The sequence below is a fragment of the Leptodactylus fuscus genome, chromosome 2, assembly GCF_031893055.1.
Source record: "Leptodactylus fuscus isolate aLepFus1 chromosome 2, aLepFus1.hap2, whole genome shotgun sequence".
In the NCBI taxonomy this organism is placed as follows: Eukaryota; Metazoa; Chordata; class Amphibia; order Anura; family Leptodactylidae; genus Leptodactylus; species Leptodactylus fuscus.
The window spans coordinates 44,319,226-44,463,404 of record NC_134266.1 but is presented as its reverse complement, the minus strand read 5'-3'; the positions used below and the strand labels follow the sequence as shown (position 1 = coordinate 44,463,404).

General features: G+C 42.3%; 1 protein-coding gene across 1 annotated transcript; it reads right to left on the bottom strand.

Annotated features, from left to right (window-relative positions):
- Positions 1-52,995: 52,995 nt before the first annotated feature.
- On the bottom strand, positions 52,996-110,303 carry MXRA5 (matrix remodeling associated 5). The gene is made up of 7 exons (XM_075263661.1): positions 109,889-110,303; positions 72,683-72,893; positions 71,402-71,531; positions 69,404-69,794; positions 61,713-66,509; positions 59,403-60,303; positions 52,996-55,024 (listed from the first exon to the last, which is right to left on the bottom strand). The coding sequence occupies exons 2-7, from the start codon at positions 72,883-72,885 to the stop codon at positions 53,119-53,121; spliced, it is 8,328 nt and encodes a 2,775-aa protein (XP_075119762.1). The 5' UTR covers positions 72,886-72,893; positions 109,889-110,303; the 3' UTR covers positions 52,996-53,118.
- Positions 110,304-144,179: the final 33,876 nt, after the last annotated feature.

Sequence of the window (144,179 nt, the reverse complement as noted above, 5' to 3'; positions counted from 1 at the left end):
TACATATAACTACCATATATATGCACGCACATAAATATGCGCGCACATAACTACCATATATATGCGCGCACATAAATATGTGCGCACGTAAATATGCGCGCACATAAATATGCACGCACATAACTACCATAAATATAACTACCATATATATGCGCGCACATATATATGCGTGCACAAAAATATGCGCACACATAAATATGCACGCACATAACTACCATATATATGCGCGCACATATATATGCGCGCACATATGTATGCGCACACATAAATATGCACACACATAACTACCATGTATATAACTACCATATATATGCGCACACATAAATATGCACGCACATAACTACCATATATATGCGCGCACATATATATGCGCGCACATATATATGCGCACACATAAATATGTGCGCACATAACTACCATGTATATAACTACCATATATATGCGCACACATAAATATGTGCGCACATAACTACCATATATATGCGCGCACATAAATATGTGCGCACATAAATATGCGCGCACATAAATATGCACACACATAACTACCATATATATAACTAACATATATATGCGTGCACATATATATGCGCGCACATAAATATGCGCGCACATAAATATGCGCGCACATATATATGCGCGCACATAAATATGCGTGCACATATGTATGCGCGCACATAAATATGCGCACACATAACTACCATATATAACTACCATATATATAACTACCATGCACACACATAACTACCATATATATAACTAACATATATATGCGTGCACATATATATGCGCGCACATAAATATGCGCGCACATAAATATGCGCGCACATATATATGCGCGCACATAAATATGCGTGCACATATGTATGCGCGCACATAAATATGCACACACATAACTACCATATATATAACTAACATATATATGCGTGCACATATATATGCGCGCACATAAATATGCGCGCACATAAATATGCGTGCACATAAATATGCGCGCACATAAATATGCGCGCACATATATATGCACGCACATATATATGCGCGCACAGAAATATGCGCGCACATATATATGCGCACACATAAATATGTGCGCACATAACTACCATGTATATAACTACCATATATATGCACACACATAAATATGCGCGCACATAACTACCATATATATGCGCACACATAAATATGTGCGCACATAACTACCATGTATATAACTACCATATATATGCACGCACATAAATATGCGCGCACATAACTACCATATATATAACTACCATATATATGCGCGCGCATAAATATGCGCGCACATAAATATGCGTGCACATATATATGCGCCTACTTAAATATGCGCGCACATAAATATGCACGCACATAGATATGCGCGCACATAACTACCATATATATAACTACCATATATATGCACGCACATATATATGCGCGCACATAACTACCATATATATAACTACCATATATATAACTACCATATATATGCGTGCACATAAATATGCACGCACATAAATATGCACGCACATAACTACCATATATATGCGCGCACATAAATATGCGCGCACATATATATGCGCGCACATATATATGCGCGCTCATATATATGCGCACACATAAATATGTGCGCACATAACTACCATGTATATAACTACCATATATATGCACGCACATAAATATGCGCGCACATAACTACCATATATATGCGCACACATAAATATGTGCGCACATAACTGCCATGTATATAACTACCATATATATGCGCGCACATAAATATGTGCGCACATAAATATGCGCGCACAAAAATATGCACGCACATAACTACCATATGTATAACTACCATTTATATGCGCGCACATATATATGCGCGCACATAAATATGCGTGCACATAAATATGCGCGCTCATATATATGCGCGCACTTAAATATGCGCGCACATAACTACCATATATATATAACTACCATATATATGCGTGCACATAAATATGCACGCACATAAATATGCGCGCACATAACTACTATATATATATTTACCATATATATGCGCGCGCATAAATATGCGCGCACATAAATATGCGCGCACATAAATATGCGCGCACATATATATGCGCACACATAAATATGTGCGCACATAACTACCATGTATATAACTACCATATATATGCACGCACATAAATATGCGCGCACATAACTACCATATATATGCGCGCACATGAATATGTGCGCACATAAATATGCGCGCACATAAATATGCACGCACATAACTACCATGTATATAACTACCCCATATATGCGCTTTATATATATGCGCGCACATAAATATGCGCGCACATATATATATTCTTCTGGGAGACCTGGCACCACATGGGCACAAAGCCCAAGAAAAACTCTCTCCACATCCAAAATGGCAATATCTGGCTCAACTACTTCAGAGGTCTCTACAAAAACATCCCAGAAGAAGAACTAACTCCAGAACAGCAACAGATAATCACCAAACTGAGGGACATGGAGAAAGTCATCAAAGACTTCCAGAACCCTCTGGACTCGCCAATCACCATAAAAGATATACAGGAAAGAATTGCCGTGCTGAAAGGCAAAAAGGCCAGTGGCCCTGACGGCATCCTACCAGAGATGATCAAATACAGCCCTCCAGCAATACACGCGGCACTGGCAAAGCTATTCACCCTCGTGCTCAATGCTGGACACTTCCCCGAAGACTGGAACAAAGGGCTCATAACCCCCATCTACAAGAATGGGGACCAATACGACCCCAACAACTACAGAGGGATCTGCGTCAGCAGCACGCTGGGGAAACTGTTCAACAGCATCATCAATAACAGAATCCTCACCTTCCTCACACAACACGGGGTCCTCAGCAAGAGCCAAGCAGGGTTCATGCCAAACCACCGCACCACAGACCATATCTACACCCTGCACAGCCTCATCAAGACGCACGTCCACAACACCAGAAGAGGCAAGATATTCGCCTGCTTCGTGGACTTTAAGAAGGCGTTTGATTCAGTATGGCACCCAGGCCTACTTCTAAAACTCCTAGAGAGTGGAATAGGAGGAAGAACGTACGACGTCATCAAGAGCTCCTACACCGGAAACCAGTGCAGTGTGAAGGTGAATGGGAAAAGGACAGCATACTTCCAACAGGCCCGAGGGGTCAGACAAGGCTGTAGCCTGAGCCCAACGCTCTTCAACATCTATATCAATGAACTGGCTACAGCCCTGGAGGCCTCACCAACCCCAGGCCTCACCCTGAACAATCGAGAGGTGAAGTTCCTGCTATACGCCGATGACCTCCTACTCCTGGCCCCCACCGAGAAAGACCTCCAAGAAAGCCTGTCAGTGCTGGAAAAATTCAGCACCACATGGGCCCTACCCATCAACCAGAAGAAGACCAAAATCATGGTATTCCAGAAGAAGGGCCACAATAAAGCCTCCACCACCTCACAATTCACACTGAACGGCTCCACACTGGAGAAAACCAACAGCTACACCTACCTGGGGCTGGAGCTCAGCCAATCAGGAAGCTTCAAAGCAGCAATAGAAACCCTGAAAGCAAAAGCCTGCAGAACCTTCTACGCCATCAGAAGACAACTGTACCACCTCAAACCACCGGTGAGGGTCTGGATGAAGATATTTGACGCTGTCATCTCCCCGATCCTTCTCTATGGCAGTGAGGTTTGGGGCCCAGCCACCTACCCAGACCAGTCAAGGTGGGATTCCAGCCCAACAGAGAACTTCCACCTGGAGTTCTGCAAATACCTGCTCCATGTCCATCGCAACACCACCAACATAGCCTGCAGGGCAGAGCTAGGCAGACTCCCCCTATGGCTCACCATACAGAAGAGGGCGCTAGCTTTCCAGGCACACATCCAGGTGAGCAAGTCCGACTCCTACCACCACCAAGCCTGGCTAAGCCACCTGAGCAAACCAGACATTCACCAACCAAACAGCAGCCAACAACCAAACCAAAAACACCAACAGATGATAACCAAGGCCGAAATAAAGGCAACCACAGAGGCAAATAGAGAGCGGTACATTGAAGAATGGAGAAACGAAATAAATAACTCCAAGAAACTCACCGTGTACCAATCCCTACAAAGGGACTACACCATGGCCACCTACCTGGAGAGAATACGCCACCCCAAGCACAGACAGACCCTGAGCCGATATGTAAGAGGGTGAAACAGCCCCTGTGTAGTGAATGTGCAATGTGTAATTGAGTTGATGTTTTCATAACCTGACATTTTGTTGTTTGACCACAAGAGGTCGCTGTTGCGAGATAACAAGTAAAAGGAAAAAGGCTGCATGTCCCTGGAAGATTGATGTGGAGACCCTGATCGTTGTAGGAAGGTTCTAGGAGCCATTTTGAGTCAGAGTGTGCTGGACTCTAGAGGAGAAGAGAGAGCTGTGGAGACATCACTGTGCAGAGAGGGTCCTTGGAGGGAGAAGCCACAGCAAGAATAGCTGAGGATTTGAGACTTTCAGAGTCTGTCCAGACACCATCCTAAGGAGAAGATTACTGTCAGAGACTTGGCTGAGAAGTGAGACTGTCAGTGAGACCGCATGTTGTCCGAGGAGCTCCTCTTCACCCTGATGCTAACAGAGACTAAAAGGTACCCAACAGAAGTAAGCGTGCACGCACCACACTGCAAGTCTGGCACCATATTGCTGGGACTGAGTAAAAAGCCTGTAGTTAGTTAGTTAGGTATAATCATCACCCCAGGCTGCAATACTGGTGAACTATCTACCTGTCTGGTAAAGGGACTAAGTCACAGAGGATTTCTACAGAGTTATATCTCCCAGAGAGGGACTTGTAAGGAAGTCTGGGAGCAACATTTAGTTTAACTTTACACTGTTTGGCTTGCAAGCTAACTAACCATTATACTTGCTTAGTTGTACTTGGTTTGGGGGGAATTTAGTAGTATTGTGATAAGATTGTAAACCCTGGTGTTACACCGCCGGATGCCTGTGTCACACACACTGAATTGTTCCTGTGTAATAGGGTAATAACAGGTAACAGGCAGCTGCATAGGCACAGCTTGCAGGTAGGTAAAAGCTTGGAGTATATTGAAGGCCACATTAGTGGGCACCGTGCTGTATAACACCAGGGTCCCAGCCTCTAGGCTGTGTAAATGGAATACCTGGGAGTCTTCTTTTGGACAAAAGAGGTTATCTAAACTAAGTAAAGTCCTATCTTGGTTAAATTGAATTGGACTCACTTCCTTTGTTCGTGACTTCGCTGTATCCTGGGGAGCCCACCTCGGTACATGGCTTACAACTTGGCGTAGTCGGCAGGATACAGCGACCCTCATGGACGGGAATGTGGCGGGAGAGAATCCCCTGGCACCAGCTGTGGTGGTCCAGGGTGCCCCTGCACAGCAAGCCCCAGCGCTGGTAATGCCGGCCCAAGTGGGGTACTTATCGGCCGGGGCACTAATGCAGCATCTGCCAAAGTTTGACGGTAATAATATGACGTTGCAGGACTGGACTGAAAGGGTACGAAGTATAGTTAGACTGAGCAACCTGATACCGGAACTGTGTGCAGAGATAGCATTAGGGGCCCTAGAAGGTGACGCTAGACGGACAGTGATGGTACGGCCCGAATCGGAAAGAGACACTTTAGAAAAAATATTTGCTCTGCTAGAGGGAGCTCAGGGAGGGCGTGCCAAGGTAGCGCAGTTGCGGAGCAACTTCTTCAATCGGTCACAGAGGGAGGGTGAGACTTTAACGCAATACTCTAACGCCTTACAAGAGATGCTGAATGAAGTGCAGCGACGGGACTCAGAGGCTATGGGAGCCTTCAAAGAAGTGGACCGGCTGCTACGAGATCAATTCATCCTAGGGTTATCCAATAAGTTGTTACAGGATAAACTGCAAGAGATGATCCGGGCAGATGCCAACCTGACATTCTATAATGTTTACCTGGCTGCTGTAGAGAGGGAAGAAGCGCCCGTGGCTGTGAATGTGAAGGCTGTGAGTAGCACCCAAGTGACAGGGACCCGAGGAGGTCCTGAAGACCCAGGGTCCTTAAAGGATGTAGTCCAGGCTCTACGGGCAGAAATGAGAGAACTCCGACTGGAGGTGTCCCAGATGCGAGCAGGTCAATCCATGGTTCCAGAAATGACCGCATCGTCCTACTCTCCCCCGCTGAGAGTACACCGTGGCCGAGGACCCACCAACCGAGGCTCATCAGCTGGGCAGGTATCAAGGGGACCCCTCTGCTGGAGTTGCAGACAGTATGGCCATATCGCCAGAGAGTGTAAGGGGGAGGTGGAACCCGAGCCGGCTTTAAACTCCCGACCGCCGCAGTAACGGGGCGTCCTGTGGCGGTTCACCAACAATCAAGCCCCGTACGTGATGAATGCGACCTATATGCTAGCAGCCCCGTTATGGAAGCTGAGCTGGAGGGCCAGAAGGTACGCTGCTTAGTTGATACTGGATCGGAGTGCACCCTGATGCCCCTGGAGTTCTTCGAGAGACACTTCGGACATATGATGGAGCCAGAGGATGGAAGTGTCATCCGGTTGATAGCTGCCAACAATGGTGTGATGGACGTACAAGGGATCGTCTGGATGCGGGTCCGGCTGTTTGGGCAAGACATTGGCAAAAAGGGGATCGTGCTGATAGACCATCCGTCCAGGAGAGGACTCGATGTGACGCTGGGCATGAACGTGCTGAGAGACCTAGATCATCACCTTTATGCAAAGGAAGGACCTAAATACTGGCAGCGGGCCACCACACACCGGCCGACTCAGAAGGTCCTACAGCAGATGGTGAGGAGCTGTAGTTTGCAGAAGAGCACCATGGCAGGGCGCTCCATTGGATACGTGAAGGTGCCGCTGAGTGCCCCAATGAAGATTCCACCGCGACAGGAAAATATTGTGATGCTTCCGGTGGGGGCTGGACGACCATTAAATGGACTAGAGGTCTTGATAGAGCCTGCCCTGCAGGGAGAAACGCAGACCCGCCCTCTGGTAGCCCGAGCACTTGCCACTGTGAAGGATGGGTGTGTGCCTATACGCTGTCTCAACGTTCTGGACAGTGAATTGTTCGTGCCTGGGAATACCATGCTGGCTGAAGTTCACGTGCCCGGGGGTGACATCCTTCGCCGGAAGAGCTTCACGTTGCAGCCTGATGGGAGGTCGTCTTGGACCTATGCTGTGAAGGTCCAGCAAAGGCAGCCTCCAACGGCAGAGTGGAATGGCCAAGTGATCATGTCTCTGATGGGAGTAGATCGCCGGTCTCTGACCCCGGGACAACAGAAGCTTCTGGAGGACACTCTGTGGGAATTCCAGGAGGCGTTTTCAAGACACGATGAAGACTTCGGGTGTGCTACCGCCATTGAACACGAAATCCCCACTGGCGACGCTGCGCCTATTCGGGAGCGGTATAGGCAGATTCCCCCCAAGATGTATCAGGAGGTGAAAGAAATGGTGGCTAGCATGCTGGAGAATCAAGTGATCCAGGAGAGTAAGAGCCCATGGGCTGCTCCGGTGGTCTTGGTGCGGAAGAAAGACGGAAGTCTCCGTTTCTGCGTAGATTACCGGAAACTAAATGCTAAGACCGTCCGTGATGCATACCCCCTTCCACGGATTGAAGAGTCACTATCCTCCCTCGGTCATGCCAAGTATTTCTCAACGCTTGACTTGGTCAGTGGATATTGGCAAGTGCCAGTGGCCGAGAAGGACAAGGCCAAGACAGCGTTTATCTTACCCATGGGACTCTATGAGTTTAACAGAATGCCTTTCGGTCTGTCCAATGCCCCAGGGACATTTCAGCGGTTGATGGAGCTCTGTTTGGGTGACCTAAACTTTGAGTCGGTATTGATATATTTGGATGACGTTGTAGTGTTTGGGTCCTCATTTGAAGATCATCTCGAAAAGCTGCGGCAGGTCCTAGGGCGATTGCGTGATCATGGGCTAAAAATCAAGCCCAAGAAGTGTCAACTATTCCAGCAGCGAATAGAGTACTTGGGACATGTAGTCACTCCGGAAGGGGTACAACCTGCGCCCAGCAAGGTGGAGGCCGTCCAGAAGTGGCCCCAACCAAGAACCCTGCGTGAAGTACAAGCCTTTCTAGGGTTGGCCGGTTATTACAGGAGATTCATACCCAAGTTCTCTCATCGGGCTGGCCCCCTAAATGAACTACTGAGAGGCACAGCTGGTGGACCCAAGAATCGCCCCATTGAGTGGGGGCCACGACAGCAAGAAGCCTTTGAGGGGTTAAAGAAAGCTCTGACCAGTACCCCGATCCTGGCCTATGCACAGTTTGATAAGCCATTCCTGTTGTACACCGATGGAAGTCTACATGGTCTGGGAGCTGTGCTATCTCAAGTTCAAGATGGACGTGAGAGGGTGATTGCCTATGGCAGCCGGTCCTTAAGGGAGTCAGAGCGTAACCCCGACAACTACAGCTCCTTTAAGTTGGAGCTTTTGGCACTTGTATGGGCCATGACTGAAAGATTCACAGAGTATCTGACGGGTGCAGAAGTGATTGTGATGACGGACAATAACCCTTTAGCACACTTAGAGAACGCTAAGTTAGGTGCCCTTGAGCAGAGGTGGATGTCCCGCCTTTCCAAGTATCAATACCGTATCCAGTTCCGATCAGGGAGAGAGAATGGCAACGCTGATGCCCTCTCCCGAGTCCCTGTGGGGTTGCCAACCAAGAGTGGAGAGGAAGGGCTAGAAGACAGTGAAATCCCACACCTCGGCAGAATACCGCCATTCCAGAACATAACCCATTCAAGTGGGGTGGCTTCAGGGATGCCGATGGTGCTGGGGAAGACATTGGAAGATTGGGAAAGGGTTCAAAATAGTTGTCCGGACCTATGTAAAGTGAAAGAGTGGATCCGGACTAAGATCTGGCCACGGCCGAATGAGCGGGCTAGCTTAACCCAAGAGGGTCAGAAGTTACTGAGACAGTGGGATAAGCTGGTTGTCATCCAAGGACTCCTATGTCGGACCATATACATACAGTCAGAGCTGCAGCACCGGCAACAGATTGTCATCCCGATGTCATTGGGACCAGTAGCCGCTCAGGAAGCCCATGAGAGTGGGGCCCATTTTGGGAGTGCCAAAACGTACCAATGGCTCCAACGATTTGTGTATTGTCCAGATTTGGGAAAGATGGTGACCAAGGCATGTCTTCAATGTCGGTCCTGCGGGCTGAGTAAAAGTCCCGAACAACGTGCCCCTGTACAAACTATTCAAACATCTGCCCCCCTGCAAATTCTAATGATTGATTATGTACAGATTGGGTACTCTACCTCAGGACATTCTTACTGTTTGGTTATGACGGACCATTTTACAAAGTATGCAGTAGCTGTACCCACCAGAGATCAGACGGCTGAATCCGCTGCCGAAGCGGTCTGCAAACACTTTATACAAGTGTTTGGGTGTCCACAGAAAATCCATTCAGATCAGGGGGCGTGCTTTCAGGGGGCTTTGATGAGTGAATTGTATCAACTCTATGGGATCGAACGTTCTCGCACGACCCCATATCATCCACAGGGGAACGGGGCATGCGAGCGGTTCAACCGCACCTTGATACAGATGTTGCGGACGCTAGAGGATAGTCAAAAAGCTCGGTGGCCAGAGTATCTACCTGAACTGATGTGGGCCTATAACAATAGAGTACACAACACCACTGGTTACTCTCCACACATGTTGATGTTTGGGAGGGCAGGTCAAGAGATTGAGGATCTCCACATGCCAGATCCAATGCAGCCTCCTCCAAGGAGCACTACCGCATGGGCGCAAGAACACCGTCGCCGACTGAGAGCAGTACATAAGGTTGTGGGCGAACGCATGAGACAAATAGTACACCCCAACCCAGGGCCGGTGCAGAGGGATGAATACGCCCCAGGTGATCGTGTGATTGTCAGGGCCAAGAGGCCAACGGGAAAATTGGATGGGCGGTGGGAGGCGGTACCATATGTTGTGAAGCGAAAGGTAGACCCTGATATTCCAGTGTATGAGGTACAGCCAGTAGGGACTGGAGGACCCTCAAGGAACCTTCACCGTAACATGTTAAGACGCTGCAATTTTGAACACTCGGTGGCCGACGAGGTGGTACAGGCTCCTAGCATTGCTACCAGGGAAACCCCCTTAGACGATGAGTGGTGGGTTGTCCCTGCCCCAGCCGATCCAGGGAACCAAGTCGAGTCTAGTTTGCCGCCCAGGGAGGGAGTTGTACAACCTGCAGAACAGCCATCATTGGGTGTGCCGGGTGCCCCTGATTCTGTGACTCTGCGTAGGACAGCCAGGTCCAATGCTGGGGTACCCCCACAGCGCTATGCACAAGATGAGTTTATATGGGAAAGGTTGCCAGGGACGTCAACCTCTAGTGGGGTGGCATGTAAGAGGGTGAAACAGCCCCTGTGTAGTGAATGTGCAATGTGTAATTGAGTTGATGTTTTCATAACCTGACATTTTGTTGTTTGACCACAAGAGGTCGCTGCTGCGAGATAACAAGTAAAAGGAAAAAGGCTGTATGCCCCTGGAAGATTGATGTGGAGACCCTGATCGTTGTAGGAAGGTTCTAGGAGCCATTTTGAGTCAGAGTGTGCTGGACTCTAGAGGAGAAGAGAGAGCTGCGGAGACATCTCTGTGCAGAGAGGGTCCTTGGAGGGAGAAGCCACAGCAAGAATAGCTGAGGATTTGAGACTTTCAGAGTCTGTCCAGACACCATCCTAAGGAGAAGATTACTGTCAGAGACTTGGCTGAGAAGTGAGACTGTCAGTGAGACCGCATGCTGTCCGAGGAGCTCCTCTTCACCCTGATGCTAACAGAGACTAAAAGGTACCCAACAGAAGTAAGCGTGCACGCACCACACTGCAAGTCTGGCACCATATTGCTGGGACTGAGTAAAAAGCCTGTAGTTAGTTAGTTAGGTATAATCATCACCCCAGGCTGCAATACTGGTGAACTATCTACCTGTCTGGTAAAGGGACTAAGTCACAGAGGATTTCTACAGAGTTATATCTCCCAGAGAGGGACTTGTAAGGAAGTCTGGGAGCAACATTTAGTTTAACTTTACACTGTTTGGCTTGCAAGCTAACTAACCATTATACTTGCTTAGTTGTACTTGGTTTGGGGGGAATTTAGTAGTATTGTGATAAGATTGTAAACCCTGGTGTTACACCGCCGGATGCCTGTGTCACACACACTGAATTGTTCCTGTGTAATAGGGTAATAACAGGTAACAGGCAGCTGCATAGGCACAGCTTGCAGGTAGGTAAAAGCTTGGAGTATATTGAAGGCCACACTAGTGGGCACCGTGCTGTATAACACCAGGGTCCCAGCCTCTAGGCTGTGTAAATGGAATACCTGGGAGTCTTCTTTTGGACAAAAGAGGTTATCTAAACTAAGTAAAGTCCTATCTTGGTTAAATTGAATTGGACTCACTTCCTTTGTTCGTGACTTCGCTGTATCCTGGGGAGCCCACCTCGGTACACGGCTTACAGATACAGACTGAGCGCCCACAACCTAGAGATAGAGACGGGGCGATACAGACAGACGTACAAGCCACGGGAGAAGAGACTGTGCCAGCACTGTGACCAGGGGGCCCTAGAAGACGAGACCCACTTCCTGCTACACTGCACCAAATACTCAGCTATGAGGGCCGCCTACTACCAAAGACTCTCTGCCCACATGCCAGACTTCATATCTGCAGACGAGAAGAGGAAACTCTACATCCTACTGGGAGAAGAAGAGGCCACTGTGGAGATCGCTGCCCAATACGTGTCCAGCTGTCACCAAATAAGAGGAAGATGAGACTCCACGGACTGTTATATTTATCCCAAAACACCCGCCCCACCCACCCCCACCCCCACCTCCCCCTCCCCATATAGCAGCCACCAACGAAGAGGAAGATGAGACTCCATGGACTGTTATATTTATCCCAAAACACCCGCCCCACCCACCCCCACCTCCCCATATAGCAGTCACCAACGAAGAGGAAGATGAGACTCCATGGACTGTTATAACCGAACCCCCCCCCATACCCACCACCCACCCAACCCAACTCCCCCCCCCACCCACCCACTTTACTAGCTTTGGCAATGCCAAATACCTATTCGGACGTGCCAATAAAGCATTTTTTGATTTGATTTGATTTTGATTAAATATGCGCGCACATAAATATGCGCGCACATATATATGCGCCCACTTAAATATGCGCGCACATAAATATGCACGCACATAGATATGCGCGCACATAACTACCATATATATAACTACCATATATATGCACGCACATATATATGCGCGCACATAACTACCATATATATAACTACCATATATATAACTACCATATATATGCGTGCACATAAATATGCACGCACATAAATATGCACGCACATAACTACCATATATATGCGCGCACATAAATATGCGCGCACATATATATGCGCGCACATATATATGCGCGCTCATATATATGCGCACACATAAATATGTGCGCACATAACTACCATGTATATAACTACCATATATATGCACGCACATAAATATGCGCACACATAACTACCATATATATGCGCACACATAAATATGTGCGCACATAACTGCCATGTATATAACTACCATATATATGCGCGCACATAAATATGTGCGCACATAAATATGCGCGCACAAAAATATGCACGCACATAACTACCATATGTATAACTACCATTTATATGCGCGCACATATATATGCGCGCACATAAATATGCGCGCTCATATATATGCGCGCACTTAAATATGCGCGCACATAACTACCATATATATATAACTACCATATATATGCGTGCACATAAATATGCACGCACATAAATATGTGCGCAGATAACTACTATATATATATTTACCATATATATGCGCGCGCATAAATATGCGCGCACATAAATATGCGCGCACATATATATGCGCACACATAAATATGTGCGCACATAACTACCATGTATATAACTACCATATATATGCACGCACATAAATATGCGCGCACATAACTACCATATATATGCGCGCACATGAATATGTGCGCACATAAATATGCGCGCACATAAATATGCACGCACATAACTAACATGTATATAACTACCCCATATATGCGCTTTATATATATGCGCGCACATAAATATGCGCGCACATATATATATTCTTCTGGGAGACCTGGCACCACATGGGCACAAAGCCCAAGAAAAACTCTCTCCACATCCAAAATGGCAATATCTGGCTCAACTACTTCAGAGGTCTCTACAAAAACATCCCAGAAGAAGAACTAACTCCAGAACAGCAACAGATAATCACCAAACTGAGGGACATGGAGAAAGTCATCAAAGACTTCCAGAACCCTCTGGACTCGCCAATCACCATAAAAGATATACAGGAAAGAATTGCCGTGCTGAAAGGCAAAAAGGCCAGTGGCCCTGACGGCATCCTACCAGAGATGATCAAATACAGCCCTCCAGCAATACACGCGGCACTGGCAAAGCTATTCACCCTCGTGCTCAATGCTGGACACTTCCCCGAAGACTGGAACAAAGGGCTCATAACCCCCATCTACAAGAATGGGGACCAATACGACCCCAACAACTACAGAGGGATCTGCGTCAGCAGCACGCTGGGGAAACTGTTCAACAGCATCATCAATAACAGAATCCTCACCTTCCTCACACAACACGGGGTCCTCAGCAAGAGCCAAGCAGGGTTCATGCCAAACCACCGCACCACAGACCATATCTACACCCTGCACAGCCTCATCAAGACGCACGTCCACAACACCAGAAGAGGCAAGATATTCGCCTGCTTCGTGGACTTTAAGAAGGCGTTTGATTCAGTATGGCACCCAGGCCTACTTCTAAAACTCCTAGAGAGTGGAATAGGAGGAAGAACGTACGACGTCATCAAGAGCTCCTACACCGGAAACCAGTGTAGTGTGAAGGTGAATGGGAAAAGGACAGCATACTTCCAACAGGCCCGAGGGGTCAGACAAGGCTGTAGCCTGAGCCCAACGCTCTTCAACATCTATATCAATGAACTGGCTACAGCCCTGGAGGCCTCACCAACCCCAGGCCTCACCCTGAACAATCGAGAGGTGAAGTTCCTGCTATACGCCGATGACCTCCTACTCCTGGCCCCCACCGAGAAAGACCTCCAAGAAAGCCTGTCAGTGCTGGAAAAATTCAGCACCACATGGGCCCTACCCATCAACCAGAAGAAGACCAAAATCATGGTATTCCAGAAGAAGGGCCACAATAAAGCCTCCACCACCTCACAATTCACACTGAACGGCTCCACACTGGAGAAAACCAACAGCTACACCTACCTGGGGCTGGAGCTCAGCCAATCAGGAAGCTTCAAAGCAGCAATAGAAACCCTGAAAGCAAAAGCCTGCAGAACCTTCTACGCCATCAGAAGACAACTGTACCACCTCAAACCACCGGTGAGGGTCTGGATGAAGATATTTGACGCTGTCATCTCCCCGATCCTTCTCTATGGCAGTGAGGTTTGGGGCCCAGCCACCTACCCAGACCAGTCAAGGTGGGATTCCAGCCCAACAGAGAACTTCCACCTGGAGTTCTGCAAATACCTGCTCCATGTCCATCGCAACACCACCAACATAGCCTGCAGGGCAGAGCTAGGCAGACTCCCCCTATGGCTCACCATACAGAAGAGGGCGCTAGCTTTCCAGGCACACATCCAGGTGAGCAAGTCCGACTCCTACCACCACCAAGCCTGGCTAAGCCACCTGAGCAAACCAGACATTCACCAACCAAACAGCAGCCAACAACCAAACCAAAAACACCAACAGATGATAACCAAGGCCGAAATAAAGGCGACCACAGAGGCAAATAGAGAGCGGTACATTGAAGAATGGAGAAACGAAATAAATAACTCCAAGAAACTCACCGTGTACCAATCCCTACAAAGGGACTACACCATGGCCACCTACCTGGAGAGAATACGCCACCCCAAGCACAGACAGACCCTGAGCCGATACAGACTGAGCGCCCACAACCTAGAGATAGAGACGGGGCGATACAGACAGACGTACAAGCCACGGGAGAAGAGACTGTGCCAGCACTGTGACCAGGGGGCCCTAGAAGACGAGACCCACTTCCTGCTACACTGCACCAAATACTCAGCTATGAGGGCCGCCTACTACCAAAGACTCTCTGCCCACATGCCAGACTTCATATCTGCAGACGAGAAGAGGAAACTCTACATCCTACTGGGAGAAGAAGAGGCCACTGTGGAGATTGCTGCCCAATACGTGTCCAGCTGTCACCAAATAAGAGGAAGATGAGACTCCACGGACTGTTATATTTATCCCAAAACACCCGCCCCACCCACCCCCACCCCACCTCCCCATATAGCAGCCACCAACGAAGAGGAAGATGAGACTCCATGGACTGTTATATTTATCCCAAAACACCCGCCCCACCCACCCCCACCTCCCCATATAGCAGTCACCAACGAAGAGGAAGATGAGACTCCATGGACTGTTATAACCGAACCCCCCCCCACCCACCCACTTTACTAGCTTTGGCAATGCCAAATACCTATTCGGACGTGCCAATAAAGCATTTTTTGATTTGATTTGATTTTGATTAAATATGCGCGCACATAAATATGCGCGCACATATATATGCACGCACATAAATGTGCGCACACATAACTACCATATATAACTACCATATATATAACTACCATATATATGCACGCACATACATATTCGCGCACATAAATATGCGTGCACATAAATATGCGCGCACATAACTACCATATATATAACTACCATACATATAACTACTAGAGATGAGCGAACACTAAAATGTTCGAAGTTCGAAATTCGATTCGAACAGCCGCTCAATGTTCGTGTGTTCGAACGGGTTTCGAACCCCATTATAGTCTATGGGGAACAGATACTCGTTAAGGGGGAAACCCAAATCCGTGTCTGGAGGGTCACCAAGTCCACTATGACAACCCAGGAAATGATGCCAACACCTCTGGAATGACACTGGGACAGCAGGGGGAGCATGTCTGGGGGCGTCTAACACACCAAAGACCCTCTATTACCCCAACATCACTGCCTAACAACTACACACTTTCCACATTCAAAAAAACCTCTATCAAAGTGGGAAAATACCTGGAAACCTTCTTTACTCCCCAAATGGATGGACACAAACCCCAATTTAAGCTCAACAAACAGTAACAACCACCCCTTTAAATCACGTTCCCCATGACAACCACAAATGGAATAGGCAATGGGAATTCCAAAAGCCCTCACCCTTAACTGTCATTTTGAGTGTGTGTGTGTGTGTGTGTGTGTGTGTGTGATGTGGTAAGACCTTCCAAAATTCACTTTTCTAGCCCTTAACATGAGCCCTTCCAAACAAAGTTACAGGACCTTAAGCTGAGCTACCAGCAGAGATTGAGGCCCTTGGCATGAGTAGAGCCTTGCACCAGCAGTGTTTTTGGCACTTAGGGTGAGTTGAGCCTTGTACCAGCGTGTGTCCCTTAACATCAGGCGGGCCCTAAGTTCTGCGCTTTGCACAAAAGTTCCACATTAACTAGGCTGAATGGTACAAAGATTAGTAGGCCCGAGAACCAGGAACAGGTCTTGCAATGGCTGTCGGATAACGCTTAAAGCACATTGTCCACCAGCCAGGCAGCCTCTACCTCCTCTTACCCAACAGTCTTGTCCTCCTTCCACCCAAAATTCCCAATCTTCCCAGAACAATAACCCCAACTGTCCCTGCTCCCCAGAGCTGTTCTCCCTTCCTTTGACTGTACCGCAACCTGCCCCTCCATTTCGCGATTCCACGGACCTAACAGACGAGTATCTGTGTCCAGATGCTCAAACACTAGAGTCTCCTCCATTCCATCTCCGGTCGATTTGGTGGCGGATGACCAGCAACCCACCCTCATCGACGACGATGAGACGCAGTTGCTGTCAGGGCAGCCAGTTGACATGCGCATTGTGCAGGAGGAGGAGGCGAGACAGGAGTTGGAAGAGGAGGTGGTGGACGACGAGGACACCGACCCCACCTGGACAAGGCAGATGTCAAGCTGGGAAAGTAGTGTGGATGTTGAGGCAGGTGCAGCACCAAAAAGGGTAGCTAGAGGCAGAGACATGTCCAGAGGCAGAGGTCAGCTGCTTTGCCGAAGCCAGGCCAGACCCGGAATGTCCGAAGATGTTCCCTTTTGTACCCAGCCCAGAAAAACTCCCCCATCGAGGGCACGTTTCTTGAAGGTGTAGAGTTTTTTCAAGGAATGCGCCGAGGACAGATATAGTGTCGTCTACACAATTTGCCTCTCGAAATCGAGTAGGGGCCCTGAGAAGAGCAACCTGTCCACCACTTCAATGCACCGTCATTTGGAATCCAAGCAATGGAATCAGTGGCAGGCAGCAACGGCAGGACAAACGTCGCCCGCCGTTCATGCCACTGCCTCTGCTCACAGTGCTGGCGATGCACTCCAGAGGACGAGCCAGGACATCACTTCATCTGCCTCCGCCACTTTGTTGACTTCTCCCTCATCCTCCCCTGTTTCTGTCTTATCTCCTTCTCCTGCACCATCAAAGGCACCATCAGGCGCTTCTTTACAACAACCCACCATCTCTCAGACATTGGAGCGCCGGCAGAAATACACCGCTAACCACCCACCCACGCAAGCCTAGAACGCCAACATCGCTAAACTGCTGGCCCAGGAGAGGTTGGCGTTCCGGCTTGTTGAAACTCCCGCCTTCCCGGACCTGATGGCAACTGTGGCACCTCACTATGCCGTCCCTAGCCGTCTCAACTTCTCCCGGTGTGGCGTCCCCGCCTTGCACCAGCACGTGTCACTCAACATCAGGTGGGCCCTTAGTTCCGCGCTTTGCTGCAAGGTCCACTTGACCACCGACACATGGACAAGCGCCTGTGGTCAGGGATGCTGCAGTGCTTATCTTTAATGACAGGCAGGGTGAATGTGGTGGAGTCTGTTCCCCGGGTGCAAACTGGGGTGGCCTATCTCCTCTCCCAGGCCAAAATTCATGGCAGGAGTAGACTGAAACCCTACGAAGCTGCAACCTCCACCCCAGCTACTAGCGGAAAACACTGTAACACTGGCATGGGGAGATGTCAGCAGGCGGTGCTGAAACTGATCAGCTTGGGGGACAGACAGCACAGTGCCTCCGAGGTCAGGGATGCCATCCTGGCTGAGATGGCATTTTTTTTTCCCTGCTACACCTGGGGCCTGGCATTTTTGCGCCTGTGATAATGGCTGGAACCTGGTAGCAGATCTGGAGCTTGCCAGACTCAAACACGGTCCACGCATGGCCCACGTTTTCCAACTTGTTGGTGCCATGTTTCTTTGAAACCTACACCATTGTGCCTGATATACAGGTCAAAGTGGGGCCATTTTCGTAAGTGAGAACTAGCCTCTGCTAGGCAGAAAACATTCAGAGCACACTCCTCTCATCTTCGCACCGTTGGCTGGCGGAGGAAGACGAGGGGGTTGGAGTGGCATCTGATGTCCCTATCCCACACGAGGCTAGAGGGTGCACTTCAGTGCATCCCATTGCTTCACCACAAATGGTGTGAAGGGGAGTGGAAAATGGAGGAAATGGAGAGTGACCCTTACAGTTGGGGCCAGCAAAGGCATGCCAAGTAACACACTGGCACACATGGCTGACTTCATCTTGGGTTGCTTTTCAACACATATTTCACATCATGAAGAACAAATAATACTGGATTTTTACAAGCCTCGAACCCCGGTCTAGGTCTAATGTCTGTTCCTTTCTTATATTAGGGGAGAGGGAAAAAAAATTACTTCAGTGATACGTTTAGCGTACATAGACTGACTATTAATGTGTATCCCACTTAGTGTTGTTAGGGTTACACACCGTCACAACCTGGCTAAAGCTTCTATAGCTGTTAATAAAGTCAACATAACTTTACGGTATCCAAAAAGACAGCTGGTACCGACAGAGAGCAAGACAAATGTCACCCAAAGCTGTGAGCTCTGAACACCCACAGTGACTTTGGCGTCATCATCATTATTAGGGAGCGGGTGGTAATAAATAACTTGGCAGTGCCTAAAACCCAAAAAGCTTATACAACTATATTTACATTAAGATACACAAATGACACTTTTCAGTAGCATGTCATGAGACAAGCTGATAAGCTCTTCCTTTGTGCAGTGCTATTTGAAAGTTAAACGCTGCCTTTATTTTAATTCTGGAGAAGGTGCAGACATTAGATTTAGAACATGTTGTCTTCATTGTCCAAATCCTCTATATAGGTAACGTGTTTTTCGGGCCGAGCTGTCTGGGAACGAGCTGGTGCAGCACTGACAACCTGGGTGAATATGGCAAGAGCCTGAGATGTAGGGTGAATGAACCCCCAAATTATTTGTGGAATTCCCAGTGAGACAATGGCACTATCTACCAGTAGCAAAAATTGTGGGTGCACGTAACCCCAATATATTCTTTGAATTCCCAGTGAGACAATGGCACTGTATAGCAGTAGCAAAAATTGTGGGTGCACGTAACCCCCATATATTCTTTGAATTCCCAGTCAGACAATGGCACTGTATACCAGTAGCAAAAATTGTGGGTGCACATAACCCCAAAATATTCTTTGAATTCCCAGTGAGACAATGGCACTGTATAGCAGTAGCAAAAATTGTGGGTGCACATAACCCCCATATATTCTTTGAATTCCCAGTCAGACAATGGCACTATATACCAGTAGCATAAATTGTGGGTGCACGTAACCCCAATATATTCTTTGAATTCCCAGTGAGACAATGGCACTGTATACCAGTAGTAAAAATTGTGGGTGCACATAACCCCAATATATTCTTTGAATTCCCAGTGAGACAATGGCACTGTATAGCAGTAGCAAAAATTGTGGGTGCACGTAACCCCCATATATTCTTTTAATTCCCAGTCAGACAATGGCACTGTATATCAGTAGTAAAAATTGTGGGTGCACGTAACCCCCATATATTCTTTTAATTCCCAGTCAGACAATGGCACTATATACCAGTAGCAAAAATTGTGGGTGCACATAACCCCAATATATTCTTTGAATTACCAGTGAGACAATGGCACTGTATACCAGTAGTAAAAATTGTGGGTGCACATAACCCCAATATATTCTTTGAATTCCCAGTCAGACAATGGCACTGTATACCAGTAGTAAAAATTGTGGGTGCACATAACCCCAATATATTCTTTGAATTCCCAGTGAGACAATGGCACTGTATAGCAGTAGCAAAAATTGTGGGTGCACGTAACCCTAATATATTCTTTGAATTCCCAGTCAGACAATGGCACTGTATACCAGTAGCAAAAATTGTGGGTGCACATAACCCCAATATATTCTTTGAATTCCCAGTGAGACAATGGCACTGTATAGCAGTAGCAAAAATTGTGGGTGCACGTAACCCCCATATATTCTTTGAATTCCCAGTCAGACAATGGCACTATATACCAGTAGCAAAAATTGTGGGTGCACATAACCCCAATATATTCTTTGAATTACCAGTGAGACAATGGCACTGTATACCAGTAGTAAAAATTGTGGGTGCACATAACCCCAATATATTCTTTGAATTCCCAGTCAGACAATGGCACTGTATACCAGTAGCAAAAATTGTGGGTGCACATAACCCCAATATATTCTTTGAATTACCAGTGAGACAATGGCACTGTATACCAGTAGTAAAAATTGTGGGTGCACGTAACCCCAATATATTCTTTGAATTCCCGGTCAGACAATGGCACTGTATACCAGTAGTAAAAATTGTGGGTGCACGTAACCCCAATATATTCTTTGAATTACCAGTGAGACAATGGCACTGTATACCAGTAGTAAAAATTGTGGGTGCACATAACCCCAATATATTCTTTGAATTCCCAGTCAGACAATGGCACTATATACCAGTAGCAAAAATTGTGGGTGCACATAACCCCAATATATTCTTTGAATTCCCAGTCAGACAATGGCACTATATACCAGTAGCAAAAATAGTGGGTGTATATAGCCCCAATTCTATTGCTAGGGGACTTGCAGGGTATTTCTGAGGTGAAGGTGGGGGGGCACACCGTTGGAACGGTGATTTGGGGTGTATATATGGGGTATACGGGAATACACTGTCAGTGTGTTCCATTCAGGATCCTGGAAAAGCTGGGTTGCGGCGATTGAGCCCGTCAGTGCCACGTTACACTGACAAGCTTCTCCCTGGAATTTAGCTCTTACAAGAGCTGTTGTGGTTGTCTTCTCCTTCCTATCCTAGCCTGTCCCTGCCTACCCAGAATCTAAGCCCTAGCTAGCTGGACGGAAACCTCCGTCCTCGGTGAATTGCAAGCTCAGAATGACGCGAACCTGGGCGGCGCTGTTCTTTTAAATTAGAGGTCACATGTTTTCGGCAGCCAATGGGTTTTGCCTACTTTTCTCAACGTCACCGGTGTCGTAGTTCCTGTCCCACCTACCCTGCGCTGTTATTGGAGCAAAAAAGGCGCCAGGGAAGGTGGGAGGGGAATCGAGTAATGGCGCACTTTACCACGCGGTGTTCGATTCGATTCGAACATGCCGAACAGCCTAATATCCGATCGAACATGAGTTCGATAGAACACTGTTCGCTCATCTCTAATAACTACCATATATATGCGTGCACATAAATATGCGTGCACATAAATATGCACGCACATAAATATGCACGCACATAACTACCATATATATGCGCACACATAAATATGTGCGCACATAACTACCATGTATATAACTACCATATATATGCACGCACATAAATATGCGCGCACATAACTACCATATATATGCGCGCACATAAATATGTGCGCACATAAATATGCGCGCACATAAATATGCACGCACATAACTACCATAAATATAACTACCATATATATGCGCGCACATATATATGTGTGCACATAAATATGCGCGCACATAAATATGCACGCACATAACTACCATATATATGCGCGCACATAAATATGCACGCACATAACTACCATATATATGCGCACATAAATATGCGCGCACATATATATGCGCGCACATATATATGCGCGCACATATGTATGCGCACACATAAATATATGCGCACATAACTACCATGTATATAACTACCATATATATGCACGCACATAAATATGCGCGCACATAAATATGCGCGCTCATATATATGCGCGCACTTAAATATGCGCGCACATAACTACCATATATGTATGACTACCAAATATATGCGTGCACATAAATATGCACGCACATAAATATGCGCGCACATAACTACTATATATATATTTACCATATATATGCGCGCGCATAAATATGCGCGCACATAAATATGCGCGCACATATATATGTGCGCACATATATATGCGTGCACATAAATATGCACGCACATATATATGCGCGCACATAAATATGCGCACACATAACTACCATATATATAACTACCATATATATAACTACCATATATATGCGTGCACAGAAATATGCGCGCACATAAATATGCACGCACATAACTACCATATATATGCGCGCACATAAATATGCGTGCACATATATATGCGCGCACATATATATGCGCGCACATATATATGCGCACACATAAATATGTGCGCACATAACTACCATGTATATAACTACCATATATATGCACGTACATAAATATTCGCGCACATAACTACCATATATATGCGCACACATAAATATGTGCGCATATAACTACCATGTATATAACTACCATATATATGCACGCACATAACTACCATATATATGCGCGCACATGAATATGTGCACACATAAATATGCGCGCACATAAATATGCGCGCACATAAATATGCACGCACATAACTACAATGTATATAACTACCATATATATGCGCTTCATATATATGTGCGCACATAAATATGTGCGCACATATATATGCGCTTCATATATATGCGCGCACATAAATATGCGCGCACATAAATATGCGCGCACATATATATGCACGCACATAAATATGTGCGCACATAACTACCATATATAACTACCATATATATAACTACCATATATATGCACGCACATACATATGCGCGCACATAAATATGCGTGCACATAAATATGCGCGCACATAACTACCATATATATAACTACCATATATATGCGCGTGCATAAATATGCGCGCACATAAATATGCGCGCACATATATATGCGCGCACTTAAATATGCACGCACATATATATGCGCGCACATAAATATGCGCACACATAACTACCATATATAACTACCATATATATAACTACCATATATATGCACGCACATATATATGCGCGCACATAAATATGCGTGCACATAAATATGCGCGCACATAACTACCATATATATATATAACTACCATATATATGCGTGCACATAAATATGCACGCACATAAATATGCGCGCACATAACTACCATATATATAACTACCATATATATGCGCGTGCATAAATATGCGCGCACATAAATATGCGCGCACATATATATGCGCGCACTTAAATATGCACGCACATATATATGCGCGCACATAAATATGCGCACACATAACTACCATATATAACTACCATATATATAACTACCATATATATGCACGCACATATATATGCGCGCACATAAATATGCGTGCACATCAATATGCGCGCACATAACTACCATATATATATATAACTACCATATATATGCGTGCACATAAATATGCACGCACATAAATATGCGCGCACATAACTACCATATATATAACTACCATATATATGCGCGCGCATAAATATGAGCGCACATAAATATGCGCGCACATAAATATGCACGCTCATATATATGCGCGCACTTAAATATGCGCGCACATAACTACCATATATATATAACTACCATATATATGCGTGCACATAAATATGCACGCACATAAATATGCGCACACAAAACTAATATATATATATTTACCATATATATGCGCGCGCATAAATATGCGCGCACATAAATATGCGCGCACACATATATGTGCGCACATATATATGCGTGCACATAAAAATGCACGCACATATATATGCGCGCACATAAATATGCGCACACATAACTACCATATATATAACTATCATATATATAACTACCATATATATGCGTGCACAGAAATATGCGCGCACATAAACATGCACGCACATAACTACCATATATATGCGCGCACATAAATATGCGTGCACATATATATGCGCGCACATATATATGCGCGCACATATATATGCGCACACATAAATATGTGCGCACATAACTACCATGTATATAACTACCATATATATGCACGTACATAAATATTCGCGCACATAACTACCATATATATGCGCACACATAAATATGTGCGCACATAACTACCATGTATATAACTACCATATATATGCACGCACATAAATATGCGCGCACATAACTACCATATATATGCGCGCACATGAATATGTGCGCACATAAATATGCGCGCACATAAATATGCACGCACATAACTACCATGTATATAACTACCATATATATGCGCTTCATATATATGCGCGCACATAAATATGCGCGCACATATATATGCGCGCACATAAATATGTGCGCACATAAATATGCGCGCACATATATATGCACGCACATAAATATGCGCACACATAACTACCATATATAACTACCATATATATAACTACCATATATATGCACGCACATACATATACGCGTACATAAATATGCGTGCACATAAATATGCGCGCACATAACTACCATATATATAACTACCATATATATGCGCGCGCATAAATATGCGCGCACATAAATATGCGCACACATAACTACCATATATAACTACCATATATATAACTACCATATATATGCACGCACATACATATGCGCGCACATAAATATGCGTGCACATAAATATGCGCGCACATAACTACCATATATATAACTACCATATATATGCACGCGCATAAATATGTGCGTGCATAAATATGCGCTCACATATATATGCGCGCACTTAAATATGCGCGCACATAAATATGCGCACACATAACTACCATATATAACTACCATATATATAACTACCATATATATGCATGCACATATATATGCGCGCACATAACTACCATACATATAACTACCATATATATGCGTGCACATAAATATGCGTGCACATAAATATGCACGCACATAAATATGCACGCACATAACTACCATATATATGCGCACACATAAATATGTGCGCACATAACTACCATGTATATAACTACCATATATATGCGCGCGTATAAATATGAGCGCACATATACATATGCGCGCACTTAAATATGCGCGCACATAAATATGCGCCCACATAAATACCATATATATAACTACCATATATATAACTACCATATATATGCACGCACATATATATGCGCGCACATAACTACCATACATATAACTACCATATATATGCGTGCACATAAATATGCGTGCACATAAATATGCACGCACATAAATATGCACGCACATAACTACCATATATATGCGCACACATAAATATGTGCGCACATAACTACCATGTATATAACTACCATATATATGCACGCACATAAATATGCGCGCACATAACTACCATATATATGCGCGCACATAAATATGTGCGCACATAAATATGCGCGCACATAAATATGCACGCACATAGCTACCATAAATATAACTACCATATATATGCGCGCACATATATATGCGTGCACATAAATATGCGCGCACATAAATATGCACGCACATAACTACCATATATATGTGCGCACATAAATATGCACGCACATAACTACCATATATATGCGCGCACATAAATATGCGCGCACATATATATGCGCGCACATATGTATGCGCACACATATGTATGCGCACACATAAATATATGCGCACATAACTACCATGTATATAACTACCATATATATGCACGCACATAAATATGTGCGCACATAACTACCATATATATGCGCACACATAAATAAGTGCGCACATAACTACCATGTATATAACTACCATATATATGCACGCACATAACTACTATATATATGCGCGCACATAAATATGTGCGCACATAACTACCATATATATAACTACCATATGTATGCGCGCACTTATATATGCGCGCACATAAATATGCGCGCACATATATATGCGCGCACATAAATATGCGCACACATATATATGCGCGCACATAAATATGCGCACACATAACTACCATATATAACTACCATATATATAACTACCATATATATGCACTCACATATATATGCGCGCACATAAATATGCACGCACATATATATGCGCGCACATATATATGCGCGCACATAAATATGCGCGCACATAACTACCATGTATATAACTACCATATATATGCACGCACATAAATATGCGCGCACATAACTACCATATATATGCGCACACATAAATATGTTCGCACATAACTACCATGTATATAACTACCATATATATGCGCGCACATATATATGCGCGCACATAAATATGCGCGCACATATATATGCGCGCACATAAATATGCGCACACATAACTACCATATATAACTACCATATATATAACTACCATATATATGCACTCACATATATATGCGCACACATAAATATGCACGCACATATATATGCGCGCACATAAATATGCGCGCACATATATATGCGCACACATAAATGTGTGCGCACATAACTACCATGTATAAAACTACCATATATATGCACGCACATAAATATGCGCGCACATAACTACCATATATATGCGCACACATAAATATGTGCGCACATAACTACCATGTATATAACTACCATATATATGCACGCACATAAATATGCGCACACATAACTACCATATATATAACTACCATATATATGCGCGCACATATATATGCGCGCCCATAAATATGCGCACACATAAATATGCGCGCACATAAATATGCGCGCACATATATATGCGCGCACATAAATATGCGCGCTCATATATATGCGCGCACTTAAATATGCGTGCACATAACTACCATATATATATATCTACCATATATATGCGTGCACATAAATATGCACGCACATAGATATGCGCGCACATAACTACCATATATATAACTACCATATATATGCGCGCGCATAAATATGCGCGCACATATATATGCGCGCACTTAAATATGCGCGCACATAAATACCATATATATAACTGCCATATATATAACTACCATATATATGCGCGCACATATATATGCGTGCACATAAATATGCGCGCACATAAATATGCGCGCACATATATATGCGCGCACATATATATGCGCGCTCATATATATGCGCACACATAAATATGTGCGCACATAACTACCATGTATATAACTACCATATATATGCACGCACATAAAAATGCGCGCACATAACTACCATATATATGCGCACACATAAATATGTGCGCACATAACTACCATATATATATTTACCATATATATGCACGCACATAAATATGTGCGCACATAAATATGCGCGCACATAAATATGCACGCACATAACTACCATATATATAACTACCATTTATATGCGCGCACATAAATATGCGCGCACATAAATATGCGCGCACATAAATATGCGCGCTCATATATATGCGCGCACTTAAATATGCGCGCACATAACTACCATATATGTATGACTACCAAATATATGCGTGCACATAAATATGCACGCACATAAATATGCGCGCACATAACTACTGTATATATATTTACCATATATATGCGCGCGCATAAATATGCGCGCACATAAATATGCGCGCACACATATATGTGCGCACATATATATGCGTGCACATAAAAATGCACGCACATATATATGCGCGCACATAAATATGCGCACACATAACTACCATATATATAACTATCATATATATAACTACCATATATATGCGTGCACAGAAATATGCGCGCACATAAATATGCACGCACATAACTACCATATATATGCGCGCACATAAATATGCGTGCACATATATATGCGCGCACATATATATGCGCGCACATATATATGCGCACACATAAATATGTGCGCACATAACTACCATGTATATAACTACCATATATATGCACGTACATAAATATTCGCGCACATAACTACCATATATATGCGCACACATAAATATGTGCGCACATAACTACCATGTATATAACTACCATATATATGCACGCACATAAATATGCGCGCACATAACTACCATATATATGCGCGCACATGAATATGTGCGCACATAAATATGCGCGCACATAAATATGCACGCACATAACTACCATGTATATAACTACCATATATATGCGCTTCATATATATGCGCGCACATAAATATGCGCGCACATATATATGCGCGCACATAAATATGTGCGCACATAAATATGCGCGCACATATATATGCACGCACATAAATATGCGCACACATAACTACCATATATAACTACCATATATATAACTACCATATATATGCACGCACATACATATGCGCGTACATAAATATGCGTGCACATAAATATGCGCGCACATAACTACCATATATATAACTACCATATATATGCGCGCGCATAAATATGCGCGCACATAAATATGCGCACACATAACTACCATATATAACTACCATATATATAACTACCATATATATGCACGCACATACATATGCGCGCACATAAATATGCGTGCACATAAATATGCGCGCACATAACTACCATATATATAACTACCATATATATGCACGCGCATAAATATGCGCGTGCATAAATATGCGCTCACATATATATGCGCGCACTTAAATATGCGCGCACATAAATATGCGCACACATAACTACCATATATAACTACCATATATATAACTACCATATATATGCATGCACATATATATGCGCGCACATAACTACCATACATATAACTACCATATATATGCGTGCACATAAATATGCGTGCACATAAATATGCACGCACATAAATATGCACGCACATAACTACCATATATATGCGCACACATAAATATGTGCGCACATAACTACCATGTATATAACTACCATATATATGCGCGCGTATAAATATGAGCGCACATATACATATGCGCGCACTTAAATATGCGCGCACATAAATATGCGCCCACATAAATACCATATATATAACTACCATATATATAACTACCATATATATGCACGCACATATATATGCGCGCACATAACTACCATACATATAACTACCATATATATGCGTGCACATAAATATGCACGCACATAAATATGCACGCACATAAATATGCACGCACATAACTACCATATATATGCGCACACATAAATATGTGCGCACATAACTACCATGTATATAACTACCATATATATGCACGCACATAAATATGCGCGCACATAACTACCATATATATGCGCGCACATAAATATGTGCGCACATAAATATGCGCGCACATAAATATGCACGCACATAGCTACCATAAATATAACTACCATATATATGCGCGCACATATATATGCGTGCACATAAATATGCGCGCACATAAATATGCACGCACATAACTACCATATATATGTGCGCACATAAATATGCACGCACATAACTACCATATATATGCGCGCACATAAATATGCGCGCACATATATATGCGCGCACATATGTATGCGCACACATATGTATGCGCACACATAAATATATGCGCACATAACTACCATGTATATAACTACCATATATATGCACGCACATAAATATGTGCGCACATAACTACCATATATATGCGCACACATAAATAAGTGCGCACATAACTACCATGTATATAACTACCATATATATGCACGCACATAACTACTATATATATGCGCGCACATAAATATGTGCGCACATAACTACCATATATATAACTACCATATGTATGCGCGCACTTATATATGCGCGCACATAAATATGCGCGCACATATATATGCGCGCACATAAATATGCGCACACATATATATGCGCGCACATAAATATGCGCACACATAACTACCATATATAACTACCATATATATAACTACCATATATATGCACTCACATATATATGCGCGCACATAAATATGCACGCACATATATATGCGCGCACATATATATGCGCGCACATAAATATGCGCGCACATAACTACCATGTATATAACTACCATATATATGCACGCACATAAATATGCGCGCACATAACTACCATATATATGCGCACACATAAATATGTGCGCACATAACTACCATGTATATAACTACCATATATATGCGCGCACATATATATGCGCGCACATAAATATGCGCGCACATATATATGCGCGCACATAAATATGCGCACACATAACTACCATATATAACTACCATATATATAACTACCATATATATGCACTCACATATATATGCGCACACATAAATATGCACGCACATATATATGCGCGCACATAAATATGCGCGCACATATATATGCGCACACATAAATGTGTGCGCACATAACTACCATGTATAAAACTACCATATATATGCACGCACATAAATATGCGCGCACATAACTACCATATATATGCGCACACATAAATATGTGCGCACATAACTACCATGTATATAACTACCATATATATGCACGCACATAAATATGCGCACACATAACTACCATATATATAACTACCATATATATGCGCGCACATATATATGCGCGCCCATAAATATGCGCACACATAAATATGCGCGCACATAAATATGCGCGCACATATATATGCGCGCACATAAATATGCGCGCTCATATATATGCGCGCACTTAAATATGCGTGCACATAACTACCATATATATATATCTACCATATATATGCGTGCACATAAATATGCACGCACATAGATATGCGCGCACATAACTACCATATATATAACTACCATATATATGCGCGCGCATAAATATGCGCGCACATATATATGCGCGCACTTAAATATGCGCGCACATAAATACCATATATATAACTGCCATATATATAACTACCATATATATGCGCGCACATATATATGCGTGCACATAAATATGCGCGCACATAAATATGCGCGCACATATATATGCGCGCACATATATATGCGCGCTCATATATATGCGCACACATAAATATGTGCGCACATAACTACCATGTATATAACTACCATATATATGCACGCACATAAAAATGCGCGCACATAACTACCATATATATGCGCACACATAAATATGTGCGCACATAACTACCATATATATATTTACCATATATATGCACGCACATAAATATGTGCGCACATAAATATGCGCGCACATAAATATGCACGCACATAACTACCATATATATAACTACCATTTATATGCGCGCACATAAATATGCGCGCACATAAATATGCGCGCACATAAATATGCGCGCACATAAATATGCGCGCTCATATATATGCGCGCACTTAAATATGCGCGCACATAACTACCATATATGTATGACTACCAAATATATGCGTGCACATAAATATGCACGCACATAAATATGCGCGCACATAACTACTGTATATATATTTACCATATATATGCGCGCGCATAAATATGCGCGCACATAAATATGCGCGCACATATATATGCGCGCACATATATATGCGTGCACATAAATATGCACGCACATATATATGCGCGCACATAAATATGCGCACACATAACTACCATATATATAACTACCATATATATGCGTGCACAGAAATATGCGCGCACATAAATATGCACGCACATAACTACCATATATATGCGCGCACATAAATATGCGTGCACATATATATGCGCGCACATATATATGCGCGCACATATATATGCGCACACATAAATATGTGCGCACATAACTACCATGTATATAACTACCATATATATGCACGTACATAAATATTCGCGCACATAACTACCATATATATGCGCACACATAAATATGTGCGCATATAACTACCATGTATATAACTACCATATATATGCATGCACATAAATATGCGCGCACATAACTACCATATATATGCGCGCACATGAATATGTGCGCACATAAATATGCGCGCACATAAATATGCGCGCACATAAATATGCACGCACATAACTACAATGTATATAACTACCATATATATGCGCTTCATATATATGTGCGCACATAAATATGCGCGCACATATATATGCGCTTCATATATATGCGCGCACATAAATATGCGCGCACATATATATGCACGCACATAAATATGTGCGCACATAACTACCATATATAACTACCATATATATAACTACCATATATATGCACGCACATACATATGCGCGCACATAAATATGCGTGCACATAAATATGCGCGCACATAACTACCATATATATAACTACCATATATATGCGCGTGCATAAATATGCGCGCACATAAATATGCACGCACATATATATGCGCGCACTTAAATATGCACGCACATATATATGCGCGCACATAAATATGCGCACACATAACTACTATATATAACTACCATATATATAACTACCATATATATGCACGCACATATATATGCGCGCACATAAATATGCGTGCACATAAATATGCGCGCACATAACTACCATATATATATAACTACCATATATATGCGTGCACATAAATATGCACGCACATAAATATGCGCGCACATAACTACCATATATATAACTACCATATATATGCGCGCGCATAAATATGAGCGCACATAAATATGCGCGCACATAAATATGCACGCTCATATATATGCGCGCATTTAAATATGCGCGCACATAACTACCATATATATATATAACTACCATATATATGCGTGCACATAAATATGCACGCACATAAATATGCGCACACATAACTAATATATATATATTTATTATATATATGCGCGCGCATAAATATGCGCGCACATAAATATGCGCGCACATATATATGCGCGCACATATATATGTGTGCACATAAATATGCACGCACATATATATGCGCGCACATAAATATGCGCACACATAACTACCATATATATAACTACCATATATATAACTACCATATATATGCGTGCACAGAAATATGCGCGCACATAAATATGCACGCACATAACTACCATATATATGCGCGCACATAAATATGCGTGCACATATATATGCGCGCACATATATATGCGCGCACATATATATGCGCACACATAAATATGTGCGCACATAACTACCATGTATATAACTACCATATATATGCACGTACATAAATATTCGCGCACATAACTACCATATATATGCGCACACATAAATATGTGCGCACATAACTACCATGTATATAACTACCATATATATGCACGCACATAAATATGCGCGCACATAACTACCATATATATGCGCGCACATGAATATGCGCGCACATAAATATGCACGCACATAACTACCATGTATAAAACTACCATATATATGCGCTTCATATATATGCGCGCACATAAATATGCGCGCACATATATATGCGCGCACATAAATATGCGCGCACATAAATATGCGCGCACATATATATGCACGCACATAAATATGCGCACACATAACTACCATATATAACTACCATATATATAACTACCATATATATGCACGCACATACATATGCGCGCACATAAATATGCGTGCACATAAATATGCGCGCACATAACTACCATATATATAACTACCATATATATGCGCGCGCATAAATATGCGCGCACATAAATATGCGCGCACATATATATGCGCGCACTTAAATATGCGCGCACATAAATATGCGCACACATAACTACCATATATAACTACCATATATATAACTACCATATATATGCATGCACATATATATGCGCGCACATAAATATGCGTGCACATAAATATGCGCGCACATAACTACCATATATATATAACTACCATATATGTGCGTGCACATAAATATGCACGCACATAAATATGCGCGCACATAACTACCATATATATAACTACCATATATATGCGCGCGTATAAATATGAGCGCACGTATATATGCGCGCACTTAAATATGCGCGCACATAAATATGCGCCCACATAAATATCATATATATAACTACCATATATATGCGCGCACATAACTACCATATATATAACTACCATATATATGCGTGCACATAAATATGCGCGCACATAAATATGCACGCACATAACTACCATATATATGCGCGCATATAAATATGCGCGCACATATATATGCGCGCACATATATATGCGCGCACATATATATGTGCACACATAAATATGTGCGCACATAACTACCATGTATATAACTACCATATATATGCACGCACATAAATATGCGCGCATATAACTACCATATATATGCGTGCACATAAATATGTGCGCAAATAAATATGCGCGCACATAAATATGCACGCACATAACTACCATATATATAACTACCATATATATGCGCGCACATATATATGCGCGCACATAAATATGCGCGCACATAAATATGCGCGCACATATATATGCGCGCACATAAATATGCGCGCACATATATTTTCGCGCACATAAATATGCGCGCACATAAATATGCGCGCACATATATATGTGCGCACATAAATATGCGCACACATAACTACCATATATAACTACCATATATATAACTACCATATATATGTACGCACATATATATGCGCGCACATAAATATGCGCGCACATAACTACCATACATATAACTACCATATATATAACTACCATATATATGCGTACACATAAATTTGCGCGCACATAAATATGCACGCACATAACTACCATATAGATGTGCGCACATAAATATGCGCGCACATAAATATGCGCGCACATAACTACCATATATATAACTACCATATATGCACGCACATAAATATAACCTGGCCCCACAAAAGAAGACGCCCTATACATCCCCATACCCAGAAGTATAAAAAAAGTAACGGCTGTCAGAATATGACGACTTTTAGAGAAAAAAATTTGCTACAGTTTTGTATTTTTGTCAAGGGGTTAAAATGTCAACAAAACCGTATAAATTAGGTATTCTCGGAATCGTACCGAAACATAGAATACAGATGACATGTTATTTTGGCTGCACAGTGAACGCCGTAAAAACTATGCACTTTTTTTTCAAATCCACCCCATACTGAATTTTTTTCCAGCTTCCCAGTACATTGTACAGAATAATAAATGGTAGAATCATGAAGAAAAATTTGTCACGCAAATATTAAGACCTGATATGTCTCTGAGAGCAGAAAAATAAAAAAGTTATGGGGTTTGAAAGGAAATCGTAATGAAAATCGAAAAATGCAGGAAGGAGTTAAACGCAATGATAACACAGTCTGTAGTAAACTCCTAAGCACTCTATTGTGCCTGCTTCAGGGTGCTAGTATATAGTTAAATCTATAACAATCGGATTAGGATTTCTGTACTATAAAGTTACAGAAAGAAATGAAACATTGCAGAATAATAATAACAGGCAGGCATTCACTTTGAGGAAATATTTACTCCTAGAAATTGATATACCAATACAGCAACACTAGAAATGAAAATCCAATACGATACGTATTACCAGATTTACAAGAATGTGTGATGGCAAATGGCAGTCTAGCAATTCTCTCTGAAAACTGAAATAAAATACAGATTGTTAATTCTTATGGTGTTATTTTATACCACACGGAAGGAGGAATTTGAGATTTGGAATGTAGCAGGTCAGTAAGCAGCATCTGTTTCCCGTAGATTCCCAGGACCCCAGGTGTTTCATATTGGAGTGCATTGCCAGGCTATCAGTGGCATCGCCCGCACACATCACACATTAGTCAGCTGCTGGGTGTGAAGTTTAGCACTGCTGGATCTATTTACTGCCCAGGCATTGCATTACACTTCAGAGACCGGCACCTACTGGGTATAATAAACATCTAGAAATAGACTCTACACACTGCACACACATCCACATCAATGTTAGGACTAGCCCAGCTCTGGCGGATAAGCCCAGCTTCTGCGGTTTGTATAAAATAAATACGGTGTGCAGAAACAATGGATGGACTGCCCCATGTCGGCTCCCGCAGGTTTACAACATTATGGCCAAGAGCAAACAATTTACTATGGTATGTCATATTAGGCCAAGGTTCACGCTGAAACAATTCCCTTCACCTGCAAGTATCCAAAGGGTGAATTTGCTGTCTATAAAGTTTTGGAAGGATAAATGCTAAAATAAGATTTATACTTCAGTCTCCATTGGGTTGTCACAGGAAATGTATCTATTGCTGATATACACTGTCTACTAATAAGTATTTGGACACCCAGTAAAGTTCTGCGGAGGTGGAGTTATGGTCTGGGGGTGTTTCTCCTGGTATGGACTGTGGGACCCTTGGTGCCAGTGCATGGTAAGCTCAACGCCGATGCCTACTGCACTATTTTAGATAACAGTATGCTTCCTACATTATGGCGGTTCTATGGGTCAGACCAATGTTACTTACAAGATGACAATGCGAGGTCTACCATGGCTTGTTACAGTGACAATCAGGTTAACCGACTGCACTGGCCTGCCCAGAGCCCAGACTTGAACTCTATCGAGTTAGATGGCCGTACTAAGGGGTGCAGCAGCCGCCCAAAATCAGTGAAAGAACTTACCTGTCTTCTCCAAGCCCAATGGAATAAAATACCACTAGCCGTCATACAAGGACTTGTGGAAAGCCCCGGAGGGTTGTGGCTGTAATTGCCGCTCGGACCACAGGTGTCCAAATACTTATTGGGAGACAGTGTATCAGCAAATCAGATTCTCACAAATACAGTATTTCTCCATAAATGTCTACAGGATTTGTATTTTGGCTCCATGCAAGACACCACGTGGCTTAAAGTGAGTCCATCCATTCCTAGAATACATCTTAAATCCTTTTTGGAAAATGACCAAGAAATATTGAATGTGATCAATTTGTGTATTATAATCAAAAATCTAAATCTAAAATGAATAGGTTTAATACTGAAATCTGATGACTTAAAGGAAACCTTTCATGTCCTGTCAGGTAGGCTGTTTTATATACTCTAGTAAAGATGACAGTGCGCAAGAATTGCAGCATTTTACTGTCCCTACAAAGTGGATGGGATTCTAGCAGAATTGCAGAAAAATTCAAGCAAAATGTCTGCAGAGGGAAACTCTGTGGACTTTCTGTGAAAATTGCTGTGAGGAAAAAAGGCAATGTGTTTCCAGGGCGGTTTTTCCCGCAGTGCTTTGTCGCTATATGGGGCCTTAGCCTAAGGGTCACCAACTCCATAACTGTTGATGGTTATGCTTACTGTCAGCATTCCCCTTATCCTTAGAGAAAAGATCTTGTATGATTTCCATAGTCTAAAGCAATGACCTTATATAACTACACAATCTTTAGATTTGTTCACACGTGATAGTGAAGGCTGCACTATGGGAATATATTTTACTGCAGCAGTCAATGTGCAACGTTAGGTCATGGAAATTCTTGAACTGTATTACTCATTCAACATTAAGTGTTTGTGAGATTTCTGAAAAGTGTGACTTTATTTGACCTTTAATCACTTTCCCAGAATGTTTTTACTTTATGTTTTTTAATCAAAACCAGAAGCGGATCCTAAACAGAGGAAATAGCATCCTACACAGAGCCAGAGGCGTAACAAACATGGAGCCCCATAGACAACTTGTAATGGGACCCCACTCTACCATGTCCACCTTAGGTAGCAAGTTCTGAATTGGGAAAGTGTATGATTGTTTTGGTATCCTTGCCATATAGGGATAACATGTACTGATGTCATAGTACAGGAATAATAGACACAGTGATGTCACAGTACAGGAATAATAGACACAGTGATGTCATAGTACAGGAATAATAGACACAGTGATGTCACAGTACAGGAATAATAGACACAGTGATGTCACAGTACAGGAATAATAGACACAGTGATGTCACAGTACAGGAATAATAGACACAGTGATGTCACAGTACAGGAATAATAGACACAGTGATGTCACAGTACAGGAATAATAGACACAGTGATGTCACAGTACAGGAATAATAGACACAGTGATGTCACAGTACAGGGATAATACACACAGTGATGTCACAGTACAGAGATAATACACATAGTGATGTCACAGTACAGGAATAATAGACACAGTGATGTCACAGTACAGGAATAATACACACAGTGATGTCACAGTACAGGGATAATACACACAGTGATGTCACAGTACAGGGATAATACACACAGTGATGTCACAGTACAGGGATAATACACACAGTGATGTCACAGTACAGAGATAATACACATAGTGATGTCACAGTACAGGAATAATACACACAGTGATGTCACAGTAAAGGGATAATACACACAGTGATGTCACAGTACAGAGATAATACACACAGTGATGTCACAGTACAGGGATAATACACACAGTGATGTCACAGTACAGGGATAATACACACAGTGATGTCACAGTACAGGGATAATACACACAGTGATGTCACAGTACAGGGATAATACACACAGTGATGTCACAGTACAGAGATAATACACATAGTGATGTCACAGTACAGAGATAATACACACTGATGTCACAGCACAGGAATAATAGACACAGTGATGTCACAGTACAGGAATAATACACAGTGATGTCACAGCACAGGAATAATAGACAAAGTGATGTCACACTACAGGGATAATAAACACAGTGATGTCACAGTACAGTATAATACACACAGTGATGTCACAGTACAGGGATAATACACACAGTGATGTCACAGCACAGGAATAATAGACACAGTGATGTCACAGCACAGGAATAATAGACACAGTGATGTCACAGTACAGGAATAATAGACACAGTGATGTCACAGCACAGGAATAATAGACACAGTGATGTCACAGTACAGGAATAATAGACACAGTGATGTCACAGCACAGAGGTGATTCTCATATTTGTATAGCGCCAACATATTACGCAGCACTTAGTGCTCACAATTCAAGTATCAGTATGTTTTTTCGAGTGTGGGAAGAAACCGGAGTGCCTGGATAGAATATATGGGTCCTTTGCTGATGTTGTCCTTTGAATTCAAGCCTAGGACTCCAGCGCCGCAAGGCAACAGTGATAAGCACTGAGTCACCAATACACACTAATGTAACAGTACAAGGATAATGCACACAGCAATTTCACAGTATAGGGATAATTCATGCAATGATGTCACAATGTAGGAATAATGCACATAGCGATGTCACAGTGTAGGGATAATTCATACAATGATGTCACAGTATAGGGATAATTCATACAATGATGTCACAATGTAGGAATAATGCACAGGGGAGCCATTTATACTCACCAATCCTGGGTGTTGGGCCATTTGTGGCCTTTGGCTGACGTCATGTGTACCGGACGTCACTGCTATGGCCTATGATAACATCAGCATGCCCCATGTGGCTGCTTAGGCTCAGTTACAGGGCCTCAATGGTGACATCCTGGATACATGACATCAGCTGCAAACCTCAAGAAGAAGCTGGCAGAGTCACCAGAGTAAAATAATAGCACCAAAACAAACTGGAGGAACAAACCAGACAAATATTTGTTGAAAATTTTTTTTAGGGGTTCATCTGAAGCGACTCAATACTCATAGGAGCATATTATACTGCATCAGTGCACCATGGAGCATTATACTGGAGAAGGCTTCTGGGCAGCATATTATATTATTGGGACACTGTGAAGCATTACACTGGGAGACCCTCTTGGGGAGCATATTATATTGTTTGTGGCCATTCTGGAGCATTAAACTGGAAGGGGGTCTCTTGGGAGCATATTATATTGTGTGGGGTCACTGTAATGGCATTATACTGGGGGCAGTATAGGGAAAATATTATACTGTGAGACTTATGCACTATGTGGAGCCTACTATACTATTTTGGGCAATTGTGGAGCATTTTACTGGGGGGGGGGGTCTTCTGGCAAGCATTTTATACTGTGTATGGGCCAGTGTGGAACATTATATTGTGTAGGGATATTGTAGAGCATGATACTGTGGGGAGCATATTATACTGTGTTGAGCCTCCTTTGTTGCATTGTACTGTGGTGAGGACAGTCTCTGGGGAGCATATTATACTGTGTGGGGACACTGTGGGGTATTATACTCTGTGAGAGCTCTGTGTAGGGCCACTGTTGGATATTATTGGATATTATACTGTGTGTGTGTGTGTGTGTGTGTGTGTGTGTGTGTGTGGGGGGGGGGGGGTCTCTGGAGAGCATATTATACTGTATGGGGCCACTGTGGAGAATTATGCTGTGTATTGGCTTTGTGGTGCATATTACACTGGGTGGGGGCTCTGCGAAGTAATGTATATGTGTGAAGCATTATATACTATGAGGTACTCACAGGGGAGCATTTTATACTGTGTGGGCCAGTGTAGAGCATTATATACCGTATGGAGCATTATATTGTGGGTGGGTTGGGCCCAAAATCTCTAATGGCAGTCCTGTGTGCTATGTCTGCATCAAGGCTCCCTTACTATAATCTTGACCATAAAGGTAGTGTTCCATGGCTTTGTCATTCCCCATACAATAATGTGAATGAACATGCCATGGAGCTATTACGGCATTCACAGTATTATAGGGGATGACAATACAGAGAAAATACTCAGCAACGCTGGACAGGCAGCACATATGTCAGATTTCAGTTAAGGAGCCGTGGTGTAGGCTATTAGTAGGACGCTGCTGTGTCTGGGCCCTTCTGTCCACACTGGTCACTTTCCATTTCAAAGCTACATGTGGCCTACAGATCTCTCTATCATTTTATAATACATATTAGATTATACATAGTATACCACACATGTGCTATACTAGACACAACGTGTGCAACATAAGGTACGGTGAGGACTCGAGAAGACTGGCATTGTCATAGAGTTCAGTAGATTGTTATGCTTGTCATTACAAAGTGTCACTGGTGGCTTTGAAGTTTTGTGAAAGCAGAAGTTTAGGTTACTTAAATACTAACTTTAGAACTAGTATCTTAACAAAACAGATGGTCTACAGTTGGACCACCAGGTCATGACAACTGCAGACCTGGGGTGACAATTACACTCAAAGTGGTTTCTAGTAAAAGAATGTAGACTAGGTATTTTTTTTTTTTTTTTTATTAAAGGACAGCACAAAAATAGTGAAGTAAAATGCAAAAATACCCACCTGTCTGTAGTAGTCACATTATTGCGTGCTATATGGCTTATTAAAGAACAAACAGTACTTAAAGAGTATAATTGTCTCTGGAAACTTTATGCAGGACTTGTCGTCGCCTCTCCTAACGTGTCTGTTTTACTAAACACTGGTATAGTACATGCCATAACAATTCTGGATCAGCTTATCTGATAACACTGTGCTATACATTCATATCACGTATATCACATGACCATGGTCAGACTTTTATCCACTAGAAGTAACAGAATGAATGACAGCAAACAGAGATCTAGAAAACCGTGAAGAATTGATACATGAAGTATATTGGAAAATTATATAATTTTTCATTTTACCAACAATAATATTTTATGGCTGAAACTGGACACCCCTTTTAATACAGATTTGCCCTTTAAATATAGCCTGTGTATATTGGCTTCATATGCTTTGCCTGTTGTGCATTGCTTCTTAGTTTCTATAAAGAAAAATAATTCATCCACCTCTACCTTTGCCCGTGTATCTGGTTAGCTCCTTTTGAATCAAAGTATAGAAAAGCTCTTTGATAAATCATACATAAAACATTATGGACTTTATTGCAACAGATCATCCATCAAAGTTTTCAAAGAGCAAGTTACTAAATGAGGTTTTCAAAGAAATAGGTATCGTAAATGAGGAAAATATGTGGGTTTCATTTTATCTCCCAGCATACGGCTAGATCCAAATTCATGCTATTTTTTATACTAAGCCATACAATGGAAACAGCATGTTTTTCATGGAAATATATTATACATTGGCAGTGAGGCAGGAGAGTTCATTTACTGTAGTGGAAAAAAAACTTTTTTTATACTTTGGGTTTGTAGTGGAACGTTGTACCTTGCCTATAGCAATTTAAAATGAATGGCAATTAGAGCTGAGCGAACAGTGAAATGTTCGAAGTTCGATTCGAGTAGCCGCTCAATACTCGACTGTTCGATCAAACATCGAACCCCATTATAGTCTATGGGGAACATATACTCGTTTAGGGGCAAACCAATGTTTGACTCAGGAGGGTCACCAAGTCCACTATGACACCCCAGGAAATGATGCCAATACCTCTGCAATGCAATTGGGACAGCAGGGGAAGCATGTCTGGGGGCATCTAACAAGCCCAAGTCACAGTTTTACCCCAACATTACAGCCCATCAACTTCACACTTTCCACACTCAAATAAACCACTATGAAAGTGGAAAAATACCTGGTAACCATTTTACCTCCCCAACTGGATGGACAGAAACCCAAATTTTACTCTAATGAAACCTTAACAAGCATCCCTTTAAATCACGTTGCCCATGACAACCACAGATGGAATAGGCAATGGTAAATCCAACAGTACCCACCCTGAACTGTCATTGTGGATGTATGTGTGTGTGTGATGTGGTAAGACCTCCCAAAATTCACTTTCCTGGCCCTTAATGTGAGCCCTTCCAAATTAAGTTAGAGGCCCATAAGCTGAGTTACCAGCAGAGATTGAGGCCCTTTAGGTGACTTCAGCTTCTTACCAGCAGAGATTGAGGAGCTTTATGTGACTTCAGCTTCTTACCAGCAGAGTTTTAGGCCCTATAACTTAGTTGAGCCTTGCACCAGCAGTGTTTTTGGCCCTTGGAGTGAGTTGAGCCTCTAACCAGCAGAGTTGGGTGGATTCAGCCTCTAACCAGCAGAGTTTGGGGAAATCAGGGTGGATTCAGCCTCTAACCAGCAGAGTTTGGTGAAATCAGGGTGGATTCAGCCTCTAATCAGCAGAGTTTGAGGAAATCAGGGTGGGTTCAGCCTCTAACCAGCAAAGTTTGGGGAAATTAGGGTGGATTCAGCCTCTAACCAGCAGAGTTTGGTGAAATCAGGGTGGATTCAGCCTCTAATCAGCAGAGTTTGAGGAAATCAGGGTGGATTCAGCTTCTAACCAGCAGAGTTTGGGGAACTCAGGGTGGATTTAGCCTCTAACCAGCAGAGTTTGGTGAAATCAGGGTGGATTCACGTCGGTGGTTAAGTGGACCCTTGTGCAAAGCGCGGAACTTAGGGCCCGCCTGATGTTGAGTGACACGTGCTGGTAAAAGGCGGGGACGGCACACCGGGAGAAGTAGTGACGGCTAGGGACGGCATTGCGAGGTGCCGCACTTGCCATCAGGTCCCGGAAGGCCGGAGTTTCCACAAGCCGGAATGGGCCAGGAGTTGGAGATGTGCGCGTTCAAGGCTTACGCATGTGGGTGGTTAGCACTGTATTTTTGCCTGCGCTGAAATGTCTGAGAGATGGTGGGTTGCTTGGAGTGGGCGCATGATGGTGCAGGAGAAGGAGCTGAGACAGGAACAGTGGACGATGATGGAGAAGTCCCCAAATGTTGCGGTGTCCTGGATGGTGCTTTGGACTGCAGCGCCAGCACTGGCAACAGTGGGAAAGGCAGTGGCGGCAACGCGGGACGACAATTGTCCTGTGTTTGTTCTCTCCCACTGAGCCCAGTGCTTGGATTCCAAATGACGGCGCAAGGAAATGGTCGATACGTTGCTCTTTTCAGAGCCCCTACTCAGTTTCGAGTGGCAAATTGTGCAAACCGCACTATATTTGTCCTCCGCGCATTCCTTGAAATATCTCCACAACATCGAGGAACGTGCCTTCGATGGGGGAGATTTTCTGGGCTGGCTATGATAGGGAACATCTTGGGCCATTCTGGGTGTGGCCTGGCTTCGGCGAAGCAGCTGACCTCTGCCTCTGGACATGCCTCTGCCTCTAGCTACCCTCTTTGGTGCTGCACCTCCCTCACATCAACACTGCTTTCCCCGCTTGACATTCCCCCTGTCCAGGTCCGGTCAGTGTCCTCGTCGTCCACCACCTCCTCTGCCAATTCCTCTCTCACCTCCTCCTCCTGCACACTGCACATGGCAACAGGCTGACCTGATGGCAACTGTGTCTCATCATCGTCACTGAGGGTGGGTTGCTGGTCAGCCACCACAAAATCAACAGGAGATGGAGGAGACTCCAGTGCTTGGGCATCTGGACACAGAAAGTCATCTGGTAGCTCTGTGGAATCGGGGAATGGAGGGACAGGGAGAGGGACAGTTAAAGGACCAGAGAACAGCTCCTGAGAGCAGGTAAAGTTGGGATTACTCTGCTGGGGAGATGGGGCAATTTGGGAGGAAGGCTGACCAGAATGTTGTGTAGGAGGAGGAGTTGAGGTAGAGGCTGACTGGCTGGTGGATAATATGGTGGAAGCATTATCCGCCAGCCATTGTAACACATGTTCCTGGTGCTCAGGCCTAGTTAGGTTTGTGCCCTGCACCCTAATTAATGTGGCCAGCAAGCCGGGGACTGTGGAGAAGCGCAATGCTTGCTGCCCCTGAAGAGTAGGCATGGAATGCGCTGTGGCTTCACCACGACCTTGCTCCCCAGCAGCATTCCCACGCCCCTGGCCTCGCCCACGGCCTCATCCACGTCCCTTACCAGTAGCCTTGCACATTTCTAGATGGTTTTGATGGTTTGGTGGGTACACACCGTGACAACCTGGATGAAGTGTCTATAGCCTGATAATTAGAATGTATATCCCACTGATTTTTTGTGGGTACACACCGTGACAACCTGGATGAAGCGTCTATAACCTGATAATTAGAATGTGTATCCCACTGCTTTTTTGTGGGTACACACCGTGACAACCTGGATGAAGCGTTTATAGCCTGATAATTAGAATGTATATCCCACTGCTTTTTTGTGGGTACACACCGTGACAACCTGGATGAAGTGTATATAGCCTGAGAATTAGAATGTATATCCCACTGCTTTTGGGGGGGTACACACCATTACAACCTGGATGAAGCGTATATAGCCTGAGAATTAGAATGTATATGCCACTGCTTTTTGGGGGGTACACACCGTGACAACCTGGATGAATAAAATCAAATCAAATCAAAAAAGCTTTACTGGCATGTCCGAATAGATATTTGGCATTGCCAAAGCTAGTAAAGTGTGTGGGGGGGGGGGGAGTTGGGTTGGGTTCGGGTGGGTGAGTGGTGGGTATGGGGGGGGGGGGTTGGGGGTATAACAGTCCATGGAGTCTCATCTTCCTCTTCGTTGGTGACCGCTATATGGGGGGGGAGGAGTGTATTGGGATCATATATAGCCTGAGAATTAGAATGTATATCCCACTGCCTTTTTGTGGGTACACACCGTGACAACCTGGATGAAGCGTATATAGCCTGAGAATTAGAATGTATATGCCACTGCTTTTTTTGGGGTACACACCATGACCACCTGGATGAAGCGTATATAGTGTATATGGGCTGAGAATTTCCGTGGTGGGTGAGTGGTGGGTATGGGGGGGGGGGACACACTGTTGAACCCTGGATTAAGCGTATATAGGGTATATGGGCATACAATTTCAGTGTATCCCACTTAGCTTAATCCCCACCACGGAAAGCTGGGTTGTGCGGATACAGCCTGGCTTAATTGCTGTGAATCCCACTTTAGCGTTTGTGAGTAGACACTGTGCCAAGCTTGTTTCAGCTTCTCCCTTTAGTGTAGCTCTGTTGTAGAGCTGTTGTGGTTCTTCTTCTTTGCTATTCTTGCCTAGCAGAATCTAAAAACCTAACTAGCCCTCAGCAGATGTCTGTCTCTAACTAAGTGCAAGCCGCAAATGAATCAGAGCTGATGCCGCCTGTTCGTTTGAATCAGAGGTCACATGTCCTCGGCAGCCAATGGCTTTTTCCTAGTTTTTTCATGGACTCCATTGTCATATTTCCTGTCCCACTTCCCCTGCGCTGTTATTGGTGCAGAAACAGCGCCAGGGAAGTTGGGAAGGGAATCGAACTGTAAGTGCATTTTCAATGCGGTGTTCGTATGGAATGGAATATATTTTACCTTTCCTACAGCAATTCACAGGAAAAAAAACTAAAAAAAATCTTCAACAAGAAAATTCCTTCATTTAATTCTTGGGACATAGGAATTAAAAAAATATTAAAAGAATACTATATTTCCAATAATATAAATTATTGTACTGTATATGCGACAGAGCTGATGGAACAATTTGACACCTGCTGATCAGTGGGGTAGGTTGGTGTCGGACCCCCTAATATTGAACCCCTATCCTATAACTGTCCATACACTACAGTATTTTTTTAAATAATTTAGTTCTTAATGTCATATTGGGATTATTCGTATACCTGCACGATGGTTGTCCTAATCGCAACATGTCTATTATAACTATAGAAATGCTGGTACTTTCTGTATAGGGGGGCAGATAGAAAGTGGCTGTAGAAAAAAAAAACGTGATGCTTGGGGCCTTAGCCTTTCGTAAGCTATCCTGCCCACTACTAGCAGAGAGGAAGAAAGAAGGAGCCATTCCCAGACACAGGAAGGCTGGTAAGTATTTGTGGGGTTGGGGTGGAGAAATGGTGAAATTCTGTTTTGTAAGAGGTGAAACAGTATGTCACTGGATAATCAGAAAGCGTCTGTGGGTTGGGGCCACACGGTGGCTCAGTGGTTAGTACTGCAGCACTGGAGTCCTGGCGTTCAAATCCCACCAAGGGCAAAAAAACATCTGCAAGGAGTTTGTATGTTCTCCTTGTGTTTGCATGGATTTCCATCCCATATTCCAAAGACATACTGATTAGAGATGAGCGAACACTAAAATGTTCAAGATTTGAACAGCCGCACACTGTTTGACTGTCTGAACGGGTTTTGAACCCCATTATGGTGTATGAAGGGAAATGCTTGTTTCAGGGGCACTCAACATTCAATCAAATTCTACTTACCAAGTCCATGAGTGAAGGTCGGGCTGGATTCTTCTCCCTGAACAGCATCCCCGCGTCCTCTTCCGGCCTTGAGTTCACTCTGCTAGGCATCGGGCCTAGGCAGAGTCGACTGCGCATGTAGATATGGATAATGATAGATTTTTTAAAAAAAGTAAATTAGAAGTTATGTGGGGTTTGGGGGTTTAGTTTAGGGGTTAATTTTTAGTTTATCCTGGACAACCCCAAAATCACAGAGGAGGCCAATACTGTTTATATATAAATCATGCTCACCTGTCCCTGGTTCTTACAGTCTATGAGGGAAGAAGGATAGAGGCAGAAGGAGAGGGGGAGACTGTACAGATGGTGGTGTGCTGATATTGTTACTGGAGGTTGTAAGCCTTCCTGAATAGGTGAATCTTCAGGGGCTTCTTGAATCCTGTGATTGTGGGGGTCAGTCTTATGTGTCTTGGTAAGGAGTTCCAGAGTATGGGGGATGCTCGGGAGAAATCTTGGAGATGGTTGTGTGAAGAGCGGATAAGAGCAGAGCAGAGTAGGAGATCTTTGGAGGATCGAAGGTTACGTGTGGGCAGTTAGATTAGGATATTAGGTCAGAGGTATATGGAGGGGACAGGTTGTGGATGGCTTTGTATGTCAGTGTTAGTAACTTGAACTCTATTTGCTGGGCAACGGGTATCCAGTGAAGGGATTGGCAGAAGAGAGCCGCTAATGAAGAATGAGGGAAAAGGATTGATAAACTGTGTCAGAGGAGTGGTCAAGGAGGCGGAGGACAGAGTAGTGACATTTGGCTTTGGCAATTATAAGGTCATTAGTGACTATGGTTAGGGCAGTTTCTGTGGAGTGATGGGGTCTGAAGCCTGACTTAAGACTGTCAAAGAGCAGGCTGGACGAAGGGGCCACACAGTGGCTCAGTGGTTAGCACTGCAGCCTTGCAGCTCTGGAGTCCTGGGTTCAAATCCTGCCAAAGGCAAAAAATCGTCTGCAAGGAGTTTGTATGTTCTCTCAGTGTTTGCATGGATTTCCATCTCATACTCCAAAGACATACTGATAGGGAAAAATTTACATTGTGAGCTCTATGTGGGGCTCACAATCTACATTTAAAAAAAAAAAAAGATCAGGTTGGATGAGAGATAGGAGGATGGTTCAGAGTGGATGTGTTGTTCAAGCACTTAGCAAACCAGTAGAATCTGTAGAAGTGTTCTACCAAAAACCCATGTGGGTGCACACTCCCTTACAGATGGTACCTGGAGAAATGGATTACAAGGATAAGGCTTTATTAGAAGATAAAGCGTTTTGGGGTTTTGGTGTTATGCAAAACACCACCCCTTCATCAGATCTGTATTGTTGGTGTTGTCGGGCATACTGAATGTAATTGTTTAAGCACTTGCATTTCTATGGGCCCATACGCAAAAGGGTGTGTCCGTGCCATATACAAGGACTGCAAATTATGAAATATGTCCTATTTTTGCCCACAGTTGCAGCACATAGAAGTGTAGGGGATCATACAAGTCTGATTGCAGACATGTTTTTTTTTATGGATTACGGATCAGTGTTAGCGGACACTAAAAACAGCTATGGCTACACCAATGACATAACACTGATCAAAAATACAAAACACATGTGACTTCAACATTCCCCTGCGGTAAAGCGTCACGTTGTAGAAAAGATGCTTTTTCGTTGCAGATTTTACTGCAATTTTTTGGATCCAAAGCCTTGAAAAGTGGCTTGAAAAGGAATGAGAAATATATAAGAAGCTCTTATACTTCTCCCATCTGTTAAATCCACTCCTGGCTTTGGCATGAAAAAACACAGCAAAATCTGTAACAAAAAAAGCTACTTCTTTGGAAGTGGGGCCTCAGCTTTAGGACTGAATCATGGCCAGATATTTTTTGCATAGTTGTTTAGTGATGTGGCCGTGTTTTCATTTTATTTTTGACTTACCATTTAGTTTTTTTGTGGTTCCTGTATAGGTACATATTTGATAGAGATTATAAACTAAGTTAAGTTTTAATACATAGTTTTTATCCCTCTTGTCTTTATTATTTAGCTGTCTCCCATACATCTCCATGTGGTTATATTAGTGGAGTGGACTCATCTATTAGGGTCTGATTAGGACTTTTGTAGGGTAAAGAAGTAAGAAACGGTTGTTTTATGGCGGGTTTTCTGACTATGTTGAGTGTGGTCAGGAATAAGATTAAGTTACATTTTGTGATGTCTTTTGATAATTTACCACGGCTTAGCACACCAGGGTTACCGGTACCCAAAAGTTTTGTCCCTGTAAGGCTCTGTTCCCACGGAGTAACGCGCCGCGCATTCAGGCACGTATACACATGTCAAAGTGTGAGTGCTGAAAACAGATCCCATTCACTTGTGCCAGCTCACGCACGCTACACATTGAAATCAATGGGTTAAAAAGCCTCCCATTGATTTCAATGTGTTGCGCCCGTAAGCCGGGACACATTGAAGTGAATGGGATCTGTTTTGAGAGCTCACACTCTGACATGTGTATACGTGTCTGAATGCGCAGTGCGTTACTCCGTGGGAACGGAGCCTTAAGGGTGAAATGCTGACAAACTGGGTGGCTGATCATACACATATGCTGCCATGTAAAGAGGAGAATAAAGGATATCAGAAGTAGCTGTCAGATACCTACAGTGAATAACAGAGGTGTGTAGACATGGGAGAACCTAGAAAGATTTGTTTTGGGTTTTGGTAGTTTGGTCCAAAGATTTGTTTCAGGCTGAACTTGTCATGAATCACTATACTCCTTAGACCCCAGAGTATAATAAGTGGAGATGTGGAAACATAATATACAGTTATACTCTCTTACCTTGTCTCACCTCCTCTGGGCTTCCTTGCATGATGACCTCATGTGACCACTGATGTCCAATCACAGGTCTCTGCAGTACTCTGGACATCAACCAGGAGGCTGGAAATGGCCAGAAGAGGACCTTGAGGAAGCACCAGATGCCACAAGATGTGAGGCAAGGTGAGCATAACTGTTTATACATGTCCTGTTATTTAACTGTTTCCATTATGTTTCAGCACCTCCCATGGGCCTCAACTTATTATACTGTTAGGGTCTGAAAAGGTGATGAACCTACAAAGTTTTGGGATCAGGTTGAACCCAACACATTTAGAAACTTTTGGAAAATTTGGGTTAAATTTGGTTTTATCCAAAACATTTGCTCTTCTCTAGTGGTGTATTCTTGGAATTGACAGTATACTTTCATACACACACCCACAAAAATAAAACTAGGGGCAACACGGTGGCTCAGTGGTTAGCACTGTAGCCTTGCAGCGCTGGTGTCCTGGGTTCAAATCCTGCTAGGAATGACATCTGCAAGGAGTTTGTATGTTCTCCCCGTGTTTGTGTGGATTTCCTCCCATTCTACAAAGACATACTGATAGAAAAAAAAAAAGTACATTGTGATCCCTATATGGGGCTCACAATCTACAAAAAAAAAACAAAAAAAAAACCTGCCATGAATATGATACACGCCCTTCTAGGGAAATGCATGTATATACTTTCCTTTGAGTATGATAAGGGTTGTCACAAGGGGTGAACCATGGCTTTCTGCCGCCTGAGACAGACGTCAGAAAGCCGCCCCCCCCCCCTCCCGGAGGACAACCAGCGCCCCCCCCAATCCACCGCTCGGTGATGGTGACCCTAAGCCAGTCCAGGGCACCTCATGGGAGGTGTGGCGCTGGTTGTCACTTACCCTTTATCAAAGGCCTCAACAGTTCCCTGGGTGTGTGTCACCCAGGAAGTCAGAAAAGGACATTGAGGGCACCCAGAAGAGGCAAGGAAAGGTAAGAATAACTGTTTATTATGTTTCTACACCTCCCCTGGGAATACTATTTACTTTGAAATCTGAAGAAGCCCCAAAGTTTAATAGTGTTTCATTGGTGACAAGCACCCAAAGTTTCAGCTCCATCCCAAAACATTTCATACATTTGGGTTGATTTTAGTTAAATTCAAACCAGTTGTGATGAATTTAACATGTGGCTCTTATGTCAATCATTGGGGAACAATGTGTAAGGCCGGGGCCCACGTGGCAGAACCACCGCAGTTTGCCAGTGGCAGAAACACCACAGAAAAAAGATGCAGTGTCTTACAATCACAGCAATTTGGATGGGATTTTAGTGAATCCCATCCCTGCTTTGCGGTGAAATAAACGTCACGGTTGTCAATGTCAATTTTGGCTATGATTTCCCTATAGGTATAATTGAAGGAGAAACCTCTGCAAACTTTCTGTGCAAAGTGCAATGCGTTGCCGACACTGTTTTTTCCCGCTGCACTTTTTTTGTTGCGGGATGCTACGTGGGGGCTTTAACCTAAAAGAGTCTTCATGCTGTGAGTGCATTGATTTGGGCTAAAAAGAGAGATATTATATTATATTATCAGTAGAGATGAGCGAGAAGTACTCGATCGAGTAGGAATTCGATCGAATACTACGGTATTTGAAATACTCGTACTCAATCGAGTACCACTCGCTATTCGAATGGAAAAGTTCGATGCAGAACCAGCATTAATGCTAAACAGTCGGCCAATCAACACTGGTTCTTCTCCTACCTTTAGAAGTCTTCTCCGTGCAGCTTCCCCACGGCGTCTTCCGGCTCTGAATTCACTCTGCCAGGCATTGGGCCTGGGCAGAGCCGACTGCGCATGTCCGCTTGTAGTGCGGGCATGCGCAGTCAGCTCTGCCCAGGCCCGATGCCTGGCAGAATGAATTCAGAGCCAGAAGACGCTGCGGCGACGCTGCATGGAGAAGACTTCTTGGAGGATCCAGCCCGACCCTCACTCGTGGACTTGGTAAGTATAATTTGATCGAATGTTGCCTACCCCTGAAACGAGCATTTTCCCCCCACAGACTATAATAGGGTTCAATATTCGATTCGAGTAGTCCAATATTGAGGGGCTACTCAAAACGAATATTGAACCTCGAACATTTTACTGTTCGCTCATCTCTAATTATCAGCTGTAATTCCTCCAGGTAGTATAAGCTTCTCCCACATTCTAGAAACATACTGACAACTCCATATCTGTAAATCACCCCCAGCATGAAGCGGCCCCCAATAACAATCTACAACGATGACAATGGTTTGGAAAATAATATTTATTATAAAATGTACAGTACAATGATCATAATAATATAAACACAGTTTTTCAGCAAAGTCTTTTAAAGACCAAATAATTTATAGAAATGAGACAGTGATTGCAGTAATTTTTGTCTCATGGTTAGATTACTAATATAAAACATATGCAAAAAGCAATAACCGCAGTCATATTTTTCTGTTGCATATTTATAAGTTCATTTTTCTCAAAGCCCCTATGGGAACTGAGATGGGTACGTTTCAGCATGGCGGAACATTAGTTATCCAGTATGTGGCTGCGCACAACTAAAGGCAAATTATAACGAAAAAGTGAATTGCTCCTATTGGAAAACATAGGATGGATTACTGTAAATATAATTATCTTTTCATAGAAGCAACTTCTGTTTTTTTTGGGTTTTTTTGCGCTATAATTTTCCTTTAAAGATAGTGGTATTGGATCACTAAGGAGGTCAAGGAAAAGAAAATGTCTTCAAATAAAGAGCAAAACACATATAACGGTAGTATATGCAGAGTATTAATACTTCTTTGGTAGTAAGGTGCAGATCAAGTCAATGCGATACTGTATCGGTCAGAAATAGGAGTGGTATATAATGTGGTTGAGTTTCAAAAGCTGTAAAATGGGATATTTTGTACATCTAGGCCTTTGGTCTCAGTATCTGTATTTTTGGTTGTAAATAGAGATGAGCGAGTACTGTTCGGATCAGCCGATCCGAACAGCACGCACCATAGAAATGAATGGATGCACCTGGTACTTCCGCTTTGACGGCGGCCGGCCGCTTAACCCCCCGCGTGCCGGCTACGTCCATTCATTTCTATGCGAGCGTGCTGTTCGGATCGGCTGATCCGAACAGTACTCGTTCATCTCTAGTTGTAAATGAATATACCGTTCATGGAAGTTTGGTTAGATAGTTGGACGATGTCTGTAATAATTGATACAGTATACTTTGCACTTGTATGGCAGTCGTGGGCTTTTACCTGGATAGTTGACCTCATTTGTCTTAATATACATGTATATAGGTTGTTTTTGTGTCACTGCCTAATATATTTTTAGCTGTGCATTTATAATAACCTGCATCTCTCTTTGAAGAATGTTGAACAACTAATGTCCCTTGAGGATGAAGAAATTTGTTTCCGTATAAGCGAGACTGAGCTCCTGCGGTCAAGTGAGATTTATCTGGAAGCTCCCAGGTTATTTCAGCTTTTGGTATCCCAATGGACATGCAATTTAACTGAACAGAGCTTCCTGGTCGAGCATAAATAACAGGCGCAGGGCTAGTAGTTATACGCGGAGGATAAGCGATGACTATCACCGGGACGTTCATTGTCGATGAACCATATTGTGTTTTTGCTTTACATTGATAACTTCCTCTATCATATACACTAGTGTTTCTTACAACAAGGGAGCCATTTTGTAACAAAGAAATACGGCCTTTATCTTGTGGACCTTCCATAACCACTCCATTGGGTAATGTCCAAGAGATATGAGGCCTTGTTTCTCCTTGTGTCATGCAGTGAAGTTGCAAAGTCTCTCCGTTAATGATACTGACTAAGTTATTGTAATTGTTACTTATATGAGGTTTACGGCCAATTTGCAAAGTGACCATTCTGTCGGCAGATCCAGCTACGTTTACAGCTCTGCATCGATAGGTTCCTGCATCTGCAGCTGCTGTGGAACCAATGTGTAACGTACCATCTTGTCTATGGAACATTCTGTGCAGATGATTGCCGCTATTGATCTGCGTTCCATTTGGAAGGATCCATATTATGTCAGGTTGTGGGATACCTACAGCTGAGCAGTTAAGTTTAGCAGACTGTCCCTCGGCCACCACAACATTTTCATTGTCATTGTTAAAATGAGGTTTTACTGCTGGTTCGGTCACAGTCAGTTGTACAATTAGCTTAGCCTCTCCGCCTTCATTCCTTCCAATGCATGTTAGCTGTACTGAATCTGTTTTCCTGAGTACTTTAATTTCCAGGGTTCCGTTGCGATGAACTGCGATTCTATTTCCATAGTAAGGAGCGGGAAGGATTACTCCTTCAGGAAAAGCCCACATAACACGAGGTGTTGGAATGCCTTCAGCTTTGCAGTCTATCAATAATCGGGTATCTTTCATGGCAGACTCTTTTACTGTCATTATAGCATTGGAATATCCATTGATCTTAGGTGGAAGAACGTTAACATGAATCTGAACCAGTTTTCTATCCTCACCACCTTTGTTCTGTGCCAAACATGTGTAGTTTCCACTATCAGATCGTTGAGCTTTTTGGATAAGAAGAGTGCCATCTTGGAAGATTTGGTATTTTTCAGATGAAGAAGGTATGGGTCGATTTGCAGGGGAGAGCCATGTTATTTTAGGGACAGGCTCACCTTTGGCCTCACAAGAAACAGTGACTACATCCCCATAGGGTACATTGACAACTGAATAGGTTTTATTCTTAATAACTGCTTTTTCTGCCACGACTTTGACACTTACTCGCATCTCATCTTGCCCAATTTGGTTCACGGCATAGCAGGTGTAGTCACCTTCCTCTTTCATTCCTACCTCATTGAAGTACAAGGTTCCATTATTAAATACAACATATCTTCTTGAGCGTGTCCCGCTATCATCTGACTGCATGACATTATTGACCATACTTCCATCTGGTAAACTCCAGGAGATATCAGGATTGGGAACACCAGTGGCAACACAATCAACCTTTAGATCTCCACCATATATAACTTTATGGTCCATACCATTTTTATGTTGAATTTTAGCGGGTTTCATCATCACATTTACTTTGAGAACCAAATAGTCATCTCCCAGCTTGTTTCTTGCCATACACAAATAGTCCCCAGCATCTTTTTCAGTAACTGAATAGATGATAAGCGTTCCATTTGAAAACGTCTTGATCCTTGAGTCAAAGCTAAAATAAAACAGAAACACCATATTAGTACATGCAAGTAATGTAATATATCTTTCTGTAGCCAAAAATTGTGACAATATTAATTTTCATGCAAACACTGTATAGACCAACACGGATAGGTAAGCTTAATTTTGATCGTTGGACCATCTTTATTGTTGTTGACCTACTGAGGTTAATGAGGCATATTTGAGGTTGACGTACTATAATCTTATACATAAAGGAGTCTCCTATTCTGACGACAATGCCATAGAAAACAGCTTTTCTGAAATTAGTAGTGATTGATCTTATAAAGAATTTAGTGTGTAGTAGTAAATGCTCCTGCTGTATAGATCCTTGTGTCTTAGAAAACTTGGATACAATATGTAAGACAGATCCAAGGCCCATAGGTTGGACCACAGATTAGGTTGGTAATAAGCACAACACATACTACTACTAGATCATTTGAAGTTATTACATAATCTGATCAGTCGGAGTTCAGTCTGTGGCTTCCTGCCAATTCTGAGACTGATTTTACTTTTATTTGGGTCAGTGGTACCCTCAGCCAGGGTCCTGGCAGTAGGATCCTCCCCCAAATAGTAATGGTATGTCCTAGCAATATGTATTAGCTTGCGATGGTTGTAAAGTCACTTTTATACATAAGGCCTGGCTCACATCTGCGTTCCGTATTCCGTTCAGGGAGTCCACATGGGGCCCCCCCAGAATGGAATACCGAACACATTGACAAGTGGTGAGCTTATGAAAGCACACGTACCCCAGACACAATAATGGGGTCCGTGTGTCTTCTGTGCACTGTCCTCATGAGTCATGTAGAGAGATAAGTACTTCATTAACTACTTTCTTGTCCGCATGACATATCCGAACACCGAGTGGAAAACACATGGACCCCATTATAGTGTATGAAGTCTGTGTGCTTTCATTGCTCACCGCTTGTCAATTCATTTAGTATTCCATTAGGGGGATCCCCAAGTGGACTCCCCGAACAGAATACCGAACGCAGATGTGAACCAGGCCTTAGATGTGTTATTCTTATTTATTTTAAATCACCATTAATGTGCTAATTAATGAATTAGTGTTTAATTATTTTAGGTTTTGCCAGGTATTTCTGAAGATGTGGGTGTTAAGGCTGTTAGAGTTGTATCAGGAGTCTAAGGCTTGTATAGAGGGGACAGGGTGTGGACAACCTTGTAAATCATTGTTAATATTGTAATTAGAACTAAATTTTCTGGGCAATGGTTGACCAGTGAAGGAACTGAGAGACAGGAGAGGCAAAGGTGGAAGAAGGGAGCATAAATTAACTGGGCAATAAAGTTAAGGGAAGTTTGGATGGGTGCAAAAGTGGTAGATGGGAGGCAGCAGAGAAGGATGCTGCAGTAGTTTGTAGTGCCATCAACCATCTTCTTTGGAGTGGCCTGCTGGGGGAGTACTCGAGAAGCTGATTAGAAGGGCCAGCTCTGTCCTGGGGAGATCCCTGGACCCAATACAGGTAGTGGGTGACATAAGGATACTCTCCGTGGTGAGCTCCATGCTGGAGAACAACTCCCATCCTATGTATGAGACTGTGACAGTACTGGGCAGTAGAGATGAGCGAACACTAAAATGTTCGAGGTTCGAAATTCGATTCGAACAGCCGCTCACTGTTCGAGTGTTCGAATGGGTTTCGAACCCCATTATAGTCTATGGGGAACATAAACTCGTTAAGGGGGAAACCCAAATTCGTGTCTGGAGGGTCACCAAGTCCACTATGACACCCCAGGAAATGATACCAACACCCTGGAATGACACTGGGACAGCAGGGGAAGCATGTCTGGGGGCATAAAAGTCACTTTATTTCATGGAAATCCCTGTCAGTTTGCGATTTTCGCAAGCTAACTTTTCCCCATAGAAATGCATTGGCCAGTGCTGATTGGCCAGAGTACGGAACTCGACCAATCAGCGCTGGCTCTGCTGGAGGAGGTGGAGTCTAAGATCGCTCCACACCAGTCTCCATTCAGGTCCGACCTTAGACTCCGCCTCCTCCGGCAGAGCCAGCGCTGATTGGCCGAAGGCTGGCCAATGCATTCCTATGCGAATGCAGAGACTTAGCAGTGCTGAGTCAGTTTTGCTCAACTACACATCTGATGCACACTCGGCACTGCTACATCAGATGTAGCAATCTGATGTAGCAGAGCCGAGGGTGCACTAGAACCCCTGTGCAAACTCAGTTCACGCTAATAGAATGCATTGGCCAGCGCTGATTGGCCAATGCATTCTATTAGCCCGATGAAGTAGAGCTGAATGTGTGTGCTAAGCACACACATTCAGCTCTACTTCATCGGGCTAATAGAATGCATTGGCCAGCGCTGATTGGCCAGAGTACGGAACTCGACCAATCAGTGCTGGCTCTGCTGGAGGAGGCGGAGTCTAAGATCGCTCCACACCAGTCTCCATTCAGGTCCGACCTTAGACTCCGCCTCCTCCAGCAGAGCCAGTGCTGATTGTCCGAATTCCGTACTCTGGCCAATCAGCACTGGCTAATGCATTGTATTGGCGTGATGAAGCAGTGCTGAATGTGTGTGCTTAGCACACACATTCAGCTCTACTTCATCGGGCTAATAGAATGCATTGGCCAATCAGCGCTGGCCAATGCATTCTATTAGCTTGATGAAGCAGAGTGTGCACAAGGGTTCAAGCGCACCCTCGGCTCTGATGTAGCAGAGCCGAGGGTGCACAAGGGTTCAAGTGCACCCTCGGCTCTGCTACATCAGAGCCGAGGGTGCGCTTGAACCCTTGTGCACACTCTGCTTCATCAAGCTAATAGAATGCATTGGCCAGCGCTGATTGGCCAATGCATTCTATTAGCCCGATGAAGTAGAGCTGAATGTGTGTGCTAAGCACACACATTCAGCACTGCTTCATCACGCCAATACAATGCATTAGCCAGTGCTGATTGGCCAGAGTACGGAATTCGGCCAATCAGCGCTGGCTCTGCTGGAGGAGGCGGAGTCTAAGGTCGGACCTGAATGGAGACTGGTGTGGAGCGATCTTAGACTCCGCCTCCTCCAGCAGAGCCAGAGCTGATTGGTCGAGTTCCGTACTCTGGCCAATCAGCGCTGGCCAATGCATCCCTATGGGAAAAAGTTTATCTCACAAAAATCACAATTACACACCCGATAGAGCCCCAAAAAGTTATTTTTAATAACATTCCCCCCTAAATAAAGGTTATCCCTAGCTATCCCTGCCTGTACAGCTATCCCTGTCTCATAGTCACAAAGTTCACATTCTCATATGACCCGGATTTGAAATCCACTATTCGTCTAAAATGGAGGTCACCTGATTTCGGCAGCCAATGACTTTTTCCAATTTTTTTCAATGCCCCCGGTGTCGTAGTTCCTGTCCCACCTCCCCTGCGCTGTTATTGGTGCAAAAAAGGCGCCAGGGAAGGTGGGAGGGGAATCGAATTTTGGCGCACTTTACCACGCGGTGTTCGATTCGATTCGAACATGGCGAACACCCTGATATCCAATCGAACATGTGTTCGATAGAACACTGTTCGCTCATCTCTACTGGGCAGTACTGTCGGTGACCGACTGCTTCACCACAAGTGTGAGAAGGTGTGCTATTGGAAGTCTTTCCTCTCAACTGTGTTTAGGTTGTACATCCAACACCGAGCTAAGTGGAGATCACTCCGTACAGAGAACAGAAAGATCTTTAAGTTGTGATATCCCTTCTACTACCTTTTTTTTCTGTACCTACTGTTTCTGCAATGCCTCTACCTTGGAGCTTTTCCATTCATATTTGCATTTTGTATTATTATTGTATTATTTATGCTGCTGTAACACACTGAATTTCCCCATGGTGGGACTATCAAAGGATAATCTTATGGGAGATCAAGCAACATGCACTACAAGTTTTTGATAAATTGAGGTTGACCAAAGAGCAGACTTGAGAAATAATTTTGAAGTGACATAGTAGGAGGTGATAAAGGCTTGGATGTGTAATTTGAGGACCAAAGAGAAATAGCTGAGTGTCATCTGTGTAAACGTGATACTGAAAGCCATAAAATTCAATGAACTATTCCAGGTCACATTTATAGGAGAAAATCCCATGACAGAGCCTTGAAGAACACCAATAGAGAGTATGTGACTATAGGAGGTGGGGACACCAAATGTTTGGATGATAAAGTATGAGAGGGATAATTCTGTGATACCAAGGACAATACAGTTTAACATCTCAGAATTCAAGATTGTTTGGTATCATAAGTACAGTAAAATTGTGGAATATTGCTGTCTTGTATGCAGTATACTGTACATTTAATATCTTTTCAGATACAGAACACCATGTAACAGAATGGTCTTGCAATATGATTAGCTTTTTAGTTGAAAACAGAATAACAAAATACCTGAAGAAGGAATCCACCAGGCGTTTAGAAGGAAGCCTCCACATTATTCTTGGCCATGGGTCACCAGCTGCACTACAATCTAGCCGTAGAGTTCCACCATAGGATACATCTGTTTTCTGGGGAGAACTTGCAGTGATCTTTGCATTTGATGGAAACTTCCTTACATCGAGATATACTACTCTTCTGGCAGCACCTACAATATTTGCTGCGATGCACTCGTACTTCCCAATGTCTCTTGGCGAGCTGTTACGTATATAGAGAGTCCCATTTGGAAATACAAACAAATTCCCATTTGCATACTGTGAAGGACGGACCTGTGTACCATCTAGGAGCACCCAACGAATAGTAGGTGGAGGAGCACCTTTAGCAGAACAATGAATATAAATACTATGACTCTGTGGCAATGAAATATTTTCCACTTTTTCCTGTTGAATTATGGGAGGTAAAGGTGATACCTGAAGCTTTACAGACAAACTGTCTGCTCCTGCCACATTGCTAGCAACACACTTGTAGACCCCTCGATCAGGAAATGTCACATCTTTAATGGATAAACTTCCATTTGCAAACAGCATTACACGAGAATCTGTCGTAGAGACCATATGTAGTATTTTCCTGTCTGGCAAGATCCAAGATATATGGGCAGGCGGTACACCACTAGTGTTACAATCCATTGTAATTGTATCTCCGAGATATACTAAAGTATCCTTGTAGCGAGGTAGTAGTATTTTGGGTTGCTGAGCCACCACTGACAAAGTAACAGTCATCTTATCGACACCATGCTTGTTCTGTGCAGTACACATATATTGGCCACGGTCCTGAAGCTGAAGATTCTGTATATGCAATGTTCCATTATCCAAGACTTCAAAACGTTGTATTTTGTTTCTTGAAGACATTATTGCACCTGTAATAGTGAAACAAAATCTATAAGTATAACTGCTAGACAAATTTTTTCCCAATTTTCCGACTGGCATCATTTTAATGGATGATATGTAAGGCCCAGTTCATGTTTTCGTTTGGGCCATTCCATTCCCCTATCTGCATGAAATATGCAAACAGGAAAGCCCTGCAAGCAGTGCTTTTCTCCCTTCAATTTTTGTGCGGAAACCACACAAATCCCATTTTATTCCATGGGGTCCGCTGGTTTCATAAGGTAACCACTTTTTTATGCGGATAGGTTTCCATTCTGGGGGGTCCCCAAGTGGATTCCATGAATGGAAATCAGAACACAGATGTGAATGGGGCCTAAGAATGCACTTTCCTTACAGTGGTGGAAATGTATTATACAGTATCAGCTGGAGAATTGAATCTGTTTGGTGAAGGCGCTTTCCAGCTAATACAAACCATTCAAGCTTTACTAACAAATTCTGCTAACTAGAGATGAGCGAGTAGTGTTCGATCGAGTAGGTGTTCGATCGAATACTATGGTATTCGAAATACTCGTACTCGATTGAACACTACTAGCAGTTCGAAGTTTAAGGTTTGATGCAGAACCAGCGTTGATTGGCAGAATGGCCCAGGCGTCGGGCAGGGCAGAGCCGACCGCGCATGCGCCGTCGGCTCTGCCTAGGCCCCGATGCCTCGGCAGAGTGAATTCCAGCCGGAAGACGCCGCGGGGGCGCTGCGCCGGGAGAAGACTTCAAGGGGAATCCAGCCCGACCGTCACTCGTGGACTTGGTAAGTATAATTTTATCGAATGTTGCCTACCCCTGAAACGAGCATTTCCCCCCGTAGACTATAATGGGGTTCGAAATCCGTTCGAACAGCCGAACAGTGTGCGGCTGTTCGAATCGGATTTCGAACCTCGGACATTTTAGTGTTCGCTCATTTCTACTGCTAACACTTCAATATGAGCGCCAATGTTCTAAGTACCCATAGGTCTATAGGTACCCATAGATGGCACAGAAGAGACAGTGTTGATGATTGCAAAGATTTTTAGTAAATAAGTGTAACATAAAAATAACAGAACTTTTTTTGCTTGGGAACTATTCTTTGCAAAAAAGTGGCATATTTCAATGATGTAACTAATGCTAAACATTTTCCGTTTGCCATTATTTTTCCGTTTGCCATTATTTTTCCTTTGGAATTCATTCAATTCCAGTACGTAAAAAAAAAAAAAGTTGCTGTTTGGAGACTGTCAAAAATTAGCGTGACCTAACTTTTTATTCTAATTATGGCTTTTATGAAGACCCAACACGGCCTGGTTTAGGTTTATTTATACAGCCTTATATATAAATTCACACAAACAACAGGCTTGGAATATTGTATTATAATTTTAGTGTATGTATTACAATAAAACATTGTATGCCTTACCTGTAGCAAGTTTTGTCCAAGTAATGGAAGGTTTAGGTTCTCCAGTAGTTTCACATGGGAAAACAGCATCCATCTCAAATGGTACGGATACAAATTGGTAACCAGTGGTCGTAATCTTGGGTTTGCTTTCTTGGAATCTGTTGACTAGTGAAGTTTGCTGAGTTGCTTCTATCTTATTTGTTGTAAGTCGAGGTCTTTGATTTACATTGAAGTAATGCCACAATGGCTGGGCAGTAGAACTTGGCTGAGTTGTGCGACTTTGCACAATGTAGGTAGGAGTTGTAGTAGATGTGGTTGTGGCAATGTTACGGGTTACTAAATGAGCAGGGGAAGTGGTGGTTTTTATAGCACTTGCTGTTGTCCAGGCTTTATTATTTGTACTGGCTGGGGCTAAAATCATTGGAGGAATAGGCTTAGATGTAACAGTAAACTGAAAATGCCTTGTTCTGTTATAACGATATGGAATTCTTGGGTTGATGTAATATGGATTTATGTGGTATGGTATACGAACAGAGGTACCTTTACTATCAGTTATAAAGTTATTTCCATATGGTCTGTAATAGGGCGTAATTCGTTGTCCTGGAGTGATCTTATTTGGTGTCACTGGTCTTGGTCTGAATAATGGAACAGCAGTAGTAGTGGTTGTTGTAGGGGTAGTTGTTGACATATGTGGAGTAAATACTTTCTTTTCCTGGACATTTTGCACTGTATGTGCGGTGTAAGCTGTGATTTCTGGTTTATTGGTTATTACAATTGGCTGATTGGTCACATAGTAGCGTAACGGTCCATGGGTTCCAATGTGAGGTGGCCTTATATTTCCTCTGACTGGGTTATAATAAGGTGGAACTATTCCATGATGGTAGTTGTTCACTATTCGAGGTTGATGACGATATTTTGGGTTATAAGGGAGGCTGTTGTTTGATTTTGGACTATAGGTGTCTTTTACCTGTTCTTGTTTAGGTTGCACAAAGACTTTATTCTGGTTGGAAGAATATGCATCTAGCTCATTTATCCTAGATGGAAAAGTACTTTTTTGCCATACCTTAGTACCATGTGTTGGTGCGACTGGATTAACAGGTTCTTGATATTTGGTCTTAGAAACTGAGGGCTGTATTGGCAAATGTTGGGTGCTTGGGGAAGTCACATAGAATTGTGTTGTAGATACAAAACTGTTTCTTGTAATTGGATAAATTGGCAAATACTTGCCAGGATTAGGTGTTACGTTCTGCTTATATGGGTGTCTAAGTGTTGCCGCATTTGAGTGGTAGGTGTGGATTGTTCTTTCATTATGTTTGTCTTTAGTAACTGCAGTGGTAGTTTTTTGAGTTTGTTGTACTGTTGTTGAATGCCTAATTTTTTGGGTAAAAGTTGGATATTTAATGGGACTGTGAGTTTTAGCACTTTGGGTGGTTATTGTTGGAGGCTCTTCTGTGAGACGCACTGGAGATGATTCTGTTACAAAGGCAGGTCTAGGTTCTGGAACCTCTAGTTCAGTATCTTCTGAAATATCAGGTGTTTCTGTAGTTGTTTGCCAGTACTGATGTGGGTTGGTTTTAGGCAATGTTGTTGTGGTTCTCTTTGTATGTGGTATACCTTTATTCTCTTGCATATCATCTGAGTCACCAACAGATGTCAACGTATATAATTCTTTAACTTTGTCTACGTCTACAGTTTCCAAAGTCTCTGTTGTTGTAACTGGGGAAACAAGTGGCACTTCCACCATTGTGGCAGGAGTTTGGGTTGTAGACAGCACATCTGGTGTAGGTGTAGTAGAAGAAGACACAAGCACTGCACTATGATAAGTTGACTGAATATATGTTGGGTGAGTAGTTACCCTAGGTGGATGCACAATATTATCTTGATTTTGATTTATCCAAACTCTTGTGATCTTTTCTTCTTCTTCGGATATTGGTCTTTGAGTAACCAAATTGAAATGACTTTGTGCAGGGGATGATGTAGGATTCATTTGGTTTTGGCGGTGTCTGAATCTGTTTGGTCGAAACCTTCGCCTCCCATTGTTTCTTCTCCTAGGATACTGAACGTAGGCATGTGTTGAATAGGGGGTTGTTGTTGTAGTTGGTATCGGAGTCGTGACTGGCAAAGTTGTAGTAGTTGGACTTGTAATCCATAAATCCTGCTCTGTTTCTAATGAGGTTTGTTGATAATTTTCCCCATTAATGATGTTGGCACTATTAGAAGTAGTTTCTTCTGCTTCTGGGTATAGATCTTCAGCAGGCACAATATGATCAGAAACAACTGGAACAGATAACATGATGTCGGCATTAATAGTAGTTGTAAGAGGAGGTGATGCAGAGGTAATGCCAGTTGATTTAGGTATAATACCATCTATGGCTTTAGAGACTATTTCATCATGTTCATGAATAGTAGTTTCAGTTTGAGATGTGGTAGACATGTCAGTGGTCACTCGTAATGAATAAACAGTATTACTGTCTTCTGCTATTTCTGGTTCTGTATATTGATAAGGTGATGTATCTGTAGTATGTTGTGTATCATACATAGGTGTTGTATCTATTTCACCGTCATCTGTATCATCTATTTCAGTAGTAGACACAGTAGTAATGGTTGGAATTGGAACTGGAGTAGGGTCTTCATCTACAAGGTTCTCTTCTTGTTCTGGAGTGTACTCTGTTTCATATGTTTCTGTTGGCTCAACAATTTCAATATCTACATCATCCTCCGTAAAAGCTTTAAAGTCTTCCTCACCTGCAGAATAAATTGAATCTTCTATATCCGAATTTTCATTATTTGACTTGACAGGGGTTGTTGCACTTATAGTGTTAAATAAAAGATCTGATTCTGTAGTTGCTTCCTCTTGAATATCCTCTACAAATGGAACCTCACTATAATCATCTACTTCTTCCTTAGTTATTTCCAAGGTTTTGTGGTCTTCCTGTGTTGTGAGGTCTTGATATTGTGTTATGGTCACTTTTGGGGAAGATGTGATATGTAAGACCTCATCATTGTCATCTGCTGAGGCTTCCTCTACATTACTTGCTACATCTGTTATGGAATAGACTGGTTCAGATATCATGGAAGGCGTTGCGTCTTCATGTTGATAGGAAGGGGAAGTTACAGCTTTTGGGGTGGTTAGAAGTGGAACATCAGTAGTTTTTAGATTATTTCTGTTTCTAACTTTGGCCAAAATAGTGGCCCATTTCTTGGGATCAATCTGTTTATTACCTCCAATTATTCTTCTTCTGGATTCAAATTTTCTTCGACCTTCCGCTATATTGCTATCATCATCTTTCTCTGTATTTTTCCATGGATTATTTTTTTTCCTGTCTTTTCTGGTATTTTTTCCTTGAATTCTAGAACCTTTTTTTCCCCCAGATTTTATTTTGTCTTGACCTTTGAATTTGTCTGTTTCCTCTTGTACATCCCTCTCACCAGATCCCCTATCATCATCTATCAAGTCATATGTAGGTTTAGAAGAGACCTTTACCATAGGTCGTTTCTTAATTATTGTTACTTTATTTAACTGCTCAGAGAACTTTCTCAGTATTTCCACCTGTACACTGTACTGATCTGATCCATATTGATTGAGAGCGATGCACCTATAGAGGCCACCATCGGTAAGCTTAGATGTTGGAATTAGCAAGGACCCATCATTTGATAAGTATGCACCTGTTTTATTCATACCTGAATTTATAATGTTATTGCTTGGTAAAATCCAATTCACGTCAGCATTGGGATTTGCCACTGTGCTACATGGTAGAGTTATAGATTCTCCGACAGTTTTGGTGACCACTTTGATATTGCTTTCAGATATCTCATTCGAAGAAGGCTGCACCACCACTCTAATAGCCAAAGTGTCAACCTCATGCTTTACTTGCGCAACACAATGATAGATTCCAGAATCTTGGAAATCTGCTTCTTTCACCGTCAGCTGTCCATTGGTGGAAATAGAGTATCTACTATCATGATTATTATATGGAGCTTTTAAAGTTGTGCCATCGGGAAAACTCCATTCTATAGTAGGTGTTTCGGAAGACTTTACGTGGCAGGTCATTTGAAAGCTCTTGCCTTTAATGACACTATAGGATGTTTTGGCATTTTCATTCCTATTTATCATGACCCAACTAGTCTTTGGATATTGAATGTCTTTTGTGTGAATGGACTGAGAGAGCTGTGTAGAGAAGGACAGAGTCACTTTCTTTGCTGTGCTCATTCTTCTATTCAGTTGAATCTTTATGACTGTTTGCATCACCCATTCCGGTTCTGCGGATATGACGGCTCGTACTCCTGTGTAATAATAGGAATCATGATCCAGATTCTGTTTATATCTATAAGTCGTCTTTAAGCTATCAGTAAACAGAAGTTCTCTTTCCAGTTTCACAGGAACCTCGCTGTAGTAGGCTATCAGTTTCCATAACTTTTCATAGTTATCCCGAGTCATAGGACATTCAAAATTTAGAACAAATGTTGCATTAACATCAATTTCCTCTTGATGAAGTTGGTTCCACTGAATTTTGCTGTAGTCTTCAGTTTTCTTCATGTGACACTCCAAATTGACTTTGTTTCCGTGCTCATCGGTCATGTTTAAAATAACCTGTCCGAGAAAATCTTTATTTAAGTCTAACAATTGTGAGTCAATGTCATCGTCTTCAGAGTTAATATCGCTGCTGTTTGTCAGAAGAGGTGAGGAAATAGAGGGTCGGGAACAGGACATATCTTTCAAACTCTGAATTTCTTGATTTTGGAGTTGTCTTGGGGTAGAACACATTGCACACAGCTGTCCGTTTTCATATGATCTGTCTTTTTTGCATTTCAACACACCTAGAGGTATGTGGAACAAAATAAATGTTTTTAATATGAAACAGAATTATTATATGTCTTACAGTAAGAGATTAGAAACAATATTCCCTGTATAGGGAGATACGTTGGCATCAAAGCAAGCATAGCCCTCAGGCTACTTCTAGATATGATTATTGGGTAAGCAATTGCCTTTGAATCTGAAAACACCTGCTGTACATTACTATAAATGAGTACAGGTGAGCCCAGTAGCATGCAATTACAAGACTAAGAACCTCTATCAGACCACACCAATAATAGGACTGTATGATTTGCCTTCATCATAGATAGTAGATTTCTGGTCATTTTGGCTCCTTATAAATAGTAATGTACTACTTGTACAATAATGTCTTGTGATCAGAGATGAATAACTAAATAGATAGTCTTAACGATAGACATACACTTTAAGTAGCTGTTGGCCAAATGCTTGTTTGGGTGATAGCTATTCCTTTTGACTTCTCGAAACACAAGGAACTTGTCTTAGCCAAGCATTCATGTGTTATCAGTGGGGAGACAGAAGTATATTGTTGTCAGACGACTTTGGAGGTGACCTATCTTCAGTGAGATGAAAGAATTGGGCATATGTATAGTCAACCTTTCTTATTGTTCTTTCCCCCATCAACTTTTGGGACAGAGTTGGCTCACCACCATACACATAAGAAAGATGCCTGATCTCCTTGAAATTGATGGGTTCACCCAAATTTACATTTATGTGTATAGGCACTTAAAAGAGACTTTCCAAGTCTGGTGGGTGTCAGACTCTTGGCACTCCCACCATTTAGCTATTTGAAATGGCCACAGTGCTCAGATACATGTCTCTTCATTGGTTTGTACACCAGAACACTGTACATTTACTGTACGGGCTTTGGCCCATTAAAGTGGTTCTGTGTTTTGATGTAGAGACCAATACAAACAATGACGATCCCCTCAGACCCCAACCAATCTGATATACATCCACCTTCTTTTAGACGGATCAGAAAGTTAATTTGCGGCCTTGCTTGGAGCTTCAATGTTTCTAGTGGTTGAATGTACATTTTTTCTTTAGTCATTGTAAGAAAGTGGGGGTGGCCTCTATATGAATGAAATGGTGGTTGACTGATGCACATGACAGTGAAAAACTAATGTGTGATGGACATATTTTTAAAGTCTGTCACATGTCAATTTTTAGAACAATGGAAGTCAAGAGGTACATGAACATGTACATTTCTTTTAACAGACTTGTTTTTCTAGCTTGATGGACCCAATACAAGTTTTTTTTGGCTACTGTATCTGCTTCCCAAATGTTAAAAGGAGATTATTGGCTTGGGTTAAAAAAATTACCATTGAAGGTCATCCTTTATTTTTTTTAAGAATTAAAAATGGACAGATGGTGAGAAAAAGATAGAACACATTGCTAGAAAACAGAATATTTGCTATTTTATGTTGAGCTAAAAATTACCGTATTTTTCGGACTATAAGACGCACTTTTTTTCCTCCCAATATGGGAGGAAAATGTGTGTGCGTCTTATAGTCCGAATGCAGCGTGTGCAGCGTCTGTGTCCTGTCTATGAGAATCAAAAGGAGAGCAGCACGGTGCCTGCCTGCTCTGCCCCTCCTTCCCTGTCTGTGTCGCGTGTTTGCAGGAGCGAGATATGAGAGGCAGGGAAGTAGGGGCGGGCCAGACAGGTGAAGGAAGCGTGGTTTCAAGCTTGCCGAGAAAACCACGCCTCCTTCTCCCGTCTGGCCCGCCCCTCCTTCACTGCCTCTCAGATCTGGCTCTTGCAATGAAGCCACACAGACAGGGAAGGAGGGGCGGGCCAAACGGGAGGAGGAGGCGTGGTTTTCTCGGCAAGCTCGAAACCACGTCTCCTTCACCCGTCTGGCCCGCCCCTTTTTCTCTTCTTGCATAGCTTCACTGCAGGGTGTCTCTTTCCATCCATGGATGAGAATAGATAGATTAGATAGAATAGATAGATAGATAGATAGATAGATTTAGATAGATAGATAGATTTAGATAGATAGATATGTTCAAATCACCCCCATATCCCTAGAATACATATAAAACAAAAACATTACTGTGAAACACATACACATTTGGTATCCCTGTGTCCGAAAGCCCCCGGTTCTATTTACATTGGTGAAATATTATATTATTAGGTTATTAAATATTTCACCAATTTTTTTTCCTTAAAATTTTTTTTTTCCCTATTTTCCTCCTCTAAAACCTTAGTGCGTCTTATGGTCCGGTGCGTCTTATAGTCCGAAAAATACAGTAGTCACACGTTATATGACAGTCTATGACCAGCCACAATATCAATGTATAGAATCTCCCATAAAATAGTGCAAAAAAAAAAAGAGGATTTAAAAAAAAAATAAAAATATAAAAGTTCTAAATCCCTCCTTTCCCTAGAATACATATAAAAGTAGAAAATGACTGTGAAACACATACACATTAGGTATCCCTGTGTCTGAAAGTGCCCAGTCTCCTGAATATAGGGGATCTGCAGTGCTCCTGTTCCATCGGGAAGGAGTTAATAGGAGCACTGCAGATACCCTATATTCAGCCAGGCTGAATTCCAAGTGGGGGAAGAAAAAACAGTCCTCAAGCTCAGGGAAGGGGCAGACAGACAACCAAAACACCCTCTCCCCTTCCCCAGCACCCAGCAACTACTGCACCCAAAAACTCCGACCATTTTAATTTTTGAAATTTTCCAGTAGCTGCTGCATTTCCGCCCTAGGTTTATACTCGAGTCAATAAGTTTTCCCATTTTTTTGTGGTAAAATTAGGGGCCTCGGCTTATATTCGGGTCGGCTTATACTCGAGTATATACGGTAGGTGAAATTCAGAATTTTAAGTTATCATGCATGTATTAATATCAAAATTTCAGAAAAAAACTTACCATTGGACTGTTCGTCCCATTCAAGTAACCATTTTAATTGACAATCACAGGCCCACGGGTTGCCATGAAGATATAGGTTCTCTAGTAATGGCATTGTTTGGATCATGCCAGAGGGAAGTGTCTGAATCATATTGTCTGACAGATAAAGGTGCTTCAATGTAGACTGTCTGAAGTAGCCCAAAAAATTAAAAGTGCAGAAGGTGTTGACATGGAGTTGCTGAAGCAAGTTTCCTTCTAAATGAAGCAGTCTTAAGGAAGCTAATCCATTGAAGGCATTGGGATGTATAAACTCAACTTTGTTATGGTCAACGTGTAATCTGGTTAAACTAAAAAGTCCATGAAACGTGTGGCTGGTAATGACTTTCAGTTTATTGTAGCTCATTTTGAAAACCTTTGGATAAGACAAAACAAGAAAAACATATCTGTAAAATAATGAATTCACTCACAATATTAATCCATTATAATTTGTCATGCATCAAATACCAACATCGCCTTATTGAGATATAATGATGTCCTTTAGGGTTCTATCATTTCTATCGTTTGACGCTAAACACAGGAGAATGTTTTTTATGTTTTCACCTGATCAGAGCAATAGCTGAGCCATCCTTCTCTATTACAGTGAAGACAGAGACGTAGGTTGTCCTGGTTATTACACTAAGCCATTCAGTCATGTCCCTTCACACACAGCTGATAAGATGCCGACAAAGGAAATGCTCTATGTGTGAAACCCAAAATGGTGGCAGCTGAAAGGGCACTTTGACTTTGATAGTTGTAACATGGTTTACATTCAGACCAGTCCCTGTCCACAATGGGGCCTCGTCATTGATAGTTTTATTGAAATGAAGAACAAACCAAAGTAACTGGAAGAAACCAACCCACACAAACCTGTAATAACATATCAACTCAATACAGATATTGCCCTTTGGAGGTTCAAAGCAAAGTTCCAAATTTGTGAAAGCAACAGTATTGACTATTAACATCAAAGGGGTTGTTCCGTTTCAGACCAATATTGGGACATAGATGTTATGGTTTGTATAATGAAAAGTTGTACTATTTTTCCAATATATTTTCTGTACCTATTCCTAATTTTGTTCTACATCTCTGCTTGCTGTCCTTCTTTGTTTACTTCTAGTGGCTAAAAATCAGTCCATGGTCATATGATATACAAGTAAAAGAAATCCAGCAGCAATGGAGCATGTTGAATAAAAAACTTCTCCTTTATTTGTAGAAAACTTAAGATAAAAGTCAGCAATACACACGAGTCGTAGGAAAAAGGGAGGGGAAGCGTCAGACTTTTTCCGAGCGGGATCCTCCAAGGAGGCATTAAGGAAATAGAAAACATTTGGAATACGGACAGGCTGAGTATATACTTTTCCTTACCCCTTTTTTCCTATAAGATTTGGCATATGATATACAGTCCATGGTCATGTGATGTACAGTCCATGGTCATGTGATGTACAGTCCATGGTCATGTGATGGACACACAGTTGCACAGCTCATTACCAGGCAGATGCCTGATTATTCTGCTGTGACTGTAACGAACTGTGCACCTTTGTCCATCACATGACCATGGACCGTACATCACATGACCATGGACCGTACATCACATGACCATGGACCGTACATCACATGACCATGGACCGTACATCACATGACCATGGACCGTACATCACATGACCATGGACCGTACATCACATGACCATGGACCGTACATCACATAACCATGGACTGTAGATTGCATGATCATGAACTGACTTTTGTGCACTGGAATTAAGCACAAAGAATGCCTGCATGCACAGATCAACAAAAACATGAGGATTTGCTAAAGAATTTATCATAAAACACATTTTTCTCTTAATATTTGACTGAAACTGGACAACCCCTTGAAACTCAATGAATAAGATCTTTTTAGAAAAAATAAAGTATGGTCCTACACAATCTATATCCTAAACACAGTGTTAGAGGATTAATATAATAGAAATAATTTCAATATATTACCTGTAGGGAACTCAAATCTTTGAAAGCCCCATTAGGAATGTTTTGCACATCATTGCTATGAATCAAAAGCATCTCTAGTTTGGATAATCCAGAAAATCCATGTTCAGGAATGGACTGGATGCTGTTAAACCTGAAAAATATATAATAACGTTCAACAAATTAGAATAGGATGGTTTATATATAGAAGGAAAAGAGAAAGGCATCCAAAGAGAAACAGTCACACATCTACTTATGGTATACTAATAATAATAAATTTTATTTATATAGCGCCAACATATTCCGCAGCGCTGTACAATTTGTAGGGTTCAAATACAGACAGAAAGATACATTACAAAGAAAGTCGTTTCACACAATGGGACTGAGGGCCCTACTCGCAAGAGCTTACAATCTATGACTTTAAAAGGATTCAGTATGTGCAGTAATAACTATAGCAGGACTGCGTTAACCCTAGATCAAACAATTCACCTTCACTGGGCCCTATGGCAACAAGGGGCTCCACCAGTCATCCTGGAATCAGCAAGGTAGTGTACATTACAGGGGCTTTCATGCTGTTTTGGGCAGAGGGTGCTGATAGAGTTGGATTACAATGGTGGAACATGGAGCTATTATCTCTGTGGTCCAATATTCAGACCTCATCTAGTGTTGTCTGACACAGAGAAGACCATGTCCTGTTCATGCGATAGGACTATAGTTATATTACAGAACTGTATCTTCTACAAAGTCCTGGGTGTCCATCACAGGACCATGGGCAGATTGTTATGCACTAAGACAAAACATTGAAGATTTCTAATAAAGGACAGCAAGCCCAGACTTTGGAAACCGCAAGTTATTAAATCAGAAAATATATTAAAGAAAATATTATTTTTAGTTATACAATGTGTAAGTTTTATTTGCTGAAACAATAAATGAACTTTAGAGTACTATAAAATATAAGAAATATAAATCTTATTGCTCATCCGCCACCCCTATGCCGCCTCCAGGGTTCTCCATCGTTTTGGCCTCCAGCGATGATTTTTTAATACAAACACAACTGCTGCAGACACCTCTGAAGTCAATGCTGCAGCCCAGAGCTGTCAATCATCTCTGGAGGTCAGGATACAGAGAAACCAACCCAAAAAGCAGTGGCGAGGGATTGGGGAGGTAAATATTACTCAATAATGTCATAGCGTTCTAAGCTTTGGTAAAAATTCAAGTGGCTGGACAACCCCTGTAAGCACAACTTCTTATACATACAACGTGTCATAGAAATTTTACACTTGAATAAAAACGTGTTATACAAACCCTAAATTGATTCTTTCCACATGTTTGGGAATTTTTGTTGGTACTGTTGCTAGAGACCGGAAAGTGCAGTGAACTTCAGAGTTGACATAGCAGGCACATGGGTGAGGACAGGAAAAAGCGCTGAGTGGAAACCTCAAGGATATGAGAATTAATGGAAACAACCATAAATGTATCCCATGGTACATTCTGGTTACTGTCTTCATTTCTGCTCCTGTAGATATACAACAAACAAAATATGTTACTTCCTGTTAATAAACACACTGACATATCAAGTTCACCCCAGAGTAGAACATACTGAACACATCTCCCCTAATGTGAATTAACATAGGGGATACCAAGTAAATCTAATGCAAAGCTCAAAAATCGACACATTCTCTTTTAACCCCGAAAAGATTGCTTAAAGTCATTATACCAAACCAGATGATTTATGGTGCTCCGAGTTCTGAGATATATAGGGTTATATGATATGGAACAGAATGAAAAGGCGACTAAGTGCTTATTCACAGCACACTGAAAAACAGACATCACAGCCATTTTTGCAACAGCCAACACATGTCCATCTTGAAACCACTCGAGTCCAATTGGGATGTTAATTTTTTACTCTTGTCCAAAAAAATGACACGCATGATCTGTGTCTATAAAAACGGACATGTGAATGCACTCATTGCAAATCATGGGTTCTATAATGGCCATGTGATGGCTGTCTCAAGAACGGAGTGAATAAGGGACAATCGTGCACTTGCACTTGCACGGACACACATAGCCGTTTTTCACAGGCATTAGATCCATGAAAAATTGCATAGCCATATGCCTAAATCCTGACAGGACTACTAGGAGAGGCTGGGTGGGAATTCTGCTTTCCCCTTCCCCACATAGTGATTGACAGTCATTTGTGTACACAGAGTAATACAGGGAAAGCTGTCAATCACTGTGTGTGGGGGGTCAGCAGGAATTTCACTGTCTCTCCTAGGAGTTCTGTCAGGATTTTCTCTGCTTTAAACTACTTTTACTCAAATATTATTCTGTAATTCATATAATTCTAGATACATGTGTTGTCTGGGACATTACCATACAGGACTGAAGCCTGCTAGGAGTAACATTGGATCCTGGAGAGGTGAGTAAAACTGTTTATTATGTTCCCTCACCTCCCCTGGGGTTCGGATTATTATACTTATAATGATTATTATAGACCCCCCCCTCCCGAGTATGATAATTGTTCATGGGTGGGCCAGTATGGGGCATAAGAGTTGGGTGGGCAACTGTGGAACATAATAGAGGTTGCAGGGTCCACTGTGGCCCCTGCAACCTCTGTTATGCCCCACAGTGGTCCCCTGCAACCTCTATTATGCCGTACAGTCTATTGTGCCACTGTGGGGCATAAAATAGGCTGCAGGGGCTGCTGTGGGACATAGTATATATATATATATGGGGGTTGGGTGAGGAGGCCAAGATGACTGTGTTGCAAACTTTACAGAGTCAAGTCACAGCTGGAAGAAATGGTCATGGAGGTCCAAAGGGAGGAGATGGGAAATGTGGGAAGACGTCTCATGCAAGCATTACTGCACAAAATATTACTGCATTGTATTCACTGTAATGTTAGCACCCCCCCCCCCCCCCCTACCTGGGGTGGTATTAAGTCTGGCAGTCCGGGGGGAAGGGGGTGTCATTTGATCATCCGTCTCAGGCAGCAGAGAGGCTAGGTTCACCACTGCCTAGATATCACATAGATCAGCGTCTCACCCTCTATTCTATAGACATATATACCACTGAGCTCATCTTCTCCCTATCATATAATCCTATATATTGCAGACGTCAGCTTCTCTCCTCTATCATATAACCCTATATATCACAGAGCTCAGCTTCTCTCTCTCTATCATATAACCCTATATATCACAGAGCTCAGCTTCTCTCCTCTATCATATAACTCTATATATCCAGAGCTCAGCTTCTCTCCTCTATCATATAACCCTATATATCACAGAGCTCAGCTTCTCTCTCCTCTATCATATAACCCTATGTATCACAGAGCTCAGCTTCTCTCCTCTATCATATAACCCTATGTATCACAGAGCTCAACTTCTCTCCTCTATCATATAACCTATATATCATAGAGCTCAGCTTCTCTCCTCTATCATATAACCCTATATATCACAGAGCTCAGCTTCTCTCCTCTATCATATAACCCTATATATCACAGAGCTCAGCTTCTCTCTTCTATCATATAGCCCTATATATCACAGAGCTCAGCTTCTCTCCTCTATCATATAATCCTATATATCACAGAGCTCAGCTTCTCTCCTCTATCATATAACCCTATATATCACAGAGCTCAGCTTCTCTCCTCTATCATATAACCCTATATATCACAGAGCTCAGCTTCTCTCCTCTATCATATAACCCTATATATCACACAGCCCAGCTTCTCTCCTCTATCATATAACCCTATATATCACAGAGCTCAGCTTCTCTCCTCTATCATATAACCCTATATATCACAGAGCTCAGCTTCTCTCCTCTATCATATAACCCTATATATCACACAGCCCAGCTTCTCTCCTCTATCATATAACCTATATATCACATAGTTCAGCTTCTCTCTATCATATTCTGCTTCCCCAATTCCTGTTGCTCCACTCAGGCCAGTGACTTCACATCCATTGTTCACATGACCATGCTGCAGTTCAGTTCCATTGAAATTATTTTGGCTAATCTGCAATACTAAGCACAGACACATTACAGTGTACAGCGCTGTGTTTGGCAAGTAGTGAAGAGGCCACAGCAATCAATATCATAGTCCTGGACAACTCCTTTATCTCTCCTGCCTTTAGATACTGAAGAGTAATATTAATAATAAGTTTGTCTTGTTCAAACTCCTGTTTCATATAATTTGTCAATACAACAGCATTAACATGGAAATCTCTACCCTTAAGATATAATACATATAATAATAACAGAGTATTTAGAGCAGAACAATATTGCCTATAGGATAAACCACATGTAACAAAAATAAGATCTGATTTCTGACAGTATAATGCCTTTTATTAATCCTGATGTCTGAAAAGCAATTGACTTATTATCCGCTATTAGGATATTAAGTTGTATTATTATGACATGCATTGACTGAATCGAATTATACAACAAAAAAAGAGTTTGACATTGAAAGTATTTTCTTTTCCAAAATGTATCCATATGACAGAATAGCTGCCAATCACGCCCGGTGACGGTGGACAAGACATCACCATAACACGTTATGCCTGGTGGAAATCGCCATATGAATTAATCAAACCATCACATGAGACCAACAAAAAAACAGGATTATTACTAAAGAATTTAGCGTTTTAAGTCCAAAGACTCAACGGAATAAAATGAAATCTTTTAGACTGTTGACAGAAGGGGTTTAAGCAGAGATAAGAGTCGATGTATGGTCAAAGGAGATTGAGGAATAAGTGGCTTCAGCGGGTCTATGATAGGGGCTTATCAAAACAAAGAATCAGACATGTTGAAATTGAACATGTCCAATCCTTCCTTCCACCAGTGTATGTCAAAGGAACTTTGGCTGAGCAATTGATACACATTAGATGGATGTGATCCTGTGATGGATGACAGTAATGGACACTAACAAGCGTAGCGTGAGCATAACCTTACAATAACATGCTGCTGTTACCACTGATAGAAGTACTATAGGTGCAGTCATAGTGCAGTAGTAGTTGTAGTAGTGGTAGCAATGATGGAACAGACTAGTGATATGAATTTCATAGTTATAGTCTTTTGAATGACAGCTGTGTATCCATTCACATCATGGGATTGGAATGCTCAATGAGGATAATAGCATTGCCTCTAATATGACAGCAGGCTCCTATTATTCTACCTAAATAGACAGCTGACATAGAGCCATTTACTGGGAAATTGTCCTCTATCTATTACATATTCTGGAAATGCAATTCCTATGAATATGCAGTCAGTATGAAGAGCAGCAGCGCCATAATCCATAACAAACTGTTGCCAGGAGACAATTATGAAAAGTTCATTTTCCAAAATATTTTGTCACCAAGAGATAATAGGAGATTTCTTGGCAGAACACAATATAATATTGACAGGCATCTAAAGCATATTACACACAGATGAAGATCTGACAGCAGAGACTTCAATGTACTACAAGTTAATCCAAATCCTTCGCTTCGCTTTATTAAATGTCCATTGTGCCGTTGCATTTCTCAGTTAATGCACAAATTTAGTTTTCTATGGTTGTACTGAATGTATTGGCAGCTACTAGGCTTCCTAAATGTGTCATTAAATCCAGTCTACCTATCTATCTATCTATCTATCTATCTATCTATCCATCCATCCATCCATCCATCATCTATCTATCATCATATATGTTTACATATGTACTTGCATATATACAGGTTTATGCAAAGTTTTAGGCAGGTATGGAAAAATGCTGTAAATTAAGAATGCTTCCAAAAAAAACCCATACTAAGTAGAGATGAGCGAGTAGTATTCGATCGAGTAGGTATTCGATCGAATACTACGGTATTCGAAATACTTGTACTCGATCGAGTACCACTCGCTGTTCGAATGTAAAAGTTCGATGCAGAACCAGCATTGATTGGCCGAATGCTATACAGTCGGCCAATCAACGCTGGTTCTTCTCCTTCCTTTAGAAGTCTTCTCCGTGCAGCTTCCCCGCGGCGTCTTCCGGCTCTGAATTCACTCTGCCAGGCATCATGCCTTGGCATAGCCGACTGCGCATGTCCACTTGTAGTGCGAGCATGCGCAGTCGGCTCTGCCCAGGCCCGATGCCTGGCAGAGTGAATGAAGAGCCAGAAGATGCCGTTGCACGGAGAAGACTTCTCGGAGGATCCAGCCCGACCCTCACTCGTGGACTTGGTAAGTATAATTGTATCGAATTTTGCCTACCCCTGAAACGAGAATTTTCCCCCCATAGACTATAATAGGGTTCGATATTCGATTCGAGTAGTCGAATATTGAGGGGCTACTCGAAACGAATATCGAATCTCGAACATTTTACTGTTCGCTCATCTCTAATACTAAGGCTAAGACACCACATAGCGAGCCACTGCGAAAAGCGCTGCGGGAAAAACTGTGGTGGAAACGCATGTGTTTTTTCCGCAGCCCTTTTCACGGAAAGTCCACAGTGGTTTCCTCCGCGGACATTCTGCCTCCATTATACCTATAAGGAAACCACCAGCGTTTCTGTAAGTATAATTGACATGATGCGATTTCCAAAGCTGCAAAGTTTTTAGAAATCCCAGCATTTGTGCTGCACGCATTTTTCGCCATTTTTTTTCCGCTAGAATCCCATCCACTCCGCATACTTCTATTTTTGAAAGCATTCTTAGTTTGCAGCATTTTTTTCTATGTTTGCCTAAAACTTTTGCACAGTACTGTAGATACAGGGTATCCGGAAAGTAAGTACACAAAATGAAAGGGTGGACTTTATATGAAGCTTTTTTTTTTTATTAATGAACATGTGACCGGAAATGCACCATTGGGGCCCTACAGGTAGACCGAGATGTCTGTTTCTTATCCCTCGCTACGCCATGTGAAAGGAGAAACGAAGACGAGAAAGCGCCTTAATGGGAAATCAGTTTAATCACTGTTACTTATTTACAAGAATTGCTTGAAGTGCTGGCCGCCTGCCTTGATGCAAGCAGTGCATTGACACACTTGTTCACAGGCTCCTGGCATTGGCCCTCACCACGATGAACGCAGCCTGGATGCGGTTCACGAGCTCTTCACAGGTTGGCACAGGCGTTGCGTACACAACAGACTTGACATGTCCCCACAAGAAAAAATCAAGTGAGGTTAAATCGAACGAGCGAGAGGGTTACAGCACAGATCCGACCTCTGAGGTGAATCAGCGGCCTCAGCAAGAGGAACCATGATGTCACAGGGAGTGATATTCAAGCCCTTTGCTGATTGGCCTCAGCGGTCACACAACTGCTGAGGTCAATCAGCGACTTCAGCACAATGCCAGACGCCGCCGCCGGAGCAGATGAAACAGGAGACACTGGAGGACACCTTCGCAATGGGGACAGGTGAGTATACAATTTTTTTTTTCCACTTCCCCCAGCTTTTTTTTAAACTTTAAAAGGGTTGTCCATTTTTTGAGGCAACACGGTAGCTCAGTGGTTAGCACTAGAGATGAGCGAGTAGTACTCGATCAAGTAGGTATTCGATTGAATACTACGGTATTCGAAATTCTCGTACTCGATCGAGTACCACTCGCTGTTCGAATGTAAAAATTCAATAAAGAACCAGCATTGATTGGTCGAATGCTATACAGTCGGCCAATCAACGCTGGTTCTTCTCCTACCTTTAGAAGTCTTCTCCGTGCAGCTTCCCCGCGGCGTCTTCCGGCTCTGAATTCACTCTGCCAGGCATCGGGCCTGGGCAGAGCCGACTGCGCATGTCTGCTTGTAGTGCGGGCATGCGCAGTCGGCTCTGCCCAGGCTCGATGCCTGGCAGAGTGAATGAAGAGCCGGAAGATGCCGCGGGGACGCTACACAGAGAAGACTTCTCGGAGGATCCAGCCCGACCCTCACTCGTGGACTTGGTAAGTATAATTTGATCGAACGTTGCCTACCCCTGAAACGAGCATTTTCCCCCCATAGACTATAATAGGGTTCGATATTCGATTCAAGTAGTCGAATATTGAGGGGCTACTCGAAACGAATATCGAACCTCGAACATTTTACTGTTCACTCATCTCTAGTTAGCACTGCAGCCTTGCAGCGCTGGGGTCCTGGGTTCAAATCCACCAGGAACAACATCTGCAAGGAGTTTGTATGTTCTCTCCATGTTTGTATGGATTTCCTCTCTTTCTACATAAGACATACTGATAGGAGAAAAAAAAGTACATTGTGATCCCTATATCGGGTTCACAATCTACATGAAAAAAAAAAAAAAAAAAAAAAAAGGTTGTCCAATTCTTGCCTGGACAACCCTTTTAACTTGATACTTAATAACATAACATTCTTTAACTTGACTAATTTGGAAATTGAAAGGCTTGTGCAGCAAGTTATCAGATCCAAGTTAAACCTCGCTACAACTGTCTACTTCATTTATCAAATTTGTTGGGATCATCGTATCCAAAGTATAGAATCTAAATTTCTCTGAATTTCTCTCTAAAACCAATAGAATTCGTCCCTATATTTTCATATTCCTAATTCACCATTAAAATGGTTTCACATGGAATATTTTTTAACTAAATCTTCCATTTTCCCATAATAGCTGAGATCATCTAAATTTCTATGTAGAAACTATCTGACCGGCACTTGTTTCCTAATCTTTTTATTTAACTTACAAAGTGGTTTAAGAGGGAGGACTGTAAAGCCGAGACTTCGACATCTTTAACTTCATAAAAGAATTATTTTGGAATATGGCCATTTAACATTATTCCTCTGATAATTTTACTTTTTCTGCTCATAGAAGCCAAGACCAGAATTGAGCTTGGAGCCAAAGTGTCTGTTCCAATTGGTCTGACATTAAATTATGTAAAATACTGAAAAAGTTTTATAAGTGGAAGCATTAAAATTGCCACTTTTCCAGATTTCCATGTATATTAAATATAGCTAATGATATCACCTCCTGCCGTTCTAAATTATATATACTAAGATGTATTTGGGCCAAGACATTAAAAGCCCAATAAGCCGGACAGCATAGACCTCAGTACACACTTACCAGTCGCTATTATACCGGTAACATGATATGTCCATCTTTAAACGCTAATAGATTACATATAGAATCAATCTACTGTACATAATGCTCTATTATTTATTGGCCCTGTGGAACATGAGCGGAAATTTCACTTCATGGAGGAGAATTATCATGACGGGAATTTTTAGTTTTCTTAGTTAGCTTTGCTGGAGTCTTAAAGGGTTTGTCGGGGATAATTTGAAACTCGATCCCTGAAGTAAACCTCCTCCCCCCACCTAATTTCTAATTGACTTTATTTTTTTAAAAAAAAGAATTATATTGACCTATATACCTGGGGCAGTCACGTGACCACCCCAGACACATTTTCTGATGATCCAGTGATGATCCAGTGATGTTCCAAAACTCCCCACTCCCGTCCCTCACATATTTACTAGAGATGAGCGAACAGCGTTCAATTGAGTACATGTTTGATCGGATATCAGGCTGTTCGAGATGTTCGATTCGAGTCGAACACCAGGTGGCAAACTCACTAAAAATTCGATTCCCCTCCCACCTTCCCTGGTGCTTTTTTGCACCAATAACTGCTCAGGGGAGGTGGGACAGGAACTATGGCAACGGAGGCATCGAAAAAAAATCAGAAAAAGTAATTGGCTGACTAATTTAGGTGACCTCTGATTTATACGAATAGTGGATTTACTATCCGGTTCATATGAGACTGTGAACTATGTGATTGTGAGACAGGGACAGATGTACAGGCAGGGTTAGTTAGTGATTACCTTTATTTAGGTGGGGATGTCACTCACCCAGCTCTTTGGGGCTCTATCTAGTCGGGATCCCTGTCAGCTTGCGATATGAGGGAGCTGACTTTTTCCCATAGGAATGCATTGACCAGCATTGATTGGCCGAATGCCATACAGAGTACAACATTCGGCCAATCAATGCTGGTTCTGCTGGAGGCTCATCTGTGAAGAGGCGAAGTCTAAGATCGGACCAGAATGGAGACTGCTGTGGACCGATCTTAGACTCCGCCTCCTCCGGCAGAACCAGCGTTGATTGGCCGAATGCTGTACTCTGTATGGCATTCGGCCAATCAACGCTGGTCATTGCATTCCTATACCGAGATGTAGCTGTGCTGGCCGTGCGCTCAGCTTGACTACTCCGGAGATGTAGCCGAGATGAGCGCACGGCCAGCACTGCTACACTGGAGATGAAGCAGAGCTGGCCGTGCGCTCAGCTCGGCTACTCCGGAGATACAGCCAAGCTGAGTGCATGGACAGCAATGCTACACCGGAGAACAGCTGCTACACTGGAGAACTGCTGAACCCTGCTGCAGACTCATTTTCCGGTGTAGCAGTGCTGGCCGTGCGCTCAGCTCGGCTTATCTCTGGAGTAGCGGAGCTGAGCGCACGGCCAGCACTGCTTTATCTCCGGTGTAACAGTGTTGGCCGTGCACTCAGCATGGCTCATCTCCAGAGTAGCCGAGCTGAGCGCACTGCCAGCACTGCTACATCTCAGCATAGGAATGCATTGACCAGCGTTGATTGGCCGAATGACATACAGAGTACAGCATTCGGCCAATCAACGCTGGTTCTGCCGAAGGAGGTGGAGTCTAAGATTGGTCCACAGCAGTCTCCATTCTGGTCCGATTTTAGACTCCGCCTCCTCACAGACGAGCCTCCGGCAGAACCAGCGTTGATTGGCCAAATGCTGTACTCTGTATGGCATTTGGCCAATCAACGCTGGTCAATGCATTCCTATGGGAAAAAATCAGCTCACGCATATCGCATCTCAATACTTACCCATCTTCGTTGTTCTGGCACTTCCTCCACTTCTGCTTGCGCCTGCACAATAGAGCTTTATTGTACAGACGCCGGCAAAAGCGAAAAGAACATACCACGCATGCGCAAGAAGTCCAGAGAAGAAGAAGCCGCCAGGACCGAAGACGCTGATCTCCAGGACACAGAAGACAGGTAGGTATGATTATGGGGGGATTGGGGCTTAGTGAGGTAGGTAGGTAGATAGGTCAAGTAGTCCATGGGCTAGCTAGGGAAACAGGGAGGAGAATCATGGGAGTTGTAGACTAGGACAGCAGAAAGCTAGTGGGAAGAATGTAAACAAATGTAGGGGATGTCAGGAGGTCCCAGAGATAGCCAGAAATCACTCAAAACACTGCTAAAGGTATTTTGGTGCAATTATTAACCCATTAATGTACTAAAATGCCTTTTTAAAAATAAATAAATAATAAAATTTTCCCAGAAAACCCTTTTAATGTAACATGAAATTTGATGATAAATTTATTGCATATTCAAGGCTACCACTTCTGTCCTGTGATGCTACTTCACCTTCTACGCCAGTGGCAGATATACTTCACAGTCAGGTATCAGGCACGTACATTCAGTCTCAATCATTCAATTCTCTACAAGGTTCAACCACTTTTAGCTGCATTTTGTCAGTATTTTTTTTCTCCACTGCAGCCATATCTAAGTACTGGGGTCGGGGCACCTTTATTGCTAGTGGCACTCACCCATTCTGCTAGCTATCCTATGGCACCTGTCCTGTCTGGCAGCCACACACGTTTTTCTCTATGTGTGCTCTCTACATGGTCTGACTCTTACTGGTGGAAACCGTCGGGGCAGCTTTATGAAGTATTGTGTTACTCATGACCAGGCCGTGCTCTGTAGATGCACCCTCTGCCGGGCTGTGCATTGGAAGGGAAATGTATTCCAGCTCACATTTCCCATTTACACCAGATTTTTGGCGTACATGATTATAAATGTTGTGACACAAATGGCTCCGCCAACTGCCCATCCCCACCATGCGATTTTCAGGAATGTGGCGAGGAGGCACAAAAGTAAAAAAGTCACAATATTTCTTTGTACAACACAAAACTGTAAAACAATAAATCTGCTCCAGTTGTCTTTTATACTTCTCTATAAATCACTATGAGGCACAAGGACATCCCTATGAGGACACAGACCTGCTGACCCAATGCTGTTTCTCAATGGATTTCCAATTGTGTCATGAAATGATCTGATATGTCTGCTACCAACACGTCTGCCACCAACATTTTTATAGATTCGGCAGATAGACCAGGCCTTCACTGGCACTCTATCCCCCTATTTATTATTTTTTATGTGTATCACTGTCTGTCACCTTTTATCACTGTGCCTCTGTGAGGATGAACAGTTACGTCTAGGGGAAGGAGCGTGTGGCCATCAGGTTCCCTCCTCCTTGCTACCAGGTTCACCTCTACTTATGTGGAGGTGGATATACAGTAGTTGCAGGATCTGGAAGTACTCGTTGGGGCGAGAGCCCATAAGGAAACCAATGAAAGTAACCCTCCCTGCTCCGGCAGAAGGCAGTTGTAAGCCTCAGGTCTCATGGTGCCTTTTGGTCCAGAGGTCTGGGAAGAGTCGGGAGCCTATTCTCTATTGAGTTGGGCTTTGTGATAGACGCCTCCCATACACTTTTTTTAGTGGCACTCCCACATTTTTTTCTCACTGGGTGTAATGTTGGCACAGTTTTAGGGCCTTAAAAAAAAAAAGTGGCTTTGTTCTGTGAACTGCAGAGTTTCAAAGTTTTAATACTGCTAAGTCCCGGCCCCTAGGGTGGGACCTACAGAAACAGTTGTGCCTTGTTAGAGGAGATTGAGAGATATGGAAGCAACTACACTGTTTTAGTAACTGTGAGGCCAAGAAAAGTGTGTAGCGTCCATTCTTCTCTATAGGAGCTACAGGAACGGTGTAGAAGAGCTCAGGCATAGGGCTCAGGACAGGAAGTAGTTATTCCCATCTGGACAATGATTTGCCCAGATGGGAATGGCCTTAGAAGTGTGGGCAAATCTGTAGTAACTGGCCAGACAAGTGGTTGACTGATATCTAAGCTATACAACCAATTTTAGACTCTTCTGATCTGGACCTGATGGCTGGAATTCTAGCTTTGGACAAACCAAATGTTTGACTAGCAAGAAATGGGTCAATGGTCTAGTAATTTCATATAGTAACATGGAAGGACATTCTTTGCAGTCAGTCGGGAACAGTACATGTATAGTATATACAGTAGTGAGCAGTACATATAGGGCATATACAGTAGTGAGCAGTACATATATGGCATATACAGTAGTGAGCGGTACATATTTGGCAAATACAGTAGTGATCAGTAAATATATGAAATATACAGTAGTGATCAGTATATCATTGTAGTAGTAAGAAGTACATATATGACATATACAGTAGTGAGCAGTAAATATACAATCTGTACTATACATCTTGGATGGTTTAAAGTCATGAAACCCCCAGAGATATAATATAATCAAGATGAGTTCCATTAACTTAGTATAACACCTCATGCTTATATAAGGAGCTCCTCAGTGACTGTTAACATGGCCATAATCCGCAGTAAAGCGCTTGTTACTCTACCAATTACGCTACTCGTGTAACCGATATATTTTTATACATGTAATGATTTCATTATAATAACACGAACTGAAGGCAATTTATATTCCCAGAACCTGAAACAAAGGTGGAAATAAATCCTTTCACATTCCTGCCAAATTATACCGTAATACTGAACATTTCACGCACATTTGTAGTTTATTTTCCCACATATATTATTACATCTGAGACGGCGCAACACTGTGATGAAGGATTGTGAAAGCTGATAGACTGAAGCTTGGGTATTTACAGAGGCTCAAATAAAAGATTATATCTGTATTACTGCGCAGAAAACTTGATATCTGAACAAGGGCAGATAAAGGCTAGAAAAGGCCTAGACAGAATGAAGCTGATGGACGGCCCACCTGTCTAAAGTTATTATCATTATCTGACACTTTGTTTGAATAGGCACCAGAATCACCAGAACCAGAGTTATTGCATTCATACAGTACCAGAACCAGAGTTACTGCATACATATAGTACCAGAACCAGAGTTATTGCATTCATACAGTACCAGAACCAAAGTTACTGCATACATATAGTACCAGAACCAGTTATTGCATACATAAAGTACCAGAACCAGAGTTACTGCATTCATACAGTACCAGAACCAGAGTTACTGCATACATATAGTATCCGAACCAGAGTTACTGCATTCCTATAGTACCAGCACCATAGTTACTGCATTCATACAGTACCAGAACCAGAGTTACTGCATACATATACTACCAGAACCAGAGTTACTGCATACATATAGTACCAGAACCAGAGTTATTGCATTCATACAGTACCAGAACCAGAGTTACTGCATACATATAGTACCAGAACCAGAGTTATTGCATTCATACAGTACCAGAACCAGAGTTACTGCATACATATAGTACCAGAACCAGAGTTACTGCATACATACAGTACCAGAACCAGAGTTACTGCATTCATACAGTACCAGAACCAGAGTTACTACATTCATATAGTACCAGAACCAGAGTTACTGCATTCATATAGTACCAGAACCAGAGTTACTGCATACATATAGTACCAGAACTAGAGTTACTGAATTCATACAGTACCAGAACCAGAGTTACTGCATACATATAGTACCAGAACCAGAGTTACTGCATACATATAGTACCAGAACCAGTTATTGCATACATAAAGTACCAGAACCAGAGTTACTGCATTCATACAGTACCAGAACCAGAGTTACTGCATACATATAGTATCCGAACCAGAGTTACTGCATTCCTATAGTACCAGCACCATAGTTACTGCATTCATACAGTACCAGAACCAGAGTTACTGCATACATATACTACCAGAACCAGAGTTACTGCATACATATAGTACCAGAACCAGAGTTATTGCATTCATACAGTACCAGAACCAGAGTTACTGCATACATATAGTACCAGAACCAGAGTTATTGCATTCATACAGTACCAGAACCAGAGTTACTGCATACATATAGTACCAGAACCAGAGTTACTGCATACATACAGTACCAGAACCAGAGTTACTGCATTCATACAGTACCAGAACCAGAGTTACTGCATACATATAGTACCAGAACCAGAGTTACTGCATTCATATAGTACCAGAACCAGAGTTACTGCATACATATAGTACCAGAACCAGAGTTACTGCATACATATAGATCCAGAACCAGAGTTACTGCATTCACACAGTACCAGAACCAGAGTTACTGCATACATATAGTACCAGAACCAGAGTTACTGCATACATATAGTACCAGAACCCGAGTTACTGCATTCACACAGTACCAGAACCAGAGTTACTGCATACATATAGTACCAGAACCAGAGTTACTGCATACATATAGTACCAGAACCAGAGTTACTGCATACATATAGTACCAGAACCCGAGTTACTGCATTCACACAGTACCAGAACCAGAGTTACTGCATACATATAGTACCAGAACCAGAGTTACTGCATACATATAGTACCAGAACCAGAGTTACTGCATACATATAGTACCAGAACCAGAGTTACTGCATACATATAGTACCAGAACCAGTCTCACTGTGAGTCCCATCTGTCAGCTTTCAATTTTTTAGATGGACAAAAACACCATATTGTATTTTTTGATGCCTAAAGCTAAGGCCCAATGTATCAGGAAGCAGTGAAAAAGAACTGCAGGAAAAACAGAGTCAGAAATACAACGTGGGATTTCTCGCAGCACTTTTTACAGAAAGTACACAAAAGAAAACACTTTCTGCTTCAGTTATACCTATAGGGAAACCGCCAGTGTTTGACATGCTGCGATTTCCAAAAACGCGACGGTTTTAGAAATCGTAGCATTTCCGCTGCACGTATTTTTCTGCAATATAGCTAATCCCATCCACTTTGCAGGGATTGTAAAATGCTATGGTTAGTGCCACAGCATTTAGGTTGCAGCAAAGCTGTGGCGTTTACACCGTGTGATGTGGAGCCCCGGTCTAAAAAAAAGTAAAGCTGATGAAAAGATTCTTCCATTTTTATTTGAACATTGAAGTCAATGATGACAGAACCAAAAGGAAATTCTTCTATTTGTATCCTCTACTCTGTCCTGGTGAGTAATACCATGTTGTGAAACCACCCTAAGAAAAATAGTGCTGTGCCCATTTAATATATATTAGAGGAGTGGTACTGTGCTGTGCCCATATACATTATGCAGGATAAGTGCAGTAGTACTGGGCTGTGCTTTGCCCATCTTACTAATATTATAAATGTGAAAGTTTGGATGTTTGGATATTTGTTCCCTGATCACGCAAAACAGGCTGAACGGATTTAGATGAAATTTGGCACATAGATAGTTTGTAACCGATTCGATATGTAATCGATTAACACATAGGATACTTTTTATCCCAGTAAATGACATGGTTTCACGACTGTTACGAATTTATGTTCACATACTATATTACACTGCTCTTGCAGCAGCTTATCTCAGGTTCTGATAAAGCCAGGTCTGTTATCTCTCTATGTAAACACACAGATAACACTGACTCCATTGTATACATGCATTTGCATATTATCTGATCTGCTCCAGCCAGTGCTGAAACACTGGATGCAAAAACACCTTTAATCCAAATTGGCAGTTTGCCTATCTTAAAGAGGACCTTTCACCATATCTGGGCACATGCAGTGTTATATACTGCCGGGAAGCTGACAGTGCGCTGAGTTCAGCGCACTGTCGGCTTTCCCGATCCGTGCCCGGTGTAAAGAGCTTACGGTGCCGGTGCCGTAGTGCTCTATGGTCAGAAGGGCGTTTCTGACCATTAGCCAGGAACGTCCTTCTGCCTCGCGGCGCCAATCGCGCTGTGCTGTGGAGCGGGGAGGAACACCCCCCTCCCTCTGCTCACACAGCTCGTCCATAGACGAGTATTATCAGGAGAGGGAGGGGGGAGTTCCTCCCCGCTCCACAGCACAGCGCGATTGGCGCCGCGAGGCAGAAGGACGTTCCTGGCTAATGGTCAGAAACGCCCTTCTGACCATAGAGCACTACGGTACCGGCACCGTAAGCTCTTTACACCGGGCACGGATCGGGAAAGCCGACAGTGCGCTGAACTCAGCGCACTGTCAGCTTCCCGGCAGTATATAACACTGCATGTGCCCAAAAGTGGTGAAAGGTCCTCTTTAACATGCCTGTAAAAAGAAAATCTAATTTGTCCCATAATTCTAAAACAATGAGAGCTATGTAGGTAGCCAGAAGTCACAGAGTTCTCCTCAAGCGAAGCTGAGGGGGATCATCGATGCCAACAACACACTCATTATATGGCATCCCAGCGAGATTCTGAGATGCCGGAACAATGACAGGCATGGCGCGAGGAACGAGTTCAGCATCAGGACAGCATGAAAGTTGCCGAAACGCTGGAGCAGGCAAACCATCGACGGCAGCAATTTGCTGAATATAGGCGGGTTATTGACACCAACAACACACAAAGTCGCGGGCAGGGGCTAGTACACAATATATAGGATAAGTGAAGTAGTACTGTGATGTACTCATATACAATATGCAAGGTAAGATTAGTAGTGCTGTGCTACATCCATATGTGCAGGATAGTATTAGTAGTACTTCTATGTGACCATATGTCTTCCAACCAGGATGCATGGTCCATATGTGAACCATATTTCCCAGAGTGATCACAGCCATGTCCAAAGGAACATAGTGTATTATGATGCAGAGAGTTCCTGAACAGCCAGATCTCTACAGTAGTGAAGTAACATAAATCTGTCAGCTCAGTACTTTAGAGATCCAGCTATTTAGGAGCTTATAAACACAGTTGTTTGTATAATACTTTAGGGATAACTGGTTTTACCCATTAACTTCCATAGAGAGATTCTGTATGTATTGTGGAGAATACCCAGGTAGTGGTCCCCTAAATAGTCTCACACTAGTGGTGACTGCTATATAATAGCAAAACATGAACAGCAGAACGCCAAGGATATCTTGGCCTTCTCAAAGAGATGTTTTTTTTTTTTTTTTTTTTTTTTTTTGGGGGGGGGGGGAGTTTTCATTGAATACCAAACCATAAGTCTATGGGAAGAATATGCAAATCTGCCTTCCATGATGTAATTAGGAAGACAGTTTGCTGCCTCAGTATTGCAAACCAATAGAGGGCGCTCACTGGAATGTGCAAGCCTGTCTTATGACAGGATTCCAGTGAAATAACCCAATAATGGCTGCTCCCTTTAGCATCATGCCCGACCTTCCAAGAGGCCTTTGTTTTGCAATGACGCTGGGATTATTACCAGGTATAGTCTCTCAATCGAGGACAGCTGTTTCGATCTACTTGGATCTCTTCAGCCCGATGTAGAGAGGACTATAACCTGGTAGAGGTGAGAGGCTTAGACAGGGTTATGGGGATATTGCACATTCCAGTGAGCGCCCTCTATTGGTTTGCAATACTGAGGCAGCAAACTGTCTTCCTAATTACATCATGGAAGGCAGATTTGCATATTCTTCCCATAGTTCCTTGCAAAGTGGAGTGCTAAAGGCGTAACAAGTCTCCACACACCTATATGGTGGTCTCTCCCTAAGGAGTGACAATATCCCCAAAACCATAAGTCTGTGATCTAACTGGGTTTAGGCAATAGAAATAACTCAATAGTAACAGAGCTCTGAATCAGAAAGAATATGGTGCTCCAAGAAACAGTTGATCTGTAGGGATCTGGACACCACCGATCCCTATCTTAAAGGGATTCTATCATTAGAATCCCGTTTTAAGCAGGGGCCCTAAGCATTGGATCCACACTGATCTCTTATTGATTATGATGATGATGATGACCCTGAGGATAAGTCATTAATAGCAAGGAACTGGAGTTCTCTAAAACCTAAGCAATGTCTTGTGCATGGTGGTAGCTACATCATTCGCACTGTGGAAAGCATCACCCCTCCCCCCCATATATAGCATTGCAGAATAAGCTCCCTGCGTGTTACAAACCTCAGCATTTGTAGAGAGCTTCATAGAAATACATGAACTGTTTTCCAGATGTATACTTTATATATGGAGTTAACTGGTCGACTTCCAAATAAAATAAATGCGTATGTTTGCACATCAGCTCTAGTCACATGAAAGGATATATAGTGACATGGCCTTACATAATATTGTTAGAACTCTGTCTGTCTCGGGTTTTGCACCTCTTCATGACTCTCTGCCAAATTAATATCCCAGCCTTGAAAATTCCCATATACCCTTTCCCACCACAACTTCCATCCAATCAGAAAGACAGTCACATCCAGCTCTTTACTGACCAGGATCATATAGTTCACACTGAAGAATGTTTTGGTTTCCCGTAAACTGTCTGCCAGATGGCGCACAGGGAGCTACTGTTTCCAGCAGGACGCTTTAGTCCAGTTGGTAGACATTCCTATGACAGCATCTGTTGTGAGGTTACTGTATACCTGTCAAGGAAGTGATGTCTTCCTATTTTATTACTGATTTCTAAAAATTTGAGCTTTTTCTGAATATTCACTTTTTATGACATTAAAGTGCTCAAAAGACATTCAACCCTATGGCTCATCTATGAGATTTAATACAATATATCTAATACACTGTCTACCAACAAGTATTTGGACACCTGTGATAGAATAGAAAACAACATTTATTCATATTCAATAGTTGGTAGAGCCTCCACGAGCGTTAATTACAGCCTCAACCCTCCGGGGCTTTCCACAAGTCCTTGTATGATGACTAGTGGTATTTTATTCTATTTGGCTTGGAGCAGACAGGTAAGTTCTTTCACCGATTTGGTCGGTTGCTGCACCCCTTAGTTTGGTGATCCAACTCGTCCCAGAGGTACTTGATAGGGCTCAAGTCTGGGCTCTGGGCAGGACAGTCCAGTCGGTTAACCTGATAGTCACTGTACCAAGCCATGGTAGAACTTGCTACATGACAGCTGGCATCATCCTGGAAGGAACACTGGTCCGACCCATAGAACCGCCATAATGTAGGAAGCACATTGTTATCTAAGATAGTGCAATAGGCGTCAATGTTGAGTTTATCATGCACTGGAACCAAGGCGTGACGTACATCACGACCGCAGATATCTTCATTTACATGAGTGTCCAAATACTTATTGGCAGACAGTGTATAATGACAAGGCAGGAGAGGTGTCAAGTCATCTATAAAGGATAATATTAAGTATTTTATTCCTATTTATTACATTGTGTGAATAAAGTATATCCTACAGCATCTCACATCAGTCCCTATATTGTGTGGGCCGCTTTAACACATATTAGGATCAATTCATCTATCAGAATGTTTCTGAAGCACGGAGGGGAAACTCTAGTAAACTACATGACGTCCAGAAGGTTTTGTTAGGGAACCAGAACCATAAATAATGGGAGCCCTGATACGAAGTCTGTATTCAGACCAGGAAGCTTTAGATTATTGTTCGTGACTGCGTGGAGCAACCTGAGATAAATCTGGGGAGAATAAATAAACTAGCAGACCGGGAATCTAATCCGAATCCATCGCTGTGTTGCAATATGGCAACAAATATAACCAATGGTCCCCTTGAAAATGATATAAAGGGCCAATTTCGTTTCAATTCAGCATTTAAAGGTGATGTGATAAAATTGTAAAGTGCTTTGGCACCAACTATATACAATACAAATCCCTACAAATGTCTTTACCATCCTGAAAGTTGTGAAATCTTATCTACAAATTCCTTTTGTGTTAAAACTAATAACTCGCCCCAGTATGATAGTATAAAATAGGAAAAATAGGACTTCTTTCCAGATCCCAAATGGTGGAGTAAGTATTTTTCCAGACTTTCTTTTACCTTCAAGATCTGTGTGTAGTAAAAAACAGAACTCTACGAGCTGATGCCTCAAAGATGTGCTTGATCTTTAAACACCTGTGTCCCGAAATATCCCAAATAAATAGACATGATATTCTGTAGCTTCTAATTTACTGATAATATCAAAAGACAAGACGGAACTTAAAACAACATATAATATAATATACTGAACGTGCGGTTAGTAAAGGAGAAAGAAGCCTACATCCTATTAATATTATAAATGTGAAAGTTTGTGAGTTTGGATGTTTGTGGGTTTGTGTGTTCGGATGTTTGTTAGTCAATCACGCAAAACCCGCTCGACCGATTTGGCTGAAATTTTCCACAAACATAGTTAATACACCCCATTGCGCAATAGGCTACTTTTCGTCACAATAGCGCACATACGTTTTTCCCAGGACCCCCACAAACCCCAAACTCACATCACCATCTCTGCAATCTCACACACTTTGGACCATAGCAAGCCACAAAATTCATATTGCCCTCTGCAGCCTCGCCCCTAACCCCACACAATCACATATACATATACTTTACCACTTTGCCCCTCACCTTACCGATACTCCAGGAGGCTCTCTTTAACGCTCCGGAGCAGCCATGTTTGCCAACCCCCACCGCTCTGACAATCCCCGACACCGCCCACCCATGTCAATACCTCTAGGCGGTCTAATAAATGCAAAAAAAAAAGTTTAAAAAAAGTAAAAAAAATATTATAAAAAAAAAAAAAGGATTAAAAATTCAAATCACCCCCCTTTCCCTAGAACACATATAAAAGTAGTTAAAACTGTGAAACACATACATGTTAGGTATCCCCACGTCCAAAATCGCCCGCTCTACAAAGCTATACAAATATTTTTCCTGTTCGGTAAACGCCGTAGCGGGAAAAATGGTCAAAAGTGCCAAACCGCCGTTTTTTCACTGTTTTGATTCTGATAAAAATTTGAATAAAAAGTGATCAAAGCATTAACATTTCCTGAAAATGGTAGAACTACAAAGTACACCCGGCCCCGCAAAAAAAGACGCCCAATGCATCCCCGTACACTTACGTATAAAAAAGTTACAGCTGTCGGAATATGGCGACTTTTAAATAAAAATTTTTTTTAACAGTTTTGGATTTGTTTTTAAGGGGTCAAAATGTAACTAAAACCATATAAATTTGGTATCCCCAGAATCGTAACGAAACACAGAATAGAGGGGACATGTCATTTTGGTTGCACAGTGAACGCCGTAAAACCAAAGCCCGTAAGAAATTCGCAGAAATGCATTTTTTCTTGAAATCCACCCCATTTTGAATTTTTTCCCTGCTTCCCAGTACATTATATAGAATAATTAATGGTGGCATCATGAAGAAAAATTTGTCCCGCAAAAATTAAGACCTCATATGGCTCTGGGAGCGGAGAAATAAAAAAGTTATGGGGTTTAGAAGGAGGGGAGTCAAAAACGAAAATCAAAAAATGCCATCGGCGGGAAAGGGTTAACTTCAAATACCTCTGTCCCAAAGTCACTATGTAAAGTTTCTCACAACACCGTATAGCAGCTCTAATACAAATTAGCTTCAACACAAAAGTCTCACGTATTCTCTGAATTACAGAAAAAACAAGATACAAACTTACATTTCATATCCCATACCTTATACACACTACGAAAACCTTACCCACGCCTGTATTTACCCACTTCTACAATCACTGCAGACGAAGTCGCGGGTACCAGCTAGTTTTCTATATGCTGTCCTACAGCTATCCATAGTATGATTTGGAAGACGTCAGGTTTGAAGAATTTGCTTGTAAATAACATCCTTAGACGGTGGTATGTAGCGCTTACCCTCTTAAGATGGTGTCCCAGTAAATGATCCACAGCTATAAATATGGGGATTCTCATACCTCACTGTACTGAAAGTAATTTATGGTTATCAAATACAGAAAATCCCAATATGACTCATATTCTAGGGATCTAGATGCTTTTAGCGTTCCAAAATGGACTGCATCTATAATATTCCAGTAGCTTGGTTGCATAATTCAAAGGATAAGAAAACAAGTATTATATATAATAAAGGGTTAATAGGTCAGTTTATGTACATCAACAAATTCCTAATGAAAATAGTTCAATTATAGTCAGATTATACTAAAAATTAAAGGAGCCCCAGCTTCGAGACTTGACTTGTCCCAGTCCTTGAAGAACCCTACAACTTTATATTATAGTAAAGGTGTTTTGTGAGAGCAGGATGTGAGGGGGTTTTAGACTGATTTACATTTGTTTCACCCTGTTATTTAGGGCATTTTCTACACTTTAGGCAGCAAAAATGACACATAGTGAAGAAGACTAGTGCGCTGTAATATCTGTTCCAACTAAGGCCCGATTCACATCTGCGTTCAGTATTCCGTTTGGGTAGTCCGCATGGGAACCCCTAAACAGAATACCGGTGAGCTTATGAAAGCACACGGACCCATAGACTATAATGGGGTCCGTATGTTTTCCATGCAGTCTCTGCAGAGTCATGCGGGAGGAAAATAGTTCACGGAGTACTTTCTTCTCCGCATGACTCGTTCGTACACCGCGTGGAAAACACACAGACTCCATTATAGTCTATGGGGTCTGTGTGCTATCAGCGCTCACCTCTAGGGTTGAGCCGATGTTGAGATTTCAGGATCGTTTTTAAAATCCGATTTCCGATCATTTTCCATTCGAACCTGTTCCCAATCCCAATTCCGATCCTAATGCAAGTCAATGGGAATTTTTTAATAATCGAGGATCGGATTTTAAAACCGATCCTATTCACTACACAGCATGGAGTCTAAAAATTGAATGCTTTATTCGTTAGACTCCACGCTGTGTAGTGATTAAAAAATCCCCCGGCTACAGAAGCGATGCCGCTGGTCCGGTCCCCCTGTTCTCGCTCTTCTTCTCGCCTTGCTGCCCCTGCCTCCCAGGTTAGTGTTACAGACCTAGGAAGAAGGCAGGGCTTGTGGCTTAGCAGAGTGTGGGTACAGTGTGGGTACAGGGCGAGGGGGAGACATGAGTGCTCTCCTCCCTGCCCACACTCTCCTAAGCCATAAGCCCCGCCTTCTTCCTAGGTCTGTAACACTAACCTGGGAGGCGGGGGCAGCAAGGCGAAAAGAAGAGCAAGAACAGGGGGACCGGCCCAGCTGCAGCGCTTCTGTGCAGGTAAGTAATAATGCCCAGTTCACACATGCTGATGTGTTCCGTCCGTAAGGGTCCGCATGAGGATCCCTAAGAACGGTACACAAGCAAAACTGCAAGCGCTGTGCAGTTCAAGCACACGGACCCCATTATAGTCTATGGGACCCGTGCGCTTGAACTGCACAGTGCAGTCCGTAGGGGTCCTCATGCGGACCCTTATGGACGGAACACATCAGCATATGTGAACCAAGCCTTAGCTACTAGAGATGTTAGCTAGTCTCCCATTAGAATGAATGGACGCAGCCAGCACGCAAGGGGTTAAGCGGCCAGACGCCGGCACAGGCTGTGTGTTGGCTGCATCCATTCATTCCTATGGGACCTAGCGAACATTGTTATCTTTTCCCACAATGCTTGGCCAGTAACAAAGCATTGTGGGAAATAATCTCCGACCTCGATCCCGCCTAAAAAGATCGGGATCAGAATTTTGATTGCGATCGTGAAATTTATTTGATTGCCGATCAGAATCCGATCTTTTCCGATCCCAATCGCTCAACCCTACTCACCGCTTGTCAATGTGTTTGGTATTACGTTCGGGAGTCCCCAAGTGGACTCCCCGAATGGAATACCAAACGCAGTTGTGAACCAGGTCTCAACCACCTCCTACTTGTTTTGTGTTAGGCCAGTTTCAGACAACCTTGTGCTTCCTGATGGCCGTGAATTAAAGGACAGGTGGCGCTTAGGGGACATGCAGAAGTTACCTGTGTACCTCCCGTGCACCTGCGACCCTTTTTAATAAATGAATAGTAGCTATGGAAACAGGGTTGCAAATTAGGTCAGGAATAGGACCTGTTCTATATTTTGCGGCCCCGACTGTTGCCCCGCACAAGGGACCGTCAAATTCACGGTCATCTGTATGGGCCCATAGAAAAGAATGTGTCAGTGTATTATCCTTGAAATACACAAAGGGCACATTAACCACGACCGCGGTTGTCTGCAATGGGACTTCATCTGTAATCTTGGTGCTAAGAATATCCAGATGCCAAGGAGTTGTTCAGCGCACCCAAGACGTGGCCTCATCTGTCAGAGCACTTGTTTTCACCTGTGATCACAATTTCCTATCGCTGAATATAAAGAACAAGACCACAGCGACCACAGGCGAAGACAGTTGCTTCAGAAAACACAGTCAAATCCAGGGGCACTGTACAGATAATGTTTTCTTCAGCAATATTGCATTTGTATCTCACTAACCACCTCTGCAATATTATATGTAGTGTAGAACAGATTTGGTGGTGCTGTAGACTCCCTTTAACATAGTCTGTCACTGGTCAAAGCGAGTTACATGAGGGGCAACACAGTGGCTCAGTGGTTAGACTTGCAGCGCTGGAGTCCTGGGTTCAAATCCTGCCAAGGACAACATCTGCAAGGAGTTTGTATGTTCTCCCCGTATTTGCATGGGTTTCCTCCCATACTCCAAAGACATATTGATACGAAAAAAAGTAAGTTACATGTTCCTATAGTACATTGTCTATCTGTGAAAGTCAGCAGTTGATAGCATAAATTCTGTGTATTAGACCAACAAATCAATACAAAGCTCTAAGGGTTTGTGGCTGTCACTGACACCCAGTTATTCTCCTCTTCATTTGAAATTATTTGTGCAGCTGTGATACTGCGAACTAAAAAATATAGTGACTTTACTGCAATGAGAGCCTGTGCCTGTGTGCAGAGTCTCATGGTGTGTGGTCAGTGACAGGTTAAACCAACACTGATGGCTTCAGCCAATAATGATATTTCAGCGCTCTCCTTCTTCGGACATTTGAGACAACTGAGCCCCTGCATCACTTTGCCACCCCATTGTCCATGATGCTAAAATCAGACTTTCAGAGACAGCAGCTGTAAAAAGTCAGACTGTTTATGTACAGACCCCTCACATGTACACCCATCTGTACGGTTTTGGGGCAAACCCACTTATTTCGCCAGAGCTATTTCCATTACATTGACATGTTACAATGAGTTTAGTTAAGCATATTCATTCCCATTATTTATCAAGGCTATCCACGAGGCCACACGTTCTGGAACAGTTGCGTTTTTTGTAACAGAATTTATGGCCAAAGCCTTAAGTGGATTTAGCAGAAGGAAGAAGTATAAGTGTTTCCTTTATATTTCTATTTCGTTCTGAATCCATTCTTGGCTTTGGTTCATAAAACTATAGCAAAATCTGCAACAAAAAAAGCCACAGCTTTTCCACAACGCACACTGTGGCTGATGGCTCGTTCACATCTGCGCCTGATCTCCGTCTGTCGGGTTTCCGTCTTCTGTCTGCAGTGTCTGGACAGTGTCCGGCCATGAGCGCCAGTGAGCGTTTTGTGCTCTCTGTGGCAAAACCGTTTTTTTTTAAACTGGGCACAAAGTCCTGCATGTCCGACTTTGTTTCCGGTTAAAAAAAACTCAAAAACAGGACCAATTTTTATGTTCTATTGAGTTGACAATTTGTGGCTAGTGGCATAACCATCATAGTCACAGGGTATTGGCCTTTTCCCCTATTGATGTTATAGTGTGTTGTGCTGCCAGCATTGGGGCATTCATGTGGTGGCATTTGAGGCTGAAAATGAGCCCTGCAGTTATGTGGTTAAAGGGTTTGTCCAGGATAAACTGAAAATTAACTCCCTCCGCCCACTTAACTTCTAATTTACTTCAATTCAAAAAATCTATAATTACCAGGGGCCACACGGTGGTGAACACTGCAGCCTTGCAGCGCTGGAGTCCTGGTGTTCAAATCCCGCCAAGGGCAAAAAAAAACAACTGCAAGGAGTTTGTATGTTCTCCCCGTGTTTGCATGGATTTCCATCCCATATTCCAAATAAAGACATACTGATAGGGAAAAATGTACATTGTGAGCTCTATGTGGGGCTCACAATCTACATAAAAAAAAATTAAAAAAAATCTATAATTAGCCCTATCCCTGGAGCAGGCATGTGACCACCCTAGGGATACCCTCTGATAATCCAGTGACGTTCGTTTCATCACTTCCGAAACAAAAAGTCACCATCACTCTTCCCCCTCCCCTATTCCCATCAATACCTACCAAGCCTTCCTGTGTCCGGGGACGGGTCCTCCCCCTCTTCCTGTCTTTTAGCAGTGGATGGAATACGTTAGCTAGGGAGATGGATAGGAGGGACTTGTAATGGCGGAATCATTAAGCAAGAGAGAGACGGGGGAGAGTGGGAGTGGCTAGTAATAGTCATGATCGCTAGGTTAGTGAGACAGGGAGGGGGGAGTGTAGGAGTGAGAGAGGAGGGGCAGCTGAGTGAGAGGAACTAGTGTAGAAGTTACACAGGAAGCTGCACAGCAGGAAGGTAACACTAAAAAACAAAGGAAGAGGATGCAGCAGCAACCAGGGACACCCAGAAATCACCCCAAACACTGCTAAAGGTATATGGGTGTACTTATTAACCCATTACTAGCACTAACAGACCTTCCTAAAAAAAAAAAGATTTTCTGCTCACAAAACCCCTTTAATTATATGGAAGATTACGGCCTGAGGACTAAATAATTTTCATTACTCTGGTGTAGGATCCTAATTTAGGGGTCATATCTGAGTACTGATTTTTTTTTATTTTTTTTTTTTACTCTGCTGAATTTAGGGGTTTGGATTAATGTAGGGATTTTTTGTTCTGAATCTGAGTTCTGAATTTATTTAGGGATTTGGACATGGACATTATTATTTCGTAACTGGCACATTGACAAAACAAGAGGAGAAGGAAATGAATTAATGGCATCCACAGAAGATTTAGGATTCTTGTTATTTTAGCTTGGCTGTGTCATCTTCAGGCTTATACAGGCACAGTCATCCAGTGGTGCTATACAGAGACAAAGGGTAAAAGGGTTTTGCTACAAATGACACTTTTCCACTATCCACAGGATATCTTAAAAGTGTTAGGGTGCATGCACACTACGTAACGCCGGGCGTGTATGAGAGCCGTACACACCGGCGTTACAGCAGGGCTGCCGAACACTTCCCATTCACTTCAATGGGAGCGCTCGTAAACGCCGCTGTTACGAGCGCTCCCATTGAAGTGAATGGGAAGTGTTCGGCAGCCCTGCTGTAACGCCGGCGTGTACGGCTCTCATACACGCCCGGCGTTACATAGTGTGCATGCACCCTTAGACTGTTGGGAGACTGATTTTTTGGATTTTTTTCCCAATTTAAACACTGATTACTTGTGTGCCTATGTGGCCAGATGTCGCGGTCCCAGAAGCCGCATAGAAGTGAATAGCGCCCTGATGATGTATGTGCACCAGCAGTCACTTCACAAAGCGCATTCAGGATAACTGTTATCCTTCCTGTAGCATCACTGGTGGTGCTAGAGATTGGACTTCCAAAGAACCTTCACTTGTCCCCTCTCATGTGGATAGAGGATACATGCCAATACTGAAGCAACCCCTAACAACAGGGAGACAAGGAAACATCCAGCCTGCAGGTTTAACAAAAAATGTTTCCATTTTATACAGTTTCTTGTAACTTAAAGTGTAAAACAATAAAGTACGGAAAGGGTTACCATTAGAGATGAGCGAACAGTGTTCTATCGAACACATGTTCGATCGGATATCAGGGTGTTCGCCATGTTCGAATCGAATCGAACACCACGTGGTAAAGTGCGCCAAAATTCGATTCCCCTCCCACCTTCCCTGGCGCCTTTTTTGCACCAATAACAGCGCAGGGGAGGTGGGACAGGAACTACGACACTGGGGGCATTGAAAAAAATTGGAAAAAGTCATTGGCTGCCGAAATCAGGTGACCTCCATTTTAGACGAATAGTGGATTTCAAATCCGGGTCATATGAGAATGTGAACTTTGTGACTATGAGACAGGGATAGCTGTACAGGCAGGGATAGCTAGGGATAACCTTTATTTAGGGGGGAATGTTATTAAAAATAACTTTTTGGGGCTCTATCGGGTGTGTAATTGTGATTTTTGTGAGATAAACTTTTTCCCATAGGGATGCATTGGCCAGCGCTGATTGGCCGAATTCCGTACTCTGGCCAATCAGTGCTGGCCAATGCATTCTATTAGCTTGATGAAGCAGAGTGTGCACAAGGGTTCAAGCGCACCCTCGGCTCTGATGTAGCAGAGCCGAGGCTGCACAAGGGTTCAAGCGCACCCTCGGCTCTGATGTAGGAGAGCCGAGGGTGCACTTGAACCCTTGTGCACCCTCAGCTCTGCTACATCAGAGCCGAGGGTGCGCTTGAACCCTTGTGCACACTCTGCTTCATCAAGCTAATAGAATGCATTGGCCAGCGCTGATTGGCCAATGTATTCTATTAGCCTGATGAAGTAGAGCTGAATGTGTGTGCTAAGCACACACATTCAGCTCTACTTCATCGGGCTAATAGAATGCATTGGCCAGCGCTGATTGGCCAGAGTACGGAACTCGACCAATCAGCGCTGGCTCTGCTGGAGGAGGCGGAGTCTAAGATCGCTCCACACCAGTCTCCATTCAGGTCCGACCTTAGACTCCGCCTCCTCCGGCAGAGCCAGCGCTGATTGGCCGAAGGCTGGCCAATGCATTCCTATGCGAATGCAGAGACTTAGCAGTGCTGAGTCAGTTTTGCTCAACTACACATCTGATGCACACTCGGCACTGCTACATCAGATGTAGCAATCTGATGTAGCAGAGCCGAGGGTGCACTAGAACCCCTGTGCAAACTCAGTTCACGCTAATAGAATGCATTGGCCAGCGCTGATTGGCCAATGCATTCTATTAGCCCGATGAAGTAGAGCTGAATGTGTGTGCTAAGCACACACATTCAGCACTGCTTCATCAAGCCAATACAATGCATTAGCCAGTGCTGATTGGCCAGAGTACGGAATTCGGCCAATCAGCGCTGGCTCTGCTGGAGGAGGCGGAGTCTAAGGTCGCTCCACACCAGTCTCCATTCAGGTCCGACCTTAGACTCCGCCTCCTCCGGCAGAGCCAGCGCTGATTGGCCGAAGGCTGGCCAATGCATTCCTATGCGAATGCATACTTAGCAGTGCTGAGTCAGTTTTGCTCAACTACACATCTGATGCACACTCGGCACTGCTACATCAGATGTAGCAATCTGATGTAGCAGAGCCGAGGGTGCACTAGAACCCCTGTGCAAACTCAGTTCACGCTAATAGAATGCATTGGCCAGCGCTGATTGGCCAATGCATTCTATTAGCCCGATGAAGTAGAGCTGAATGTGTGTGCTAAGCACACACATTCAGCACTGCTTCATCAAGCCAATACAATGCATTAGCCAGTGCTGATTGGCCAGAGTACGGAATTCGGCCAATCAGCGCTGGCTCTGCTGGAGGAGGCGGAGTCTAAGGTCGCTCCACACCAGTCTCCATTCAGGTCCGACCTTAGACTCCGCCTCCTCCGGCAGAGCCAGCGCTGATTGGCCGAAGGCTGGCCAATGCATTCCTATGCGAATGCATACTTAGCAGTGCTGAGTCAGTTTTGCTCAACTACACATCTGATGCACACTCGGCACTGCTACATCAGATGTAGCAATCTGATGTAGCAGAGCCGAGGGTGCACTAGAACCCCTGTGCAAACTCAGTTCACGCTAATAGAATGCATTGGCCAGCGCTGATTGGCCAATGCATTCTATTAGCCCGATGAAGTAGAGCTGAATGTGTGTGCTAAGCACACACATTCAGCACTGCTTCATCAAGCCAATACAATGCATTAGCCAGTGCTGATTGGCCAGAGTACGGAATTCGGCCAATCAGCGCTGGCTCTGCTGGAGGAGGCGGAGTCTAAGGTCGGACCTGAATGGAGACTGGTGTGGAGCGATCTTAGACTCCGCCTCCTCCAGCAGAGCCAGCGCTGATTGGTCGAGTTCCGTACTCTGGCCAATCAGCGCTGGCCAATGCATTCTATTAGCCCGATGAAGTAGAGCTGAATGTGTGTGCTTAGCACACACATTCAGCTCTACTTCATCAGGCTAATAGAATACATTGGCCAATCAGCGCTGGCCAATGCATTCTATTAGCTTGATGAAGCAGAGTGTGCACAAGGGTTCAAGCGCACCCTCGGCTCTGATGTAGCAGAGCTGAGGGTGCACAAGGGTTCAAGTGCACCCTCGGCTCTCCTACATCAGAGCCGAGGGTGCGCTTGAACCCTTGTGCACACTCTGCTTCATCAAGCTAATAGAATGCATTGGCCAGCACTGATTGGCCAGAGTACGGAATTCGGCCAATCAGCGCTGGCCAATGCATTCTATTAGCCCGATGAAGTAGAGCTGAATGTGTGTGCTAAGCACACACATTCAGCACTGCTTCATCACGCCAATACAATGCATTAGCCAGTGCTGATTGGCCAGAGTACGGAATTCGGCCAATCAGCGCTGGCTCTGCTGGAGGAGGCGGAGTCTAAGATCGCTCCACACCAGTCTCCATTCAGGTCCGACCTTAGACTCCGCCTCCTCCAGCAGAGCCAGCGCTGATTGGTCGAGTTCCGTACTCTGGCCAATCAGCGCTGGCCAATGCATTCTATTAGCCCGATGAAGTAGAGCTGAATGTGTGTGCTTAGCACACACATTCAGCTCTACTTCATCGGGCTAATAGAATGCATTGGCCAGCGCTGATTGGCCGAATTCCGTACTCTGGCCAATCAGCACTGGCTAATGCATTGTATTGGCTTGATGAAGCAGTGCTGAATGTGTGTGCTTAGCACACACATTCAGCTCTACTTCATCGGGCTAATAGAATGCATTGGCCAATCAGCGCTGGCCAATGCATTCTATTAGCGTGAACTGAGTTTGCACAGGGGTTCTAGTGCACCCTCGGCTCTGCTACATCAGATTGCTACATCTGATGTAGCAGTGCCGAGTGTGCATCAGATGTGTAGTTGAGCAAAACTGACTCAGCACTGCTAAGTCTGCATTCGCATAGGAATGCATTGGCCAGCCTTCGGCCAATCAGCGCTGGCTCTGCCGGAGGAGGCGGAGTCTAAGGTCGGACCTGAATGGAGACTGGTGTGGAGCGACCTTAGACTCCGCCTCCTCCAGCAGAGCCAGCGCTGATTGGCCGAATTCCGTACTCTGGCCAATCAGCACTGGCTAATGCATTGTATTGGCTTGATGAAGCAGTGCTGAATGTGTGTGCTTAGCACACACATTCAGCTCTACTTCATCGGGCTAATAGAATGCATTGGCCAGCGCTGATTGGCCGAATTCCGTACTCTGGCCAATCAGCACTGGCTAATGCATTGTATTGGCTTGATGAAGCAGTGCTGAATGTGTGTGCTTAGCACACACATTCAGCTCTACTTCATCGGGCTAATAGAATGCATTGGCCAATCAGCGCTGGCCAATGCATTCTATTAGCGTGAACTGAGTTTGCACAGGGGTTCTAGTGCACCCTCGGCTCTGCTACATCAGATTGCTACATCTGATGTAGCAGTGCCGAGTGTGCATCAGATGTGTAGTTGAGCAAAACTGACTCAGCACTGCTAAGTCTGCATTCGCATAGGAATGCATTGGCCAGCCTTCGGCCAATCAGCGCTGGCTCTGCCGGAGGAGGCGGAGTCTAAGGTCGGACCTGAATGGAGACTGGTGTGGAGCTATCTTAGACTCCGCCTCCTCCAGCAGAGCCAGCGCTGATTGGTCGAGTTCCGTACTCTGGCCAATCAGCACTGGCCAATGCATTTCTATGGGGAAAAGTTAGCTTGCGAAAATCGCAAACTGACAGGGATTTCCATGAAATAAAGTGACTTTTATGCCCCCAGACATGCTTCCCCTGCTGTCCCAGTGTCATTCCAGGGTGTTGGTATCATTTCCTGGGGTGTCATAGTGGACTTGGTGACCCTCCAGACACGAATTTGGGTTTCCCCCTTAACGAGTTTATGTTCCCCATAGACTATAATGGGGTTCGAAACCCATTCGAACACTCGAACAGTGAGCGGCTGTTCGAATCGAATTTCGAACCTCGAACATTTTAGTGTTCGCTCATCTCTAGTTACCATACAAAATGGGTAAATTGCAGAAAACACCAGAATATGGGAGCATGCCTAACATAGCTGCTGCAACAAAAGTGTCTAAAGACCAAGTGATGTAGTCAAGGGGCCATGCGGGTGGTATACAGGTGAATAGTTTAGAATGCACAGTCAACAGTGGCAAATGTATTGTGCCACAATGTATTTGACTATATTCTGGTATGGAGTACACTCCTGGGGCATTTCGAGTATCCATGCATCTTAAAGGCTATTGATAACTCACCCCTTGTATGTTTTCTAGAAATAGATTGTTAGTACTGTGAATTAATAGTGTGCATTTACATATAAAGAGCCTGTCCCACATACAGTAGTCATATGTATAGCATTGTAGTCATCTGTAATTCTATATAGTAATGCAGGACAGATCTGGATGGCGGCTACTTGTGGAGTCAATTAGTACATTGTTACTGCAAGGTCTGCAGAAATCATGAAAATCTGCTGCCTGCCAGGGTATGACTAACCAGCATGTACTGCATGCATCTACAGCTCACTCCACCCATGCCGTCTTCTTCATCCATCACGTGAAGGTTCAGCAGTAATGGAGCTTATTACAGGGAACATTGCTCCATGCAGTCAATAACATCTTTATTCCACCGAGGGCTCAATGCCAGTAAAAGGCAACTCACTCATCAGGCCAAACTTGGAATAAAATGTAATGACTTTAGACATATTGAATTAATTCTTACACTTCACATACTGGGGGACATGATATCTATAGGCAAACATATAAATTGGGGAATTTCTAAATGTTGCTTTAGTTGTCCTCACGTCTTCCATATTTCTTCACTTAAAAAAGTATGTTGCATTATAAGTCACTATCAATCTAAATCCATTGTTAACTGAAAAATACCAGAGCGCAGCAAATATCAGAGAAAATGATATAAAGAGTGTAATAGTCTGCTAGGATCCATTAAAGGGGTCATCCAGCTTCCAAAAATTATCTGCAAATACATCCACAGCAGTGCTAAATACATAAATGTACATGCAGTGAATCTATGAACAAACTACATTTCCCATGATGCATCACTCTCTGCATACTCCTCCCTTCTCAACTCTCCCTTGAAATAAAATGAGGTTACATGTCCTGTAATGCTTTGTTCAAGCTCACTGCCCCTCTCCCCCATTAGTAGAAAACACTGGAAGTGAGAGCAGGGAGATGCATCATGGGAAATGTAGTTTATTCACAGATTCACTGTGTGTAAATAACAGTGATACAGGGAGTAGCAAGTAAAATAAAGCCAAGAAAAGGGTGCACAAGGGAACAGTGAGTGTTTAGCACTGCTGTGGATGCATTTACAGATAATTTTTGGAAGATGGATAACCCCTTTAATCTATTTGCACCATTTAAAGGTGAAGTCTCACCAAGACAACCTCTTGTTGCAGAAAAATCTGCAACTGAAATGTGATTTTGAAAAGGCTCATGGTTTTGCAAATCGCCGGATGTCAATTATATCTACAGAAATGCCGGCATTTTCCATATATAGGTAGAATAGCAGCAGAAAGTCTGTAGCAGAAAACTGTGCAGACTTTCGGTGAAAAACACTTGCAGACAAGAAAACACGAATTGCGGTTCAGATGTGGTCTTTCTTTAGTTGGGGCCTTGACCTCAAAATAAAATACTGAAAAGGGGAAGAAACTAAAAACGGAGGTGGAGCAGTGATTCATTTTACTTTTCTTTAGGCTAAGACCCCCATAGTAAAATGCCGCTAACAAATGCTGCAGAAAAGAAATGCATCATGGTTTTTTCTCGCAACGTGTTTCATTGAGTTTTTGCTAAGTTCTTAGCAAATTTTCTTCCCTTATTAAATCTATGGGGAGAACTCCAGCTTTTCCGCAGGTATTATTGACATGCTGCAATTTTCAAAAACACAGTTTTTTTTTTTTTGCAATGTATAGATGGGATTAGCCAAAATCTCATTCACTTTGCAGGTACTGTAAAATGCAGGGCTTGTTGCTGCCACATTTCCATGTGGAAACGTAGGGCTTTAGCCTTAGAGGGGTTTTCCAGGCAAAAAAGGTCTGTTAGTGTTATTAATGGGTTAATAAAAGCACCTGAATACCTTTAGTAGTGTTTTGAGTAATTTCTGGGTGTCTCTGGGAATTCCTGGCATCTTCTGCATTTGTTTATTTGGTGCAGCTTCCTGCTTTGTAAATTCCACACTAACGTCTCTCACCTCACTCCCCCCTCTTCCTCTCTCCTCCCTCCGATACACCCCGTCCATGTCTCTCTAGCTATCTGACCCACTACTAGCCCATCCCAACTAACTCAGCCCATCCCCAACCCCATCATACTTACCTTTCTTCCTGTAGTATGGCTCCTCCCTTTTTTCTGACTGCCGACATGCGCAATAGTCCCAGCGCTGCTCTGTAGCCAATGATCCCCCTCTACTGTTCAGGTGTGGGAGCTGCACAGTAGAGGTGGATCATCGGTTACAGAGTACAGAGCAGCGCTGGGACTATTGCACATGCCGGCAATCAGAAAAGAGGGAGAAGCCGTCTCGCAGGAGGAAGTCTGGGAGGAAGGTACGTATAATGGAGTGGATGAGGGGGGAGTAGTAGTGACGTTCCTTCTCCAGAATTGGGAAACGAATCCTCACCAGATAAACAGAAAATATCCCTGGTGAGGTCAAATATACATTTTTTTTTATAAATTATGTAATTTAGAAGGTAGGCGAGAGGTTGGTGTTTAGATTAGTGTAAGAATTAGCTTGTATCCCAAACAACCACTTTAAGATACGTAATGAATAAATTCAGTGGTCTCAATTTCTTTATGTTGTGACATTTTAGCTAACAGATACCCTAAAACCTCCATTTGCAAATGTTTCCTTGAGTGTCCCCTTTTCAGAAGAGCAATTAAATCTGATTCACCTGGTACAACTGACAACCGGAACCTGGTTAATCCACAAAGCAAGAGTAAAAGCAAATAAACATGGGACCATTGTTCATACGCAATAGCAAATTTCTTCAGGAACAATGTATCACAAATGGTTGTCCCTCCAAAAAATGGTAGGCCATGTAAAGCATGGATGGATCGGATGCTCCAAATACATTTATTTGTGTCACTTTACAAAATAAAGTGAATGAACAAAAGAAGGATCAAAACCAATTCAATATTTGGTGTGACCATCGCTTGTCACCCATCGAAGGGTGGTCACCTATGGATGTAGACTGTCTGGAATCCTTCTCTTCATGTAATCCCAGACAAACTGGAAGATGCTGAGATCAGGACTGTGCGGCCATCATCACTTCTAGGACTCCTCCTCCATAGGGTGGTCAAACCAAATACCAAACTCATATGATTTACATTACTCTTTTGTTTTTTGTTTTTCTTTGGGATTACCCCAGCAGTAATATGGAGTCTATGTTGTCTAATCTGTAGAGTAGTTCTGAAACAGGTCAAATGCAATAGGCTGAAGACGAGTGGCCTAAAGTAAACTTCAGAACAAATTCCTTTAAGGATGACTTCCCATCAGTGATGGGGTATTCATCCTTTTGGTCCATTGAGGCCAAGAAGAACAGTAAAACGATCCAGATTTTGACAGAAGACAGCGGAACCCGATGGACCCTGGGGGCTATAATGGAGTCTGCCGGGTGTCTGGTATTTTTTATACATTGTCCTTGCAGGACTTTTTCAAAAGGGATTTCTCCAGGACTCTGCGCCAGAGTTTCTGCTTAGATGTGATGTGACCATAGCAAAAAGACAACCAACCAAAATAGGCTTTAAAGTAGTGGTCTACAGAGTGGTCTCGAAGATGGCTAGTATGCATAAGATAGCAGAACTGGAAAGCTGTTACAGGTAATCTGGTCCTGATAAGGGGGTGGTCTTCCCAAGGAGGTGGGCTTTTGCAGATCTCTCCTTGTACTTGCTCTAATATGCATATATACATATATTTTCTACTTTCCTATACTATATACTGTATATATATATATATATATATATATATATATATATATATTCATTTAGCCGCTTTATTCAAGAAAAATAGTATTCAGCAGCTTAAAGTGTCAATGTATCAATGGGACAGGAGTGGAGGAAGGTTCGGTGCAATATTAGAATAATTACATTTGACAATTGTGATATTGTGATATTTTTCAGTAGGGCTTTGACAATGCAGTAAAGCTACTTCTGACTTTAACAGATACCTTCTGGAAAAAAGGGGGGGGGGGTCCGGTCACCTTGCCTATAGGTACTGTCATCCCTGTCCTGACACATTTAGGAGGCGTTTGATATAATACAGCAGGAGGCGGAATTACTTGGCACCAGTTTCCTGACGTCTTCCAACCAAGTAAAATACAGCAACACATTGATATGCTGATGACTTAACCAGCTACATAAGCAGGAGAGGAAGTTTTTCCTCCTACTATCCCATTTTATTATCCTATCCCTATGTCTGGCAGTAGTAGGGACACACCTGCCCCCTGCCTGCCATCTCCCTCACTGACACATGATTCCCATTAGCAGACCCGGCTACTTCACTGAGCTCTAATGAATACCATTAACCCTTTCAATGAACTTTGTAAATGGAGCTGCCTTATAAAGGGAATAGGAACAAAATGGAAAGAAAGGTCTAACCTGTAATAGTTTTGATTCACATGTCTGTGTTTGTTATATTACATTTTACACTTTTGGTGTTCACATTTAGTAAAGAATACATTGACTATAGTGATAAATTAATATATAATATTTGATCTACGCAACACCTCCATTTTTAGTTTGGCGGTCAGTACAATGGGTATGGCGTGCACCAGATTTACTATAGTTCGAGCATCGCTTTCGCCTCCATGCAAATGTGTTCCCATGTGGAGGTGTGTCCAGACATGTAAAGACTTTCTATAGCCTTCTTTTCTAGATTTCGGCAGCACAAGTGTGTGTTTGCACCTCAGTTTGTATGCCAGCCATGTACCTGGGCAGGAAACAAGAACTACCACTGTTCCCAACACAGTAGAGGTCAACTAAGGTGGGACGAAGTGAAAGGGTCCACTGAACAAACACCCGGAGGTATAATATGCATCTGTACGCCTATACAATTCCTTTCTACCCCACTCAAAAAAATTATACTACTACTAATGCAGCCATATTGCCATATATTGTACCAGTGTATATCAAAGGGATACCCTTTTGGCCAATGATCGCCTACAGGTTTGCTAGATGCATATAGTATATCTGAAAATTTCCTAAGCATATAAGCTGAACACTGACCTCACTCATTCATTCAGACATCACACTGGCACCAGTATTGTTCAGGAGGGTAGAGACACATGTAGCAGCTACAGAGTGGCCAAAATATAGGCACACACTGTAAACTGACTGCTATGTGGTCCCTATGTGTGTCGCTGCCCCAAATAATAAGCACGCTCAGCAAATATTGCTCTACACCTACTACACTAATGTGTGTGTGTGTGTGTGTGCGTATATATATATATATATATATATATATATATATATATTCAGATCTTTGAATTTATATTACTGTACATTTCAATTTCTGTCCTCAATGAAGATATAGAATATACAAATAAACAATTAACAAATACAATAATAGTAAATAAAATATTGTTATTATTGCTACATACATACATACATACATAGAAAAGTAACTCAAAGACTACAGTAGTCAGTGTAACTCTACCTGGCCGGTGGCAATACTGCAGCGCTGTCACACACGTCTGTCACAGTCCATCCTCCTGATAATAGAATCAGTAAGTGAGATGCCAGGAGAGAACTTCTCCACCACTTTCCTCTCCTCCTGAGATATAGGGATTTTAATCCTTTGTGCTATATATAGTGTTATCACTGTATCCACTGGCAGGAAACACAACTATATGATAAGTGCAAATTGTAACACAAATCCATTGAGTAGCTCCAGAACCTGATGCAGAATATTCCAAGTATTAGTCAAGTCTGGCACTTTAAGGAGTTGGAAGTCTGAAGCAGAATTTCATTTCATAACCACACAGCATCACCCTTTTTAGAAATATTGAGCAGTGATCCAGGATAGGAAACAAGCAAGACTGGAAGCATGAACCTTAGAATAAGGACTTGTGTCCTGCTCCCTCCTTCTTTTGTGGAGTGTTTTAGGAGGGGTGTGCAGTCTGTGCTCCTTGGTGGGCGGCTCTATCTCCAGACAGGACCTAATGCAGAGACAGAGGAAGCCTGGGGATGCTATAAGGAGGTTGCCTAAAGTTCTCAGATGATGTAAAGGTAGACTGACTTAGAAAGAAATTCCCCAAGGCCAAGAGACAATCCTAGTGCAAACACACTGAGCCCATAGCAGTGGGTTTAAGCAAACAGCAAATCCTAACATATGCATTACAGCAGATCCACGTTACATACAAGTAGTAAGCTGATTTGCAAGTTGTCAGTTTTATATATACATCTCCTGTACAAATCAGACAGACGTTTATACATTGAGATTTTCCATCTAATGTCCTAAAACTTCTTTATTGATATATCCTTGGTACTAAAATAGGCAACTACAAAGCACTGTAATAGAAGGAAGTGTTAGACAATGACATAATATCATGCGGTCATGCCATGTGTGGTTGTCGAGTTTAACTTGCAAGATAAGAAATTTACTAATATTGAGGGGAATTTACTTTATGAATTCATGTGCAGGTCTTCATGAAGAGTATGATGGAGTAACCTATGGACAACCTGGGACATCCTGGGAGAGATCTTCACAAGGTTATTTGAGAAAGGCAAATTGCAGCAAAAGTGAGAGTGTCCTTTATTAAAGGAGACAGTTACATATATCCAGGCCGCATATAATAATATTAGGCCAAGGATAAACAAATGCACCATTTTTATTTATACCACTTAGTGATCACTTGTATATATATGATCAGATGTATATCCTACTAATATTATAAATGTGAAAGTTTGGATGTTTGTATTTTGGATGTTTGTTACTCAATCACACAAAAAACGGCTGAATGGATTTGGATGAAATTTGGCACATAGATAGTTTGTAACCTCAATTAGCACATAGGCTACTTATCATCCTGGAAAATGACATGACTTCACGACTGTTATGAATCTATGTTCATATACTATATTAAACTGCTTTTTTGCCAGCAGCACTCTTTCAGCTAATTGGAGTTTGCTGATAAAGCCTAGTATGTTATCTCTCCATGTGAACACATAGATAACACTGAGTCCATTGTGTACAAGCATCTGCATATTATCCGATCTGCTCCAGTGTTGAGACACTGACATGGGAAAACCCCCTTTAATCTAAATTGACTGTTTCCCAATTTTAAACATGAAAAAGAAAATCTAATTTGTTGCAAAATTCTAAAACTAAAAAGATCTATGAAGGTAGCCAGAACTCAGAGTTCTCCTCAAGCGGAGCTGAAGAGAATTGAGCAAGCAAGGCATCAAGCGGGTCTTAGAGCAGCCGAAATGCCGGAGTATGCAGATCATCAATGCCAACAACACATTCATTCCTACGAGCTGCTGAGATGCCGGAGCAATCACAAGTATGGTGCAAGGAACAAGTTCAGTGGCAGGCCAGCTTGAGAGCTGCCGAAATGCCGGAGCAGGCGGATCATCAACGCCAACAACACATGTTTAACATGTATATAATGTAATACTAAGAAGATCTAATAGGTATAGATATGGTATCAGTAGATCTCAGAGGCATGTGATAAACATATAAAAAACACTAGGTGTGAATATGGTAATAAAAATAAATAAATATTTGCCACATTGTGGACACAATCATAACATGACTGGTCCCAATCAGCAGTAATAAATTAGGATATATGTAAAGCAGTAATGCCATGCACAATGTGAACACCAACACAATAGCCATATATGCTTCAACCAGATCAAAGTGAAGACCAAATCTGTAACTCCGCCAAGGGAACAGGAGAGGGTCTCCTAAAATCCGTCTCAACCACCGTATGGAATATATATTTAGAAATGTATTTATAATCAATAACAATAAAAAAAAAAAAAAATCACTAAAGCCTTATTTTAATCAATTTTTTTTTATTAGGTATGTTTTTTTTTTTTTCAGAGCAAGCTTTTTTCCCCTGCATAGCTCTATGTTCCAGTACATTGTATATTTAGAAAATATATTATTAAATATACAATGTACATTTCTTTATATACACAATACATTATGTAAGCACAGTACAATACTATTGCAGATTGGTATGAAAAATGAGGTTGCTCAGTCAGGAGAGTAACACCATTATATTAAATGGATTGAAAACTGGATCATACAGTCCTATGAAAAAGTTTGGGCACCCCTATTAATCTTAATCATTTTTAGTTCTAAATATTTTGGTGTTTGCAGCAGCCATTTCAGTTTGATATATCTAATAACTGATGGACACAGTAATATTTCAGGATTGAAATGAGGTTTATTGTACTAACAGAAAATGTGCAACATGCATTAAACCAAAATTTGACCGGTGCAAAAGTATGGGCACCCTTATCATTTTATTGATTTGAATACTCCTAACTACTTTTTACTGACTTACTGAAGCACAAAATTGTTTTTGTAACCTCACTGAGCTTTGAACTTCATAGCCAGATCTATCCAATCATGAGAAAAGGTATTTAAGGTGGCCAATTGCAAGTTGTTCTCCTATTTGAATCTCCTCTGAAGAGCGGCATCATGGGCTACTTAAAACAACTCTCAAATGATCTGAAAACAAAGATTGTTCAACATAGTTGTTCAGGGGAAGGATACAAAAAGTTGTCTCAGAGATTTAACCTGTCAGTTTCCACTGTGAGGAACATAGTAAGGAAATGGAAGACCACAGGGACAGTTCTTGTTAAGCCCAGAAGTGGCAGGCCAAGAAAAATATCAGAAAGGCAGAGAAGGAGAATGGTGAGAACAGTGAAGGACAATCCACAGACCACCTCCAAAGAGCTGCAGCATCATCTTGCTGCAGATGGTGTCACTGTGCATCAGTCAACAATACAGCGCACTTTGCACAAGGAGAAGCTGTATGGTTGAGTGATGAGAAAGAAGCCGTTTCTGCAAGCATGCCACAAACAGAGTCGCCTGAGGTAAGCAAAAGCACATTTGGATAAGCCAGCTTCATTTTGGAAGAAGGTCCTGTGGACTGATGAAAGATTGAGTTGTTTGATCATACAAAAAGGCGTTATGCATGGCGTCCAAAAAAAACAGCATTCCAAGAAGAACACTTGCTACCCACTGTAAAATTTGGTGGAGGTTCCATCATGCTTTGGGGCTGTGTGGCCAATGCCGGCACCGGGAATCTTGTTAAAGTTGAGGGTCACATGGATTCCACTCAGTATCAGCAGATTCTTGAGAATAATGTTCAAGAATCAGTGACGAAGTTGAAGTTACGCCGGAGATGGATATGTCAGCAAGACAATGATCCAAAACACCGCTCCAAATCGACTCAGGCATTCATGCAGAGGAACAATTACAATGTTCTGGAATGGCCATCCCAGTCCCCAGACCTGAATATCATTGAACATCTGTGGGATGATTTGAAGCGGGCTGTCCATGCTCAGCCACCATCAAACTTAACTGAACTTGAATTGTTTTGTAAAGAGGAATGGTCCAAAATACCTTCATCCAGGATCCAGGAACTGATTAAAAGCTACAGGAAGCGACTAGAGGCTGTTATCTTTGCAAAAGGAAGATCTACTAAATATTAATGTCACTTTTCTGTTGAGGTGCCCATACTTTTGCATTGGTCAAATTTTGGTTTAATGCATATTGCGCATTTTCTGTTAGTACAATAAACCTCATTTCAATCCTGAAATATTACTGTGTCCATCAGTTATTAGATATATCAAACTGAAATAGCTGCTGCAAACACCAAAATATTTAGAACTAAAAATGATTAAGATTAATAGGGGTGCCCAAACTTTTTCATAGGACTGTATCTAGGTAGTTGTGGTCCATGACTGCACTTCAGACTGGTCTTTTGTTATAAGGGGTGAAGATGGGATTAATAGCACTGTCTCTATTTTTGTAGATGACTCCAAGCTATGCAATACATTATAGTCTATGGTGGATGTATATAGGTTACAAGGAGACTTGGACAGACTGAGTGTTTGGGCATCCACATGGTTAATGAGGTTCAATGTGGATGAATGTAAAGTTATGCAGCAGGGTAAAAATAATCCATATGCAACCTATGTCCTAGGGGGAGTAAATCTGGGAGAGTCACTGGCGGAGAAGGACCTGGGGGTATTTGTAGATCATAGATTAAATAACAGCATATAAAGTCAATCAGCTGCTTCTAAAGCCAGCAGGATATAGTCTTGTATTATAAAGGGAGGGCAATATTGTGAAGGGTAAGGGTATGTATAATAAGGCTGAGTTCACACAGGGTAATTTGTTCAGGATTTTGAGGCTGAATCCACCTCAAATCCTGCTCAAAAAAACGGCTCCCATTGAAATCAGTGGGAGCCAGTCAGTTCTTTTTTCTGGGAGTCATTTGTTCCAGCTCACAGAAAAAAGAAGTGACAGGCTCATTCGCGAGGCGAATCCGCCTGAAGACACTCCCGACTGGGCCCATTGATTTGGGCCTAATCCGGATCAGAGTGCTGCAACTGAATGCCGGTGCAGTGCCCCAGCATCCAGTTGCGGCTACCCGTATTTTGGACTGGAACCTGAGGCAGCCTCTACGTCAAATTCCGGTCCAAAATACCCCGTCTGAACCCGGCCTAAAGAAGTTAAATCTGTTTAGTCTGGACAAGAGGCGTTTAAGAGGAGATTCGAAAAACCTATATAAATCTATAAATGTCCCATACAAGAAATATGAGGAAAAGCTGTTCCATGTAAAATATCTTCTAAAGGCAAGGGGTCACTCTCTCCTTCTGGAGAAAAAAAGGTTTAATTTCAAGAACTAACAAGCTTCTTCACTGCAAGGACTATGAATCTGTGGAATAGCCTACCCCAGGAGAAAACTTATTTAAGGCTGAGGCCCCATGTTGTGGAAATGCAGCTTTTTTTGTTGCAGATTTTGTTGCGGTCTTTTGAGCCAAAATCAGGAGTGGCTTGAAAAGGAATGGAAAATATGCAAGAAGCTCTTATACTTCTACCTTCTGCTCACTCCAGCCCAAACTTTGGCTCAAAAAAATACAGCAAAATCTGCAACAAAAATGCTGTGTTTCCGTGACACGGGGCCTTAGCCTTACTCACGCTATTTTCTTACTTTTTTGTACACATGTTCAAATGGCTCCAAAATATTGTTACATATTGATAATGACCTTATTAACATTTTAGATGATGGATAAAGACATAAAGTCCAAAATATTCGCAAGGCCGAGCCAACTCACAGCCATGTGTTTAATGAATCTTTGTGAAATCTTTTTTTTCCAATAGACTCATAGACTCTGTGAAAATGGACCCAGGAGGCCGATCCATGAAAGAACAACTTTGGTTGTCCCCTCTTTCCTTGTGACCAGCAGTGTTCTCTGACTTGTGTCTCTCCAGCTGTTGCAGCTGTCTGGGCATATTTGGCATAGTTTGTAACAGCTGGAGAACTACAGGTTAATGACCAGAGCTACAGAGTGAGAAAAAGTTGTATTTTTATTTGTATTTATTTTCTTTATTTTTATTGATATGTTGCTGCCTACGAGTACATATTCATATTATTGCTGGGATCAATATGGGGTTCTCTATTATGAACCCATAGGCATCCTGTATACCACTGTCATATTGAGTATACATTAGAGAGCCCACATTTTATTCATACATACTATACATACTTTTGAGCAAAGACTCAAGTGCTCCCTAGCAGACTGTGGATAACCTATTACACATCCTTACATGTTATGGGTATAATCGTACACATCAGGGACAGTGTGTGCCTACATAGTCAGTACGGAGTGCACTGTTCTCCTTATTACATCCTGGAGAATAGATTTGCATATTTTTTTTCCAGAATCCTTAGCGGAGCAGGAATGACTTGTAAGTCTCCGTACTGCTTATGTAGGCAAACACTCTCCCTGATGTGTACGATTATCTCCTGACCCTGGTCTATAGTCACTCACTCTGCCAAATCAGTATCCCTGTGCTATGCTGAGGATGGACCAATAGGCCGAAACAGCGCTGTCCATAGCTGGGAATCTGTTCCTTTAGGAATAGAAATACTAATTTGGTAATTAAATCCGCATCATGTTAGTAGACTTTTTAACTGAGATGATGTTAAGGATGCTGCCCTCTAGAGGGCGGCATACAGAGTGCACTGTTCTCCTAATTACATCCTGGAGAATAGATTTGCATATTTTTTACCTTTTTTTTTTTTCTTGCATGGACACAAAGTCCTGCACGTCCAGCTCTGTGTCCTTGCAATAAAACCGGTTTCCCCGCAGAGAGGCCGCATACAGGCACCGGCGGTTAGCTTTAAAAATCCATTCAAATGAATGGGTTTTAAAGCTGATCGCCAACAAGCAGTTTCCAATCCAATTTCTCCGGGATTAGGACAGAAACCCCGGGGTGGACAGAGCACCACCAGCCTGTTACTTCTGTCATGTCTGCTTTAGTAAATACTTTTATTCCTCGTAATATAGAAATTCCGGAGCATCTTTTTTTCTAAGGTTGCTTTGTACTGTTTTGCAGTTATATATATATATGAATAAATGAACACTGGTTTCTGCATATTTGCAGTCTGTCCAATCAGTGCTTAGAATTTTAGACACACCCCTATGACACAGTTGTCAATTTATTTATAAATGTTTAGTATTAATAACAGGAGAAAGATAGAGTGTAAGGTTATGATACAGTCTAAAGTTATACTAAGAGACGCTCAAGAATAGGGAATATAAGTATGTACTAAAAACAGACTTGTCAGGAATAGCGGCAGATTACCTATAGTAATACCTTGGAGAAGACTTGGAAGGGCGGTCTCTATTATTCACCGCTGCTCCTCTAGTCTTTGGAATGAAATCACAGAATGGCGCCTCTTTTTTTACCATATTAGGCAACGTGGACTTAAAATCATTGGCGTCATTGTACAGTAAAATACAGAGTATCTCTGTCACATGCCTTCTGCATCATTTTATTAATCTGCCACATAGTTATTGTAACCTTCTCTCAAGTATTTGCAATGTATACACCAAAGAGGTGATTTGGAAGTGGGTTTACGAAGAAGTGTCAAAATCTGTCAAGATTTTTTGGTTAGTATAGAGGTAAATTGCATTGGCGTGCTATACATTACTAAAATAATATACTTGAATGTCAAATAAAATATGAATTAATGTAGAGCCTCAAGAATATCAGACTACACATTACTTTCTTTAATATATTAAAGGGATTCTACCATTAAAACCCTTTTTTTTTGTAGATAAGACGACGGAATAGCATTTAGAAAGGCTATTTGTCTCTTACCTTTAGATGTGATCTCCGCCGCGCCGTTTCTTAGAAATACCGGTTTTTACCGGTATGCAAATTAGTTCTCTTGCGGCTATGGGGGCGGGCCTCAGCGCTGGAAATGCGATGGGGGCGTCCCCACTGCTGCTCAAGAACACGATCCTGCGACGCCTCTATCTTCTGCTGGATCCTCCCCTTCTTTCTTCGGCATCACCTCCAACGCCTGCACAGATGGCTCTGCCAGTGAAACACTAGTAGAGCCGACTGCGCATGCGCGCAATTGTGGAGTCGCAACTATGGCTGTGGGCATGTGCAGTCGGCTCTATTAGTGTCTCACTGGCAGAGAAAACTGCACAAGCGTTGGAGGTGACGCCGAAGAAAGACGAAGAAAGAAGGGGAAGATCCAGCAGAAGATAGAGGCATCGCTGGAGCCTGTTTTCGAACAGCAGTGGGGACCTCCCCTTCGCATTTCCAGCGCTGGGGCCCGCCCCCATCGCAGCGAGAGAACTAATTTGCATACCGGTAAAAACCAGTATTTCTAAGTAACAGCGCAGCGGAGATCACATCTAAGGGTAAGAGAAAGAAAAACCTTTCTAAAGGCTATTCCGACGTCTTATCTACAAAAAAAAATTGGTGTCAGTGGTTTTGAGATAAAAACATTCCTGGATAACTTTTTCAAAGTCTATTCTACTACGACCATCTCTTTTTAGATTCTCCCCACCATTCCGTTGTAATCCTGGTTAATAACTTTATGTAAATGAGCCCATTTGAGCACGTGGGCGTTCCCCAGGGCCTCCGAGCACCCCCTGCATCATACCTTTCATTCCGCCCCCTCCAGTGCTTGTGCTCCGTTTGCCCTCCTCTTCCCCGCACAGTTTTCTCCAATCTTGCAAAATATTCTGTGGATATTACCAGGAAGCCTGCTTTATGGTTGTCAGGGTGCGAACTCTTGTGTGTATGAAAGTAGGTGCACCGGGGTGCGATAACAGGTCTTACAGCTGCTTCTCACTTTTAGTTACACAAGCATTAGCTCAGATTAGATATTTTCAATTTAACCTAGAAGAAGGAAATCGAAAATCGAAATTGAAATGTCTAAAGTTGAAGAGTTTCATGTTTTGTTCTGTTATTCTGACTCTGACAATATAGAGGAGTTATTTTATTAAAGGCTCTCGTAAAGTGAGGTCTGCGGAGGTTCCTGAGTTTAGATGACTTGCTATGAAATGTTTCTGCATTTTACCTCTCAGTTCATGTTTGATCTTGTCCATTCCTCTCTGTCTTGCAGAGCATACTGTAAATGCAGATGCCTTGGAGTACAATATTTCCTTATAGGATATGTGACACATGCCATGGAGTCTTTTAAATACTATTAGAATGGCAAATAGATTTATTCCAGCATACACTATTTCCCCACATGTAAAATAGAACATTTCATAGCGACTTATATTAAATTGTAATTGTGTCTTTGGTAGAAGATTCTTCTCTATGAATTAAATGGATTGCTAATAGAGATGGGCAAACGGATTCATTCCGAGACAGATTTGATCCTAATAGTCTGAATTGTTAAATTTTTAATGAAACCAAATACTTTGTGATTTGTCACACATGTTCACTATAAAAGGCGTTGCAGCATGTATTAGGGAGCATTCACACTACCGTTGGTGTCCGACAGCTAGTGTCCGATGCTAATGTCTGTGCAAAATCTTGCGTGGACATTAGCATCGGTCACTAGTTGTGTACATTACATTTTGCATTGATTTAAATGGACATCGGGTGCGTTCTTTTACTGACCGTGAGTGTCCTTAACTGTCCGTTCACAAAGATGTTCGATTTTTCAAGCGGACAGCAAAACCCGACATGTACAGTAAAAGAACACACCCGATGTCCATTTAAATCAATGTAAAATGTAACTGACACAGCTAGTGTCCGATGCTAACATTAACATTGCACACTAGCTGTCGGACACAGATATTAGTATGAACGCTCCCTTTACTTTATTCATTGCCATTTACGGCCTTTAATATTTCTATGATACTTTTTGCTTCTGTTCTTCATCAGATCTCCAGTTTAATCAAGTGACTGAAAAATGTGCTGATCATGCTCAACTGACATTAGAAAAGAAAACCACTATGATGATGAAGTGTTTCAGGATCTCCCAGGAGCCACCAGTGAAAGCCGGTCCCAAGAGTACTGCTATCAAAGAGATGTAATCTGAGCACGGGGATAAATAGTCCAGCCTGGGAACAGCAGAACCAAACAAGTAGGTACTCCATGCTACCATCAAAAAAACCCAAAATAAACCCCTCAAAGTTAAAATGTAAGGAATAGAGATGAGCGAGTAGTACTCGATCGAGTAGGTATTCGATCGAATACTACGGTATTCGAAATACTCGTACTCGATCGAGTACCACTCACTGTTCGAATGGAAAAGTTTGATGCAGAACCAGCATTGATTGGCCGAATGCTATACAGTCGGCCAATCAACGCTGGTTCTTCTCCTACCTTTAGAAGTCTTCTCCGTGCAGCGTCTACGTGGCGTCTTCCAGCTCTGAATTAACTCTGCCAGGCATCGGGCCTGGGCAGAGCCGACTGCGCATGTTTGCTTGTAGTGCGGGCATGCGCAGTCGGCTCTGCTCAGGCCCGATGCCTGGCAGAGTGAATTCTGAGCCGGAAGACGCCGCGGGGACCCTGCACGGAGAAGACTTCTCGGAGGATCCAGCCTGACCCTCACTCGTGGACTTGGTAAGTATAATTTGATCGAACGTTGCCTACTCCTGAAACGAGCATTTTCCCCCCATAGACTATAATAGGGTTCGATATTCGATTCGAGTAGTCGAATATTGAGGGGCTACTCGAAACGAATCTCGAATCTTGAACATTTTACTGTTCGCTCATCTCTAGTAATGAACTATATTGTGAACTAACCCAATGAGCAGAGAAAAGAGGACAATTTCTGAAAAGCCACCGAGGAGTGTTAATAGCTACATGAGAGACCTTCATTTCGGAGAAGGATGCGGGATGCTACAAGGTATAGTAAGATCAGAAGTCATCCGTCAGCAACCAGTCAAGGTACTACTAAAGTCCAATTCTAAGGCACGTTGGTAAATAAGAGAGTCAGAGGACTTAGTTGTCTGGAAAAGACTCTAGAGTCAAGAAGGGAGTTCCGTGTTTCTAAGAATTCTTTCAGCAAATTCTGCTGTTAAAAGCGAAACATAAGATCTAATAGACCTGTAATGTCCATGTGAGATGAAGCATACCCTATTTTAAACTGTACAATTATATTCCCACATGTCTTTTTTTTTAGTACTCTACTAAAACTTGTGGTCAAGTTTAGGCTTAGTTGGCGCAGCTCTCATAAGCTATACTAGCGGATCGAATATTCAGCTGGTTGCCAGACTTTACTCTCTACATGTGGTTTTTAGTATTACAATTTTTCTTTGTACTCTTCAAATGCTAAGCATCTTCAAAGTGTTATAATAATCGTAATAATTTGAGGAATAAACCTCATCACTTCCTGCAATGAAAGAAAATCTATCAATAACAACATTACCGATATATTAAAGAAAGCACAAAGGAACCCATCTGGGAAACCCAAAGATCTTAACTTTACATTTGTGGATTATTGTGGGTTGAACAGTCTAAGTATTTCCCAATGGTCTCCCAGTGACACTATACATTGGGGGTTTGGCTGTGAAAACTTGTCTAATGATCATCTATAAGGTGTAGGAATCTCTTTAGCAGGTGCTAGATTTTTTTTTTTTTTTTTGCAGGAACATCACAGGAAAATAAAGTATTACAGAATTCATATTGGAGAATTTTCTAAGCTTATCAGTTGAAGATCAGCAACGGTCCGATATCTGGTACCCCTAAAGATCAGCTATTTGAAGTGCTCGCTGAGCTTCGCAGGCCATGTAACATCACATTCATCAGTCACAAGGCCTGTTCACTAGAGATGAGCGAGTAGTATTCGATTGAGTAGGTATTCGATCGAATACTACGGTATTCGAAATACTCATCCTCGATCGAGTACCACTCGCTATTCGAATGGAAAAGTTCGATGCAAAACCAGCATTGATTGGCCGAATGCTATACAGTCGGCCAATCAACGCTGGTTCTTCTCCTACCTTTAGAAGTCTTCTCCGTGCAGCTTCCCTGCGGCGTCTTCCGGCTCTGAATTCACTCTGCCAGGCATCGGGCCTGGCAGAGCTGACTGGGCATGCACGTGCTACAAGAAATGGCCGCTTTGACTGTATATATATATATATATATGTATCTCAGGCCACTTGGAACTACCCATTGCTAACAATGAGCAGGTTCCTTATATTGGGTTTAACTTTCACACTCACCCTTGCATTCATGTAAAGCCATATAGTAGTAGTGGAGATAGTGTATAGCAAATTTTACTCTGTTAAAAATTGCAGATTTGTATGGCATTGAAAGTCTATAGGTGGATAGCAGCACCTATTGGGAACCTACAGTTCAATCTCACATGATTTCACCTTTGGATCGTCACCATACTATAGGGATACTTTCCATTGACAGCCTACTATCGAATCTGGTGAGGTTATTTACTGGCGCACAGACTCTGACAACTATGGTTAACGGTAAATAGGATTGTCAAGTAACATAACCTTAGATAACAGACAACCCAGGTATAGAAATGGGTGTACCTTGCAAAAATAATTTCGGGTTGGGGTGGCTCAGGTTCCTGGGTTCGTTTCAGGTCAAACAACTTTTATGTGAACCACAAGGTATATTAGCTTAAATCATAGTATATAACACTCTCAGGGCTCCTAGAATCCTACAGTATCCAATTTTTAGCTCTCTAAGACAAACACGGTCAAAGTTATGTTGCGATAAAAGCGACATATATGTCTATGAAAAATGAATGATAAGCAATGGATCGAAACTCCTAGTTTAGCCATTCACTGTGCTGACACTCACTTTTATGCATTGTAACATTTAGAATACTTCATATTACATAGTGCTCATATTGCAAAAAGCAATGGTTTTGTAGAAAATTAGTCTGTTTTGGTGACTTGGTGTAAGAGCTACAGACTTGCTATTTGGGAGACAGATTTGTGGCAAGTTGAAAAGTTAGAAAGGTCTGGCTTTTCAAAAAAAAAAGCCATCAAAATATATCAATATATGGGAGCGAATTGGAAATCAAAATGTTTTTTGTTTTTTTGCCAACACTGTGGCACCAACAGTCTGGTATAGTGGAATGCGCTGGACCAGGACACAGGAAATGTCGGGCTGAGTCTTGGCAGTGGCGGTAGCTTTGGCAACATGGCAGTGCAACAGAGCATAATGTGATGGACCAGGCCCCAGGACCAGGCCCCAGGCCCCAAGTGGTGGTAGCTGAGGCAACATGTGTGGCAGGGCAACATGGAATAATTTGATGGATAGGGACACAGAACATGTCCGACGGAGTGGTGTCAGTGGTGGTAGCTGTTTAGAAGTAGCAGGCGGCATCAGCAGTACAGGGAGACTGTGGCACCACTATTCTACGGCACCAGTCAGAGGTGTGTGAAAATCCTCATGGATCCATGCTAGCGGTGGAGAGCTTTGTCCTTTTAGGCATTACAATGTCACCAGCAGCACTGGCACCCTCTTGGCCAGTATGCTTGAGACCGGATAAGATGAAACTACTATGACAAACTGACTCAGCTCCTTCCACTGCTCTATTCTACTGGCCCAAAGTTGCATGGGGCCACAGTAATCTGCTGGAATATAGGTGTACCTGTTGGTGCAACCGGTGGATGTCAGCACATTCATGTTGTAGCTCTGGTTGGTGCTGTAAGCTGAAATTTTTTTGGTTTATCATGTTTTTGGTACTGTATTGGGCCTGGCTGTTGCTGCTGCTTCTACTTCTAACCTTGGAGCTGTAATAGGACAATGGAGAAATCCAACAGGAATCGCCAAGGACCGCACTCTCATAGTATTGCCAAAATCCATAAATCCAAATTCTTTATTCAAGTCACAAACACGATGTACGTTTCGGGGTTAACACCCCTTTGTCAAATGTTTGAACGGTATGTGACTTGAACAGTATGTCTAGCTGGGTCATTCGGCACATCTATATGGGACAACACTTGTACTTGTAACTTTTTGACTTCTGGGAAATATTAAGAATACAGTAAAGTAGTAAGAGTATAATTTTACTTGGACGTCATGAAGAGTTAGGCCGGAGACACAAGTAGAGCATTTGTTGATTCTACTGCAGTTTTGTGAGCCAAAGTCATTTAAAAGTAATGGTACATGTAAAGGAATGGCGTATACTTCTTCCTGCTGAATCCATGCCTGGCTTTGGCACAAAAGCAACTACAGCAAAAATTGCACCAAATAAGCTCCATTGTTGTGTCTCCCAAAACTATTCTAAGTATTTGCATGAGTGCTATAGATGTCTTAACACGTAACAGCCAATAGATCTAATTTGGGCATCTCAGTGGTAACCAAGTTCCCTGGCGAGAGGCTATTGATATATTTGGAGCACACGACCTACCACAAACTGTTTGTCTTTCGATGATTCATTCCCTTCCTAACACTTGTCCATATAAATGTGAATTCCATATGAAGCTTTTGGATCTCAAGCATCAAGACTAAGTAGCTCGACCACAAAAATGAGTTACATAACAGGAAAAGATTTTCCCAAATATATTTCACACTTTGTACATTATTTTAGTTTACAACGCTATCGGAAATCAGCGGTCATCCAACTTTTTTCTTGGCTTCTCAATTGTGATTAACCAAGGTCAGAAAATATCATATGGCCAGAACAGGACTTTTGACTTTTTTAATTTTCGCTTTTTACTCTCTGTCTTCCAAAGGCCGTAACATTGTTATTTTTCCATTCACAGAGCTGTATGAAGGCTTATTTTTTGCGGCATAGGTTATACTTCATAATGGTGCCTAGATACATAGATAATACAGTGCATTGTGTTATTGGTATACTAAGGACTAGTGGTTAATGTACTAAAGGCTTGAGAGGAATTATGTGATAGTGAGAGACAGGAGTCAATGTGAGAGTCAATATCAGCACAAACATATTCTGTTTCAAGGTTTATTCCATATAGCCTTTTTTCAATTGCTCTATAACATCTCCATTGCATAGAGTAGGTTCATGTATATATCATGTTTCTCGACCCACATGTCATAACTTTTACCAATAAGAGGATAATAATTTTTATTTTTATTGTTGCACTGAAAATAATGCAGAAATGGATATTTGACCATTTTCTTGATGAAAAAAAAGTCTGTTGGGGAACCTTCTCACCCCTACCAAAGTCTGTTCTGACCAATCTATCTCATGTATTAGATTTCTTACCAATCAGAGAAGGTTATTTTAATCTCCATTATCGGTGGGTATGTTTCTCTTACAATATGGCAATTACTGTTAACTACCCAGTAGCCCAATAGGATATTGGATTAAATTCACAAACAAAGGGGGAAAAAGATCGCTTCTCCAGCCTACCCCTTGGGCCATCACTCATAAATCAAACTTGCATCAAAAGGTATTGTGGATAAGCTCTATTTGGAAAAATCTAGATTCCATCTCATATAGTTTTAACTCACATGTTTCAGAATCTGACACCACTTGTCTCTCATCTGTTGAAATTGGAATTTAGGAATTGCCCAAACGTCCGAGTAGGGGTGTGAGCTCTCATAATTTAAAATGCTGTCCTTTTCTGAATAGGTCTGTTGTCAAATATTCATCAAACTCTCTTCTTGCCATTTTAACCAAAAAAGCCATCTTCAACTAATAAAAGGCCATTGGGATTGAGATCTTGAAAGTACTCTCTTAATGGGTTCAGTAGCTCCACCTTTAGGCATGAATCTATTAATATCATCCAGATCTTACAATACTAACCAAATAAATCATGTGGATATTCAAAATGTCCCTAAAAAAATCCATAAAGTTATTTGTGTATTTGAGGATCACTTTTGATCCCATTGCGGTACCCCACTCAAATAAAAAGTAGTACTCATATAGTACCAGAGAACAGAACATCTTTCTGCAATGTAGTTTATAAACTTTTATTATGTACCCATTAAGTTACCCTTCAACTGCTGTATGGACATATCTAAACTCATTATGTCTATGGCCACAAGCCAACTATCTTATGCGAAATTCCCTAACTTTATTTAAAAAATATAATCCAAAAAAAAAGACTTTGACTCCTTAATCAAAAGAGTCAAGGCCTTCTCCAGTAGTATTGACATAGGTGACAGGGTAGTCTACCAAAGCCACAATTGAACGTCCTGAAAGGTGGACCAGAGTTTTATGCATCTTAGGTAAAATATAATATACCAGTGTTATAGGTGCTGACTTCTCCAAGAACTGTGATAACTTTGCGTCAATCACCCCAACTGTTGATGTTTATTGATCACCTGAACTATATAAATGTACATATGCAATGGAGATATTATGGACCAGTTGAAAAAGAATGGGGTGAGCCATCCTGTGTACAGTGTATGGAATAATACCTCTTGGAGATGCGTAAGTATGTGCTAGGATCTTCTATTTTGGAAGTGGAGATGTTTTTCCATGTGCACCATGGGGGAAGTGGAGTCTCGAAGCTTTGTTGTTTTACTGATGAGTGAAAGTGTCCGTCTGCCTGATCACAACACTATTAGAGCAGCCAGCGCTGTATTACCGGTACAGACTGTGTTTGTAGTGAAGTCTACAGTCTTACAAATTCTCAGCATTCAATTCAAATTTACTCTGTACTGTGTGCTACTGTACCGCACCAAACCGTACTGCACCAAACCGCACCGCACCACGCAGCAACTGTACGTCTCAGTTATTTTTAATGTGTAAGATTTGTTTGTCCAATCAAAGTGGAAAAAAATCCAGCTCCGTGTTATTAAACAGGCTGTTTGTTACCATATGCTGCCATCTATCTACCCATAGCCATATCTGTTGCTGTCACTTTGACATTACTAAGGCTGTGTTTGCACTAGAGAGATAGAAAGAGGTAAGATAAAGTCCAGACGGAGCTCTCAGTGTGTCATATATGACATTTTAGGACAATTTGCATTTTCAGTTCATAATCAGTTGAGAAATTAAATGAACTTTTGGTGTTAGGTTACGTAGCCGAATACAAATTGAACATTGAATGGTTTGGCCGTCTCTTTTCTCTACACATCTACATGTGAGGTTATTAGTACTCATTGTATTAGTTCATCTATCCTGACAAGGTGCCTTCTTCAGATAGGACCCTGCACTAAACACAATAGGTTTCTTTGGGTCTCAGCCCTGTAAAATGAACTCAGTCTGCTAGAAATAAAATCTATCTTGGAAAGAATAAGAGTACATGGCCAAAAGGGAAGCAGCCGAGCGTGTTCAAGGAGAGCTGTTGTATGCTTGTATGTATAGCAGTCACAGTAGTAAGCATTTATCCTATACTTTATGGGCTGTGCTGACTACCTGTCAGTTATTCCTTTTGTATACATTTTGCATCTACTGTATATTTAAAGGCAATATACTGTAAGCCTGTAGGTATTGTGAGAAGGTGACAGGCAGAGTGCTGGAGTCCAGATATATCAGCCCCAGGTTTCTGACATATGTGTGGTCCAGGGTAGATCTGGAGTAGGCCTCAGCCCAGATGTAGATTCTTGGCTCATTACTGGGCCAGAAAAGGCTGCAGCTCTTACATTGCTGGGCAGTTCCATGAGGTGAAAGAAGGTGTATGGTTCTGTCCTGTAACCCTGAGTCCGGTGAGACTATATTGTGCCTGTTTTGTTCATGTGGCTGTTAGTAAGCTACACGTATAGTTAGGTTATCTTTTCTGTTTAGTATAAAGAAGAAAATCCTATTCACTACACAGCATGGAATCTAACAATTGTTAGAATCCACTCTGTGTAGTGAATCACTAAAGTAGCCAGAGGATTATTTTTTTAATCCTCTGGCTACTTAGTCCCCCCTGGTGTCCACTTACCTCCAGAGATGGCTGCTCCGCTGCTCCGCTGCTGTCTTCTTCTCCCTTCGCTGCCCCCTCCCTGCCAGGTTAGGAGAGTGTAGGCAGGTTAGGAGAGTGTGGGCGGGTACTGGGAGGGGAGACGTGACATCTCCCCGCTCTGTACCTGCCCACACTCTCCTAACCCGCCCATACTCTCCTAACCTGGCAGGGAGGGGGCCACGAGGCGGAGAAGACTGCAGCTGGAGCGGCAGCGAGGCGAACAGCAGCGGAGCAGCGGAGCAGCCATCTCTGGAGGTAAGTAGCTACGAGACATGTTAGTTTAGTCTCCCATTAGAATGAATGGAGGCAGCCGGCGCGCAGGGGGTTAAGGCTGTGTGTCGGCTGCTTCCATTCATTCCTATGGAATCGCAGCGGAGCCTTCACACTGAGTATACACTATATACTCAGTGTGAAGGCATTGTGGGAAATACTACCGATCCCACCTAAAAAGATCGTGTTCGGAATTCCGATCGCGATCGTGAAATTTTCTCGATCGCCGATCGGAATCCGATTTTTTACGAACACGATCGCTCAACCCTACTCTCAAGTTTTTTGTTTTTTATATTGCATTTCTGTTTAATTAGATGCTCAGACGAGCAGGTTTTTTATTTTATTTTTGCCTGAAGTTAAGGCTGTATTTTGATTTGCTCATTTTGTGCCTGAAATCAAAGTTTATTTATTTTCCTCTTTTTTCTAAATAAACCAGTTTGCTGCACATTTTGTGTCCCTGTCTTGACTGTTAGGTCTGCATCACTGCTTCTACTGAAATAACTTCCCCACAGTACAGTCCTATGAAAAAGTTTGGGCACCCCTATTAATCTTAATCATTTTTAGTTCTAAATATTTTGGTATTTGCAACAGCCATTTCAGTTTGATATATCTAATAACTGATGGACACAGTAATATTTCAGGATTGAAATGAGGTTTATTGTACTAACAGAAAATGCGCAATATGCATTAAACCAAAATTTGACCGGTGCAAAAGTATGGGCACCTCAACAGAAAAGTGACATTAATATTTAGTAGATCCTCCTTTTGCAAAGATAACAGCCTCTAGTCGCTTCCTGTAGCTTTTAATCAGTTCCTGGATCCTGGATAAAGGTATTTTGGACAAACAATTCAAGTTCAGTTAAGTTAGATGGTCGCCGAGCATGGACAGCCCGCTTCAAATCATCCCACAGATGTTCAATGATATTCAGGTCTGGGGACTGGGATGGCCATTCCAGAACATTGTAATTGTTCCTCTGCATGAATGCCTGAGGATTTGGAGCGGTGTTTTGGATCATTGTCTTGCTGAAATATCCATCCCCGGCGTAACTTCAACTTCGTCACTGATTCTTGAACATTATTCTCAAGAATCTGCTGATACTGAGTGGAATCCATGCGACCCTCAACTTTAACAAGATTCCCGATGCCGGCATTGGCCACACAGCCCCAAAGCATGATGGAACCTCCACCAAATTTTACAGTGGGTAGCATGTGTTTTTCTTGGAATGCTGTTTCTTTTTGGACGCCATGCATAACGCCTTTTTTTATAACCAAACAACTCAATTTTTGTTTCCAAAATGAAGCTGCCTTGTCCAAATGTGCTTTTTCATACCTTAGGCAACTCTATTTGTGGCGTACGTGCAGAAACGGCTTCTTTCTCATCACTCTCCCATACAGCTTCTATTTGTGCAAAGTGCGCTGTATTGTTGACCGATGCACAGTGACACCATCTGCAGCAAGATGATGCTGCAGCTCTTTGGAGGTGGTCTGTGGATTGTCCTTGACTGTTCTCACCATTCTTCTTCTCTGCCTTTCTGATATTTTTCTTGGCCTGCCACTTCTGGGCTTAACAAGAACTGTCCCTGTGGTCTTCCATTTCCTTACTATGTTCCTCACAGTGGAAACTGACAGGTTAAATCTCTGAGACAACCTTTTGTATCCTTCCCCTGAACAACTATGTTGAACAATCTTTGTTTTCAGATCATTTGAGAGTTGTTTTGAGTAGCCCATGATGCCACTCTTCAGAGGAGATTCAAATAGGAGATCAACTTGCAATTGGCCACCTTAAATACCTTTTCTCATGATTGGATACATCTGGCTATGAAGTTCAAAGCTCACTGAGGTTACAAAACCAATTTTGTGCTTCAGTAAGTCAGTAAAAAGTAGTTAGGGGAATTCAAATCAATAAAATGATAAGGGTGCCCATACTTTTGCATCGGTCAAATTTTGGTTTAATGCATATTGCACATTTTCTGTTGGTACAATAAACCTCATTTCAATCCTGAAATATTACTGTGTCCATCAGTTATTAGATATATCAAACTGAAATGGCTGTTGCAAACACCAAAATATTTAGAACAAAAAATGATTAAGATTAATAGGGGTGCCCAAACTTTTTCATAGGACTGTATATAAACCATTGAAAGTATTTCTCCTATTGCTGTCTTGTTTTGTGAGCAGATATTGCAAACATCGTTGTGTAACCAAAATCTATATTGGAATCCATGACTGTTTGCACGTTTCATGTGTGGTCCTCAAAAGTCATGTTCTTCATTCTCCACTTCCAACAATTAGATATTAAAGCAGGTATATGGGGAAACATGGCCTAAGGTAATGATCTACATGTAGAAGTTGGCACTGGTAAAACTAGGTATATGAAAGATTTCACTCTTTTATGCAACTACAAGTGTATTTAATATTGATTAATTTTTTTTTTACCAGATAAGAGTCTACATAGTAGAAGGACTCCACCTCTGTTCCTTGGCATCAGATGGAACATCCTATTCTGCTATCTGTTCGTGAAATTGGATCTCCACGAAGGCTGGTTTGGACGTGTATGTAGCTGTTTATCATTCATGACAATATGGTAAATGAAGATTTATGCAGAAGTTTAAGATGTGAGAAAAAATACTGCGAAGTGAGAACAGTTTAAAGAATTGAAATGTTGATCTTTATCTTTTAACAAAAATAAGTGAATAAACAAAAGAAAAATCTAAATTACATCAATATACACTCACCGGCCACTTTATTAGGTACATGCTAGTAACAGGTTGGACCCCCTTTTGCCTTCAGAACTGCCTCAATTCTTCGTGACATAGATTCAACAAGGTTCTGGAAGCATTCCTCAGAGATTTTGGTCCATATTGACATGATGGCATCACACAGTTGCCGCAGATTTGTCGGCTGCACATCCATGATGCGAATCTCCCGTTCCACCACATCCCAAAGATGCTCTATTGGATTGAGATCTGGTGACTGTGGAGGCCATTGGAGTACAGTGAACTCATTGTCATGTTCAAGAAACCAGTCTGAGATGATTCCAGCTTTATGACATGGCGCATTATCCTGCTGAAAGTAGCCATCAGATGTTGGGTACATTGTGGTCATAAAGGGATGGACATGGTCAGCAACAATACTCAGGAAGGCTTTGGCGTTGCAACGATGCTCAATTGGTACCAAGGGGCCCAAAGAGTGCCAAGAAAATATTCCCCACACCATGACACCACCACCACCAGCCTGAACCGTTGATACAAGGCAGGATGGATCCATGCTTTCATGTTGTTGACGCCAAATTCTGACCCTACCATCCGAATGTCGCAGCAGAAATCGAGACTCATCAGACCAGGCAACGTTTTTCCAATCTTCAATTGTCCAATTTCGATGAGCTTGTGCAAATTGTAGCCTCAGTTTCCTGTTCTTAGCTGAAAGGAGTGGCACCCGGTGTGGTCTTCTGCTGCTGTAGCCCATCTGCCTCAAAGTTCGACGTACTGTGCGTTCAGAGATGCTCTTCTGGCTACCTTGGTTGTAACGGGTGGCTATTTGAGTCACTGTTGCCTTTCTATCAGCTCGAACCAGTCTGGCCATTCTCCTCTGACCTCTGGCATCAACAACGCATTTCCGCCCACAGAACTGCCGCTCACTGGATGTTTTTTCTTTTTCGGACCATTCTCTGTAAACCCTAGAGATGGTTGTGAGTGAAAATCCCAGTAGATCAGCAGTTTCTGAAATACTCAGACCAGCCCTTCTGGCACCAACAACCATGCCACGTTCAAAGGCACTCAAATCACCTTTCTTCCCCATACTGATGCTCGGTTTGAACTGCAGGAGATTGTCTTGACCATATCTACATGCCTAAATGCACTGAGTTGCCGCCATGTGATTGGCTGATTAGAAATTAAGTGTTAACGAGCAGTTGGACAGGTGTACCTAATAAAGTGGCTGGTGAGTGTATGTTGTCTTGGAAGTGATTATATGGCCTCGGTGATCTCAAAGTCATTGAGTCTGTCTACAATTACATGAAGAGATAGCAGGAAGAGCACAACTCTATCTCTACAAGTGGCCTGTGGTTAGTTCCTCAAGATGCTTGGAAAAATCTTCCTAGTTTCTTCAAAACCTGTACAAGTGTAACTTGAAGAATTGATGCTGTTTTGAAGGCAAAGAGTGGTTACACCAAATATTGATGTGATTTAGATTTCTTTTTTGTTCATTGATAAAAAATAAAGTATCACCACTTCTATTTTTACTTTGCACATCTATCCATGTGTCTATTTCTCTATTATGTCTATGATGTTAAAGGGATCCTATCAAAGAAACCCTTTTTTTTACGAGTAACACATGAAAGGCTATTCGTCTCCTACCTTTCATTGTCTTCTCCGTGCCTCCGTTTGCCTAGAATCCCGGTTCTTGTCGGTATGCAAATGAGTTCTTTCACTCGCACAGTATTGTAAGCGGACATTTTCTCGTGGCCTGTGGGCATGCGCAGTCTGCTCTGCCCAAGGCCTGAGGCCTAGAAGTTACAACCCACTGCCAGAAGAAGAGGAGGACGATGACGCTCCTGACGAAGATGGAGGTGGAGCTGGAGAGAGTTCTCTGGCAGCATTGCGTATGCCCCCAGTGCTGTTAAAGAACTCATTTGCATACCAATAACAACCGGGATTGTAGGCAAACAGCAGCACGGAGAAGGCAACGAAAGGTAGGAGACGAATAGCTGATGTGTTACTCATAAAAAAAAAAGGGTTTCTATGATAGGATCCCTTTAATGATTCCTACATAAACCACATGTAAACCATATAGAAGATCATTCTGCATAGAATCTATATATACATTTAGTTAAATATATGATAAAAGAATACATAGTTCTGGTTAAAGTAATTGTTATAGTAGTGGAGGCCTATTCCTAACTCTCCTAATCTTATAGTTATCCTCAATGACCAGACTTAAAGGGTCCCCAAATGGAATTTTCAAACTTATGACCTATCGAAAGGATAAGTCGTCAGTGATCTGTGGATCAGCCCTCACACAGGCCAGCATGTGCAGCCTGCTTGTATTCATATAGTAGGGGCAGCACTGCAATTCCCTGAAACAACCACAATACAGTGGACAGGACTGCTGTGCTATTCCTATTACTTGAATAGGAGCAGCCTGCATGTGATCCTCAAGGAGATTGTCGCAACAAATTATCTCTTTGGGGTCAAAATGTCGGACCCCCACAGATCACATCAGCATCTAACATCAATTTGGAGATGGAAAACGCTTTTAGTGGTTGGATCATTAAAAGAGCATATGTGCCGGGAAACACAATGTATTGGATAGCCTAAATGACTGCAGTACGTTGTCTTATGCAATAAGATGAAAGCAGCACACTATGGTGCTCTATGGGTGATGTATTTAATATAGAGTTGGCATATATTGTGAGATACAGACGACAATAAAAAACATGTAAAATCCATGTTGTACCTTAGTTAATCATGCAATAATGCTTCATTATTATGACTATCTAGAACACAAGAAATGATAGGGATTGCCGAAACTGATCATAATAACAAAAGTATTTTTTTACATAGGGTAAAGTCAGTTGCAAGTTATAGAAACAGAGCAAGCCTTAGTCAGGAGTGTAACTTGAGGGGGTGCAGAGGTTGAAGTTGCATCGGGGCCAGGAGCCTTAGGGGGCCCATAAGCACTGACATCAGTATTGAGATTGCAGCTTCCATCTGGTCCATAAGCCAAGGAGACCCACATATTACCCTAACCACACTAAGGATGATGAAACTCCTTAGCTCCTGTAACCATCAAGAATTGGAAGTAGGGATGAGGTAGGGGCCCCCGGCCAAAAGATTGCACTGGGGCCCACAAGACTTTAGTTATGCCACTGGCCCCAGTGTATAGGACTTCTAGAATTAAAGCTTGACTCTTCTCATAGTTATAAATTACATAGTTAGTGGATGACAAAACCCATATGTAAGGCCATATCCAACTAATTTATACTTTTAAACCCAAACCCAAGTTGATGACAGTGACTCAATTCGCCACAAACCGGAAAAAAAATCCTTCCTGGCGTTTACTTGGCCAGATCCCTGTATTAACATTCTGCATCACTACCATACCATACCATAACTCATAGAATCTCATGGTTTTCAATACCATTGCTATGCCGATGACACCCAAATATACATCTCTAGACCAGACATTACCTCCCTGCTGGCCAGAGTTTCCAGATTGTTTAGCAGCTGTAGCCTCCTTCCTCTCCTCCTGCTTTCTCAAACTCAACATGGAGAAAACAGAGTTCATCATCTTCACCCCACCTTGTATGGCCCCTCCACCTGACCCATCTATCAAAGTTAACAGAACCACAATTACCCCTGTCCCACAAGCCCGATGCCTTGGGGTAACCCTGGACCCTGACCTAATCTTCAAGCCACACGTTTAAACCCTCAACACTTCCTGCCGCCTCCAACTCAAGAACATCCATCGAATCCGCTCCTTCCTCACCCCTAGAACCACTAAGATGCTCGTCCAGGCCCTCATAATCTCCCTCTTAGACTACTGCAACACCCTTTTCCATAGACTTCCAGCAAAAACCCTCACCCCCCTCCAGTCCTCCTTAAACTGTGCTGCTCGTTTAATTCACCTCTCCCCCAATCTTCATCGGCTGCTCCCCTCCGCCAGTCCCTCCACTGGTTACCCATAGCCCAGCTAATTGAGTTCAAGCTACTAACGATAATATATGTATATATCTCTGAACTAATCTCCCGCTAGCTGCCCACACATAACCTCAGATCCTCCAATGACCTCCTACTCTGCTCTGCTCTCATCCGCTCCTCACACAATCATCTCCAAGATTTCTCCCCCATACTCTGGAACTCCTTACCAAGACACATAAGACTGACCCCCCAATCACAGGCTTCAAGAAGGCCCTGAAGACCCAGCTATTCAGGAAGGCCTACAACCTCCAATAACACTATCACCACCATGTGTACAGCCTCTCTCCCTCTCCTTCTGTCTCTATCCCCCTTCCCTCATAGATTGTAAGCCCTCGTGGGCAGGGCCCTCTACCCCACTGTGCCAGTCGGTCATTGTTAGTATTATATCTACCTGTATATTCTGTATATTGTATGTAAACCCCCAAATGTAAAGCACCATGGAATTAGTGGTGCTATATAAATAAATAATAATAATAATTAATAATAATAATACCATTATCCTTGTTTATTGTGGTTTAGAAGAAAGATTTCTAACCATTTTTTAAAGCTTGCTGCACTGTTTGCTATTACAAAATTTTGCGGAAGCATGTTCCTTGTTCTATGTTGTACTTCAGACAGTAATGTTTCCTTTAAGTCAGCCATTTATTTTTGCTAGTTAGTCCCAAATTCTCATTCTCCATTGTAGAGTTACCAAAAAGTATTCCATGTAGGGTATAACTAGCATGTTTATTTTTTACCAAAATGTATAACCTGACATTTACTAAGATTGAACTTCATCTGCCATTTGGCAAATTTATCTAGGTCACCATGTAGGGACTAGACATTCTACAGAGCTACATCTATGACTATACAGAGTAACTTTGGTTTGAACAAGAATTTACATTTTTTGTTAAATACGTACAAACTGCTGTTCCAATCATTTAACACTGATTCCACCTCTGCTAATCTGAGAAAAATCTCAGTTATATAAGGGAAATCGTACGACCACTCATGCCGTCACAGATACCACTTAGCCAAATACGGAGGCTTGCAAAAATATTCATACCCCTTGAACTTTTTCACGTTTTGTCACCTTACAACCACCAGCTTAAATGTATTTTATTGAGATTTTAAGTAATAGATCAACACAAAGTTGCACATAATTGTGAAGTGGAACAAAAATGATACATGGTTTTCAAAATTTTAATGAAATAAAAATTTGAAAAGTGTGATGTGCAAAAGTATTCAGCCCCCTGTACTCTGATATCCCTAAACAAAATCCACTACAATCAATTGCCTTCAGAAGTCATTTAATTAATTGAGTCTATTTGTGTGTAATTTAGTTTCAGTATAAATACACCTGTTCTGTAAAGGCCTTGTTAGGCTGCATTCAAACTGAATTACGTTGGCATTTTTTGTGCTGTTTTTGTGCTGATTTTGCACATAACGCCGCGTATACGCGACCGCAAAATAGCGCGGCGCAAACGCGGTGTATACGCGGCGTTATGTGCAAAATCAGCACAAAAACAGCACAAAAAACGCCAACGTAACTCAGTGTAAATGCAGCCTTAGAGAAAACTAGTGAACAAACACCAACATGAAGATCAAGGAACTAACCAGACAAGGTCAGAGATAGAGTTGTGGAAAGATTTAAAGCAGAGTTAAGTGATAAAAACATCTCCCAAACTTTGAGCATTCCAAAGAGCACCGTTCAATCCATCATCCAAAAATAGAAAAAGTATTCTACAACTACCAGATAGAGCAAGGAGAGCATGTAATCGGATGCTCAAAATACAACCCCAATATGCTAGTCTATGATAAACCCTAGGTAGAGGCAACACACTGGAGAATATGTGTGTTTTTTTTGTTGCATTTGTGGTGATTTATTGAGCTAAAGCTAAGATTGGCTGCAAAAGAATTGTGAACTATAGAAGAAGCTTTAACACTTCTGCCTTCTGCTAGATCCACTCCTGGTTTGTCATAAAAACTACAACGAAATCTGCAACAAAAAGAACCGCCGCTGTTCCACAATGTGTGTCTGCATTCTACACTACCGATACACAACTATGTGCGTACGGCTTATGGAGAAACCAGAGTGGATGATAGTCACATGAGGTTCTTGTTTTCCACGTACCAATATGTTTTAAGGAATGAGCCATGAATGAGGAATAGAGCATGTCCTAAATATTGTGTCTGGGCTCTCAGTCCTCCAATGGACTGGTGAAAATGGGGCTACAGAAAAAGATGGGTCAATGTACTATCTGATAAAACAAGAAAAAGCTGAAAATATTCAGTTAAAAGCTGAAAACATGAGCTCAATCAATTACACGTGATGCACTGTCAAGCTATTGCAAAAATTTTTGGCATTCTGAACTATTCTATAAAGATGACCTTACATAAATTGCTCGGGGTTATATCAGTCCTAGCTCAGTGAAATATGCTCTAGTGCACACATGCAGGTGTTCTTTACTCTAATAATGCAAATATGTGCTTGGAAAAGACTTTAGCAGAAGTTGCCTTGGTTTCGTTCTGAAATGTTGATAATATTTCCTTAAATGGCGCTCCGTACTATGGATATATTTTATAATAGGTCATTTGCGCACAGATTGCTATTCTCCACAGCTGCAGCACTGAATCAATTCACAACCCTGACATTTTTATGATGTTCATTTCCACGCCACCAAAATACAAAGGAGACAGATTCATCAATGATTATGGTGCTCAGTTCTTGAGGTCCCCTATGCCAGCACTAGGAGTCCTTAAATCATGATGGGGCTGCACCTGATCTTGATTTAGGCTTTTTTTGCACCTCAATAGATTTTGCAGTCATTTTGTATCACAAATGATGATGACTATGGTTGCCTCACCCATTCCCTGGCCCAACCCACGAGCTGTGCACCTGCGTGTACATCACATGACCATGGACTGATTTTTATCCACTCAAAGTAAGGGCTCGTTCACATCTGCGCCCGGTCTCCGTTCTGCAGGTTTCCTGCACAAAACAGAGGCAGGAGACGGAAAACCTGCAGGACTCTTTCTCACCCATTCATTTGAATGGGTTTGAAAGATGTCCGGCCATGAGCGGCCATGAGCGTTTTATGCTCTCCGCCGCGAAACTGTTTTTTAAAAATTGGACATAGAGTCAGACATGCAGTACTCTGTGTCCAATTTTTAAAAAACGGTTTCGCGGCAGAGAGCATAAAACGCTCACCACCGTTCACAGCTGGACCCGGTCTGACAAGTTTCCGTCTTCTGCATGCAGAAGACGGAAACCACAGAATGGAGATCGAACGCTAGTGTGTACCTAATGAATGACAGCAAGCAGAGATCTAGAAAACCACAAGGAATCAATATTTCTCTCAATATTGATGTGAAACTGGACAACCCATTTAAAATATGAAACTGATTGTTGGCAAACATATGAATTTTTCAGTAGATTCATGCACACCTAGGTATGAGGAATGTAAATGGTAAAATCAAATGCCAAGTGAAAAAACCCTGGATCACGTGATCCAATGCAACATTCCACCCCTGGGTCACGCCATGCCCTAGATCACCCTGCACACAGGTAATTAATTACCTGTACTATGGTGATTGGCTTAACTATAGTCAGCCACCTTTTATATTGTTTCAATTGCTTTGTGTTATGTGCACTTATAAACAGTTAATGTGTTCTTGTTTTGCAACAGTTCTAATACTATCCTTTGTATTTGGGCTCTTCCATTGTTTTTGGAGGAGCACTGTATCCTCCTTTAGGAAAGCCAGTGAATAAATGTTTGAGGAGGAGACCATCCAGTCTTCATTGGGCATCTTTATCCAGATTCTGAGGAGGTTAGACATAGTTTCAGCTCAGAGGCAAAGCCTAAAGCCCATGTAAACATCTGTAACCCTGAGACTGGATAGGATATCAGCTGTCAGCCTGAGAGGGGTAGAGAGAGTTTTGGAGAATAGAAGTGTCATCTTATTGCCACCATGGATCTCAAGGTAGAGGAATTGCCCGTGATCAAATAATCTTTTTAATTTATGACATCTTTATAAAACAATCTCTTGATCTGATGACTACCAAAATGTTCTTCCATTAAAGACAGAGATGTCAAATGTTTGAATGATTGACAGAAATTGTCAGTAACAGTACAGCAACTATGGAAACTTTCTCTTTAACTGAAATGACCTCTCTTTTCTTTTTCCATTTTTTAATATACAGTATTTGTTACTGTGTCACCATGCCTGCAACACAACTAAGATGAGGTATTGAGCCAGTGGACTATGTCACATAATAAAAACTGCTTGGCTGCCAGTGAACGAGCTCCATAAGAACACTTGGGCGAAAGCCAAAAGGACCAGGTGCTGTGTTCACCTTATCCAACTCATTTTATCAGTAATCTCAGTATCTTAAAATCTAAACTCCTTCAGACTTACTGAATATTATGTGCAAGCTGTTTGCTAGGCAAGGGCCCAAGTATGTTTAGACCATAGCTTAGCAAGAGGCAGTGCACGTTACATACGGCATCAAGCTGCTTAAAGGATTACCAAGACGTCAGGAGCATCAGACAGTGGTACCAGTAGTGGTGCACGCCTCAAAGGACATGATCCTGAAGTCTCTTTGGCACTGAACAGGTGACCAGGGTGCAGTCTTGGGAAGATCCCTTATGTTATGCTTTCTCAAGCTATACAATAGTATACCATACTTTGAATGCTGTTTGAATCTCCTGTTATAAGGAACTCAAAGAGGTTCTCCAGTAAGAAAAAAATTTCAAGGCAGCTCAGAATAGTATAATTTATTATTTTTCTTTTAAAAGTTGCAGTTCCAATCCTAGTGATACACAGTCACAGTCTTCGTACTTTCTGCTGCATCAATAATGTTCCAATATGGATAAGTGCTACAGAGTCAACCGGATAATTCTAGTGTTGCTGTGTTAGGTTGTCATTGGGAGTACAGAGACTGTCAGGCCGGGTTCACATCTGCGTTCGGTATTCAATTCGGGGAGTCTGCTTGGGGCAGCACTTTTTTCTCCACATGATTCGTGTGAACACAATGTGGAAAACACATAGACCCCATTATAGTCTATGGGGTTCATGTGGTTTCTTAGCTAACCTCTTTTTAATGCAAGCGGACTCCCCGAAAGGAGTACCGAACGCAGATGTGAATCAGGCCTCAGGGGATAGTGCATCATTGGATCAGGAGCGGTAAAGGATCGGTGAGGTTAGCATGACTTGTTAAAAGTTTGTTTGCTCCATTCTGTGTTGCTTTAAAATATTTTTCTTGGTTAGAGAAACCCTTTAAGTTTCACTATCATTTCCTCAACCAGATCCAAAGCCATAGAGAAGAAAAAGGACACTAATCCACGGCACTGTGGAATGGACTTGCAAATAGATGAGACTTAATCTTTGATATTTAACACTGTGCAACAATCTTAAAGAGGTTTTCTGGGCAAAAAATGTTTTTTAAAAATGTTTATTTGTGTTATTAATAAGTTAATAAATGTACCTATATACTTTTTAGTGTGTTTTGACTGTTTTCTGGGTGTTTTTGGGCCCCTAGTGTCTCCTTCTTTTGTTTACTTCATTCTACTTCCTGCTATGTATATTCCGAACCCCTCTCACCTCTCTCCACCCTCACTCCCTTCCTCACTCCCCCTCCCTGTCTCTCTAGCTATCTTTACTATCCTGGCTATCCTATATGTCCTTCCCTATCTACTCAGCCCAACCCCCAACCAATATTGCATACTTACCCTTCTTCCTGTGAGAAGGCCTCTTCTCTTCCTGTACTGTGTGTGCACTCCTTCTCCAGTGATGAGTCACCTCTACTGCGCATGCGTAGACACACAATAGAGGTACTAGGAGCAGTGAAGAGCACACACCCTGCCAGGACAGGAGGAGGACCTGTCACGCCAGAAGAAGCTATGGATGGATAAGTATGAGTGAAGTGGATGGGAGTAGTAGTGACGATCCATTTCCAGAAATGGGGAAACAGATCGTTGTCGGATTATCAGAAAATGTCCCTGAGAAGGTCACATGACTGCCCCAGGGATATGGATAAGTATACATTTTTTTTTTTATTAACAATGATATTTAGAAAGTAGGAGGGGGGAGGGTGTTTAGATCAGTGTAGGGATTTCAAAATATCCCAGACACCCCCTTTAAGGTTCATATAGTTAGATACATATATACTCCGTGAATATCCTTTGCAGTATATAAAGTACAAGGGCAAATATGAACTTGTTGCTCATGTGAAAGCCTATAGAAACAACAGTATTGAGAAATAGGGAAGCTGACGTAGAAATGTGCCGGTTGCTGACATGTCTACAAAGTATTTAGGGAGATTGTGATTTCATGGTTGAAAAGAAGGAATTTTCCATCATGGTAGGATAAACTTACCATGTCATTACCACAACATTTTTTCATAGTTTGCTGAAAATATGTGTTTTTTTCATTATTTTACACAGTAAACAACATATAGAACAGTTTTCAGTTCATATTAGATATAACATATTCACTAAATGACTAAATGTGGATCATGGGTGCGGTGAACAAATTAAAAATTTCACAAGACTAAGACTTAAGACTACCCAGATATTACTAAGTCAGGGAAAATGGAAGACTAGTCTTTGGCATTTTTATGTTGAGCTTTAGAGGCCAATTTTGGACGAATGCTATACAGTGTATAGCATTCGGCAAATCAACGCTGGTTCTGCAGCAGGCTCGTCCTTGCTAGTCGGGAGAGCTGGCAGCTTGCTATTACGAGGGAGCTTACTTTTTTTCATAGGAAAAAATTGACTAGCGTTGATTGGCTAGTGTACAGCATTCGGCCAATCAACGCTGGTTCGGCCAGAGGCTCATCTGTGAGGAGGAGGAGTCTAAGATCGGACCACAGCAGTCTCCATTGTGGTCCGAAAAAATCAATCTCTCTGGAGATTTCTATCGCAGCATTGGGGATGCCCCCAGTGCTGTTTGAGGGAGAGGACCGCCCCCAGTGCTGTGAGAGAAATAATTTGCATACCGACAAAAACCGGGATTTCTACCAAATGGTGGCGCAGAGAAGACATCTAAAGGTAGGAGAGGAATAGCCTTTCTTAAGGCTATTCCTAAGTGTTAGGGACAAAAAATGTCATTTTAATGATAAAATCCCTTTAACCCATTTGGAACTGAGTTATGTTATATAATATATGCTGCTGTTATATGTGATGCAATATATGTAGCATGAATATTTCACTAAGACAGAGAAAGCTGTCACCAATTTGCTCTATGGCTGAATGAAGTATGGAGGCAGAATGTGCGTAACATGCCACTTAATCCTGGTAAGCATATGAAGAATGACATCTGTTCTGTTTCTTTTGCCCTTGGATTCTGGGAAACAATCAAGTCCCCTCTTCCTGGGCTCTTGGGTGTAGTAAATGTTGTTTCCCTAGGCTGTACAGAGAAGCTGTCTCTATCCAGGGCCTTTTGTCCACCATCTTCTTTTTGCAATATGACGTATTAACATCTGATAATTTTTAAGTTGTTTATACTCCTAGTCAAACATCTGAAAGTTATTATCTTAGATCCCCATTGCTTTTATTGCCAGAAAATTGTCTAGCTGTTGACTTTTTAGATAGCTTCACTTGAAAAACAGTTATTCACAACCCAAACCCCAAAATCTGCCATAAAAATTTAACGGTGAAAAATAAGAAGTCTCTGAAGCTATATTACTGGAATCTTGGAAGAACAGAGATTTACTCTAGTCTATAGTCGTGTAACAGCTACACATGGTACATTAGATTTACTTCTATTTGTAAGAGTACTTGTAAGCTTTACTGACATATCGGTGGTGACTTAGTAAATAATTGTATTCCCCTTATAAAAATTTGTTACCATCTTTTCCTCAAATTTTGAGTTGTGCTTTCCTTCTGTTGTATGAATAAATTGACAATTGGGTGTTACCAGCTGAAGGGGTGTCTTAGTGCTCTTTCTTGACTCATTAGTCCAATTCCTTGACAAGTGGAATGGTAATACCCAGTTGTCAACATATTGACAAATATCCAGACATACTTAACAGAATTTAGATTTAAGATGCTTCAAAATTGTTATTTCATGGGGAAAAGAAGTATTAACTAAAGGAGACATATCAGGAGAGCGGATCATTCCTCTTCAATGGAGGCTTCATACAGATATCATGTAGGCTCTGTATACATTGCGTCTAGAGCTGGGCAAACCTCAGGAGATTTGTATTGTGAACATTTTTGAGGTTCATTCAGCAGCTTACTTTCAGCCTAATTTATTATTATATTCTGCGGTTTCTTCAGACACCTGAGTGTATGAGTGTATAAGGCAATGACCGAGGGGAGGTGTGTAAACATAACAAAATGTCTTACTCACCTCTCCTAGGCTACGTCAGGGTGTCCAGTGTGGTTCCCCATTCTTTCAGACCTCTACTAGAATCTTTATTCCCTTCATTCATAGGCAAGCATCATGATGTTGGGTAGCTCATCTTTATTGGGCCTCCATGACAGAGCTCAGGAGATGTGAGTAAGACTGTTTGTTATGTTTACACAACCCCCTGAACTTCCACTTATTGAGATCCCAAACTATTATAGTGGTTTGTGGATGGTCAACCCGAAATTTTTTTTTGGGGGAACATTCTTAACAAACCCAATTTGGCATAAACCATTTCGCTCATCAGTTATTCATCAAAGTATGGGCATTGTTATTAGGTTGGTAGGTAAAGCATCTGCTATGCAGCCAGGTAGTTAAGAGGGCTCATCTTTACTGATAGGGGAGATACAGTTAAGATGAAGATAATGGAAACATGAGTGGGAAAATGAATAGAAATAACAGGGAAACCAAGAAATAATTTCAACAGCAACCATGGCAAATAAGGCCAACATATATAGAAGGATTTTATAAAATGAATTCTGCCAGTCCAACATCTGAAAAACCTAGGAGAGATGGTAAGAAGCCCAAAGGGTGCATTCCATTTTGCTCTGATCAAAATAACCCCCGATATTTCATGAACTGATTGTGTGCAAGGGCACATTTTATATGGCCCCATAGTTACCAATAACTACATGTCTTTGTTACGTTTTATTCACATGGTGCCGCCAAGCTACAGCCATTTTGAAGTGAAATTGAAAAGTGGCTACAAGGAACAGACAGAACATAAATCATTTCCCTTTGTTTTGGATCGAGTCTTGTTTTTTCCCTTATGAGTTTGTATCATATGGATACAAAATACGGACACAATATGCAATGAATAAGGCGTAATAGCACATTTAAGGTAACTGTAAAGTTGTTTTTGTTCAATTAAAAAAAAATCCAAATTTTATTCATTTATGTGATGAATTTTAACAGCTTCACAAAGAAATTGTGACTGATAGAAGATCTAATGTGATCTAATATGATGCTATGGGACTGGGGGGGTAGGCTATCAGCGGGCAGGATAGCCCAGCTTAGCATAGCTAGGGAGGGGGGACTAGTAGTGGGCGGGATAACTTAGTGTAGTTTAGCTAGGGAGACAGGGAGGGGGTGTAACACAGTGAGGGGGGGGGAGCAGTGACAGGGAGGTAGAGCGACAGGTACACAGGAAGTTACATAGTAGGAAGCTACACATGTAAACAAATGCAGAACATACCACAGACACCTAGAAATCACTCAAAATACTGCTAAAAGTATATGGGTGCACTTTTAACCCATTAATAACACTAACTGACCTTTTAAAAAAAGATT

Excerpts from the sequence above, each read along its gene's own strand:
- MXRA5 (XM_075263661.1), bottom strand. The coding sequence starts at position 72,885 with ATGAAGACAGTAACCAGAATGTACCATGGGATACATTTATGGTTGTTT. Across the intron at positions 69,795-71,401 it reads AAGATTTGAGTTCCCTACAG|GTTTTCAAAATGAGCTACAA; the intron begins GTAATATATTGA and ends TCTTATCCAAAG. Across the intron at positions 55,025-59,402 it reads CTGGTGGATTCCTTCTTCAG|CTTTGACTCAAGGATCAAGA; the intron begins GTATTTTGTTAT and ends GTTTTATTTTAG.